This window comes from Gasterosteus aculeatus, chromosome X, assembly GCF_964276395.1.
Source record: "Gasterosteus aculeatus chromosome X, fGasAcu3.hap1.1, whole genome shotgun sequence".
Classification (NCBI taxonomy): Eukaryota; Metazoa; Chordata; class Actinopteri; order Perciformes; family Gasterosteidae; genus Gasterosteus; species Gasterosteus aculeatus.
Genome location: NC_135698.1, coordinates 587625 through 731803, shown reverse-complemented (window position 1 = coordinate 731803; position 144179 = coordinate 587625). Strand labels below are relative to the sequence as shown.

General features: G+C 43.5%; 1 protein-coding gene across 1 annotated transcript; it reads left to right on the top strand.

Annotated features, from left to right (window-relative positions):
• Window positions 1–37177: 37177 nt before the first annotated feature.
• On the top strand, window positions 37178–143601 carry LOC120809241 (NT-3 growth factor receptor). Its single transcript, XM_040162910.2, has 18 exons — window positions 37178–37738; window positions 60154–60228; window positions 62250–62321; window positions 77011–77082; window positions 88122–88276; window positions 88490–88632; window positions 89452–89596; window positions 92521–92633; window positions 92911–93094; window positions 93816–93842; window positions 94648–94694; window positions 96142–96244; window positions 114917–115105; window positions 123698–123828; window positions 128169–128341; window positions 131816–132059; window positions 136919–137077; window positions 139331–143601. Exons 1-18 carry the CDS (start codon window positions 37512–37514, stop codon window positions 139514–139516), a joined length of 2445 nt encoding a protein of 814 aa, XP_040018844.1. The 5' UTR covers window positions 37178–37511; the 3' UTR covers window positions 139517–143601.
• The last annotated feature ends 578 nt before the right edge of the window (window positions 143602–144179 follow it).

The following is a 144179-nucleotide window of genomic DNA, read 5'->3' as shown; positions in this document are numbered from 1 at the left end:
CACGTGGGCGAGACCCAAAGGAGGTCAGACAGACCCAGAAACATTTGATTCACCCGACCAACGAATTTTAAGAATTGAATCCGACTGTAAACGGAGTAGAAGTAGATTGTATGTAGATGATGTAGATATTTATGTGTGGGATGTTTCTAAGCTCTCCCGGGTGGTTTTGGCCTTCGTCAAAAGCAGTTGATTTGTTCAACGGACACAACGACGCCTTTGACAGATGAACCATCGACTCACAGGCCGCTGACGTCTGATTGCTCGTATTTGTCCCCTGACGTGACATTGCCGATAGTAGCAACAATAAAAGCGCGCTCAACTATTTGAATTCCTTTTTTCTATCACGAATGGGCTTTTTTTTCCAGTTTGCAACCCGTCTGCCCCGTTTGCTGGCAGATAAATGCCAATTTGCCCCCAAAAAAACATGCTGTATCTGATTTTATTTGCTTTTCACTTTCAATTTTCTTAACAATTGAATGGAGGATCAGAACGATGTGCTTAGTACGGCGATTTTTATCGTTGCCACAACACATTAACCTCTGGCCAGTAGCTTTTGGGATCTTCCTCTGGACCAAAATGTTGGATTGGCGAACCATAATACTGAACTCCTGACCATGTAAATGTCCGATGAGTTATTTATATGATCAGAAATGTACTGTTTGGGTCTTTAAAGATGCTTTGGAGGGCGAAATCACTCCAAAGCAAATCCTATAAGAAGCAGAATATTAAGCAGTGGCTTTGGATAAAAGCGTCAGCTAAACGACGTGTGATGTGATGTATTGTAATGTAGAATATGCGACTCTACTAACCTGCTGGACCAAAACCAGTCACCCAGCCAGCTGGGGCCTAATGAATGAAGCCCGACGCCCACCTCTGCCCCCCCGGCCTCTTCCTCTCGGCGAGACAAAGACGTAGAAACGGGAGACAGAATGTCGACTATGCAAACCGGTCCGGTCGCCAACGCGTCGCTTGCTCTCGATTCCAAAGCTCCTCTCCCCCCCCCACCCCCCCGTCACGACAAAGCCTCTGCGTTTGCAATGGGACGTCTTCTACCCCACGTCGGGACGGGCGTCACTGTTACTCCCCCGCGGCGCTTCACCGAGCAGCTATTTCAGATCACCAGTCAAAAATGTACAGCCGCTATTACACCGCAAAGCAAATATCTGGCATGCCTGAGCGAGGCGAGACCTTGTGAAGACTTTATTTAGTGGCGCACGTCACGCAATCCAGTGTCCAGCTCGCGCATGTCCGCTATGCCCGGTATGTAGCGGGGCCTCCCGTTGGGATCGGCTTTGGTTCCGTGTGACAGGTGGAAGGACAGGTTTGTTCCCTCCGTCAGGTGCCGTCATTCCTCTCTGGCTGGCATCCAGTGCAACAATACAGGGTGGACCTCTCCCTCCCTCACTCACATTCTGACGCACAATGGGAGGCTCTTGTCTGATTGTCACAGCGGGATCTACATACCCGCCAGTCGGCCTCCACCAGGCGATCGAGTGATTGCGCCGTTGGTTGTTCAGAGGAACAATGACTGACCGAGAACCACATTTGACCAACAAAACCTCTCGGCATGGTGCAGACCTCCAGGAGTTCGATGGCAACTAATCCTACCGTTGAGAAAAACGTCACGTAAGCATCTGATCTGGGTTGATGAGTGACCTGGACGCGTGCCGCTAAAACAGTGCAAACAAAGTAGGCGAACTAACACGTCGCGTGATCCCCAAAGGTTTTTGAGATTAATCTTTTTTAAATACAATTTCAAAATGTATCATTCAGTTAGAAATACTGTACTTAGACTTATCAACAGCACATCTCTTGTGTATCTGCAACTGGTAGATAAAATTCTAGGTTTGTTTCAGTAAAGTTTCCACAAAGGAAATGATGACGATGATAGAACATCTGGAGTTTGGCACGACGTCCTGAGCAGTAGGTTGTTCGCATGTAGCTGCAAGACTGATTCGTTTCATGTGATCAATTCTATAGAACAGATGGACTCTACACTATTAATGCCTTGAATCCCTTTCCCTCTGAAAACATAACAGAGGAGACCACTTGGATTTGGAGATGGATCATTACTCATTTAGATTCCATACGCTCTCCTCGAAGACGCCAGACTGCAGGACCGTCAACACACGGTTACAGTGAGGACCATGAGGACATGGACATTACCTCAATCACATTCACCATTACAGGTCACTTAGCTCACGCGTTTATCCAAAGCGACTTACATTGCATTTTTAACAATGACTGACTGGAAGGTTCCACCGAGACTTGAACTCAGAGTCCAGACCGTTACGCCATGGAACCCACATTGACCCACCAGTGTCTTGCCTCCCCCCCAAACCCCTTCCTCATCCCCGTGCTCCTTATATACGGTACAGCTGCCTCCTGATGGTCCAGGTCACGGCGGTGCGTCGATACACGCACGCTTCAGTCAAAGCCAACAGAAACATTATGGAACTCATCAAAACCATCTTGATCAGTCTTTTCTAATTTACACATGAAAAGGATCGATTTCTTATTTCTGTTTACTAGCTTGGTTGTCAGCTAGAAAAGATAGAAAGGTGAACTTGTTTACTGGGAAAGGGTTCATTTGACCATAAACCCTTTCAGCACCAAGTTGAATGGGTTCATTGTTTAATTGTGTGTTCCAGCTCCATGTGAGTTATTAAAGGAGGTCAGTAACTAAAGCTCCACACAAGATTTACAAATATATTCTGTGCACTTTCTCTGTAAACTTTGATACGATACGATACGAAATGAACTTACATAATAAAACATTCACAGGAAAATACAATCAGCCAAATGTTTCACATTTCTGTGAGAGGTAAATACAATGAATTGAGTTGAATTAAAGAACATTAAAGCTACAATAGAAGTAGGTTCTCATGTTGTTGAGGTACACACGGTAAAGATGTGGTACTTGCATGTGGTGCATTGGAAACAATTACCTTAAAATGACTGTTTCAGTCCGGCTCACTGAAATGTGGACAAACAGCACCACCATGATGTCAGAATGCCCCAGTACAACAGTACAAGTCCACTTGAAAGACAAAACCAGCAGGGTAAATATGTCACTATAAGGAGTGTTTAGTCGATATATATACATGTTACATATCGTTTTAATTACTTAACATATATAGAGACACACACACACACACCAGGCCGATGCAAACCTGCATTCACTTCACTGACCAGAAGGGGGCGAATCCTCTGGGTGCAAAAAGCAGTTTGGTCGTGTAGAAGTCTACGGGAGAATGACTCCTCATTTGGTTTATTGCCCAAGTAGACATTATAGATCGTCTATTCTCTCATTCTCTACTTTCAAGACTTCCTCTTAGTACAAAATGGTCCAAACACATGTTTATCTGACTGTTGCACCGGGTGTGCCCTCAGGCTTATGAGTGTGTGTAGCTAAAAGAAATGATTGAACCTTCGGTTCTATTGAGCTCCACCCGCTCAACAAAGATGCTAACGGACAAAATGGTCCTGGTTTCAAAACAGCCGTCCGCAAACATCACAGTGATTTCATCGAGTATTTCAAGACAAGCCTGCAACGCTGTGGCAGCTTGTTGTGGAGCCTCCCAGACCCACACAGGGTCTGTGGACCCTCCCAGACCTACACAGGGTCTGTGTGTCCTCCACGACCCACACAGGGTCTGTGTGTCCTCCACGACCTACACAGGGTCTGTGTGTCCTCCACGACCTACACAGGGTCTGTGTGTCCTCCACGACCTACACAGGGTCTGTGGACCCTCCCAGACCCACACAGGGTCTGTGGACCCTCCCAGACCTACACAGGGTCTGTGGACCCTCCCCGAGGACCCTGAGCTGAGCCACTGCTCACCATCTGGCTCTGTGGAGGCTCGGCCCGTCGTCCTGTGGCGCCATCAGCTGGTCGATGCGGCCCGTCATTGCACAGATTCTCATCTACGTTACCACCATCAACCATCACCATAATAAATCATCACCATGACGCTGGTGAGCTTTCATCCACTTTGTGGCAGCAGCAGCTCACAGAAGGTCCAGAGCTGCTCTGCTGTGGAGCATCGTTGGGAGAGGAGCTGCTCCGAACACCTCGTTCTACAGCTGCTGTGAAGATTATTCTGTTTCTGTCACCTGATGTCGGGTTTTAACCCTTTTTCACAGAAATTCTGAGACGCAAATGAGGAAAAATATTCTGGAATTATTGTTATTTTTTTCAACTGCGATCTAGAACGTCTGATCCGTTCATCTGTTCATTTAAAGCCAAAATCAGAGAACTCACAGTGACTGCAGACGTGGAGGTAGTTATGCTTTGTGTGTTTTGTGTCCATGTTCGTAGTGGGGAGGAGTGACCCCGTCGACCCCCGTGGCCTATACAGCGCCAGTCAATTACAAGGTCCTAAATCACAGTTACCCCACGGGGATTAATATGGGATACTTCAAAGAAGTCATCATACAAACATTTATGAAAGGATAGAAATAATTGGCTACAAATCCTGTGAAAGCTACACTCATCTCTATAACTCTATAATAACTAAAGCTCTGCTCTTCACACATCAAATATACATACATTATTCCTATTGTCTCAGGTTTCTGGTTATGGTGTGTGTTCATATTGGTGTTAAAATAAATAGCGGATAAAGTGTGTTGCTGGTAAATATTTATGAATATAAATGGTAAGAAAAAGTTATACTCCAGTTCATACTTCCCTTTCTGAATAGTCACAGCATCATTTACTTCCTGGGAAATGACCCTTAACATGTTTTCGGTCCTGAGAGAATAAACATACTTGTTACAACCGACTCCCTCCAACTCTGCGGAGAGTAAAGGGAAAAAGAAAATCACCCAATGACCAAATCATCTTGTGATATTGATTTAGCAGCTTTTTTTACTTTGGTGAATGACTAAAAGCTCAGGAATAGAATCCAGGCTGCACAAGCTCGTTTTTTCCTCCCAAACTGTGTCGCTTACACTCAAACATCAATGATGACTCGACACTTTCCTTTTTCATTCAGACCGAAAACAGGTTATAGAAAACGATTGGGGAAATATGCTATTAGGGTATCTGTTTTCTGAACAAAAATATGGGTTTACTTGCTTTGGCACTATAATGCACGGCATTCAACACTTTGGTATGAAAACTATGCTTGCAATACAAACAGTACTGTATTTGAATCATATTATTTATTCTATTTTGCTTCATTTTTTGGGTTATCTTAGTGATTCATTGGCATTTGATGTCGGACTATAATAGAACAAAAGCGCTGTGATTAATCAAGCTATGGGTTTCTTTAGCAAAAAAATAGGATTATAATCTTATTCCAGCCTCAATATGATTATGTGCTGTAAAGGGATATCTGAGGCTCTACCAAACCACTGAAATTGAATCTGTCATTACTACATGGTCACATTGCTATTTTACCTTCTCGGGGACCAGCACCTTATTGGGATGGAGAGGTTGGTGTGTTCCTATGGACCCAAGGGCTGTGTTGTCTGGAGCCTGGTCCTCCTCGTAGGGGTACCCGTGGTAAAGTGGTCTCAGGCGAGGGGCCAGACCATGAATAGTTCAAAAAACATGAAAAAACGGAAGAGGGAGGGAGTCCATAGTCCTACTGGGAGACTTCAATGCAAACGTGGGCGACTATTGAGACTGTAGAGCCATGATTTGGAGGAACGGCCTCCCTGATCTGATGTTTTGGGCACTCGGGTTAGGAGAGGGGCATAGTTGTTAACTCATCACCATCTGGTGGGTCTGGAGTTGGGTCAGAGGATGGGGAAAGACTCAGGAAGGACGTAGGAAACCCAAACGCATTGTGCGTGTCAACTGACAACATCTCGAGAAGGTGCCGGTCCAAAGAACACCTCTGGCAAAGCTTCTCTTATAGTCCTGTGGATTTGTCGGGGGGCATTCAACTAGGAGTCTTGGAGTCTGTTGACCGCAAATTGGGAGGTTATTGGGCGACGGAAAGAGCATTATGAGGAATTCCTGGATCTACTACGACCTCTTTGCTAGAGGTGGAGCTCGAGGCTGATGAAGGATCATCGTTAATTTGTCTGGTGGAAGTAGTTACAACAACTCCGCAGTGGCCTGCTCGTGGTAGCGAAAGTGTCCTTACCCCAAGTGAAGGAGTTCTAGTACCTCGGGGTGTTGTTTGCGACTGAGGAAAAGATGTAGTGAGAGTTTGGCCAGAGAATTCATTTTCTTGTAATTTTCCATTTTACTTTCCTCGATGGCTAACAGCGGGTTTGATTGAGGAGGAGCAGGTGAAACAGTGTGGGGAGCGGATGTTCAGAGCCATGGTCTAAAGATAAATCTGCATCGCCGAAAGCCAAGACCTCCCCCACAACTCGCCCTGTGGCCACGAGCCAAACCGAAGCAGCAACGCTTATAGCTCCCCGCATCCTTTTTTCTTCTGCGGCTTCGAGAGCCGGGCCCCGCTTTGCGTTTGGCGCGCTGCTCCAGGACATCTGGAGCCTGGACGTTCTAGAGCACTCATTGTCTTACCTGGTCCAAACAGAGTAGGGGGGGGGGGGGGTTCTGGACCTGGGAGATCAAATCTTACTTAAAATCGTACTACTGAGAACAGTTGATTACCACCATGAAACTTTCCCATTTGACTGATAAAATCAAGAAATGTTCTAAAATGTTATGTCTAATTATGCAAATCAAGCACTATTTAATGGTGACCTTTGGTGAATAAAACCTCCTGACAGATAAAAGAAGAAGAAAAGAGAATGTCCTTAAAATGAAACACATTCCATAAGATCTGGTTGCTTTTTCATATTAGTTTCTTCCTGAATTTCGACGTGTAACTTTTATAAATGTAAATGCGATGTGAGGACTCTCTGCTGTCACCAAGTGGTATCGATCCCAGCTCACTGCGGTTCCCGATGTACTGCAGCGTTCTCTGGGTCGGCCCATGAAGGATTTCCTCCCTGCGTATTTCAATCAGAAGAGACTCGGTCCGAACCGACAAACATTTGTTACACCTGTATAACATTGAAATAGTGCACAATCTTTGGTGATTGGACTGTTTATCCTAAACCAGGATAATCAAAGGGCCGTGAGTTCTGCTCGGCAGAATTCCCCAGTCCAGACACTGGTGGTGGTGAAGAAGGGAGTTGATAAAAACTGAGGATGACTGAAGAATGCCTGATAGCTGCTGGAGGTGGAGGAGGGTCGCATCCGGTTTCGCGCTGAAGTGACACCTGACAGCAACAACGGCGCGAACCCCTTAAGGGGCAAAAGGCAGTTTTTCCGGATGGATGAGGCAGATCGGGTCCACTCTACGTACCCGCAGAGTAGATTCTTCTTTGTCTTCTCTTTGTGTCATCCCGGGATCTAAAATGATGAGTGCCACGGCGGCCGGAAGGGATCCGTTGTCGTCAGCATGTGTGGTACGAGTCATTAAAGCGAGTGCATTAGCGGCTCCTGTTCTCAGAGAGTATCCCTGTACTCACGATGAATTGTGACGGCCTTAAAGAAACACTGGATGGTGAAATAACTGGAATAATGCAGCAGTTTGCTTCTCCTCCTTTTAGGTGCGTTATTCTACAAAAGCCTGCAACACGTCTCAATTCACGCTCGATATAATGCATTTCCAAATACGTACCATGTGCTATTTTATTTTGACCGACACCGAATCTACTGGTATCTTTGGTAAAGACATAATCAAGTACAATGCGCTCAATTGAGAAAACATAACACAACGGCCCCGTTATACTTGATGACATGTGATTTTCACAGCCAAACCTGTTTGGTTGATTCCTTTATTCGCAGCGCAAAAGTTCAGAAAAAATCTTTTCTTTTTCTTCTCTGAAAAAAGTATGGCTGTTTTTTTCTGTTTATTAGTTACTTTCTGTAGAAATCACAGGTCCAAAACATGCAGCTACGTGGGAATTAATTGTACACAATAAAAAAATGAATATAGCTCAAAGATCCTGCGATACTTCACAGAGGACTTCAGATTATCCCTGGTTGAACCGCCCAGTGATATTCTGAGGTTAAGAATCATCCTGTTGAGAGGCAAACAAGTTGCATTCCCCCCAAAATAAAACTGTTGCACTCAGTTAATCTTTAAAAGAGGAGGATTGTTCCAAATGTCTCACCTTTCCTCTTCAGGGACCCTCTTCAAGTAGGAGTATCCATGGTCTTTGTGACATTATTTTTGGGAGGTTTTGTGGTCAATTTGCAATTCAGGCCTGGGCCTACCGACCCCCCCCACCCCAACCCCCCCGACAAGGTCTTTTTATTCTGTTCTGCTGCCTTTGTTATGAGCTGACAGAGAGAAATCCCATAAAATTGAATGAGCCCCTCAAGCGCGGGCGTCCACACACACACACACACACACACACACACACACACACACACACACACACACACACACACACACACACACACACACACACACACACAGTTTAGCGCTCCAGTTGTAGCAAAGCTCCCGGTTCCCCAGTGAGGGATACATGGGGCTCGACTGGGTTTTTCATGTGTGCGCGTATACTGCTACTGATGCGAGACCCGGGGGCAGATTTGGCACATGAAGTATGCAGAAACAAATAAGCCGAAGGGCCGAGCGCACGCCGACGTGGCTGGAAGTGGGAGTCCGGCCGGACGGCAGCGGCTGAGAGGCGCTCATGGGTTGCCGAAGGTGCTAAATATTTAATTCTGATCGTTTTACAGAGATTAAATTTGAAGCCTAAAGTTGAAAACTTAAATTTTCCAAGCTTTGATTCCAAGCTTTCATCCTGTTTGTTCAGTCATTGACTTTTGTTCCCGTCCATTTAAAAACACCAAATGCACATTTACATTCTTCTCCTATTTAACATACAGAGATTTCAACAGTAAATGTACTCAGTTATGTACACATAACTAATACAGCAAATAACAGTTATGGACGCACTTTGAACTTGACATGCCGAGTGTCACTCTGTATGAACCTGTATGCTCATTTAAGATTAGCAGAATTAGCAAAAGACTGATATTTTGTTACCTCTGTTTTAAATAACTTGAAAACAAGTGTCTCACATGGTACCGTATGCAATTCCATGACCTACGTACCTTGTAGGCGCTGGTCTTCCGATCGGAGAAGCTGGTTAACACAAAGCTCTGACGTTACAGACGAGTCCACTGGGAAATCCTTTTGTCTTTTTGTCTTCGCTTGTACACGAGTCCAACCTTGTGTCACAAAACGGGCTGAGGTTGCCAGAAGCAGGACTCAAATGCAGAGTTGAAAACAAAAAGTACTTTAATAAATCAAAATAAACCCAAACCGTGACACCTTATGACGCACCCCCGACGCAAATCATCAGCAATGGCTGGAAAACATGCGGCGCCAGAGTCCCTGACAGAACATGCATGACAATATTTAACATTAATCCTGCACTGTTTTATTGTACATTACACAATTAGATCATTTATAAAGGTGTATTAACCTTTTAACCTCTTTAAACACAAAACCAGGCTCATAGGTTGAGTTGTTGGTTTCCAACTGGACGACCCAAGGAATCAGTTGGTACCAACTGTAACATACTAGCTTGTTTGGAAAGGGGCAAAATGCACTCCAAATTCGGGCTATATTTTGGAAAGGGAAAAAGTGCCCTGGCGTCATTCACATGGGTCCATTGACCTCTCGCCACCACGTATGGGAACCGCTTTACAGACGTGCCCAATTCGTGCTAACTGAATCTTGCGGGTCCAATAAGCCCAATTCTATTCATGGGTGATGAGGTTCGTCCTCACAGCACCACGGACATCCACAGGCTAGAGGCATTCATTGATAATGTGCGGCTCTCCTCGGCACATTGACAAAAAGGAGGTTCACAGAACGGAAACACTCCACATCATCTCCAAAATCTACAAATGTCAAAGGTTTTGATGGTAAATTACAGCAGCATTATAGAGTTTTTCTACGGCATACCTCGAGTTCTCATGTGGTATTGAGACGAAAATAAACGTGGGCTTTCTCTCTTAATGGAGGAGCAAAGCACTCAGTGCAATAATGTGTATAATGTATTGGATGGAGCTTTTTAGCAGAGGGAGTCGATTCATCGGGCCTTTTATTAACGCACACGCGGAAAACAATTATTGGCTTTGTACAATACAGTTGCTGCATAAATATGCATGCGGGTCATTTACGACATAAGGTTAAAAGGTATTTCATTAGTAAAGCTACTTGTCTTAATACATGTGTGCGTGAGACAAAAAGGGAGTCATGGAGACAAAGAACGAGAGACTAAGAGGGACCGTGACCCTGATCAGTAACAAAGTTCAAAGGCGGCATCTGCTGCTGGAGCCCGAGGTCTGGGTCCCCTTCAGCTCCTGGTCGGTTAGGGTTACAGAACCCTCGTGGTCCACAACAAAGGACTCTACATCTGCATTAAACAAGGGCAGACCCCCTTTCTCTGGGCAGCATGAAAAATAAAAAATGCAATGGAAGCTTTTTCTTGAATGCTTGTTTTCTCACATATAAATGTAATTAGCATTTTCATTGAAGTGAAAGGCCGCCAGGTAGAATCTCTGGATCTGAGAGTCTCCTTTTCGGACCCTCTGACTCCAAGTGGTAGCATTTCTCTGATAATGACGATTGACAAGCTTTATTTTCGGACTTAGACACAGTGAAGACTGAGGTTATTTCATTGCATTTCCATTCTTCCTGGAGTCCTGGCTATCTCCCCGTGTCTGTTTGTGACCAAACCAGGTGCTTTGTTTTGGGACATTGTCACTGTCTATTATCTATAAAAGGTTTTAAAATGAACTCCTCAGCCTTCTAGGTGGATTTAATGCAGTGTGGAGCTTGAAAGTAGTTGAGTTGTTACGTGTTCTTTTTCAGCCGTCACTCACACACATGCATGGTCTCATTTTTAAGAAGGTTTTAGATGCTTTGTGCTTTTGGTACAATTCAAAGTGTGACCAAAATGGCCCTTCAATGTGTACTTTTCACTTGTCAACTGCACGCACACACACAAACACACAAACACACACAGAGGCTTGTAATTGAAGCACATCCCAGTGGCAGTGGGAAGACATCACGCAGTCACCGGGTCACCAGCCTCAGTATTATATGGCCTCCTCCAACATGAGTAAATGGACTCAGTGCTAACAACTGGGATTTCACGTATTGATACCGAAAAAGCCATAAAGTGCTGCTAAGAAAAGTCATTGATCCTCACTGATCCTAACTGGAACACGGCAACGATTTTGTCTCTGCGGTTTATCTCCATTTCCATGCGTGTTGTCTGTGTACTTAAAGCTCTTAAGAGTTTGAATGCAACAGAAATGCTGTGATTTCAAAGTATCTCGATTCAATACTACACTACTTTGAAATATCTTCAATATTCATATCTATTTGTTAAAATCGTGTTAAAACCGGTTCAAAAGCAGCCGCTAACCCTGCTGGATGTCCCCCAATCACACGCATGGTAATGACGCTGTGGTCACACTCCTGACTCACAGTGACTATATTATCCTATAAATAGCACATGCTCACCCATTGCACCACTTGAGGGCTATTTGCTTTCCTGTAAAGCAGATTTAATTTAATTTAAACACAAAAAAAAAAATACAAATCTGATATATGAATACATTAGTATCTGAAACAAAGGATAATATTTAGCAGTTAAAAATCTATCACTATATTTATTCAGGTTTATCAAACCAGCCGACATTTAATGAGGTCATTTTTATATCCAAACATAGCGTTTCAGATGACGTGTGGTACCTCACTGCTGTGCCTACTCACTTTGAGTAGGTAGCATGTAAGTGGAGGGGTGTTTGCTTGACCGAAACGCTCTGTTCCCGGCAGTGCATCTTATCGTGGAAACACTATAGCTGAAACCTCGCACTCCCAGACAGATGTTGAAGGTCAAGGGTTGAGGGTTCCCACGAGGAAGCAGCTCAGCGGCGCTCCTATTAGTTAGCCTGTGTTTGTGTGTGTCGGTCTCTCTGCCTGAGTTCACAGTTGCTGGGATTTGGCTTTGTGTGACCTGCAGAATCTGCGGCTTCTGGCAGAATACACATCCGAGACGCGACAGATCGCATCTTCAGCAGTGGTACACAAAGACGTCTGTGGGAGGGAGGAGAGCGCGATCTCCAGTTTGACTCCTGTGTCCTTCGGCAAACCCGTTGCCCCCAACACCACTCCAGTAGCTGTGACTACAGTGTGTGAATGTTAGCTTTGTTTGCTGTGCCTTGTATTAGTTCTTAATATGAAGTTTTGTGAATCTCACCTAAAAGCCACTGTTAAACATTTCATTCAAAAAGGGTATTGTTTCTCCAAAAGGAAATTCACTAACCTGTTCTCAATCAATGTTTTGACTAAATAACTAATCTGGAAATGTTCAGTATGGCGCTCATACAGCTCATTCTATAAATGAAGTCAACAAACTACGAAACCTTAACTTACGTTTCGATTGGGAAGCACCTTTACACGCAACGCGCAATGTACAAAATATATCAATGTCGACTTCTGGTTTCACTCAGGAAACAGCGGCACTCTGCTGGATTAAATATATGTTTTATTTGTTGACTCATCAATCCGCCGTCCATGTTTGTATAACGCTGGATTTGAAGCCGCTCCCTATGTAGAAAGGCCTCATTCTGAGCCAAGAACAGGACAGGAAATAATACACCAATAAAAACACTGTCAGTATTATATTAACGTGTATTAACAAGAACTAAGAAAAGGGATCATATCACTCCTGTATTAACTTCTCTGCACTGGCTCCCTGTTAAATCAACAGTAGATTTTAAGGAGTATCTTAAAGAGCTTGTAACACCTTATTGCCCTACAAGGCAACTGCGCTCCATAGATGCTGGTTACTAACCCTCTCCTAAAGTCTCTGTGCTTTCCCTCCCCACAGGCTTCTGTGGATGGTGTTTCTATCTGATGGTGGTTCTGTCTAATGGTGGTTCTATGTGGTGGTGGTGGTTCTATTTGATGGTGGTTCTATCTGATGGTGGTTCTGTCTAATGGTGGTTCTATGTGACGGCGGTTCTATTTGATGGTGGTTCTATCTGATGATGGTTCTATCTGATGGTGGTTCTATCTGATGATGGTTCTATGTGATGGTTGTTCTATCTGATGGTGGTTCTATCTGATGGTGGTTCTATGTGATGGTGGTTCTATGTGATGGTGGTTCTATGTGATGGTGGTTCTATCTGATGATGGTTCTATGTGATGGTGGTTCTATGTGATGATGGTTCTATCTGATGGTGGTTGTATCTGATGGTGGTTCTATGTGATGGTGGTTCTATGTGATGGTGGTTGTCCCTGCAGTGGTCCTGTCGTACACCTGCTTACTACTCAATTATTTTAATAATTTCTGTCATATGAATTGAATGTATTGTACATATCTTACATTGTTTATTCTGTCCTCATGACATCATTGCATTCTGTCCATCAGGAGACGGATCCTCCTCTGACGCTCTCACTGAGGTTTCTTCCCTTTTTTCCCCATCGAAGGGTTTTTTTGTTTTTTTTTGTTTTTTTTTATGTGAGGGTTTCGGCACAGAGGATATTCAGACTGTAACGCCCTCTGAGGCTAATTTGTAATTTGCAATTTTGTGCTATATGAAATAAAATGAATTGAATTATATTCAATTTCTGTTAACAGATCCCTCCTAAATCCTACATCACTTAAATCATGTGATCATCACCACAAACATTTTGTCTAAATATGATGAAAGACAAATATATGAAATATTACTATTACTTTATTTAGTGTGAATGACAGAATACAATATAACTTGTACATGTGTGTGAAGGCACAAACCATTTAAATTATTTATAAAATGTTCATTTTATTATTTTCATCAAATTATTGATTAATTATTAAGTCTTTTTTTTTTACAAACAACAAAATGCAAAGCACACAATTTACAACAGGTTCATAAAATGACACCAAGAACATTTTTTAATATCACCAGAAATGTTCTCCTTGGGTCAACAGTATCTACGACCGTGTATATCGAATATCTATATATATATGATATATATATATATTTATATATATATATATATATATTTTATATATATATATATTATATATATTATATATAATATTTATAATATATATATATATATATATAATATGTTAGACAGCTCTTCAAAGAAGGATATTCAAATTATTGTCTCTTTTGGAAGGTTATTCTTTTGTTTCAGTTTTAGTTTATTTAATTTAATATTTCTATCTTATTATATTGTATATAATGTGTATCTTTTTATTCTATTTTCTCCCCTCTTGAGGGATCAATAAAGTATCTATCTATCTATCTATCTATCTATCTATCTATCTATCTATCTATCTATCTATCTATCTATCTATCTATCTATCTATTCTGTATATTAGTCAGTTGGACGAATGCTTGCTGAAGCTGCATGTAAACGACAGCCTGCTGGGCAGCAACAGCCATCTTGATTGCGCCTTTAACAGAGAAGGTTGTCCAGGTCAGCAGTAGCAGATGGTCCAAGCTGCCCGTTTGTCCAGATGGAGAAACTGGATCCGCTGGAAAGAAACGAGAGATACACGCAGATCTGCTACAGTTAATGGGGCCACTGCTTTGGGAATTCAACAATAACTCGCCCCATTCGAATTATGCAAGTACCATAATACAGTGTGTTCCAGAGTAAACATTTTGAAACTGGAAATAGACAGTTATTTAGTTTGCACACTTTTGAATTATGTAATATCAAACAACTTCAATAATACAGGTAAAGTTACCTGGAAACAGGCTAACGCTATTACCAAAGAATTATTTTGTGCCTTATTTCCAAAATAGTGAGACGCTTAGCTTTCGTTAGACATTCATTTAATATTCCATTCCATTCCATCACATGTCATTTATCTGACGCTTTTATCCAAAGCGACTTACAATAAGAACATTTCAACCATAAGGACACAAACTCAGAAGAACAAGAAACAAGAAAGTGCAAATTCATCAAATAAGCCAATTTACAACTTGCTGTAGATAAGAACCATATAAGTAGGGGTGTAACGATTCTTTTTAACAACGATTCGATTCAAATCACGATTCATGGTTGCCGATTCGATTCATGGACGATTTGGGTTAATTTAGAACAATTCGATTCGATTCAGTGACTTGAAATCGATTCAGTAACTTTACTGGACAGTGCAGGCAAAGTTTCTGAGATCCCTGTTGTTTCTTGTAAGGAAATCAGGTTTAAATTAATTATGGATATTATAAACACGCAAACAACAATTAATGGAAAATATTAACCTTTTATTTGAATCAAGTGCCATTTTCCATGTAAACATTACACAATAATTACACAATGTTTGGATCAATTCACAGACACCTCATCGTAGGGCCGCACGTCTTTACAGATAAACTTGTTACTGTGATGAGTTTGGTGCTGGCGACGCCTGAGGCGTCTGCAGAGCTGAGTTACCTGCTGCTGCTGCAGCGGTGACGCTGCTAGAGGTCCTGACTGTCGGCGTTGTTTCATCCCACGGGGCCTTAGTAGACGGCCGGAAAGATTCCTCGTGTTAGCTATTTTCTTGGTAAAGTAGTTGAAAAAGTCACCCAGAAGAAGGGTGGAGGGGGAGGAGGCCAGAGAGGAGGGAGGGAGCGAACAGGTACAGAGTCAGTTGATGGGGTTGTTAGTTATAGAGAGTAAGAGATGAAGAAGTGGTCAGACACATGAAGTTACAGAGAGGTTGGTGGTGGAGCAGTTTCTAGTGAAGATGTAGTCAAGGTGATTGCCGGCTTTGTGAGGAGGAGGAGAGGGACTGAGTGACAGAGCGAAGGAAGAAAGTAGGTGTAAGAGGTCATCTGACAAAAAGATATTAGGAGACTAAAAGGCAGGAGATCATGTCAATGTTCCCTCTGCCCTGTGCTCCCTAAGGTCCTTACCTCCACCAGTGCCCATTATTCCAAAACCCCAAAAATGATAAACATGTGGACAGAAAGCCCATTTGTCTCCCACATGAAAACGTTTCTACCGGCACATGCCATGCCACTACGCCTGCAGAAGGATCAGGCATTTAGGAGTGGGGACAATGACTTGTACACAGAGGCAAAATACAAGTTTAGCAAGGCGGTGAGAGACGCTAAACGACTGTACTATGAGAAACTCCAACAACAGTTCTCAGCAGGTGACTCTGCATCGGTCTGGAGACAAACACCTCACCAACTACAAGCCAAAAACCCCCACTCCATGAATGACCTCCGCCTGGCAGACGAGCTGAATGAGTTCTACTGCAGATTTGAAAGATAATGTCCTGATCCCATCCCCCACAGCTCCACCAACCTGCTGCAGTCCCCCTCCCCTCCCTCCCCCAGCCCATCAGGTGCTCACGCCTCTTCATCTATATCACCTTCCTCTCCCCCACCAGCAACGACCCTCTCTATTCTGGAGAGAGACGTTAACCGGCTCTTTAGAAGACTAAATCCCCGTAAGGCAGCCGGTCCGGACTCCGTCTCCCCTCACTCCCTGAAGCATTGTGCTGACCAGCTGTCTCCGGTGTTCACTGACATCTTCAACACCTCCCTGGAGACATGCCACGTACCAGCCTGCTTCAAGGCCTCCACCATCATCCCTGTCCCCAAGAAGCCCAGGATCACAGGACTCAATGACTACAGGCCCGTCGCCCTGACCTCTGTAGTCATGAAGTCTTTTGAACGGCTAGTCCTGTCCCACCTGAAGTCCCTCACCGACCCCCTCCTGGACCCCCTGCAGTTCGCCTACAGAGCCAACAGGTCTGTGGACGACGCTGTCAACATGGCCCTCCACTACATCCTCCAGCATCTGGACTCCCCAGGAACCTACGTCAGGATTCTGTTTGTGGACTTCAGCTCTGCCTTCAACACCATCATCCCGTCTCTGCTGCAGGACAAACTCTCCCAGCTGCACCGCCCGACTCCACCTGCAAGTGGATCACAGACTTCCTGTCTGACAGGAAGCAGCACGTGAAGCTGGGGAAACATGTCTCAGCCTCTCAGACCATCAGCACCGGTTCCCCCCAAGGCTGCGTTCTTTCCCCTCTGCTCTTCTCCCTGTACACCAACAGCTGCACCTCCAGCCACCAGTCCGTCAAGCTCCTGAAGTTTGCGGATGACACCACCCTCATTGGACTGATCTCTGGTGGGGACGAGTCCGCCTACAGGTGGGAGTCTGACCATCTGGTGTCGTGGTGCAGCCAGAACAACCTGGAGCTCAACGCTCTAAAGACAGTGGAGATGGTTGTGGATTTCCGGAGGAACAGCGCCCCACCCTCCCCCATCACCCTGTGCGACTCCCCCGTCACTATTGTTTCCTGGGCTCCATCATCACCCAGGACCTCAAGTGGGAGCTGAACATCAGCTCCATCACCAAGAAGGCTCAGCAGAGGTTGTTCTTCCTGAGGCAGCTGAAGAAACTCAACCTGCCAAAGACGATGATGGTCCACTTCTACACGGCCATCATGGAGTCCATCCTCTGCTCCTCCATCACCGTCTGGTACGCTGCAGCCACAGCCAAGGACAAGGGCAGGCTGCAGCGTGTCCTCCGCTCTGCAGAGAGGCTGATCGGCTGCAATCTGCCGTCCCTGCAGGACTTGTTCGCTTCCAGGTCTCTGAAGCAGCTAAAAAGATCGCGGCCGACCCCTCTCACCCCGGACAAAAACTGTTTGTGCCCCTTCCATCTGGCAGGAGGCTGAGGTCCATCAGGACTACGACCTCCCGCCACACCAACAGTTTCTTCCCGTCGGCATAACATCCCACCGGTCACTCCCCCTCATACTGCACACGTCACTTTAACTGCAATTCATCACTTTGTCACTTGTCACTGTCTCTTGTCTGTTACTTGTTCGTTAGTGCACTTTATGCTTAATATTTCTCTTAACTTTTTAATATTTAATTTTTTTTAACTTTATTCCCCTGTTTTATACTAACCCATAGCCTTAGCCTTATTCTACTAACACATTGCATTAGCATTTCATTCCACTTTGTTTTATTACTTGTGCACTGTTGTCTTGTATGTCTACTGTCGCGCACTAACCGCCAAGACAAATTCCTTGTATGTTTGACATATTTTGGCTAATAAATGTTTCCTGATCCTGATCCTGATCCTGATGCATGTAAATGAATGTCTAACAAAATGCTCACACTTTGCTGCTGATTAAACTAGGCTTCAGGGTTGACTTGACACTGGCGCTTATCTCTTTGAGTTTAGCATTACTACACCAACATTACTACACCTGACATATCCAAAACGGATGCTAGGGGGTTAATAGTTTGAAGGCCACCGACCGAGCATTGACGAGTTGGGAGCGAGAATGTCTTGGTTTGATTTTTAGTTTCGGGATGAGTTGTGTTTATCCAAGAACCCTCTTATCTTTCTTATCATTTTCTTTCCTGCACCATTTGCTGTGATTTGCCTTACTTCAGTGGAGTCAACAACAGGCCTGTGCGTGTGTTCCAAATAATATCTGCTTAGATTTCAGTGGCGAGCTGGGTCGGAGATGTCCTTGTAATGACTTTAATAAGGTACAAAGCCCTGTGGCCTATCCATTAAACAAACACATGCACAAATACCCGCTGCAGATGTGATGTATGTGGAAGAGAGGGTGGCCTTAAGTGCTATAATTTATCTTAAATCTTTCTTCTCCTCTTATTTTGTCTCTCTATCTTGAAAATGTATTCTGTCCTTTGACTATCATGCCTGGTTCTCTGTGCTCTGTTTAAAATGTTGTGCTTTACGACATATTTTGACCTAAAGATTGTGTTTTCTGCTGACATAATGTTGACAATTTGGCAAGAATGTTGTCAAATGTATATTCATTGCACCTTGTGTATATTGGGTAGTTTGGGTTTGTGATGGAAAGGCGATCCCATCATTGATAGCACATATATGACTGTGGATTGATGACAGATTTGCGTTTTGATGTCTCATGCTGATTCAATCTAATGATGACATATTGTGTATAAACGCTTTCAGCAGCATATGGTGGAATTCCAATTAAAATGAGCATAATGTGGTCGGGAAAGACCATTTCAATGTGCTCTACTCCCAAATCCTTTTTGGATATCTGAGGACCTCATCCACTGAAGGAAGGTAATTTCCTTTGATTTATCCTCAATCTCATTACTTTTGGTCCCAACCAAAAGTTTATTGATGAGCGGCAGGACGTAGAGGGCTTAGTTGACTCACTCCCACATCGGTCTGTTCATATACTCCATGTAGATATATTCCAGGATTGAATAACTTCCACATTAGTCTCCATTCCCCAACACTACAAAGTAAAGCTTCCTTGTGGGTCTGGAAGGTTCCTGACCAGCAGCCACATAATCCAATGTCCATCTTGAATGCCGGATGTCAGGAAATATCAAAGATGTCCAGGGATGTATCAGAAATGCAAAAAGGTTCCGTCCAACGCTTGTGGCTCCGAGGTGCCCTTTAGAATTTCTTTCTAGTGGAGAAAATGGGATGAAGTAGAAAATGTGATTAACTGCCCTCTAAAGTACTTTCTGCATGCTAGTGCTCCATCGCGTGCAAGAGGTGCCCTAAATATATTTCACGCCCTTACCTCTCAGATAGTTTCTAGTCCGCCACAGAAAGTTTGCATAATGAATGTGTACGGTTTGTAATGCATTACTGGAATTACTGAGGATTCCTTTGGTGCAGTGCTCTGCAGAGAACAGTTCTGCAAAGTCCTACTGAATCCCACTCTGATTCCCATCTGACATCTGGCGTATACTGATAGTTAGCACAATAAGTAGATGGAGAAGTCACCTTTCTGTTGAGCCTTAGTTTATGCAAAGAGTTGAGTTACGTGTAATTTGTTACATCTGCTGGTTCTGTGTTGGGGTGTCCCATGATGCCCCTCCAGCTCAGGATGGTTTAGCTCCTTCTCAATCAGCAAGACTGAGCACATCTCACATATACGGTAGCTTCAAATTCTTAGAGCTCACTGAACCATTGAAGAGGCAACGTCAACACTGCTCATCTTCTTCAGGAGAGATCCAAACTGATTGAAGGCGCAGGGAGCCACAAGAAGATTATCGTTGTGTTTTCCTTTGGATAATATAGCAGAGTTCAAAGACGGACAATCGTTCTCTTCATTACGACTACTTTGCTGCCACAGCGCTGAGTAGAAGGGTTACATACATTCTTCTTCACCGGTGTGAAGCTCCTCCTTTATTCCCTTTTTGTGCTTCTGTTTCTTGCAACAGTGGCAGTCATTGGGGGCTATGCCCATGTTTCAGCCAGAGCACACACTGGTATATTAGACGGTGCAACAATCTTGCAAACAACTGTTACAAATAATGAATGTTAAAGCAATGCTTTTTAAATGTACACAAGCTAAAAATGACTGTAAATCCTCTAGAAAGATGTTTCCTGTTTGCAGCAGCACAGAGCTGCAGGTGATTGGCCTTTAAAAGAAGAAATACTGTTATTAGCTTTGCTGCTGCGGAGGAAGCGCGTCATTGTTTTACTAGCCAGCAAAACTAACCAAGCGTAGCTGGATGAGGAACAGACGTCATGGATTCGTTGGTCTCTTGACTTTATCCCTTTTGGGTCACTTCACACGTGTTTTACAAAACACTTTTGAAAGCAGGAACGATTTCTAATGAATATTTAAATATACGAAGCACCACATATGGTAAAGAAGCCGAAGGAGGACATTTATTAAGACTTCTCCATTAGTAGACTTGTCAGCGCACACACACACACACACACCATTTTATCCCTTGCAGTGCATCTTGTGAGGTTGCACTGGAGTCTAATCCAGTTCTAACAAACCCTTTGCTCCACTCACATGTGGACCGACTGCACTGAAAAGGTTTTTTTTAAACGACGATACAAAATTTGGGCATTTATTGCATTGTAGCGCAAAATGATGAATGCAGTGTTAGTGCTTCAACACTACATGACATCATTCACCCATTCACACACTGATGACATCATTCACCCATTCATACACTGATGACATCATTCACCCATTCATACACTGATGACATCATTCACCCATTCACACACTGATGACATCATTCACCCATTCATACACTGATGACAGGAGCTACACAGTGACACCTGCCCATCAGTCACTAACATCCACACACTGCAGTCGCAGCTACAGGAGCCGTGTTGGGTTACGGTTCTTGCCCAAGGACACATGGACATGCGGGTTAGCAGAGCCTGGGATCAAACCGACAACCCTCTGATTGGAGGTCGACCTCCACACTCGCCCACTGTCAGGGCGACATGTGAAACCATCATTTATGAGAGAGAGACGGAGCTGTCGGAGAGTCAACACTCCTTCTCTCCCGCTGCAGTCCGAGCGCCTCAAATGGACTCCTCGCTTTTTTATTCATATCTGCGCCAAAATTGGTTCTTTACGTAATTTACAGTTAAAAGAAACAAAAGTAAAATGAAATCATTTCAAATTCCCCTCCCTCTGACAGTGATTTGTAACTTTACATTTCTAATTTTAATTAGTATAACCACCATGTATGATTAATTGTAAATGAAGTGTGATGCACTCTCACCATCCCTATTGCTGCTTAAAAGTGACGTGACTGGAATTATTGACGTTGTTGCAGTGTTTTCGGGGCATTTTCCCACCTGTAGTTTGTTTGTTCCGACTCGGGATGGATATGATACATGTTGCAGTTGCACGTTTCTTCAGTTTTTTTGGACACTACAAGATTGAACAGCCATCCAAATATTCCATAACAACACGACGAATGAGCGAACTGTCCGATATTATTGCAGCTATAAATTGGCTTTGTCTCCTTTCTTTCTTTCTTTTTTGAATTGGGGGGTTGTGGGGTCCATGAACGAGGTCAAGATGAGAAGCTCAATGAAGTCAAGACTTTTTCCTCTGTTTGAAGCTTCAAATCCTTTTTCTATGCTGAAGTACAGCGAGTCCGTAGTGCCGCAAAGTTCTGTGTTTTCTGCCTTTTTCTTCGTGAAACTCCGTTCATTCCAAATGAGCATTTTGGACGGTTTTGGGGGAAATGGGGGGGAAATGATAGAAAAGTTATAACACACAATTCCCGACACTTTAAAGAAGTTTGAGACATCAACGCTGCGGGAGGAGTAGCGTGCTAAACGTTTCGTACGGAAGGAGAACGATAGAAAACTATTTCGGATAGTCGGCTCTGCTTTGGAGGCCACACTCCAAAAAATGGTAATCAGGTAAAACATCAGGATGAACTTCATATGTTTCTCTCTTCAATCAGCAATTAGAAGGTTCCTGTTCCCTGCGAGGGAATACAGCAGAAATCACGTGACATGGCAGCCACATTAACTCAGAGGAGGAGCAGCGAATGAGACATTCTAAATAACAAATTCAGGGAATTACAGCGGGAGAGGGAGAGTATTCCTGTGCATTAGCGGTGGTTTGCGATGTGAAACGTGTGGTGAGACTCAGAGTCTTACAGGGTGACTGTGGAATGCTACTGCGGTGCCATGAAGTCAGAATAACCTGCCAGAAAGAGGCTCTAATGCCACTTAATGGGCCATAGTGGCCTCTATAAGTGTGTGTGTGTCTGTTTGTAGAGTTGCTGACTCATGGGCTTTTGTGGCTGGGGAGCATTAGTAAATTGGGGGGAAGCATTAGTGAACAGTTAGAACTTAACAGCGGGATTTAAAACAGTCGTGGATCTGCGGTCTGCTTCCATTAACGGGCTGAATGGGTGAGATAAGTTAGAATGTTGGTTTGGGATTGTGTGTGTGTGTGTGTGTGTGCGCACTACAGAATATAACATCCATGCGTGTGTGTTTTGGTCAGGAATGCAGACATCAACGTAACAACATAACATGCCGTCTCGTTCTGACCAATAAAGGCAGGGATAAAATGCCGTATTGATGGCTTGAAAGATAAAATGACCACAGATAATCAAGTTGTCTGGGATTGGTTTACGCCACCCTCTGCACTTTGGTCAAATTAGGCCAAAAGATCCATTTAAATTAGGAAAAAGCCGCTAGCTAACATGTCTGAAAATCAGCAAGAAACTGAATACATTAATGGTTATAGGAACAATTAGGAAAAAGGTCCATTAAGATTGAGTTGTTTTATCATAAAATTAGCTGAGCACATCAAGTTTGAGTAAATGTTGTTTCCAAACTCAAATACAGACAATCAGCTTGCAATGGATGTGATGCTACGATGGTTTTATCTTTGTTATTACCCTCCAGTTCTTCTACAGGTCTATAAGGTAGGTGTGTAGGTGTGTAACCCTCACAGCATGTTCCTGGAGACAATTCACCATCACCAGTACCTGCCACAATGAATGACCCTCAGCGGACCTCTTATATATGAAATATGATGAAGAAGATTGAAATAAATAGTGTGCAAATGATCTCCAGTTATCTGTTGAAAGTGATCAACTGATTGTTGTCGCCTGGTTTGTGCACAGCTGGGATGAGGTTTCTCTCAGGGCCATTCCCTCCCCGTGGGGTCGGGTTATTGGTCCGCCTCGCTTTACTGTCGTCTCAGAGCCCAAAGGCCCAGTGCGTCAATACTGAGATGGGCCCCCTGGGAGCATTCAGACTGCAATCTATGGAACATGGCAAAGACGACACACGTGTGTTGCCGTACTCGTGAGGACTACCTCCCTCCCTGATCCCGAGCTGCCTGCAGCGTGAAATAGTACCTGGGACACCTTGATTGAGAAATCAAACGGATGGAATGATGACGGTTGAGTTACTGGACGGTCATTTCTGTGACCGCATGCCCCATTTTGGACAATTTTGAAAACTAGATGATATAATTGATTGTAAACCACAACCGGTCAGCTGCCCGGAGACCCAACAGGACGCAGGTCTTCCTTCTCTGCATTGTCACACAGCAAAGTAGTTCCTGTTCCAGATGCTTGGGATCTGTCATGAGGTTGCTCAAAAAAAACAAAAGCAAACAATAAAGGCTGGTTATTAATGCTTAATGCTTCATAACCAAAATAAAATAATGACAGAACGTCAGTTTAGATCAGCGTTCTGGTCCTGTTTGTAGCTGTCTTGCGTGTGTGAAACCTAATGAAATAGATGCTGAGCCAGGCTCCGGGAAAAGCTCCCACAGGGAGGAAATTGATCTTAATGGGTGAAGAAGGATGTTTATTGGGAACACATTTTCTATGATTATAAGTTCAACATAGTCGCTTAGTCATCAGAACTCTGTGGACAGGTCAGAGCTCAGTTCACCAGGTTTTGTTTGGATGGTAAGGACATTTCAATCAGGAGACACTGCATTAGAATTCAACAGCAATCCATTCAACATGCAGGAATAAGTCTTTGCAGATTGGACTCCATCCTGCCACGATGAAGGGTGGAGATACTGAGGTCAGACACGGCATATTCCCAGGTTGGGTACAATGACGGTTGTGTTGTGCAAAGTCAATGAATAATAATAATAATAATAATAGTAATACTTGCACCCATGGGCATGTTGGCCTACAGTCACATGTCCTTTTATTCCTTTATTTTTAAACTAACCCATAGCATTATATTTTATTCCTCTCTCACTGTTGTCTTGTCGTCCATTGTCGTCCTGTCTGCTGTTACGCACCAACCGCCAAGTCAAATTCCTTTTATGCCTGACAAATTATGGAAATAAAAGGTTCCTGATTACACAATCTATTAAATTCGCAAGATGTTTTAAGCCTACAAAATATTCTGCTTCAATCATTTTTTTTTGTCTCCTTTATTTGAAACAGCCCTGAGCCAGATTCCGGCTCCTCTGGCTTTTACAGAGAACAACAGATACCAATTTGATTGTTTTAGTTCATGTTACGTACCAAACCCACCGATCATTAATTAAGAGACAAAGTACAACTTGTTTTGAGAAATGTTCCATGATTCTTGTTTGTGTTGCTGATTTCCACTTCACAGAATTTGCCACCACCTTCATCTGGTTTCACATGTTGTAATTTGATCCAAAACACAGTGGGTGTATTTTTGTAATTCTCAAACCCCATCAGCAGTTTGTGGCTCTGCTATGAAGCATGTTGTCTTTGTCCTCAGCACTGTGCAGCAGTACAGATGGTCCTCTCATGAATTATTGCACGGTTGAAATGTCTGCTTTGGGGGGTTTTGCCCGGAAACTGCCCGGGGGAGGAGTGCAAAGAGGGAAGGAGCAATGAGGGGAGCTGGCCCGAGGACGGAGGGGGATGAAGAGGGAGAAAAGAAACGAGAACGCAGGTGCAGATTAAAAACATTACAAGAAAGGATGTGGTCTGTGAGGAGAGATCTAAACGACAAAGACCGTCATAATGATAATCAGGGAGGAAGAACAACGGAGAAGTGTGTGATCTCTGGTCAGTGGTCTGGTCCATAAAAACCCTGTTAATGGCTAAAAGGTCGATGGCTTTTACCGCCAGGGGCACGGCAGTCAGTAATGGTGTTCTTATATATGAATGTGTCTGTGTGTGCGTGTGCTCGTTTTGATCGGGCAAATCGCAACATGCATAAGGCCATTACATCCTAAATGGACTCAGCTGTCCCTCTGGCTCTTTGGGGTATCAGATAGAGAGTGCAATAATCCAATAGGCCAGTTATAAATATGTTTGTTGGGGCTAAAAGAATGAAGAAAGCTAACCAGATAACGGAGAGAGTCTCAAGCTCCATCTCACGCCCAGTCGTCCAAACCCAGTCGTCCAAACCCAGCCGTCCAAACCCAGTCGTCCAAATACAGCCGTCAAAATCCAGCCGTCCAAACCCAGTCGTCCAAACCCAGTCGTCCAAACCCAGCCGTCCAAACCCAGCCGTCCAAACCCAGCCGTCCAAACCCAGCCGTCCAAACCAAGTCGTCCAAATCCCCGCGAAGGAGCACTGTGACAAGCAGAGTCAATAAGCCAAGTCTTTACAAGTATCCCTATATTTTGTGTTCCTACCCATTAAAAACCTACGTAATGTGGATAAGATTACTGCCAGGGACTGTTCAGCTGACAAACCCACAGCATGTCTATCTATGTGTGTGTGCGCTCCACTGCCTCCGTCAGCTGGTGTGCGAGTCTGTACATTGTTACTGGAACGTTAGCCAAGCTGTGCATCTGCTGGCCGGTGTGTGGTTGTGTGTTAATTAGGCGAAGATAAGTAGGGTTTTATATTTAGCTCTTCACCAATGGTTTGACGTGTGGTTGAAAGAACTAGATCGGAGAAGCAACTGTTGTTAGAAATGATTCACTTAACCTTATGCAATAATTACATCCTGGCTCAAATACATCTTTGAAGAAAAGATGGTCTCTAGGTGGGTCAAATTTAAGAAAGTTGTATCATGTGATGCTAAGCCATTTTAAAGGTCTTTAGTGGTAAAGCAAGACGAAACATTGTGTTCAGAAGCGACTATTAACAGGTAGAGAATATTGCTTACTGGATAATAACTGAGGGACTTACGCTGGTTCGGGTCTCTTTGCCAAGATACCCGATCGGCTCCGGGAAGTAAAACACACGTCTGAGGAAAAAGCTGTCGGATCCGTTCGCGCTCCCTTCCCAAGACAACCCCTTAAAGCTCTGTCACCGATGTCAAATGGATTTCACAAGAGCAGCAACGGAGCCGCTTCCAAAAAGCAATGCCGACTCCAAACGAACCTCAGGAATCAAGCCGCTGGATCCTTTAAGGTCAATCCAAGTTCATGCCGACTAGACTGATTTAAGTGATGTTTAAATCGTCACGATAATTAAGTGCGTCTGCTATTCTAAAGCAGCAGTCTACTTGAGACCATGCGGAACACTGGGATTGGATTCGAGAAACCCAATTAAATAACCAAAACTAGACATCCTATAAAAATAATGCCCATTGGAAAGGTCGGAGCTAAAATAAAATATAATGACTTCTAACTCTAATTGACAATCTAGCTCTTGGGAATCAACATTCAAACTGTTTGTGTGAACATTGGGGAAAATATTTTATAGAAGCATTTATAATATTTGTTGTATAATTAAAGATAAAAAAAAAGATGGAGGCAGTTGAATTGAATTTGAGTTTGCAATTGAGTTCTTTGGCCAGTAACCACACTGCCCAGTTTCACCATTAGCACCAACATGATACTGGTTCCACTAAGAGTCGGATAGTTTCACCGCGTCATCTGCCTCAACTGCTCTAACCGGTGGAGTGTGCGTGGAGACGGGATTCAGCACTTTAGTCTCAACCTGCTGCGCTCACAGTGGGAGTGTTTGCATGTGGGCTGCATGTGTGTTGGGCAGGTTTATATTTGGACGAGAGGAGCTGCACTGCGGCCTGATAAGTAGCTTCAGTAGTTGATGTAGAGAGAAAGAGGACAGGTGGAGAGTGCAGATGCTCAGCTACCCGCCGCTTGGCCGCCTCCATGAAGCCGACTGAAACATGCAGCTGAGGAGAAGTTCTGTGATTAGCTGAGAGCTTCCAAAAAAACCTTGATTAAACAGCTCATTTTCAGGCTATTCAGGGTTTACATGCATCAATGTTCAGAGGATACTTTATTTTTCTCATACACAGTATTACAGTGTTGTACTTGTATTTAGACTCAGAGTGACTTTGGTTAAATATCTATTAATGAATCTTTGAAAATGTTTTTTTCTGTGATTAGCTCCTGTGTTTGTCTATTGACCTTTTTGTGCCACATGTCAGGTGTCCCAGTAAGAAAAGCCAGTGAGTCATGATGTGCTATTCCAGTTGTTTGGCAGCGGGAACAGAAGATGTCTTTTTCATTCTAACACATACGGAGACATCGGAATAAAGATGTACTTCATGTGATGCAGCTGCGTTTTACCTGCCAATGTTGTGACATCTGAGTGGAAGTGAAAAAAACATAAAAATTCTATTTAAAACACTTACTGAAGCTGCTGTAAACTGCTAATACCACTTAAAAAGCAGAACCGATGTGATTATTTTATTTTTTTAACGAAAAGGCAAAAGTAATTTAACACCCTATTATGCGGGTCACCCATTTTTAGTCTATTACCTGCAAGCCGGGTATTTATTGGCTTATCTTCCATTACAGAGACTCGGGAGGCTTTGGGAGCATTTAATAGACTTCTTTCATTCAGCTAAATGGGAAGCCCAACAGCGCCCATTTCTGAACCGTGAAATCAGGGGGAAAAGTCTGCCACTAAAGTGGTGTTTGTATTTGCTCCAAACCCTGAGAGGTACTTTTTGATGGAAATGCCAAAAAAGGACATCCGTGTCATTATTGGACTGGTTCTGGTTCTGCAGATTCAAAAGACGATCCAAACACTGAATAGAACATGTGCCGGTCACATCCCCTCATCAATCGCAGCACCCTCTTCCACAGAACTGGACTCTCCTTTGACCCGCTAATATTATTTAGTTAGTAGTGAATAAAAACAACTTAAGCATCGGAAACTGTAGAATACTGTTTAAAACAGCTCATCATATGTCCAATTTGTGGCGTCTAATCAATGACTTGGATGGGTTTACGTCGCTAATGTGCTAATGTGTCTCAAAGACGCTAAAGACGGCATGGACACGAGTGAGACCAGCCTGGTCTGTGGACCAAATCCCTGACTAGGACATTGTCACAAACATACGGGGCTGCACTCATGACGCTTTAGAGGTGATCTCAGCTGGAACCTTTCAGAGGGAAATAGACTGACGCAGTTTGTGCTTTGTGGTGGCTTCCTTGGGATTGGCAGATTGCCACCGATCACTGCGCCTCAGTCCAAATATGGTTGAGATGGCACTTTAAGATGGTTTCAGAAAGTACTGGTCGATGGGTAAACCACTATAGCTAAACCACTGTAATTGCCTTCTTGTACAATTGAAAAACCTGCAGTTACAAACTGTTCCATCTTGTTTAGCAAACAGGCCTGGAAATAAAAAAAACGGTATATCAGTTCAAGAAACAAACAAATCAAATGGGGACACACTAAATTCCTAGGTTGAGTCAGGCAAACAGGGAGAACAAAATCAGTAAATGCTGCTGCGCTTTGCAGGAACACCAGTGTTCATTTTGGAAGCTATTTTTGATTCTGAAAACTAATTAAATTTTAGTCTAGTTCACCAACCTTTCAGAGGGAAATAGACCGACGCAGAGTTTGCTTTGTGGTGGCTTCCTTGGGATTGGCAGATTGCCACCGATCACTGCGCCTCAGTCCAAATATGGTTGAGATGGCACTTTAAGATGGTTTCAGAAAGTACCGGTCGATGGGTAAAAAAGTCTGGATTACTGTCTCTAGCCGAGGTTTGACCTTTTTCAACTGCAGTGATACACAACTCGAAGATAAGACGTACAAGAGTCATCCAGAAACTTCAACAAAATCTGCCCAACTAGAAGGAGCTGTTGTAGTTAATACACACAGGTGTGAGGATAACGTCAGTCCAGTTTCATTACTAGATTATCCCTTAAGAACAACGAGACTAAGACAGTTGGGCGACCCAATGGAGAGCAGGCTGTGCTTCAATCACATGGTCGTCGGTTTGATCCTCAGCTCAACTCGTGCCAATGAGTCCTTAGGCAAGACTCAACTCCTAACTGCTGTGTGTGAATGGGACGGTGGCTCCTGTGTGAATAGGTGAAGGATGACATGGTGTTTTGCAAAAGTACTTTTACCATTCAGCGGAATAAACAAGAAGACGACCTGCTAAGGAAGGAAGACCTGCGTCCTGGTGGGTCTCCGGGCAGCTGACCAGCCTTGGTTTACAATCAATTATATCATCTGGTTTTCAAAATTGTTTAAAAAAAACACCCAGCAAACTGGTGATAATATAAAGAGCCACGTATTTTATAAGCTTGCCACTTTACACCACAACCGGCTGTACATTAAACTAGTTCCACATTAACGGCACTGATGCTTCGGGCGGCTGCTGCTGGTTTTAGATGCATGTGGTTTGAGTCCACGCCCTTTGAAGCAGGCCACAATCCATCAGAGCAGAGCCACAGAGGGCCCCAAGGACAGATGGAAGGCCCGGGACAGACAGGAAACTCATGTTTTACTGCTCCGATAAAAGGAAATGGACTTTTATTAAAGAAGCACTGTGGTGCTTTGCTTTTTGTGTGTTTTCTTGCCCTGTGTGTGTGTGTGTTTGGATAGAGATCTGGTGTCTTATACTCTGAAAGAACATGGTGATAATGCAAATACATTTACAATGTATTTGCATTTATATTTGTTTGTATATATTGTATACAATATTAATGATTTAATTCGCCGTGACTTATAAGTAAGAAGATGAAGTAAGAATCATCATTAGAGTAGAAAATGCTCTGCTCATCCTGTAATGATTCGAATTCACATAATATGAAATGTATGATGCGCCACCCAGGCGGCAACCCGTGTCTGAAAAATAAGGCAGAAGCGCCTTAAGCTCGCATTCTTCCTACTGGACATCAGGAGGCTCGATATCATCTGGTTGTATGAATAAGTGAGATTACATTAACTAACTAACCCACTAACTAAATATTTTTATTTGTAATTTATTAAGCAAACTATCTTCCATTTAGCATCAAATACACCATAAAGGAGTCGTTTGTCTCTTACAACTTCAACGCTTTCATTGTGGCTTTTTATTATATAGAAGTAACTGGTTACAAATTTGTCTCGAGTAAAAAAACCTGCTTAATATTAGCTTTTTATTTGACTCACGTCCACACTCTGTCACATGGTGGCTTCCAAAGACAAAGAGGGTACGGACATAAATCGCTCAAAGCTTAAAAGCTTTGGTCCACAAACCAACGGGTACGGTGAAAATCCACTTCCTATATACGGCCTGCGGGGTGAGCACACATCAGGACGGTGCAAACCGGGAGACCAGATTCTCTTTGCAGATTGTGGTGAATGAAGGTTTTTTATTCTCAGGTCTCTCGGTAAAAGAAATCATTGTGTCCAAGTGCGGCTCCTCCCTAAACATTCAAACCGTGCAGCTGCCCATCAGCGTAGAAAAAGACTACGAGGGGATTCACATCCCTCTTGGGATGAGTGGTTCTCAAAATGTGGGGCGCGACCCTCTGGGGGGGCGTGGAGGTATTACGGGTGGAGCATGAGGGGCTGGGGGAAATGTAGATTTAATTATTTATTTTTTTTACTTAAAAAATTATTATTTTATCTATAATCCTGTATTAATCCCATATGTGGAAATGATTCTCTGCATTTTACCCTCCTTCGTCATTAAGGAGCAGTGTGCTGCTGTGAAGGACACGCAAACTATGGAGAGAACACGGATCGAACCGCCCTGTAAAACATCACAGCCCTGTTTAGTTGTGTCCACTTACTTCTTCTCTTTAACAAAATGTTGATATTTCAATAAAAATTCAGCATGGACCATTTAGTTACATTTTTGTTGGAGCATTGGGGCCTAAAGTGGGGCCTGACAGAAAAAGTTTGAGAACCACTAATCTAGATTAAAAAAAATGGAAAATAATTTATGGGTCACAGGGTTCTATGTTTGAACCAAATGCTTGCTGTTAATCATTTTATCAGCCTCAATTTAAAGATAATTGAGGAAATTCATGGATGAAATGATCAAATCTACACAGCTGTTCTTCTGCTACTGTCGAAGAGAACTTGACGTAAACTCAATAGCAAATTTCCATCAATGGCTTATATTTCAAGCATGAGATTGAATTAAAACTAGTTGTTATTTTAAGCTGACTTTGATTATTGGCCCTTCTGCTTCCAACGTGATAATTGATCATCTGCTGATCCTTTGATATTCAGACTGTGGGTGAAGAGGTCAGAGTTTGGAAGGCTTTGGACGGCTGTCACTTCAAATATACAATCCTTCAAATATACTTATGCCAAGCAGGCAGATGACAGTCAGCCATGAAGTTCTAAATCACTCAAACATTAAGGAACCATAAGAGTAGAATGTTCCTATACTAAGAACACGCAAAAATAAAACTAGCAAATATCAATATTTTGTCACGCCCTTGGTGTCTCATAGGAGTAGATGATGTATTTTTGGTTTGAGCTCAGAGCTTCAGAAACCACTATAATTGCCTTCTTGTACAATTCAAAAACCTGCAGTTACACACTGTTCCATCTTGTTTAGCAAACAGGCCTGGAAATAAAAGAAACGGTATATCAGTTCAAGAGACAAACAAATCAAATGGGGACACACTAAATTCCAAGGTTGAGTCGGGCAAACAGGGAGAACAAAATCAGTCAATGCTGCTGCGCTTTGCAGGAACACCAGTGTTCATTTTGGGAGCTATTTTTGATTCTGAAAACTAATTACATTTTAGTCTAGTTCACATTTAATGGCCATATTGTAGCAGTTCTATCAAAATGGAGCGTACGGTGGCAGAGACGGTTTAATACCGGCTCGTAATACAAGCCGTCATTGGCGGACTATGAGGACGCCGGATGGCCTCTGATTCATGGAGGGAGATCTCCACAAACGAGGGGACAAAGTCGTGGAGGAAAATACGGGACAAATGTGTCCTTGATGAAAAGCAGCAGTGTGGATGCACGGGGCAATAAAGTCTATGATCAATAAATAAAGCAACCAGCGACTTCCACACACAAAGACGTGACTCTCCAGGTCGTCTTCAACAGAACACGTGACTCCACCTGTTGTTCTGGAGGTGAATCGCTCTGCAACACACGCAGGACTTTACAACCAGGAAGTGAAACCAGGGCGTCGACACGTAAAGACGCAGAAACACGCGGCGGCCTTTTGTCACAGGATGATGTGGCAGTGGGGGAACCTTTATAGTGAGGGACTAATGAAGGAATGGGCTGCAGGTGAGAAGAGCATGAGGAGCAGGTGAAGGAACCTTTATAGTGAGGGACTAATGAAGGAATGGGCTGCAGGTGAGAAGAGCATAAGGAGCAGGTGAAGGAACCTTCATAGTGAGGGACTAATGAAGGAATGGGCTGCAGGTGAGAAGAGCATGAGGAGCAGGTGAAGGAACCTTTATAGTGAGGGACTAATGAAGGAATGGGCTGCAGGTGAGAAGAGCATGAGGAGCAGGTGAAGGGACCTTTATAGTGAGGGACTAATGAAGGAATGGGCTGCAGGTGAGAAGAGCATGAGGAGCAGGTGAAGGAACCTTTATAGTGAGGGACTAATGAAGGAATGGGCTGCAGGTGAGAAGAGCATGAGGAGCAGGTGAAGGAACCTTTATAGTGAGGGACTAATGAAGGAATGGGCTGCAGGTGAGAAGAGCATGAGGAGCAGGTGAAGGGAATGAGAGATGCTCTTGTGTTGATGACAGGAGAGTTAAACAAGCAGGCAGGATGAAGACAGAGAGTTTGTGACAGCAATACCTTTGTAGCACAAACAAGCTAAACATGTCCATCCATCCATGGAAGTGTTTCCTGCCAAAGAGGCAAACTGCTGGTGAGTCGGGTTCAAACAGCCTTCTACTGCAAATCAACTCAACCAAATTTGACTTCATCAGGCCGTTTTCTTCTGCAATCACAAGGAAAGTAATAAACAGAAAATGCTTTGCCAATAGAGAACCCACTGAGCGGGTGTCTCAGGTGACACCCCATGAACAGCAGTGCTGCTCTGGTCACAAGGGCAATAGTGGGATTCAACAGCAACGTCCTCATTTTATTTATTCCCGGCTGTGATCGATACCAAATTGTCTCACAAGAGCCACTTCACAGAAATGCCGCCATCGAGCGCCGCCATTACGCGACTCTGTTTCAGGCCACGACATTGATTCATACCTACAGAACATATCATGAGTATGAAGCGGCCTCCACCGGTTTGTTAGCACTGTAGCTGAAATCAGGCGAGGGACTCAAACACAGGAGGAAAGCTAATGGATCATAAACCGTACGACACAAATCCATGCTAGTTGGTCCAAAAGTAAATCCTTTGACCAAAACCTGAAAAAGAGACAGACTAAGTGTTCTGTTGTCATGACAACTGGCAGTAAGCAAACAAACTGCAGTGACAGTGACGACGTTCACACACACACAGCTGACTTTCCTGGTTTTACGCCTCGTGTTGTAAGATGCAGTTGCATACAGATGTGTTATTGTCACTGTACAGTCTGTTGGGGGTTCGGATTTTATACTTTTATTGGTTTATCAGTGTGTGATGATTCAATTAAATAGACATTGTCAGGGTGGGTGGAAAGGAAGGCAGGACTCAAGCGCAGACTTCTTAAACAAAAGAGACTTTAATCGTCCAAAAGGCAAAAGGCCAACAGGCAAAAACGCACAGGAACCAGGGGAAAAACGGCAGGCAGGAACTACCAACATCCACGGCGATAGACAATGACGCGACAAGGGACAGGAGACACACACGGCTTAAATACACTGGGGAGGTGCAGGTGATTGGACACAGGTGGAAACAATCAGACAATCACAGGGTATGACAGGACAAGGCAGGAAGTGAAGTTACCCAGGGAGACAAGAAGCAGAAAACTACAAAATAAGACAGGAAATAAAACCACACCGTGACAGATATTTCTTTCAGAATATACAAAATAGGCATAATCATAATCCGAACTAAACTATTGGAGGTAAAAGGTCACCATGAGGCATTTATTTCAGTGAGTAGGCGATTTAGGTCGTGATATCCAACTTGGTTGTCATTGGATTTAAGCAGCCCCTAAATGTCTAATTAGCCCAGTTCATGACCTTATCAGCAAATACAAAACGCATTAACTTTGCTTCATTTAACATCTCTGACTGAAATAAAAAATACTTTTTGTCATGATTTCTCAAACGGTCTCCAGATCCTGACGGTATTTCATGAGGCAGAACATCATCTGAGAACAAACAGGTTCCTCTACCTCCATGTAGCTTTTAATGCACCACGCAGAGGACAAACGGCCAATCAGAGGCATGATAGTGAACTAAACCAAGCAGCATTGATATGAATAAAGATTCTCTCCATGTTTTTATTCCATTGTTTAACTATTATTATTACTCATGATTTGTCCACCTCGCTGGATCATCTTTGTGGTTTCATTTGATCAGGCGTGTGGTTGATTTCTGTTTGACGATAGAAAAGATAATAATTATTTAATAATCTATTTGTTGCCTCGAGTTCCCTTTGCCGTGTGCACACAGCGTTTTTTAAGGTAAACTGGTAACACGTCTCTATTTAGTTTTCATATTTACCTGATTTACCAAAAGTACTACAAACATTTTAGGTAAACTTTGTACTAAAGTTACATGAAAAAGCTTCAGTAAAATAAGTGACGTTTCAACACTGGTCTGTGGAAGACAGACAAGGAAACCGCTGTTTGACAAAATACGCATCTTTGAGTTATGTATGAAAACAGGTTGTGAAATATTGGTTGATTTGGTCATATGTAAGAGTGTGTGTGTGTGTGTGTGTGTGTGTGTGTGTGTGTGTGTGTGAGGGGAAAACACACACACACACACAAAGAGAGTTTGGTTTCTGTCCATCAATCACGAAAACCACAAGCAGTACATTAACTAGCCATTAGGAATCAATGGTTCACCCATAATGCATTCTGGTCATAGGTACATTAAGAAGTCATGACATTAACATCTGATTGATGTCATCGACCTCGGGGGGACCAGACCCTTTTAGCCCAAAAGCACAGGAGGATAAAGATGGGCGCATCACAAACACAGCACCAGGAACAGACGTAGCTTAGCATCAGACACACATGACAGCAAGTCAGGAGAAGTTGGCAAACAATGAAGGATAAAGACAGAGATTATGACCATGTGTTATTTTGTATGAAAGTCAATTACTGAGAATTATTTTCTTTGTTAAACTGAATCCGATGCTGAAGAATTCACAGCAGGGGCCTTTGTCTCCAAATGCTTATTGATCGCTATCAGGGAATCATTCTGGGTTTAAAATAACACAGGCGCCGTGGTATCGCACCCCTAAATCAACCCTGTTCAATTGTCTCTGAAACAAATTCATTAAATGAACATCGAAGACTAGAAAGCCGAGGCCGTAATCTCAGGTTTGCACTGTTTACTGAGGAGAGAAAGTGAAAAGTAGAGTCATTTTCTAACAGGTTACAATCAGACGTCTTCATGCAAACAGAGGGGACGTGGTTCAAAGGTCAGGACCCGTCTGCATCGGCCCAACTCTTCAGAAATGGATCTTGTTGTTTGCAGAGTTTTCATTCGTTGTCATCGCACATGAAATGAATCCAGCGGCTGCAGCTGATTAGAAAACATTATTCGTGTAGTTATGGATTCATTTTGTGAGCCGACGTTGCAAGATTTAGATAAAACTGTCATAATCTTAGAAAATGTTGTGTGATAGCAAAAAAAAAATGCAAATCGAGAAATGAACCTGCATGTTCATTTGTGATACTGACACAATAAAAGAGCTTTTATTGTAGATAAACACAGAATTGGTCTTTGATTTGAGATTCTGGAGCCCAGCGGAGGGTGTTTGTGTGTGTGAACATCAAACTGTTTGCTGAGCCTACAGGTGTTCTTCATCCTGCACGGGTTCCCCCAGGGAAGGTTTATGGCTTTATTCTCATTTTAAGCGGAACTGTTTAAAAAGCTGCAGCATCCAGAGTAGAAAATACCTGAAGGCGGACCAGGTGGGGGGGGGTAGTGCACCCTGTGACAGCACAGCAGGCCTCTGCACGCTTTGTCTGGGGTTTCACCTCTTTGGATTGTCTCCATTGTCCTTTCCCCACAGCCTTTCCTCTCCCAGGAATCAGGAAACATTTATACGTCACACGTCCACGGACTTGGACACGGCGGTTGGTGCCTGACTGCAGACAGTAAGACAACATGCAAGAATGATGCAATATAAGACTGTGGGCCATAGAATGAACACGTGCACCAGCAAACAGAACCACAGACTGGTTCAGTCGTGTAGAGTATGTGACAGTGGTGTGTGTGTGTGTGTGTGTGTGTGTGTGTGTGTGTGTGTGTGTGTGTGTGTGTGTGTGTGTGTGCATGTGGACTGTGGAGGGAATACAGATGTTGTAGCAATGATTTCTCTAGTTCATCACTCGTCCTGATGCTTCACTGTTTATTCCACGTGTTGGATAGAAGCCCACCTGAAGCGGACCACCTTCATGGTCTATTTGACTCTGAGGCGACCGTCATTCACCAAATGAACACAACGCTGAACTGATGAAGACCTCAAACTACTAATGGAGACCATGAACCTCACAGTCTTTACTGACGAGTCATTTTTGATGGACGTGAGAGGAAATACACTTTTCAGAACGAGAGGTTGCTAAAGGTTAATCCCATTCTACCTGGAACAAGGTGACGTGAACACTTATTCCGGAAGGGAACTGAGCTGCTCGCTTCCTCAGTCTGAGGGAGGCTGCGGTTCCCCGTCGGTCCAGCAGGTGGGACCTGAGGCCGGAGGACGGAGTCCGCGCTCTCTCTCCACCAGCAGCAGGGACCGTGAGAGATGGAGAGGATGACATGAAGTGATGCAGAGGCAGAGGAGGGAGACCACCGGAGACCACCGGAGACCCTCCTTGTCACGGATCGGGAATATTTCCGTGATTTCTGGCTGCTTTTCTTCCTCCAGCGTCGTTGGGATCCGTGACATGCAAACGCGCGCGCACACTTACGCACATGTGGACACGCGTGGACGCGCGGGGAGGGACGTGCTTTTTTCCCCTTGATTCACTCCACTGAGACGAGAGACGAGCGGCGGACTATGACGCCGACGCGTTGACGCGTCTGTCCTCTGTCAGAGACCCGGACCCGCGGAGCATGGAGACGCCCGGGGGCTGCTGGACGCTCGTCCTTCTGCTCGGCGTCCTCTCCGGCGGCTACCTGAGCTCCGTGCCGGACTGCCCGCCCACCTGCGCCTGCTCGCCCACCGACATCTACTGCAACCAGTCGGACAGCAGCAGGTTCTTCCCGCTGCTGTCCTTCCAGGGCCCCTCGGGCCCCGCGAACAGCAGCATCGAGGACCTCTTCCAGAACATCTCCTCCATGTAAGAGCCGACCGGCGGGGGGGCTTCGTGGGGGTCTTTGCGGCGCGCGATGCGCTTTCTCTCGTGTCAGGTCTTGTTTTCATAACGCAGTGAAAACCGCCCAGTTTGGTTTGGTGTTGGGGTTGGGGTTGGGGTTGGTCTTGGTGCTGGTTTGGTGTTGGTGTTGGTGCTGGTGTTGGTGCTGGTGTTGGTGCTGGTGCTGGTGCTGGTGCTGGTGTTGGTGTTGGGGTTGGTGTTTCGGTGTTGGTGCTGGTGTTGGTGCTGGTGCTGGTGCTGGTGCTGGTGCTGGTGTTGGTACTGGTGTTGGTGCTGGTGCTGGTGTTGGTGCTGGTGCTGGTGTTGGTGCTGGTGTTGGTGTTTCGGTGTTGGGGTTGGTGTTGGTGCTGGTGTTGGTGCTGGTGTTGGGGTTGGTGCTGGTGGTTGTTCGTAGTGTGATTTTCTGTGCTGCAGTTGGTCTTGTTAGATTATCACAACATTCAACTTCATTAAATCAGCAATAAAACATCTCAGCCAGAATAATATTATATTGATATTGACATGAGATTAAATTGGGACAACTTCAGCCTGAAAGCATTCACCAATAGTCAACGTTGTAAAAGTGTCTTTATAAACTTTTTGTAATCCATACAAAGAAACATACATGTCGTTTCCAACCTGTTACTCTTATTAGAAAGAGTCTTTAAGTAAAACAGAAACCGGAAGAAATTGTAAAATCTCAGCCAATGTGGACGCCACGGAGGAGCCTAAATTGAATGTATTAAAAACACGCTCAACCCGTTTCAAATGTTTTTTAAAGGCTGTAGTTTCTTCTCTCCGGGTCTAAACGTACACATCAACCCTGGATACGATAGTGTGAACTGGTGAAGCGCTGCTGCTCTCACCCTGATTATTAATATCCCAATAAGAGCAAACAGAAGCAGCATGCGGCGGTTTGCTCTGTCGCTTTTCAACCTTTCATCTATTTACGGACGACGCAATGAAGCAATTCTGTGACCTTGTCGAAGAGGAACTTTCAATGAGAGTATCCTTTCCCATAAACCTTAAGCCGATTAGGCCTTTAGTGCCGGTCATGTATTGGTCAGTAAGACCTGCCACTCGCCATCAATTTGTGCCAAACTAATTTCAAAGCACCTACAACAAATCCATGTCCCATTAGAGGTGATGAATTCTTCTGAAAACAGCAGCCGAAGGGGTTTTTACATCCCCGCTGGATGTCCTTCCGTGACCAAAAATCACCCAACTGTGATTCCCAACTAGTTGATATTTGAAAAGCCTAAAGCAAGTTCTTTGTATTTTCTTTTCATTGGAGGAGCTGGCAGGAGATTGAATAGAACAAAAAGCATTTGCTGATTCGATACGCGTTCCCTTCACTCGCTGCAGTGTCTACCTAAATATATTCTGTGTTATATCCTTTGATGCCAGAGAACAGCGTGGCCCCAGAGATCAGAAGCCCATCGTATATCTTTTACATTGGATGATAATGCAGTCAGGACTCAAACTCTTCAGCCTAAACATCAATTTTCCATCAAATCCTGATACGTTCCACTACCAGTAGTATTCATTCACCAATAAATGCATTTTCATAAGCCTCCAAATCAAGGAGCTGCACAAATTTAACATAGATATATGAACTTAAGTCTCGAGCCCCGTCCCCGATTCTCATCTGCAGGACTAGAAAAATAACTATGGTCACATTTTCAGAACTTTGGCATGGACTTGGTACCAAAGCATGAATGGCCCGAGACAAATGATGGGATTCTTTGGTTCATCTTTCACGTGTAGGTCGCTGGAGTCCATCTCACAGGACACTTTGTGTGTGTCCTTCTGCGGATGATCCTCATCATCACGCGCCACCCGCCTGGAAACACATTCACAAACGTTGTGTTGCAGCTGAATTTATTAAGCCGCACTGAATAATTCATTTGCAGTACGTCCATTGTTTGCATTCGTATCGGACGTTTCCGACAGTCGGCTCAGTTATAAAAACCGTTAACCACAAAGTAGAAAAACAACAGGATCCCTCAAATAGTGCAAAACAATCCGATTCTAGTCCATGTTTGGGCTCAATACATTCCCGAACAATAAAACCTGACTAGTTACACCTCCTTCATAATAGTAATTATGTTTTTCCCTCCTCAGTGTTTCCCATACCATCTATTTTATATATATAAATAGATTAAAAAAAATATATATATATATATATTTTTTTTTTAATCTATTTTTATATATATATATATATATATAAATATATATATATATTTTTTTTTAAAATCTATTTATATATATATATGTATATATATATATATATATATAAATAGATTAAAAAATATATATATATATATATAATTATTTTTTTTTAATTAAAGCCGACGCTCATCTTCCTTTGGTCCACAGACAAAAGTAATACACAGAAAACCTTTAGAACAGGACATGAAACAAACTGTTGAAAATAGTACAAACAGAATAAAAGAGCAACCTAGTGCAGTCGAGGAAAAAGATGTATATTGTTAAAGAAGAATCCGATGTACAAAAGCAAACGTCAGGTAGTTATTGGCCATAGTTGACTGCTGTACTTGTACTATTAACATATCTGTGATGGTTTGTCCAAAAGCTTGACAGCGAACCGACGTGTCCAGAGCCTGGACGCTGTGATCTGAGTAACGAAGCTGCTACGTTTGTTGTGACGTGGATCATTGCAGATGTTTTGTTACACCTCAGCACTCGAGGTCTCTCAGCGTCTTTCACAACGTTGGCGTCGCTGCAAAAGACTTATTATATTGACGTGTTACTTGTGTCATACGTGCATGCGAATGGCATTTTACTGTCAGAACCAATCCTTCAATCAGAACCACGGCACTGCAAACAGATCAGCAGATGGATGCGTTCAGCAGGAGGCAGTGCGCGATGATAAATCCTCCTGGAGTTCTTGGCAAACACCACCCGATGTAGCCGGTTGAGGCAGAGACGATCGAGGTCAGGCATCGACCTCAAGAATGTAGCTCGTGATGGTCCATTCTCCGGGCATCTGATCCTAGCGCCTGAACGCAGCACAGGGAGGGTCTCTAAAGTAAATGGTGGCGTGCAGGTTGTATCCCGGGCTTATTAGTTAGCTCACCAGAACGTACGCCGACAACTGAGGTGGAGATCCACGGGGTGAAGATCTCCGGCTCAGGAAAACAACGTCAACGGGCCGTGAAGGTGTCACAATGAAGCTCTGTGCACGGATGTACTTGTGTGTATCTTCTGCTCACTCAGTGACTCACAGGTGAGGAGACACGGGGGGAATCATCACAGCAGAGAAGATCCTGCACTGCTTCTAATGAGGAGCCTTTTATTCACACATTTAAGCCAATTTAATACAAAACATTGACATAACTGCTTAAGCATCAACCAAAAGAGACATTAGCAGTTATTGATTTGTAATCATCTCACTACAGCGTCGAAGGAGCCCTGAAACTCGCTTCCTTCTCATCAGACACGTGCTTGTAGTGTTTAACATTATATTATTTCACTCTGCAGGTAGCTGGTAGTACACAAACTAAAGATCTGATGAATTGAGGATATCGATGACGATTCTGCTGTTTTAAACAGCAGCAAGTATATGGACACAACATGTTGATGAATGAACTGAAAACAGGACAAATTGTCTGTTATCTTCATATTGCAATACGACCCCAAAAAATATTGTTCCGTTGTTGATGGACAGTGAGAAGCAGGAAGGATTTGAGCCTTTTTCACTGCTCGCTTCCCAAACGCGTCACCGTGCATCAGGGCCTCAAAGCAAACAGAGAAGTAAAACCACGATGATCAGCCATTGTTATATTTCCAACAGAAAAATGGAGTTAAAGAGATCAGTGAGGTGATAGACGCTGATTATTTTGGGAGAACAAAACCTCGTTGTATTATTAATCGGTTTTGGTGCAGCAGCAGAGATTCCTTCGTCCACCCACCGCTGCGTGTAGGAGAGAACACGGGGGCCGCTTCTTTCACGCCGAGTGCCGCTTCTTTCACGCCAGTCACGGGGGAAATTTGGCCGGACAATCGGAGAAGCAGAGAAAAGGAGAGGCGACTGGCGGCGATAAGGCTGCTTTTGTTTCTCAGCTAATGTCCGCGGGAAAAGAGACGCTCGACATGAAAAGTAAAAGACTGAAGGAGAGAGGAAGAGCTTGAGGTGGGTGACGGAGAGAGAGGATGTTGCCACATCTGAGAGGAGAGGACATGAAGTGGAAGTTTCGCTCCCCGTTCTTCTAGAAAAGACGGTTTCTTTCGCGCCTCCAAATTGGACGTTTGCACGTTGCAAATCTCAGTTACGTTAAATACTCGTCGCTAACTGGACGTCTGCAGAGACGCTTCCCGCTCGACCTTCTCGTGGTGTCACCCAGGATTTCTTGACTTTGTCTCTGGGGTATTATTTGGCGGACGGGATCTCAAATCAATGCAGAGTACGTTTGACCTCGTTGTTCACTGCAACCACCAAAGGTCAACAATGAAAACTACTCACACAGCTGTTGCGTTTCACAAATATACATTTATTTTATGATACCTGAACAGAATTCAGTTCAGCTTTCCTTTGTCTTAGCACAGTGGCCTCAATGTCAATGCCGCTTTGGTGCATTTTACATCGCTGTATGTGGGAATAAAAGGGAGTTCATGGGGACACTTTGTGTTGCCGTATTATTTTTGTTATGAGAAAAAGAACATTAGAAGAGGATTAAATGCAAAAGAAGTGCTGCCTTTCATCCTTCAGTGGATGTCACGGTAACTGATAATGTAATGAACTTCTCATGTGTTGTTCCGTGTGTTTGTAACTCTAAATGATTATCAGCGGAAGTCTATGGAATCAAACAATGTGCTCGATGTGGTGACCCAGCCAGTGACCTTGGGACTGTCTCACCCACTGCTGCCCCCCCGACCCACTCCTGAAAAGAATAAATGACCTGCTGTGCTTGTCTGATGTTGGAATATCCAATAACATTAGCAGCCATTATGCACCGCGTCAATGTGACAGCCCGCATCATGTCAGCGGCAGTGCTGCCATTGTGTGTGTGTGTGTGTGTGTGTGTGTGTGTGTGTGTGTGTGTGTGTGTGTGTGTGTGTGTGTGTGTGTGTGTGTGTGTGTTTGAGGATGTGTAAAGGATTAGACAGGCGGCGTTGAGACGCTGTTAAAGCCATAATGTGTCACTGAGTTTTAGCATTTTTCCTCCTCTGTGCTCATCAGCACAGTGGGAAGCAGACTGAAATAATAAAAAAAAGACATTTCAGAATGACGTGAAGGCAGCTTGTCATTGTTTAATTAAGTGGGTTTAAATGGACAACATTGAAGTGTAGATTCCTCTGGAAGGGACGAACACGCTGCATTCAGGGATTCATGATCAGGGGCCAAAGGTCACAGATCCTCGATTCTTAATCAACATATCAGCAATACTGGAAGGATCATTAAAGGACACAGTCATGTTATTTAATACACCACAAGCCTCTTGGTTGATGTATTTACACACGGTTTGAAAGTCTAGAAAAATAGACTTAACTCTGAATAAAACGTTTAACATCATTACAACAATAAAAAAAAATACGTCCAGTACCATTCAAAGGGTTTTACATACTGTCCAACATACTGGTACTGTACATATTGTACATGGGTGAGCAAATGTGGAGGGTTTAGTGGGACCAGAATGGGGGGTCAATCTATTACACTGACACACAAACCTGTAATGTATGAAACTGCCTGTTAGATTCATTAACCGGTTACATTACATCAATAACAACACATCAACCAAGTGCATTAAGTCAAATAGGACAGACTTTTTTCGAATGAGAGCTGCCTCAGCTGATGCATCCTGACGAAGGGCCCCTCCTGGCCCCCAACTCAACAATAAGAGATGGCCGGACGGAGCTCATAGAAGTCACAGATACTGTGGGTCACTCAGCTCCATGCAGCGAGCGGAGCGGGACGGACCGAGGAGACGGACCGAGGAGACGGACCGAGGAGACGGACCGAGGAGACGGACCGAGGAGACGGACCGAGGAGACGGACCGAGGAGACGGACCGAGGAGACGGACCACCAGCGTCTGAACAAAACGCACGTTAATTAGGGTTGTTTACATGGATAATTAAATGGACAAACAGACAAACTGTCATTTCAGCACCAGGAGCTGTCCACATGGTGACACGTCCTAGCAAGAGGCCAGTCACACGGCACGTTAGCGGTTTGGCTAAAGATGCTACAGCTTTTTTGTCCCTACATTCATTTTGTGATACATGTAAACAATCAGATTTCACTGAGGGGACAAAAACCTAAAGTACCACCACGTGCTGTCAGACTGTGTGAGGCTACTCGTTAGCTTAAATAGCATTATTCTTTTCCAGGGAACAAAGCGTCCGTCCGTAAACAGCAGCCGTCGACCAAACGTCCCGACTCGCTGCCACGCGAACCATTGAGACGTGTCCTCTTCTGTCCCCGTCAATCTAACTGAGCTGTTTGCGAAAAGCCTCTTGACAGAACGTCAATGGGCGAGGATCAATATTAAAGTGCTATCAATTATGAAAATGCATAAAAGAAATCATCAATATTTTCTTCAGTAATGCACTAATGTTGTCTGACAATGTCAATAATTTGTGGGATTATGGATCCCAAGCGGCTCACAGGAGGCTCTGATGCGTCTCTGCGCCCGGCGCCACAGGTGGCTTTTACTGCAATGATCCATTTGATCAGATGAGCAGATTCTAGTAACACACACGATATTTACACAAACAGATATATAAATCATCATCATCGCAGTTTTCAGGTCTGTGCTCTGAGTTTTTACCCACCTAGAAGCGATAATCGTCACTGGTTGTAAATGTTATCCTTTCATTAGTGTCGATATTGATTATTTCTACTCAAACACTACAGTAAATATAGATTTCAATCCTTTAGTCTCTAGTCGTCTGGACCTCGGTGATGTCAGCCGGACCCCCGAAAGCCGCCATTGCAAAGCATTGAGAATGCTGCTGGCATGGTTTTATCGAGGTGACCTCCTGCTCCGCGTGGCCAACGCAGCTCCGCCCCCTTTAGCATCATCCACATCTGGTCCTTCGGCTACACCAACACCTCCTGCTGTGTGAGGCCCCGGGGCCTCGCTGCTTTTCATTTGACTCAAATAGCAACTCAAAAGATATTGTTTTAATATTTGCCATAAATATCAGTATATGTTTCTTAAATGTTCTCCCTCATTGTTTTTAACTATTCAAAGATTAGTGATCTCTCTTTTCTTGTCATGACCTCATATCATCACTGAACATATTCTCCGCATTAACCACTATGAGGTATTTTAAAGTTGTGAGAAATTGTTGTTCAACAAAATATTATTCCCAAAACTTAAATGTCTATAAAGAATAACCTAAAGTTAAGAAAAAAGGCAATTTAATGATTAATTATGCAGGTCTGGCTTGAAAATTCAACTTGGTTTATTTAATGAAATCCCAGTTTTCCGGTTAGAAGAGAAAGTAATAATATTATATTACTGGAAAACCTTCAACCAAGTCCATGTATCACTTATTAGAAAATGACTCCCATTGAGCTTTGTAGCAGCTACGTGTCTTCACAGACGGATGAGGAGCTGAGGACGTAAAAGGCTCACAGCAAATGAACTTCACTTCACACTTTCAGCTCAGTTTCCAGAGGCTGACAGGGACAGATTTGAACACCGTTTGCATACTTCCCTTCAAACGTCTGCTCTTCAACGTTTACTGATTTTGGTTTTTTTGCTAAATGTGTTTTAATGTGATGAACAACACTAGCTGATGTATATTTGCTGGACGATCATTTAGTGAGACATTAGAACTGATTTGTGGCGGGCCGTGTCTTTACTACGTGGGCCTTCTGTGACTACAGTTAAATGACCTAATACCTCATCATGACGCTGCAGGTCAACACTAACATTTATGCAAAATAAAACCTCTGCTCAACACCTGAAGCTCAACACCTACAAATAGAGTAAGTGCCGATACATGACGGGATGCTGCGTAATAGTACATTTACCATTTACATTTAGCAGCCAATCAGCAGGCTGGAATACACGTGAAGCAAAAAAACAGGAAGTAGGGAGAGACGAAGAGACGTGAAGAAGAAGAAGCGCAGCTGCCTGACTCTGTGAACAATAATCACAGAGTCAGGCAATTAATACTCAATGTCGCTTAAAGTCAGCGACACCAGGTGACCTCTGTTTGCCTTTGGAGCCGTTGGGAGTCTTTAGGAGCCGTTACGAGGCGTTAAAGGGCCGTTACAAGCCTTTAAGGGGCTGTTACGAGCCGTTAGGAACCGCTACGAGGCGTTACGAGCCGCTATGAGCCGTTGGGAGCCGTTAGGAGCCGTTACCATGCGTTAGGAGCCGTTAAGGGGCCGTTACCATGCGTTAGGAGCCGTTAGGAGCCGTTACCATGCGTTAGGAGCCGTTAGGTGTCGTTACCATGCATTAGGAGCCGTTAAGGGGCCGTTACCATGCGTTAGGAGCCGTTAGGAACCGCTACGAGGCGTTACGAGCCGCTATGAGCCGTTGGGAGCCGTTAGGAGCTGTTACCATGCGTTAGGAGCCGTTAGGAGCCGTTACCATGCGTTAGGAGCCGTTAAGGGGCCGTTACCATGCGTTAGGAGCCGTTAGGAGCCGTTACCATGCGTTAGGAGCCGTTAGGTGTCGTTACCATGCATTAGGAGCCGTTAAGGGGCCGTTACCATGCGTTAGGAGCCGTTAGGAACCGCTACGAGGCGTTACGAGCCGCTATGAGCCGTTGGGAGCCGTTAGGAGCTGTTACCATGCGTTAGGAGCCGTTAGGAGCCGTTACCATGCGTTAGGAGCCGTTAGGTGTCGTTACCATGCATTAGGAGCCGTTAAGGGGCCGTTACCATGCGTTAGAAGCCGTTAGGAACCGCTACGAGGCGTTACGAGCCGCTATGAGCCGTTGGGAGCCGTTAGGAGCCGTTAGGGGCCGTTACCATGCGTTAGGAGCCGTTAGGAGCCGTTACCATGCGTTAGGAGCTGATCAATTTGTCTCAAACATAATCCCAAGTGCACATCCTTTTTTGGGAAACGACACACATGCCCAGTGTCCTTGAAGGACCCTTCTTGACGGAGGGTATGTGAAAATGTCGCTGAAAATTGTTTCCTTCTTGCCAACACATCCTCCTAAATTGTGACTGTGTGTGCGTTGGTTGTTGTCCAATCACAGTGGACAAAGGAGGTAATTTGTTCAGCTAGAGCCCCTGTTGTGTTGATAAGCCCGTCACACAAAGCGCTGTCCCCCGGCTCTCCCTTCTGCTCTGTGGCTCCCGGCCCGCCTCCACTTGCAGCGGGTTCCGATCCAGGTTTGACCCGGCCCCAAAAACTGCTGGGCCTGCTTTGGTTCCCGACTAAACCGAAGCAGGCCTCAAGCACAGTAACGCAGAAGCGAGTCGGCTCAGCATTCATATGAAACAAATTAAAAATGTACTATATATTATTTTATTTTTAAGGACCAGTCTTTGTCAAAACAACATGGCCTTGTGATAAAATTACATTACATGTCATTTAGCTGACGCTTTTATCCAAAGCGACTTACAATAAGTAGCCGATGTACAACTTGCTGTAGATAAGAACCATTATAAGTCCAATGTAAGTGCTACAGGTAGTTAGTGTGTTAGTGGAGGTAGAGTCTGAAGAGGTGTGTCTTTAGTCTGAAGATGTGAAGGCTCTCTGTGGTCCTGATGTCTTCAGAGACCTCCTCCCACCATTTAGGAGCAGGACAGCAAAGAGTGGAGATCTAGTCGAGTGTTTTGCTCTCAGTGAGGAGGAACAAGCAGTTTATCACATGCAGAGCGGAGAGTGCGGGTCGGGGTGTCGGGTTGGACCAGGTCCTGGATGGAAGCTGGAAAACGTTCGACAGGAACGGCAGACGTCCTCTGCTGCAGCTCGGACTCGACTCTTTGGGTGTCAGCATTAAGTGATGTGTTGTAAAATGTGTTTTTTCTAATCTGGTCTCATTAGGCCTCCTTTGTGCTCAGAGCGCCACCGTGGTCCAATTAAACTTCTGTTTTGGCTTGAAGCAGTCGTGTTGTCCACGATTCATCCTGTAGTTTCCAATCTGGGCCACACAGGCAATGATTTATTTCGAAGCAAATTCCTCAACACAGAAAAAAAAGAGAACAGGCTGCTGGATTCAGGACATTGGCCGACTCTTTAAGTGAAAATATTTTTTGACACAGATGGCTCTAAAGTGTTGGACCAAAGGACAAAAAAACAGATGCACTATTCCTCAAACATTTTTACAAAAAACGCTTAGTGTAACACATGTATGACAATGCACAGCACATCTGTGTAGCTTACAAACTAGCGTGAGATTGTTTTACACAGGTTATAAATGCAGCTCGGCATCTGGAGTGGATTAATGTGTCGGGACAAGACGGAGAGCGAGTAGAGAGAGAATTCACACAGGCCGCATTACGAATACAAGAGCATGTCCTCCGTCATTAAACGGACACCACGTCTGGTGTCTTTTATTGAGTCCTCTGAACATCCGTCAGCCAGCGAGAGCGACTGATGCCGAGCTGACGCTTTCCCACACATACGCTGGTACTTTGTCTGGCTCTGTTCTCAGGCAGACCGTCCTGTAAGGTCAGTTCAGTCCCTTCAGGTTCAACCGACAGGTGACTCTAAAGAGACCAGTGAAGATGTTCATTTGCTGTGAGGGATCATGTCTTGAGGTAGTGGAACACAAAAGGGAAATCCCCGAACTCAGCACCAGTTTAGACTATTTTTTTCTCCGTTCTACTGAAATTGGTGCCTACAACTACTTTGAGCTGAAAGGCAGCTATTTACTTACTGTTTTGAATTTTGCTGGTAACCGTGTTATAAAAGCAATAAGGTACTTGATAAAGTATAATGTAACAGATGGAGGGCTGCCGCCTACCGATGCCCCGGAACTGTTACATTATTGGACGATAAAGTACAGCCTCTCGTACCTCAATGCTTTAGTAACGTGTGCAGAGAAGAGGTCAAGTGGCATTGGACGTGTCAAAGAAACATTGGACTTTAACACAACGCCACTGTTCACTTCTAATATGACCTTCATCCTTCCGCATTTGTATTCTTGTAACCACGATGGTGCACTCTAAAAAAAAAAAAAAACTTAAAATAGTTAAGCAACCAGCTGCAAGGCTTTATTGAGTACACTTAACTAATGGATAACGTGTTGCGTCATCTACAACATAAGAAGTTTGCTACTCGAAGTTTGTCAGACTTAACATTATTATTCAGACCTACTAATATACTCTACAATATAAGTTGACAGGACTTAAAATATTACATTTGATGTTCTCATCTACTGAGGTTCTTAAGTTGAGAAAACTTATAATATTGGAGGAAATTGTGTTTTCTTTTAGATTGAAAATATCCATCAACGGCACTGAACCTTTTATGTTGAGTATATTCTAAAAAGCTTTGCAGCTGGTTAACTATTTTAAGTGTTCTCAAATGTCAGTATACTCAGAATTCCTTTGCTACGCTGCCTCCATTTTTAAATTTCAAAGTGTACACCGCTTTCGCTGGAAAACTCAAAGAACAGCAATTAATTCAAAGTGTTTAATACCAAGCAAACAGGACGGGGTTCAGCCTGGACGGGTCGCCAGCCAATCGCAGGGCAAAATAACAATTGGACATAAAATAGAAATGTGTGCTGACCACAGTAGAAAAGGGGTAGAACACCAATTGGTAAATGGTAAATGGACTTGATGTATATGATAATTGGATAAAGGTGGGCCAAGTTTAACTAGTTTAATACCACTTCATATTACATTTTTTTTTTGTTTATATTTCTTCTATTTATAATTTCTAAATTAACCAATATTTTAAAACCTCTTCAACCCGAGGTCCCGTTTTTGCCTTTTGGTTTCTGTTCAACCACATAACGGCAAATAAAAGGCTCATCACTAACTAATATAGTGATGTCGCACACCAGGAGAAACATCAGCTGCAAAGCGCACGAAGCTCCCAAACTCACCTCGAACAAAGATTAAAAGATTAAAAGAGTCACCAAAACAGCATATTGATATTTTTCAGGACCTATTGAGCGAAGCTAGATGCTTTCAGAGAAACCAAGACGGCAAAAAGTAAGACGATTTTCCACAGATTACACACTTATCTGTAAAATATCTCTCAGTAAGAGTTATGAGCAAACAAATCGCATTAACTGCCGCTCTTCTCCACGTGTGTCTGGCTCTATTATATTGGCTCTGACATCATCGATGACCATCGAGCAGGATTTGGCTCAGAACTGGTAAAAAAGGCAAATGCCAATTTTGAAAACCTTTCCCGTAAGGCCTCCACTGAAACCTCTCCATCTTTATTCCGCCACATCATTTTAAGTAAAGTAAAACTTTCCATAAAGTCCGTCGACACACTTTGCTATGATTTTTTTAGTCTGATATCTCGTTGTTTCACCCGTAAGTGCTTTAATTTTTATGGAATATCTGAAAATGTTCATTTTTGCTGTGTGCCACATTTCAAGTTAACCAGTCACATATTTACACATCTGAACACACTCACCAGAGTCCCTTTTATCGTGACACCAAACATTTTCCAGACAGACCTTGTAGTTGCAGAGATACAGATTTTTTGGTGTGGTTTAAAATGAATGCAGATTTTAATGCAGTGAAGAATATAGCGGACTAGAGATATTAAGTCACATGAAGTACGAATATTTCACCATAAATGTAGTATATTTACGTGGTGCTGGAGCACAACAGTCTTTACTAATCCAGTCTTTTAAATTTACAGTGGACCAGATCTATACATTTACCTCCATATCGTACAGACGTCAGTGGGACCATGCCCAAGACCTCCTGGGAGGGTCCGAGGTCCACAGTCTCACACAGTGCTGTCCCTGAATCCCTGACATGTATCCATATGTGCCTCAGAGGCTGTGAAGAGTCAGTAGATCTGGGACTCTAGTAAGGAGGCAATGAGCTGCTTAGTACAGTATGAAGATATCATTGATGTTCAGAAATTCTTGTATCACTGGTTTGTGTAGAAATAGAGTTGAGGAGAAGTAAGTAATTCATTTCTAAGGCTGAGATGTTTATTCACGCTTTCAACAGATAAGTCCTCTAGCCAACGCATTACTTTCTAGGCTTTAACTTAGCTTTTTTTTCTTGAGTTGTTATTTTGGAGCTCAATTCCTTAAGGGACTGCATGTTATTTCAGTTTTTTCCCCTACTTCCCTCCACCAGATAAATTAGTCATGGACCTAAAAGTATTTTCCTTATGATTAAAGCTGTGGAAACCAAGTCAATTCTGTCACTCGTTCACGAGACAACAACACTGTAACTAGTTAATTTATAATTAAACTAAGCCCAGCCCTCACACTGCATAGTAACTTTAAACCACTGAATTGGAATATTTCCTAAAAGCCCCAAATGGGGTTGAAATATGCCGCCATCACGCTGAAGTCTGTGGTAATTATGCTTTTCAGAGCCATGCTGATAATAACGCAATCACAGCCTCGAGCGACGCCACAGTAGGCAGACGCAGCGGGCCAAAGAATCAGAGTGTGGTGATGAAACCCGCCAGCTCCCCCCCACCACGCCCCCCCATCGCTGCTTCAATGGAGAAGTGTCATGCAGTATCAGGCATGGCACTTGCTCAATGACGATATCTCGATTGGACTTTATTTGATATAAATGGAAGCACAGGAAAGCGATTGTACACCTGCGCCTGTCAGGGACTTTGTGCAACTAGGAGACAAAATACAGCACATGGCTTTGGAATCCCAGATGATTTGTATTTTGGCAGAATATACCTATTCAGATTTAACTTGAACCTCTTGGAGCACACATGTTGCATTTTAAGCATCACTGAAATGGCTAAATTCTCAGCACGGTGTTTTTACGCTCGCGTGCAGAGATGTGTTAGGAATTTATTTAGCTTTCTCACTATCACTAAATCTCCAGATGGCCAATAAGCTTAATTAAAATCGCAAGAGCGTTGCAAACTCTTGTCAGCCAATAGATAGAATAGACGTAAGTGTTAATGTGGTGATTGCGGTAGAATGTATTTTTCTCAGCCAGTTCCTCAGCCTGTGTGTGTGTGTGTGTGTGTGTGTGTGTGTGTGTGTGTGGTTTCTCCACACACTCAATCACGTCGCTTTTGTCGATCGATAGTCTTTTGTTTCTCAAACAGGTATGACACGTTCTCCAGTCCTTTGTAGCTTTGTTTCTTTTTAAAACACAAGGACAGACTAACCCGTTGTGGTTGTGGTCCAACATCATCTCTGGAGAGGCGTTCATCACATCACTGACAGGTTGTCGTTCCAATGACTTTAGCTCAATTTGGCCCAATCTTCTCAGTTTTGAGCAGACAGCGGTCTGACTTTCTGCTTTTCCCTTATAAAACAAAAAGAAGCGGAGCTGGTGGAGGTTAAAGAAGTTGAACTGGTACATTTCTCTATGAAGTACTGTAGCTGTCAGTTAGCCAGGAATTCATAAAAATCTGAACAAGTTGTTTCATTCAGGCATTGAATCATTGGTCCATCTTGTCTGCCTGTATCTTCTGGATCAGTCTGGACATAGTGAAAGTATTTTGGTCACATCCTAGTGCCCTTAAGTTGCCCTACACCAGCCGTCCCTTCACATACAGTCTACACCCATATTTCCTGTGGCTATGCAAAGGATCTACTGCCCTTTTATTCATATGATGCCATGCAGGAGATCCCTGATTTCCTCTGCAGCAGAAATCGTTGAAGGCTTGTTAATGCAGAGCCGCATCGGTTCAGCACTGGACAGCTCCCCTGAGAGGGTCCGCTGCCGCCGCTGCATACTAAGTACCCGTGGAGGACAGCTGATGAAATGCTTACGTGGGAGCGTAGTGGTTGCTATGGTTTCCTTGGCTTTGGCCCTTTGCATTTGTCCAGCTCTGCTTTGCTCCTAGCAGACCCCCAGTTCTACCTGCCTCTCCAGTTGGAATAGGGAATTGCTGGGGTATCTTGTATTTTTAGTCGGGCCCTTTAAATTGGCTTTGAAATCCAGGAAACATTCTGCTCCACAAAACAACGTTCCCACAGAGCCACTGTTTGGCCTGAGATGGACTCTACACCTTTTAGAAACCTTTGCATTGTCTGAGATATTTTAATGTTCAGGAGCTTTCTTGTGTTTGACGCCATCCAGGTTTAAAAATATTAAGAGGAATGTCCTGATGCCGAGTTCACACTACACGACGGTTCTTCTTTATCTGGCAAGGTGAAGGCTTTTCGGGGCTTCCAGACAAAAGCCGCGATCGGCAGGGAATTGGTGTCCTCGCACACTGGGCTCCCAACTGTTGTCGACAGGTCGACCTTTAGGCCTGTTGGGCTGCTGGAAAACCTGTCGAGTCTGCCTGACGGCCACAACCATTGAGAGAAACGTTGAAGACATATTAAGTGGTAAACGTCACTGTTTTCAGGAGGCGAGCGTAGTCTTGTGATCAGACCTCAGATCAGGGGTGTTTAGGTTTGGGCCAGATACGGCCCACTTTGGTATAGGGTGGGGGGGGGGCGCGCTGACGGCCTGTCCGACCGGGAGGTAGGGGTGTGTGGTGCGCGGACGGTCCGGTCCACAGGGGGACACTGCTGCCTGAAGTGACGCCGTGGTCGAACAGGTCTAACGCCGGCGTCCCCACACTTTTTCTGCTCGCCAGCTACTTTTCACTCAATGGGAATCCACCCGGCGGGGAGCGGCGCTGCGTTGGTGAACGACCTGATCCGCACGCGCTCACTCACAGAGGGGCTTAAGTGTCTAAGACATGGTGTCATAATATTATATCTGTGATAACACACTGCATGTTTAATTTGTGTCATTCGTGTATTGATACATTCCACACTGGTGTTGTTTCATAGGAATAGAGCCGTCTGCATTGGGTCCCGTGGTCAACTGGCCTGGTCTTAAACCAGCGCTGTAATAGCAATACAACTTTGTTATGATGACCTCAAACAAAAAAAAAGTCAGACTAATACTTTGTGTAATTGTGATTGTATAAATGTAAATGGCGGTGGTATTAAATTACTGCTTAAGCCATCATTGATACAGTCTCGTAAGAATATTGTGTTGATTTAACAAAAATAACACATGTGTGAAACATTCCTATGCAGCCAAATGTATAATTCTACTAGAATACAAACAAATATCATTACATTTCATATTAGTAGCCTTATCTTTACCTGACATTGTGCAGCAACAACAACAAAACAACTAAATTAATCGACGTGTTAAAATAAGAAAGGAATGAATCGTCACAGCTATTATTCAGAACTTACACTCACATTTTCTTTGAGTTTTTTATGTCCTAAATACGTCCTAAATAGCCGAGAGGCGTTAAGTAACATTAGGCGCTCCTATGTGTGCACTTTGTAGTCTTTGTAGCTTTTGATGATCTTCAAATTTGTTCATTCCTGACATTGACGTTCAGTTGCGTTGAGCTGTCGTGTCTGTGCCGTAGGAAATGATTGATGTCTCTTTCACCCTCATCAGAGCGCTCAGTTCGCCCGGGGACGTGCACGCAGAACGCCGCTCACTCCGTGAAATGATCCGCAACAGTAAATATTGTGTTTCTAGTCGCATTCGGCGCACCGGCAGGTTCAAATGGTGAGCCGGCAGGAAGGAAAGCTGTTTATCTCCACTTAGAGAGAGAGACAGACAGAGTTGGTGTCGCTTCGGAGGAGGAAAAGATGCAATCACACAGCTGCACTGCAGAGGTTTTCTGCCCTCATTCGTTGTCTCGCTCAGTTTGCCTTATTCACACATTTCCTCCAGTTTTCTCCTGCGTGGTGAAGCTCAGCCGGATCTCACACACTGGAATACATCGTGTGTGTGTGTGTGTGTGTGTGGTTTCCTTCATCGTTCACCAGAAACGCATGCAGTTGTTTCACAGCAACATGAAATAGATGAAGAGTGAATCTCACCAGTTCAACTTCCTAAAACTGTATTGTTTTCCATTAGTTTTTAACTGTGAAATTAAATTGGATAGTTGCAAACATTGGCTGGTGCTGGTAATGTGACATCTCTGCAAAGACAGAAGTACGAGGGTGTGTGTGTGTGTGTGTGTGTGTGTGTGTGTGTGTGTGTGACTGGTGCATGGGAGGAATTCAATTGTTCTTTGAGAGAATATAAAAGAGGAAAGATTTGCCTTCAAACCATTACCCTCCTCCCACCCACTTTACTTTGTAATTCAAAAGTTTTTTTTTTTGTTAAAACAGATGATCGCTTTAAGCAGTGAAAAACCATTTCCTGTTTCTCTCTTCCAAAAATTGGAAACAGTGCTTATAAAAGCCGAAAAGCAGAAATGGTCTCAGCCTCATTTCTCCACACAGGTCGGTGAGTCAGTGAAGTGCAGAAGCTCGGCGGGATGAGAAGGCGCCAAAAAGCTTCTCCTTCATGTGTGCTTTGGTACCTTCAGGTAGTTTAGACCAGAGACCTTTGTCCTTTGTATTTTCGTTTGTGCCATTTTGAGGAAAAATGTAATCATTTAAATTTGTTGAAATGTGTATTTTCTCTTCAAATGCTCAAGAGAATAATGCTATGAAGTTGTCTAATAGTACTTTCGTTTTCTCCATCCCATTTAACTATGACAACAAATCACCACAGTCAACTTTTAGGTTGCTGAAAGATTGACATATCTGTCAATAACTGAAGTTACCATTGACCAGTTTTCCCAGCAATACTCGTTAAGAAAGGTATTCATCTGAGATTGAACTGTTCTTAGCAGTATAAGCGCAGTGAACGCTGAGTGAAGAAACTACACCACATTTGCATGAGCAGGTAGACGTGCAGAGCATCTCCAAAACGCACAGCTCAACTGCTGACAAACATAATATCATAGAACAAACCTTTCAAGTCGGTCTTCTGTTAACCGCTGACCTTATTCCAGGCACCTAAACTTTGAGGCCAGGGAACCCAAAACAGCTCTCCAAATGGTGACCCCATCAGCGTACACTTCCAAGAAGGTGCTCATCACGGCGGCATGATGGGAGAAGCTGTTGTTTCTTTCCACTCTTCGTACTGGTGTCTCACACGTGCACGTCAAAGGCTGTTCAATACTTAAACACGCTGTCAGCATGTCCTCCGTAATGTTACATGCAAAGCGGTCCCACACGTCAGCCGCCGCTCTTCCTCCCACACATAAACATTCGCTGGTCTCTTTAGTAAATTGAGCTTCATGAATGTTTAATGTATCTGGAACCGAACACAGCAATCAATTCAACACTAACACCTTACACACACACACACACACACACACACACACACACACACACACACACACACACACACACATTAGGGCACAGGTGCAATCCCAACCATCTGACCCCCCCTGGTTTCTCCTTCAATCCTCTCTCTCTCTTTCAATAAATAGCATGTGATAGCTGAAGATGTTAGAAGCAGCTAGTTGGCCCCTGGGGGGCCTTTTCCTTCATATAATGACAGGCTGGCTTTCAGAAGGCGTAAATACATCGGTGGTGAGAGAGCAGGAGGGGGAGAGAGAGAGAGAGAGAGAGAGACAAAAGCAGGAAAGGATTTCTGAAGGACAGCTGCAGAACATCCACACTAAGGAATCAGTAGGTGCAGATGATGCCTCCTTGTTCATTTACAGCTTCTACTCGCGTGAGGTTCTTTTCTCACCTTGCAGGTGTGTCTGCGTGGAGGTGGGAGGGCGGCGTGGTGCCGTCTCAGCAGGCTGAGAATCAGCACGCGTGGTTTGTGTCACGCACAACGTGCACGCCACTGCTGGAAAAGGACACGCATTTGAAAAGATACCTGGCAGTTGATTTGTTGGGTGCAGTGTTGCCGGAGGTCAGTCGGGACGAGGGACCTTTTCCTTCGGTGTCGTTCTTCTTTCAATGAAGAAATGTTCTTCGGTTCTGATACAAACCCAAAGCAATAACCGTGCCGTGACCTCCTATTTGTGGCATCGCGACAATAGTTATGTGAAGTAGTCTGTAGAAGTGGTACCTTCATTATTCAGCATCACGATGTAACAGTTATTCATGTGTTAAAACTGGGACGGATTCTCAGCGTACGTCTCAGTAACTCCTTAGTTTCCCGAAGTCCATTTTCTAAATCTGCGCCTCGTAATCATGAGCGTGTTCTGTGTGTGTGTGTGTGTGTGTGTGTGTCCATGGCTCATCTTGCGTTCTGCTGCAGCCAACTGCGTAATATTTAGGCCCGTGATGGTTTAATGCCCATTACGTAGCACCTTTTGTACTGCCATTGACCACCTGCTGACTTGCTAATCCCCTGCTAGTGATACCAAATCCCTCCGGCCCACTGCTCTGCCCACAGCGGATGGAAAACAGTTACTTTGAGCTTTTTGTGTTGGATGAGGACCAAACAAAATTAACAGTAAACAAACTTCCCAGTAAACTCATCTGCTGCTCATCTGCTCCAAAGTCACTTTCATTTTGTTTTCGGCAAGATTGTAAGATTTGTCTTATACGACTACCTGCATCTTCCTGCCTAACTTTGAGTGTGTTTTAAAGAGAAGGGGGGGGTTACCTATTGTGTCTTCCTTGTGACTGCCTTCCAGACCTTTTTTGAGTTAGTCATACTGTATATCCATCCATCCATTTGCCAGAGTTGTTGTGGTTGCTGCTCCAAGATATTTATGGATTATATAATCCCTACATTGCCTTGTGAGTCTTCCTCAGTGGTCTTCTCCCAGTTGGACATGTGTGGAACACTTCCCCTAGTTGGACATGTGTGGAACACTTCCCCCAGTTGGACATGTGTGGAACTCTTCCCCCAGTTGGACATGTGTGGAACACTTCCCCCAGTTGGACATGTGTGGAACTCTTCCCCCAGTTGGACATGTGTGGAACTCTTCCCCCAGTTGGCTTTGAGGAGGCACTGATGAGATCGCATAAAAAATAAACATCATTTGGATGAACAGTTTGCTGAGATCCTCCTCTCCAGCTCTCGCGCTTCGGATGCAGAGTCCGTAGGAGGCTGTGGTTCTGCAGTTACTTCTCTTGTCCTGGCAGGCAAACATTGATGGTTTGTGTGTGGGTGAGGGGGGTGGACTCCTTACACACTGAGATCAGGCAGGAAAAGGTAATGCTTTAGAATTGATACATTTTATTTCACACGCACACAGTAAGAAGGGTGCAAAGTTATTTAAGCGATCGGACTCCATCCTGAATTAGGATTGCTGAAGAGTAGGGATGCTGAGGCCAGATCGGGCCCAACCCTCCCTGGTCAGGACACTGCTGGTGCTGACGAATGAGGTCACCACTGCAGGTGACCGGGTCGAGGAAGGTCGCGTCTGATTTGGGCTGAAATGACCTTAGGCAGCAGCAGAGATGGGAACATTTGAAAAGTTTGACAGCAACGTTGTGGAATCTGGTTGGTTGATTTAAAGGGAACACCCATCAGTTGATAGTATTCCCTCAGAGGTCGAGGCTCAGACGCTCTGAATGAACAGGACTCTCCACTCTTAAAAAAAGAAACGTATACTCAACTAATGGATAATGTGTTGTATTTATACTGATAGCGTTTATTAACTAGTAAACATCAGGAACAACCTGATCGTTGGTGACAGACCAATTTGTGTTCTGGTACTTCTTAAAAAAGTGGAACGATGCAACCACATCATATTTGTCGGCAAAGATCCAAACCTACCCACGATACTGCACAATTAATAGTGTCACTATATCAGCACAAGAGACATCCTTTCATTCTGTGCATTTTAGAATTGATGTCTTGTTTCAGTCTTAATAGTCGTGCAAATGTCTCTTGTTGGTCGACCTGCAGTACCTCCGCGGCCCACACTTTGGGAATCACTGATCTAGAGGAAGAGTAAGTATTCAAATGAAGTAATGTGCTTTTCCACCTGACTGGCTGGTAAGGCCTCTCTCTTTGGGGACTAAATGTCTCTTTAGCGGCTAAATGTCCCGCTGTGTCCTCAGTGTGTCAGCAGCTGAGCAGGTGGCAACTGTGACCTGCTGCGTCCAAGACGCTTATTAAGGTGGAGTTTTCTGCAAAGAGGCTGACAGTCGTTCTCCCTTTGGGTTTCTCCTAATGGTTTGACTAATGCTATTGTAAGCATACTGTTCAGAGAAGCATTAAAATTATACAAGAAATGGTAAGAGCACATGTGGAGTTTTTGTAATTTCTTAACTTACAGGGAGCCTGTTAAATTAATCTCATCTAGGCAGAAAATACAGTTTCATCCTACTGGCCATCAGACCTTGTACGGGTCATGACGGGTACTTGCAGGTGGACATGGTCACCCAGTGGTTTGTGGACTGCTGTTTTGAAGCCTTGAGGTCGGAGATTTTGTCGTAGAATACAAAGCTCGCCATGTTGGAATGAATCAACATATTTTGAAGCGGTAGCGACCTGCTAATGAAGACATTGTATTCTAAATAGACAAATAGACATTCTCCAAAAATAGATACATACTGTATTGATGAAGACTTGCTACTACAGATTATGACCATAAACTGAGGCAAAGTAGTGTCATGTTATCACAGCCTTTTATCAGATTTATCGTTAAGAGTAAATTTGTAAAGGTATTTTGGTGATGAATCAATTCCAGGAAGACAGACGGACAAACAGCACCTTTAACTGCTCTTCCCATGAATACCTTTGTAACACAGTCAGGGCCATGAGGACGTCTCTCGGGTAAACAGATGTTCAGTGGGATGTGATTTGGGCCACACTCTCCTGTCTGTGCTGCGGGGGCTCCCACAAGGCCACGCTCAGACATTCCCACATAAACACTGCAAAATAACCTCATTGGCTTTCTGTTCAAACGGTTCATGAACACTTGCGCTGAGAGGGGGTGTTTTTATGTATGAAGTTAGCCGTGTAGGGATAGCTGTGGCTACACAAGCGTTCAGAGTGTTCAGAGGAGGACGTCCCCCCGTTGTGTGACAGTCTAGTATTAATAGTATCAGGAGTGTTTTATCTGGTACTTTGATATGAGCACATGTGACGTAAAACATTCTGCTTTAATGGGCGACGGTGGCGCGTGGAGTAGAGAGGGCGCGCCAGGAACCCCGGCTGGAACCCCGGCTGCCCCATGTCCCACGTCTCTGAGCAGGACATCGGGTCCTGTTCCATAACCAACGGAGGGCAGTTAACCCTTTGCTGAGTCCTGCCCCTCAAACACTGGCAGACGTTGCATGACCCTTCTCTGCGAACAGTGACTCAAGACCTGTTGGGTTTTCCTCAATTCCTTTGTCTTCCTTCTTCCCCTGTGGTGGTTTAGTTTTACCCTTCTGTAACTTTAGCCTATCTTTATTTTTTTTACCGGTTTTTCAAACACATTTTGAAGGTGCTTTTGTCTTTGTGAGTTTTCCTGTGTAATGTGTTGAATTGAAGTATTGGAAGATGAATACATACTCTACCCTCTATTAATGTTGTTCTTGTGCCGTGTTTCAGACACATTGAGAACTGGACCGGTCTGCAGACCTTGAGGGAGGTGGACATGGAGCTCTACACCGGCTTACAGAGGCTGTAAGTAGCAATCCGCCCTTTTCTAATGTCGGTTCACGCGGTGGTGAACTGTTCCAATGGAAATCCCAGTCACTGAATTCCCTGGTACAGATTTGATGCTTAGTACATATAGAGAAATAGCAGGAATAATGCCAAGAGCACCGACTTCAAAATGAAGCATGAAAATGTAGAAATACGGGTGACAGCAGCCCTGTAACGTATTGTGCCAAGCTGTGATATTATAACAGGCAAAATAGGAATATTACGCCATTTTCTCTTTAATTGCACAGGATATAATTGCTACACTGGAATGAACTATTGTGGAATTGTTAAGCTAGCTACTTAAGTTGTGCAGCCAGAGTGTACTAGGTAAGCCAGCTAGTTAACTAGTTGAGTCAGACTGTACTAGTTAGGTAGCTAGTTTGCTAATCCCACCATTCTGCACACGGTTGCAGAAAACAGTGGTCCGGTTGCCAGGAGCAGTTACCTGGTTACAGGCAACTCTTTGCAGTGCTGACGTGTGACGTGGAACCCTGACGGACCTGTTTACACCAAGTGAATGCAGAGAAACGGTTGAATTGAGTTGTTCTTTTCCCTTTGATTTGTATCACAGATATTAAAGAGTAGGACCACCACTCAGCAGGTAACAGAGAGCTGCTGTCTCCAGTTAAACTGTGTGTTGGAAACCGTTTCCAGGTCACTATTAATCGTAGAAGCTGAGAGGCGTTAAACGTTAAACGTGAGTGTACATGTTAGGAGATTGTTAACATTGTCTGCCCCCCCTTCTGAACTTGTTGGATTCAACTGTTATGTTGTTAATGTTCTAAGCATTTCAAAATGCTGAAGCAAGACAGCAAAGATGCTAAAATAGCTCACTGCTCTATATTAGCATGTTAGCATTGTCACCTCAGCAGTAGCATTTAGCTTGTTAGTGTAAAACCAATGACTTCTTTCCCTTTATTGCCTCTGTATTTAATGAAAACAAAGTCCTGTTCCCAACTTCCCAAAGGCAAACGTGTCCAACTCGATGGATAATGAGGATCCAGTGAGACTAATCAATAATCATTATTTTTCATGATTTATTATGTGCTGCTTAAAGCGATTGTTAAACAGATCATAATTCCCTCTGTAATATCTCTAATTTACACTTATGAGTAGAGCAATGTGTACTTCTAAAGGATTATATAAAAAGATAGTTATAATTTACCTGGACAGTCCACTCAGTCCCAGACTTTACTCTCACACACCTTTGAGAGTCACCAATTGACCTATTGACCCGACTGCCAGAGCCTGTGAGCACTGTGGGAGGAGACACGAGGAGGACACGTAGAAAGTAGATGAGAAGGAGCATGTCCGGCCTCCAATGCTCCAGCTGGGTGTCAGTCATTGCCTCCACTCTTATTTACCACTAAATGATTAAAACTGAGCTGCTCAGTTTTCCATTTCGTATCCAAAGAAGCTCTGATGGGCGACACTGAGAGCGCTAATTGGCAACGGTTGGCAGGCGGTCAGACTCAACATGCTTAGAATGGAGCCCAGGGAACTAGTTTTGGTTGTTCAGCAATCAAAAAAACATCAGGGACACTTAGTACACACACACACACACACACACACACACACACACACGTTGGCCATCATTCACTGAACGAACATCCTGCTGTATTGAAGAAGAGATGGAGACTAAACTACACTCATGTTTACTGAGGAGAGATATTTTCTGCAACCGAATGATCCGAGTTGTTGAGCCAATGGGGCGGGACTAACGCTTTTCAATATTGCTTGTTTTTTTTTACAGTTAATTAATAATTTGCTTACCTCGGCTCTATTTCAAGCGATGTGTAAAACCGTCGGGGTTACTTATTTTTAACCGCTGCTGACGAAGAAGTTTTACCTGTGCTCTCTGAGATCTGCTCATATTTCAAATGTTTGCATCTCCTCTTTTTTGGGTGATTATTCATCTCAGATTCTCCTCCTTTGTAACTGACAATACTACTTGGGAGTGATCGAGCTGACGTGTTTCTCCTCTTTGTGTCTGTCTGCAGAACCATTGTAAGGAGCAACCTGCATACAATCCAGGCCCGTGTTTTCTCCAAGAACCCCCACCTGCGCTACATGTGAGTACACACGGACGCACACGCCAATGTCAACATGACCAACAGGCAGATACAAATGAATAGAAAACTGCACACAGTCAACCAAGCTTGGAAAAAAGAGATGTTAGCACAGTTTCACCCAACAGCAGTTACTGATATGTTTGTGGGAGTGGTTTTCGCGGTGAGGGGGGGCGTGTTCAGGTGAGTTGTGTGACAGAAGCATCACAGTGACACAAATCTGTTCGCCAGAATTATCATCAGGAAGTCACTTATGTTCAAACAGCATTAAAGTTGTGACATCACACATTTTTCATTACATTCCACAGTCTCCAATACCTTTTATTCATAGGTTTGATTTATTCCAATCCTTACTTTCATGAGTGCAACACCTGAACCCTCTGACCCCTCTAGGGTCATATTTATCTCATAGGGTCACATAATCAGAAGTAAAGAAGCTTCCAAAACGTCTTGTCTGTGCAAAATGAAACACACATTGTTCAAGTGCCCACAGGTCTTACAAATAATGGAAGAAAATGGAGGATCCATGTGCTGCAAAGTACATAACGTAATCAGTGCAAGGTGTGTGGAAGTTTCCACTCAACCAAATGCACGCTGTCTAAACTTTGGTAAAACAAGAAACACTGTAGGCATCAACCAATAACCTCTATAGGGACCCCCAGACTCACCTGGTCCTCAACCTCCCACCACAAAGCTTCACAACAACAATCCATTCAGAAAGCTCTGCATCCCCCCGGTCGACTCGGCCTTCCTCCTTTTATCCTTAAGCCGGTGGAACCCAATCACCGGGTAGCACCTCGAGAGATACCAACCAAGAGAAAAATCCACACCCTGGCACGTAACAATACCTTTGAAAAGGTCAACGCAGGAGGACTGGTTTCAGCCAGTAGACCAATGTTCTTCTCAGTGTGGAACTTGTGTTTGTTGTTGCCTGAACCGGAATCAGTGCCCCGTTTAGACGGAAGGTAACGAGTAGAAATTGACACCGATTGCAGGATTTATGAAAACGCACTAAAATGTTTCATAGAATTGTATCATGTTGTCATATGAGGATGTTGAGAAAACTACTTTTGTCGTATACACGAGATTCATCCGACGTCAATCTATTTAAAGTTAGGACTGTAACAACCGGACAGCGGCCCTGAACCCAAATGCACAATTCCTGAGACCATGTTCATGATGTTCAAGATCTGGAAAATAAAACACCAGGCTGAAAAATGAAATCAACAGAAAGCGAGCGTGAACAAGGTACAAACACGTGGCCAGGCTTGACAGTGGACGTACGCGCTGGTTCTGTTTAACATGGGACAGGACATTACATCACATGTCATTTAGCTGGTCTGAAGATGTCTGGAGGCTCTCTGTGGTCCTGATGTCTTCAGAGACCTCCTTCCACCATTTAGGAGCAGGACAGCAAAGAGTGGAGATCTAGTCGAGTGTTTTGCTCTCAGTGAGGAGGAACAAGCAGTTTATCACATGCAGAGCGGAGAGTGCGGGTCGGGATGTCGGGTTGGACCAGGTCCTGGATGTAAGCTGGACCCCATCCATTCACAGCATGGTACGTGAGCACCATGTTTAGAACTGGATGACCCACCGGTACCAGTGAAGAGAGCGGAGGAGTGGAGGAGTGAGGGAGAACTTAGGAAGGTTAAAGACCAGTGGAGCTGCTGCATTCTGGATGAGCTGCAGAGGTGGAATGGTGGTAGCAGGAGACCTGCAGGAGAGAGTTACAGTAGTCCAGGAGGGAGAAGACAAGAGCCTGAATCAGTACCTTCTGAGTGAGAAGAGCACGTGTTCTCCTGATGTTGTAGAGCGAGTATCTACAGGATGGTGTTGTCAGTGATGTTGGAGTCAGGGAGAGTCGGCTGTCGAGGGCTGTTCATGTGGGAACCACAGGACGAACTGGCACAGGACAAAGGGAGGCGCAGACAAGGGTACAGGGTAAGGACACAGGTGGAAAGCATCAGGGGCAGGGCGGACAATCGGACCGGCACACATGGGGAAGGAGGAGGAGGACATAGACACGAGACTACATCGGTGTATCAAGTCGCTAGGCTGCATCCTTAAGGACGCATTCGTCCACCGCATTTGTCACTTGCGCTGCAACTCGACTGTCCCAATGCGTCGGCTCCTCCGAACGCGGTCGAGGGACGCTGTCCTCCGGGAGCCGATTTGGAGGACACGTCTGATCTATCCTTTGCGGCCCAGCATATCCCAACATGCAGTGCGGGCCGACGAGAATTTCATTCATTCAGGACGGAGGCGGGTGATCAACAGTGAGGAAGAGTTCACGTTTAAATAGAATTCACTCCAATAGCTACCGATGGAAATGTTGTAATACAAAATATAACATCTCAGTTTATGAAAACTTCTTTAGGCAAGGCAATTTTATTTGTATAGCGCTTTTCATACACAAGGCAGACTCAAAGTGCTTCACATTGTAACATTTCATACAATAAAGTGAAATAAAATACAGGAATTAAAAGACAATTAAAAACAGCAAAGACAATTATAAATTAAATTGTTTAATTAAAGGCAGAGGTTAAAAGTGCAATGTAGGTAAAATTTAGCAGAAGGCGAAGCTGAACATAAAAGTTTTCAGTCTTCTTTTAAACGTGGTCAGAGTTTAAGTCTTAAATCTTCAGGAAGTTAATTCCAGCTGTTTGTTGCGTAGTAACTAAATGATGCTTTCCCATGATTTGTATTTACTCTGGGAATCACTAACAGATGGTGTCAGAAGATGTAGTGGAAGCATATCAGTGATATACTTTGGCACTAAACCATGTAGTGATTTATATGTGAGCAGTAGGATTTTGAAATGAATTCTCTGACATACTGGGAGCCAATGTAAGGATTTAAGAATTGGTGTAATGTGCTCACATTTTTTGGTCTTTGTTAGAACTCAAGCAGCAGCTTCTGAACAAGCTCAAGCACATTTAGCTCTACTTTATTTGTTTTTTCGACTTTTAAGGCTTTTTTTGTTAAGCTCAGCAGGAGGTAATGCTGATGACGCAAGCAGGAAGTCCCCCTGTAGGACAGACCGTCCCATTTCAGAAAGCGCTCGGTTCGGCCTGTGCGGTTGTTGGAGGACCAGCCCAGTTAGACCAGAAGGCTACAGGGTGCAAGGACGCAGCCTAGCGACTTTGTGAGCTAACCTGATTAACACAGCTTCTTGGACATGACAGTGACAATGAAATACATTTGATTTTATACCTATTTCTACATCTCCAAAGGTCCCAGTTAAAGATGTGTGCTTTTTAAATGTGTCATCAAATTGTTCTAGTCTATTTTGGGTGTAACCATGAATCAAATGTGGTTCCCACATGAACAGCCCTGTCAGCAGTCACCTACTTTGCTTCCTTCTCCTCCATTTTTCTTCATCCTCCCATTGTACCCTTCTTCTGGTCTTTGCCAGCAGCATCGCATCAATCCTGTATTGTATTGGAAACATCAAGCAATGTAAAAACGTTCAAGTGAAACACAGTAAAGGGGATCAGAGAGACCAGGGGGGACAACGGGTTTATATTTTTATCTCAGCTTTTCCATTGAAGGGATGGAATCCTGCTACAGGAGGTCAGCAGACTCAGCATTGGTCCTATAGAGTTGTTAAAGGTGGAGCGCTGGCGTTTCACTCGCATACAGCAGTTACCACCTCTTTAAAATATTATGTTAGCCGTTGGTTCTCCGTACTCCAAAACAACACGTTGCCTCTTTGCTCTGCTTATGTGTGTATTTCAATAAATGTCTGCCAATCACGGCGGCCCTAAATTAGCATTGTAAATATAAATGATGGACCCTCCATCCATGGCAGCATATGAGCTTCCCAGCTCCGTATCCTCCAAATATGGATTTATTTATTCACACTCAATGCCTGAAGAGTCTGCAAAGCGACGAGTGATACCTCGTGCACTTCTGAGCACGTGCTCATAATGTACAGTTTACCATGTGGTTGTTGTTTCCCTAAAAGTACAAAAGCAGCAACATTGTGCTCTTTCACTGCTGCAATTCACCTCCAGCCAAAACACTATGGTGGATTACCTGTGCAAAGCTCTGTGTGTGTGTGTGTGCACATTAGAACACATTCACTGCCACTGGGGAAACGGTGTGCACGCTGTTACTGTATATGCTCGGATTTCCTTTGTGTTTCTTGTGCTGCACAGATTAACTTTCCCCTCCACAATCCTACACTGCAGAACAGAGGTAACATTCGTCAGGGCTGCCAAGTACGTAAGCCCTGTCCAAGGTGAGGTGGCCCATACACCAGGACCTAATGGGTTTCAGTGTGAGGGCTGTAATGGAGCAATGCAGCGAGCGGGGAACCAAACCAGACTAATGACTTCTAACAATCGTGTGGGACGGTGTTGTTGGCTGGACGAAAAGGTCCACTGTGCTGTCCTTATGGAATCATGATGCAATGATTAGCTGCTTTTACAAGCTGTAAATAAAAGCTTTCATAGAGATTATCAAACTCTTATGCCTCTCTGACATCATAGTCGACCCGTGATTAAACCAAACCCAGCGGATGATTCCGTGCTCCCCACCCACACTGGGAAAAGCATTTCTCCTGATTCGATCCATCCACAGGTTCCCCAGTTAAGTTACTGCAAATCTCCCAGTGCACACAAGTAAAGCCCAACTTTGGCAGGTCACATAATAATCAATGATATTGAAACAGTCACATAGTCAAAGACAAAGACAACGTGTTTTACTTACGCTAACTGAATAGGCTAGTTCGAAGTATGACCACCATATTTTTCAGGTGTCAGATGATGACACACAGTGGGGAGAACAGGTATTTGATACATGCTTTTTAGTTTTTAGCCTGAGTTTTATCATAGTTACTCTTCAACTGGGGGGGACAAAATCTAAAACAAATCCAGTAAATCATATTGTAGGGTTTAAAAAGAAATATTTTGCATGTTATAAGTATTTGATACATGAGAAAAGGCAAACTTACAATTTGGTACAGAAACCTTTGTTTGCAATCATAGACATGGTACGTTTCCTGTAGTTCTTGACCGGGTTTGACACACTGCAGCAGGGATTGTGGCCCAGTCCTTCATACAGACCTTCAGGTTTCGCGGCTGTCACTGGGCCATAGACTTTTCTATTGGGTTCAGGTCTGGAGACTTGGCTAGGCCTCTACAGGACCGTGAGATGCTGCTCACAGAGCCACGTGTCCGCGTGTGCTGCAGGACTTTAATCCATGACGGCATTTGAGCTTGATGTCATCTTGAACTTCTTCTCACCAAGCTGCTAGCCTGTTGTCCTGTAGCCCATCCCGGCCTTGTGCAGGTATACAACTTTATCCCAGTAATGATTGAACAAGGTGCTTTTCATTCATCATAACTGAGAAAAGCTCGTTATTCTTTGAATGTTGCTGTGGATCATTTTAGCGGCGCCTTAAGCGACGCGCCGTCACTGTTGCCTAATTGGCAACATTCTTACAGAACTGAGTATAAAAGTCGAGATGCGGTTTTTGGTTGGATCATTTAAAAACATGTGGCAGCAAGCTACTGGCTAGCTTGCTGCTGCCGCACTGCCCGGCGCTTTGGCAACATTTCTCAGTGGCGCTGTTGGTCCACTGGCGTACGGCGTAGGTCACGGTAACGGGGGAGTGAATCCACCTCGCTCTCATTCGCCTTCTGGTCAAAACCGTAAACTGGCAGCACTGATTGGCGCTGTTAGCTGACTGCTAGCCTCCGTTAGCTGCTGTAATCCTTACTGCCATTATTGTCCACCTTTTACAAACAACCTTTGTTACAGTTTAATACGGAACTGCAATGTTGCAAAAAGATCCGTAGAGTCACGGTCTCTACATTTCTGCCACAGTATCTGTAACATCTCCCGTCCTAACGGGATAAACACTGATGTTCATCATGGCCCCTAATCTCAGGTTGGCCCAGAATAAACAGATACTTTGTCATTTCAGTGTGAATTTCCATTCAAGATCACAAGCAAACTCTATAATAAGACGATAGTCTGCCAATGCAAACTGTGAACTCATTACTATTTGAATAGTGCAGTGTGAAGAAATCTCAAAGCACAAGCAAGACGAGTGACGATTTGTCACTATTCATTAGTGATGCTTGCTGTAACTGCAGCTTAGACAAACAGGCCATTACTCATTTAACACCCAGTAACATCACATAACCCTGATGCAATATGCATTCCATGTCTGCGTCTTCCGTGACGGGATAATTCTAGTATAGCTTTGTATCGCTCTGGTTGAAGGGGCATTAATGCCTTTGGAACGCTTAAACCCACTGTGGGACCAATCCTCTGAATTATTCTTATTAAAAGCATAACGTAGTCTCCCATCTTTCCAATCAGGGCCCTAGTCGGCTACTCGTGGGGGCGGCAGTTGTTGTGCTGGTGAAACTTCCCAGCAGGAAGTGGGCAGATGGTGTTTGCTTCTCTCTGTCCACGGGTATGTTGTTTTGTTTGTCCATCCATGTGTTGCTAGGAAACCGGTGCCTTCTCGTACCCCTTCGCTCCTCTTGAAACAGGCCTTTGCTTATTGAGTTCTATTCAAATGTTAAGTAGATTATTGATGTGTTTTGTAAAGGAACACTGGTTATGAGTTAATGTTTCACTCGATATTGTCAGACTGCTGAACCGTTGAATCATATCGTGCTGTATGATCATTTGTCTTCTCCACGGTCCAAACCGTCCTTTACTTCGACAGGAACATCAGCTGCTGCTCTGGTTGTTGTTCTAACCCTAACCCTAACCCTAACCCTCAAATCTGAGTTGGCTAACCTGGCAGGTTTGATCGACGCTTCCTCTGGTCACATCATGATCGCGATCATTAGCTTACGGAGGAAAGGTATTGTGCACTGTCCTAGCAATACATGTACAATGTGGCGGAGAACTTTGAGCCTTCAAATACTCGACCAGTGGAACAATTGATGACTCCTCCGATTCTTCCACTGGCGTCGTGACAAGTGAACAACACAAAATGCCCAAACACTCTCCTGCAGTTATGATATTTCTAGAGCTCTTCCTGCGACAGCTGAGAATGAAAAGAGTTCCTTCGATCTGCCGCTACATATTCTTGTAAACTCTGTAGAGTTTCTCAAAGTCACACTTGTTTACAGTCAGAACTTAGTAAAAGAAATCTAAACAAAATGAGTTTGATGGTGTGGACAGTAAATGACAAGCGTTCATTTGATTGACAGGTAGAACAACTATAGACTGCACTGCACCACACCCACACAGACACAATGACTGACAGTTTTAATTGCCATGGCAACACCTGTCATTTCACAGCCCTGTCAGTTGCTCTGAAAATAGCTCTTGCTAATCAAGTGTGTGTGTGTGTGTGTGTGTGTGTGTGTGTGTGTGTGTGTGTGTGTGTGTCTGTGTGTGTGTGTGTGTGTGTGTGTGTGTCATTACAGATAATAAGCGTAGTCATTTCATTTGCTCAGGGACGGGATTAAATGGACAAACACAGAATAAAACGGAGCAGCCATTATGATAATATATACTGATCATAATGTTTCCAACCAAGACGGAAGGAGAAGGATTTAAAGAAATGGATCTTTGAGGAAAACAAAATCACTCCTACGAAGAATGGCGCCGTGTTTGCTGCGTAGTTCCGTGCGGTTCCAGAAAGGGACAACATGTAACGTACGAGGCCCATGTAGGCAGTTCAGCTCAGAGGGTAACCGCAGGACCAAGACAACAACAGCACAGGGGTAGAAATGGAAATGCTCCTGTGCTGAGAGGAATACTGATGAGGGCCATGATCTCAGCAGCTATGAATAATAAACATTGTTACATCACCGGCTGAAAGGAGACGCAGATGGTGTGTGTGACCGTACCTCTGCTGCTTCTAGATTCATGCATGCACCAAAGGTTCTTCGTCCCCATACCTGTAGCGCCCTTCGTTTATTCCCAGTTCAGCACTTTCTCTGTTTTGTAGACGTCAGGGTTTCGACTGGAGGCCACGTCTTTTTTTCTCAGGTCTTTTTTTCAATGGTAAACTTTATCACGAATTGGGGGCTTGTCGGTCTTTTCCCCTCTTTGTGCGGTGGATGGTTGGTTTCCTCTCCCAGGTTTATCAGGAGAGTTGCTAGCTTGCTAGTGGCTCTAAACCAGCAGTCTTCAGTGCTTATTACGGACCACAAGGAAGAGCTCAGCTAGTTTGTGTAGCAGGCAGACGATCATTCCTCATTTACGCTGGATTAAACTTTGTGTCGGCTGAGCCTGGATTTGTTCAGCTGGTGGTTTTGGGGAAAATAGTTCCTGTTCCTGAAATGAGGCGTTCTTGTCCCTGGAGGTACTTACGCCTTGTAAGTTGGTCTGATGCTAATCAGTATTCAGGAGATAAACCATTAACTAAAATCAACATTGACTGAAATGGGAATGATGAAGAGTGTCAAATTCAACAATTCTAATAGAGAAATGATGGGAAATAAAATGATGGGAAACAATCCTGGTTTTCCTGATGTTACGCCTGCAGGTTCTGTAACAGCCAGCGACGTTCCTCAGCACCAGAAACTGGGTCGTTTGACGGCTGCTGGCTGCAGTGTTCTAAAGACTAATCATGTACAGTCCGGGTTAAAAAATACAGGAGCTGTTTACTGAAGGCGAAAGAGGCTGAAAACGGTGGAAAGTTGCGTTTTTATTGAAGGGTTTTGATGTTTTTGTAAGTAAATGATACTTGAAGATCTTTGAAATCTCGAGGTTTGATAAGGTTTGATAAGGATAAAACAAGCACTCTCTGTTCATCTTTTGTATTATGGTATTTAATACATATCATTTATGCACCTGATAAAACATCCACGTCTTGACTCACTGACTCAATGCAGTAAAAACAGGCAAAGCGTAGCGGCAAAAAAGAGATTAACGGAGAAATGAGGAGAAAAGAGAAGATGAAGGAAACAAGGAGGAGACGCTGCTGTGGGTCTCCAGAGGTTCTGGGGGGATTTGGTGGGATTTACACCAAGAACATACACATTTCCTAAAGCTTCTCTCGTGAACCTTTCCTGCTCCTCTCTCCTCGCTTCCTATGGTCTCTCCCTTCTTCCCCTTCTTACTCTCACCAATAACACGACAGCTTTGCGATAGCGCCGTGATTCCTCCACTATAATAAAGAGACAGTTTGTAAATGAATTTTCCTGATTGGAAACAACTCTGTTCTTTAATCCGACCGCAGGTACTTTGTTTGTGACTTAAAGCTATCAGATGCCACAATGTGTGTTCCATCAGGATGAAAAGCCATCGCTTTATGACGTTAACACAACTGAACTTGTCCTTTGTACGTTCCCTCAATAAACAGCTTGAAGAATGTTCAGTAAGAAGGTAAGAAACTTATCGTTGGATCCATTATGCTGTTGTACATTGGACAGCTGGTAGGAGACGTCTTCATAGCGCCCTGAGCACTCATTGACCTTTGGTCCATGACCTTTGACCCTAAAGAAACGCACTGTCCGTACCGTACCGACTCTGTTGGCTTCATGTCCATACAGCGCTCAATAAGCCGATGGTGTCCCTATCGCGTGTGAGCAGTCGGGGACTTTAAAGCAATGGAGGTTTCCGTCCCTCTAGTGTCGGATAAAATGTCTGCGTCACCTCCAAACATCGAAGCCAATGACTGACAAGTGATCACCTTCATGTCCGTCCGTGTCTCCAGGCTGCTTCTCTTCTTTCTATTGATCTGACGCTGTTGTTTGACCGTTACAGGGGACAGATCCTGTAATGCTCATATAGACACAGATTTACCTGCTCAGTTTTATAACCCGCTCACAGATGGTGGGCTTGTTTGGGTTGCTGGTTAGGGGGGCGTGATCTTGCTGACCTCCATGGTGACCTTTCTAGTCTTTGACCATCGGTCAAAGACTAGAAAGGATAAAAAAGATGGTGTTGGAGAGCAACATAATGCTAAAATCAGGGTGTGATCTGAGAAGTATCATTATTTACCAAACAGGTAAATCCATCGATGTGCATCCACATCATCACCGAGTGTGTTCCCTCAGTGTGTGTCACAGCCGCGTGATTGTGTGTTGTTTTGAAAGCTAATTCAGTCTCAACAGATTATTAAATCCCGGTGTGAGACGTCACTGGCATGTGTTGGGGGAACCGGACAGGATCCTTTGAAAGCAAAGCAGTCTAGAGTTTGAATAAACTATTCTTTATAGTCTTTTTTATGAGGTGTGGATGGTGTGTGCGTGTTGTGTTGAGCAGCAGCGGCAGGGATCCCCCCCGTGGAGAGAATCAAACACACAGACTCTTTCAAAATATCTTTTTAGGAAATCTCTATCTTCTACAAGAGGTTTCAACTTTAGGTGTATTTGTCTGTGTAAATGATTGCGGTCTCTGTGCTGTATGCTGGTGTTCTCCAGAGGCCCCTAAAAGCCCGACAGTATCCCGGTCACATCACACGATGCCATCAATTCAGATTATTCCCTTTCTACAAATGATGAAGCTTTTCTGCATCTGTATGAAATAATACAAGAACACACACACACAGATATGCAAAATGACATTAGCATGCTGAGGGTCATGCCATCATCATGCATATCCTTCAGGGCTCCGTGATGATGTCTTATTAAGGCCACAACCAGCTGATGGGCTGCGGAACAAAGCAGAGAGCAGAGACACGACAGATCAAAGCTCCTAATCAGAGTACAACAAGAATAATACAACTATTTAACTAACGAAGAAGAACAGCAGTACACAACTACACTTGTACCTACAGCTGTAATACGCGTAAAGGCCGGTGTGTGGAAATGTCCATTAACACAATTTACCTCTCAGAAGATAACGGGAATAAAGAAGGATTTTGGAATGTGTTCAACCTCGAACAATATATGTGAAACAGATTGTGTAGAAGTCTGTGATGAATAGAAATTGTATTAAATGTATTAAATTTGTAAATGATGGTCCCTTTAGTCAAATAGACCATAACGCTGGGTATGTTTGAGATGGGCCTCAGTGATTGACAGGTGGCTCATAAGATGTCTCTGTGTCTCTCTGAATTACAAATATGGTAACTTCCATTGACTGATTGCAAATAATCACAAAGGCAACGTCTACTTCCTGTATTCAGTCTACTTCTTCCACTCATTCAACCTTGATAATTTGGCATCTGCCGCAAATTTTACACCTTTTAATGCAAATGAGCCTCCTTGCAGTCCGATTGAAGACCAGCGGCGTTAGCTGCGCGCTCATATCCCAGCTTCTCGGTGGTAACTGAAGCACCGTGAGGCGGGAAAGACGGCGCCTTCAAGCAGCCGCCGCATTGGACTCTTTGTGGACTGAAGACAGCGTTAGAAAGAGAGGCAGGGTGAGTTCTGGCATCCAGTGATGCCACTTCCACCTTCACGTGCCGTGAAAGTACACATGAGCGTAGAGTGCATGCATGTACATGTCACCTAAACACACACACACACACACACAGCCCCTGACCTTCCCATAGCCGTGACTCAATGCGCGTTCTAAATTGTGTTAACGCACCCGTGTGTGTGTGTTCACACGTGTGTGGGGTGTTTTAAATATGAGGCAGCATTATTGTATTCAGGTTGACCTTTTTCAAAGGACACCTTGTGCATGTTGAAAAGGTGTGTGTGTGTGTGTGTGTGTGTCTCCTACAGGCCTTTGTGGTGTTATGAGCGTGTACACCAACAGCAGAGAGGAGCGTCACGTTAAAGAGTCTAAAACTGTCCACAGAGGAACCTTTTGGTTGGTCTTTTTGGGGGAATTGCTGCAAACTACAGTTAATCCTTTGCCTTTGAAAGAAAGAGTTGGGCAGAATGCGTCTTTTTCTTTGGATTTTTTTTGTTGAAAACTGACTTTGGAGCTTTCCAGCTGCTTAACATCTGGCTGCACATTTCTTTTTATTAAATGTTTTAGCTTTTGGGAACCTACTGTTAACACGTCTGTGTTCTCTAACAACCGCACCTATCCGGTTCACCGTTTGCCTGATGCCATGTGAATGCAGCACAAACAAACGCGTGTGTGTGTGTGTGTGTGTGCGTGTGTGTGTGTGTGTGAGTGTGTGAGTGTTTATTCCCAGCGTAGGCGTCCTGTGTAATGTGCATGTGATCTTGATTTATGAGCATGGCGGTCCAAACCTCTGGGACCAAACAACTCCAAACACGAGCTGAGGATTCCTTCCACACAGCTGATATCCACACGTTTGCTCTCAGCCCTCCGGGAGAGGGACTCGTGTGTGTGTCTGTGTGTGTGTGTGTGTGTGTGTGTGTGTGTGTGCGCTTGTGTGTGTTTGCTCATGATTTGGAGTGTAATCCAGTTGAAAAATATGCATGCAGGCGCTCAGCGTTTGCATGGTAACTCACTCTGCATATGTCATCTCAGCTCGATCGGCAACAAACTCCAACAAATAAATACTGACTCACGTTACTGATGATGCGGCGTCTCAAACCCTTTCCGGGGCTCAATAAGTCATGTGCAGGGACTCGGCCGAGGAGCCCGGGGGGCCTCCAGGCCATCACAACGTGAGTCATTGTTTCATTGGTTTTGTAATTAGCGCCATGGGCTCCCTCAGCTGGGCAGCTGGTGAGGAGTGTGATCTGTGTTCCAATGCGTCCGTCTCAGGGTGGAGACGCGCCGAGCGAAGACATCGTGAAGCGCTGCGTCACTTTGTGTAAATAAGCCACCGGCAACTTCCCCCGACATACGGAGCAGCTCTCCCCGCTCCTCTCATCTGGAATCCTTCAGTGGTCCCAAGTAGGACGACGATCGCGTCCCAGAGGAGGTTCCTGGGGGAATGGAGGCTAATCTCGCGGCCCGATTGACAAATTAGGTTCATAAGAAATGAAATTACCCAACGAGACACCGACCATCGGTCGGGTTTTAAAGCCGTGCAGCGGTTTGGCCGGCGCCACTTTGGTGTTTTGGAAGCAGAAGTAACAGAATTCCGACCCTAGTTCTGGTTCTCTCAGGAGGGTTAAGGAGGAGATAGTAAAGCATTTCTGCTGACGTTTCCCTGCCTGCCCCAGTTTTCCGGTTGCAGTTGGTAGTTAGCGGCGAGTCACCTCTGAGAAAAGGTTGTGGCTTCGTAACCTCACCTGTACACGGGGGGGACGAGTACCTCTGAACCCAAACTATGATCACGTGAGTGCAATATGGGACTGGGACAGCAGGGTGTTGTTTCAGTCAGATGAATCAAAGGTTTCATTTAGAGGACATTGGTCTTCTTGTCCCTGCGATGGACTATTGCTGTGAGACAATGTGTGTGTGTTTGTGTTTATTATCGGCTCATCTCGCGTTGACCACATTTGGAGGTGACTCTGGAAAGAAACCGCACCGTTTCTCCCGTTCTCCCGCGAGTCTCTTTCTCATTCTCACCCTCCGTGTCGCCTCCGTCTCCTCGTTTGTCTTCCTCCCTCGGTTTTTTTTCCATTCGTCTCTTGGTATTTTTCTATTTCTGTCCCTCTCCACTGTCCAACCTCTCAGCTGGAAAGGACAGCAATCAGCATCACCCTTAAACAAAGGACAATAAAACCTTCATATTGACTTTTCCTGTCAATACTTACTGGTCAAGTGTCAGTCGTTTGACACCTGTCTCCGCCCCATGCTGAGTCAGCGTAATTCTCACTAGTCACATGACTAGTTAGTCACTTGTTAATGAAATGGGTCATTATAGCTCATGAGTTGTTAGACACTCACCTTGTTTTTAGGGACACGGACTCATTATACACGTGATTGTCACGCAGGTCATGTGATTAGTTATTAATGGAGGCGGAGTTTGGGGCTCAATTTGAAAGAAGAAACAAATTGCATGTTACATTGACACACCGTGTATACGGTACATATTGATTTATCTTCTTGGACACATGCACATCTGACTGTAAAGGGGAACCTGAAGGTGACATTTCACAGGTTTGGGGATAAAGAAAATGTTTTTCAAACAGGACATTTTCAGTGCAGATGAACCAAGTGAGGTCTGAGGCCTGTGGCACAAAGCAAGAAGACTATCTGACAATGATGCACACTATGATTCATACATTCAAAATGGGTCGTTGTCCGCAATAAACCAGTTGACTCAATTTAAAGGTATAAGAACACTTTCAGTACGAATCTACTTTGGTCCAGAAGAGTTGAGTTCTTCTGAAAAAGTGCCGGTGGATGAACAACATCACTTGTGACAGGAGGAGGAGCTCTGCGTGGCACCACAGCGGACCATGTGGTGGTCGTCGTATATTCCGCTTCATACCGGAACAAACTGGAGTCTGTGTAACGTCATTTGAATCTCAAGTCAATAGTGGGATATAATCATCATCATCAGCGTTCCTCCCACCACGTCTGAGGTTTAACACACACACACATCCAGAAAGCTTTAAAACTTTCATTGGCATTAATAACGAGGTGATCTGGATTACAGTGGGTGTCTCGTCCTTTCACCGGCCTGAGCACCTCCATGGCTTTGTCCACGTTTCCATGGAGACACACCTGTTTTTCTACTATGCATCATCGCAACCCGAAACATAAGAGTTGTGGCTGTTCAACCATTGCTGTGTGTGTTCAGGGATTTGTATCATTGATATAATGTCCCTGGAAATGGTTTCATTACTTGGCTAGTAGGCAAAATCAATGGAATGGAAACTTTCAAACTCCTAATCCGAAATCCAAATGAGAAGACCCACAGGTTGAAGCATTGCTGTTATCTTCACTGTGTCATTTAGAACTGTTTCTTACCTCTGTGTCTCATTCTCTCCCCCAGAAACCTGTCCAGGAACCCCATGTTGACCACTTTGTCCTGGCAGATCTTTGAAAATCTGCAGCTTTTCGAAATGTAAGTCGGCCATTGTTTCTTTTGTTACAAATGGCATATGTTGCCCCACGAGCACATTATACTAAGAGGGGCTCCTTAATGCGCCGTGATCCCCTCCCATCGGGCCTTGATCTGTCTATGAAGAAATAAACCTGCATGCTACTACTAGAGTAGCGCTGTCGGAAATCCCACCAGGCATGTTTACAACATATATACCGACCTGTATTTAAGGGATTGAGTCCAGTTTTTCAGCCTCAAATCATTGGGTGCAACAAGTACACTTGTAATTAGCCTTCTATTGGCCAAAGCAGAGAATGGAGGGAGGGTCAATGGAGAGATTGTTGCATAAGAGACCGGTTTGGGTGGCAGAAGGGCTCAATCTCTTTTCTTGTCACTCAAAAACATTTTATTAAAAATGAAACAAAACAAGTTGAGCACAAGCATAGGAAACACTTCTGTGCAGCCTGGTGAGGGTCACAGGTGGAAAAAGACAGGGGATTACAGCAGAAAACATATAACATACATAACATATAACGCAGACAAGGAGGCAAGGGACACACATGGTGTAAATACACTGGGGAGGTGCAGGGCGTTGGACACAGGAGGAAACAGTCATAGTCACAGGGGGAAAACACACCAGGGCAGGACGTGAAGTTAAGCCAGGGACACAAGACGCAGATAAAATACAAAATAAAACCACACTGTGACTACAAGGCCTCATGTACATCAGCGCTTCTATAAATGAATATTTGAAGAACAGTTCAGAATGTTCCGCTCTCTCCAGGGCAGGATTGGAGTTACCGATTGTCTCGATTGTACGAGATCACACAAATTCCATCTATTCTGTTTTTAAGTGAAAAGTTTGGGATAAACCAATCGGGTTCCCGTAAGGAGCTGTGGACGAGGTTTAATGTGTGCGACTAAAGGCAACCGTTTGTTACATCACGTGTTATTTAGCAAACGCTTTTATCCAAAGCGACTTACAATAAGAACATTTCAACCATAAGGACACAAAGTCAGAAAAGCATTAATCAAACAAGCCGCTCTACAACTTGCTGTAGATAAGAACCATTATAAGTCCAATGTAAGTGCTCCAGTTAGTTAGTGTGTTAGTGGAGGTAGACTCTGAAGAGGTGTGTCTTCAGTCTGAAGATGTGAAGGCTCTCTGTGGTCCTGATGTCTTCAGAGACCTCCTCCCACCATTTAGGAGCAGGACAGCAAAGAGTGGAGATCTAGTCGAGTGTTTTGCTCTCAGTGAGGAGGAACAAGCAGTTTATCACATGCAGAGCGGAGAGTGCGGGTCGGGGTGTCGGGTTGGACCAGGTCCCGGATGTAAGCTGGACCCCATCCATTCACAGCCTGGTACGTGAGCACCATGTTTAGAACTGGATGAGCCACCGGTACCAGTGAAGAGAGCGGAGGAGTGGAGGAGTGAGGGAGAACTTAGGAAGGTTAAAGACCAGTGGAGCTGCTGCATTCTGGATGAGCTGCAGAGGTGGAATGGTGGTAGCAGGAGACCTGCAGGAGAGAGTTACAGTAGTCCAGGAGGGAGAAGACAAGAGCCTGAATCAGTACCTCCTGAGTGAGAAGAGCACGTGTTCTCCTGATGTTGTAGAGCGAGTATCTACAGGATGGTGTTGTCAGTGATGTTGGAGTCAGGGAGAGTCGGCTGTCGACGTCACGCCGAGGTTCCTGCAGTCGAAAGACAGTAAGGTGGACGGTGGAAGAGGGTAAAGAGAAAAGCTCCATTTGGGTGAAATGAGTACACCTGTGCCATCACCCCTACCAGTGGGTCGGGTGGGATAGGTGAGAGAGGAGAGGTCACGATAGAGAGAGAGGTCACCCCCCTGTCGGCCGTAGCGTCTGGTTTACAATACAATGGTCGATCCTCTGCACCCCCATTTATCTCCTTCCAGTTGTCAAAGAAGAGACGATGTAATCTACACAGGTGTAATGACCACGTCCAACCTTTTAATCCTCCTGTTTGAAACGGGGTCACTGTAACCACTCAAACGTCTTAATCAGGATAATTAAACGTGTCTAAACACGGAGAAGTCTTACAGTACATTACAGTTAGGAAGATACGTCATACGATAAAGTGACTTACACTGTGAATTTGCCATCACAGGGCTTCCTTTGATGATAGTTTAGTTATCTTATAGACGAAGATTCACCCCCTGCTGGTCATTTAACAGAACGGATAACACTACGACAAGTCAGTGTATACAAAATACAGATGTATTTGTCATCTTTACCAAACACTCAAGACCTACAACTTCAATTTGTGGAAGTTGCCTCCCATTTTAAGAGAAGACTAAATAAAGATAAATGGAGAACTTGTAAGTGAGAAGTGTTTGCAGATGTTACTTTTAAATCACACCAGGGAGTGTTTTAACACGTATCAACTGATTTCTATTAAAATCGGCAATAATTTATTCAATAACCAACTCTGCTGAATAACAATTAGATTTACAGCCATTAGTTTTCTCTCACGTGAAGGATTTAATTATAGAAGAAGGTCTCCTTACTGTCTAGTGGCTGTAGACATCTTCTGTTCGGCAACGCGCCACACTTCATTTCCATTTCAAAGCTTCCAGCCAAACGCTCTTTTACCTCATTCCTCCTGTGATTATCATGTCCTTGTTTCAAGTATTTGGCAACGCTCCTGCTGCTCTTCTAAACTTCTGCTTCTGTCTTCACCGTACCTTTTATCCCTCGTGATCTGGAGAAGGACGCCGCGATCTACCAGGCAGATCAGATCACGTCACACAGCAAATGCACGACATTTCCACGGACTCTCAATGTGGGATGCTGGGAATCTGATAAAAGCTTGGACGAAGTGCCAGCATCCAACCGCTTTTATAATCTTGTGTGGAATGATTACGTTTATTAAGGGTGTTACACTTAAGTCGGAATTTCGCTATATTCTATTTGCGTTTGAAAGAGGTGCTTTCCGAGCTCCCGCCTCCGGACCCAAACCCTTTGCCATCAGTAAGGCGGCGCGGTGAGCACTGCTTCTAGTCACACCTCGTCCCATCGGCACAACGGCAAAAAGTACTGGGTCAAACACACTGCGATCACTGAAGGTACGAATAATGTTTTCATATATGAGGATGAAAGGATTTCCTGTTTTAGTAGATTTAATGGAGCGGTCACATGACCTGCCTCCCTCTCCTCCTCTGCCTCACTTTCTCAGTCCACGTTTTAAATCAGCTTCTGTCAAACCTTTTTAAATGTCCGGTTAAATAAAACCTTCCTCCACAAACGGTTGAAGCACATAAGTGAATGAGACTTCCAGCCTGAAGGTGGAAGTTGGTCTTCTCAGTAGAGAGAAGTTCCTGAGCCACCTTCTGTCTGCCAGGAGAGCAGTTATTTATGAAACGCTGAAGCTGGATAAAGAGAACAGCGCTGAACAGCTTTGACTCTTTTTAAATGAATGGAATATAAACGCCTCATCATCTCACCACTTGTTTCATTCGTATTAAATGAAACGAATGCGAGTCAACAAGTAAGCACAAGGCTGTCAAAATGAACGTCGTAATCTATGAGATTATTGTCTCATAGAGACAATGTCCCGCTAAATGTGGGACATTGTTGGCTGGGAGCAAAGTGCACGAGGACAACAGGAGGAGTTTAACATTTCTGCATGTACAGCCTGGATGATTTAAGGACACTTTATGCTGAACAGAAATGGTTAATATGATTAATATGATCATTCAAAAATAAATCATAATACCGTACGACAGTAAACAGTCCGACCATCAGGTTAATGGCCAAACGTTGATTATACTTAATTGTAATTAAACCTTTACTAAACAAATGATATTCTGATGACGTATCATTTATACACTGACTTTCGTGGCTGAGTCAAACATAATGAGACTGAGTTAGAGGATTTATTTTAGTCTTTTGAAAGCAGGGCAGCTCCTCAGAGAAGAATGCGCTGTCCTTTATGGAGCACATAAACACTAACAAAGAGTACTCAGTGTACGCACACACACACACACACACACACACACACAGCACAAGCATGCGTTTACACATGCGTTACATCTGGGGACTGAGGACGTATTTGCAAAATGAAGATCCTTTTGCCAGGTCATCATTTTTGGCTGGATCTTCGGTGCTGCCTGGGAGTTTAGGTGTTGGGTGTTGGGTTCGGGTTGGAATCAGGTTCTGGGAGCGCAGGTGTCCGAGATTGATGGCGGGGACCGAGAGAAGACACGTGTCCTCGTGTCATGTTAATGTTTGTTCCATGGACATGTCTGGGATTGTCTGCAGTTACATACAGCTTGTGTCCCTTGACTTAGTGGTGCACATGTGGCTGGGCACACGAAAGAATCTCCCGCAAATGTGCGTCACATCTCAGAATAAATGTTGGGCCATTACGGGCCAACTGGAGGAAATAAGCCACGAGACCTTATAAACCTGTTTGTGATACTAAAACTGACCCTAAGCTTTTTGTAGGTGGGTTAGGCATGAATCAAAAAAAAAAAAAAATAGTTCCTTTACTGAGTAAAGGAAACACCATTTTAATTGGTGGATAAAGGGGCATGAGACACAAAATATTTTATATCCCTAATACAAGGCAGCACAGCATTTATTAACTAATAAAGAAGTGGACTTTAAGGTACTTTATTTCACTATTAAAACAAAATGAAAAATAGTTATGAATGGATCCATAAAGAGATTCTTATGAACCATAAATGAGTCGTGAAGCATCTCGGACTCCAACATTTTACTTTGCAGATCTGCAAAACATGATGAGTGAGAAAGAACTTGTTGCTCCCAAGACGTGCAAGCTGTCGAATGGAGAAGAAACCTCGAACAGGATAAAGAAGGAAAGAGTGTGAGCAAACGTCAAAAAGACAGAAACAACACAACGCGTTGTTATTACGAGCACTAAAATGCTCTACAACAAGCCCAGTTGATACATTTGAATCCCCCCACCTTCTCCGTCAGATAGCAGGTGCCGCTGAATTCTACCACTTCACCGGCAGCCGGCTTTCATTAACAGCAAAAAAACGGCATCTCGGGAATAAAAAACCTAAAACCAGGATCTACGTCATACAAATGTCATAATCAAAGTACAGGCTAAATATATTGTTGTTTTGATCCAACTTCCCTTTTCATTTCATCATCAAGTGATTGCACTTAAAGCAAAGGTTGATTCAAGTTTTCATAAAAAGGATTATTGCGCTTGTCACCATGACCCTCTATGATAAATAGTGAGAGGGACAAAGTTAACAAAAGATATATGTTGAAGTAAAAATGAAAGCGCCTGAGGTGTGTTAAGGCCTTGTTCGATACAACATGCTGGCATTCATCACATCTGCATTCATCACATCTACATTCATCACATCTACATTCACCCCATCTGCATTCATCACATCTGCATTCATCACATCTACATTCATCACATCTGCATTCATCACATCTACATTCATCACATCTACATTCACCCCATCTGCATTCATCACATCTGCATTCATCACATCTACATTCATCACATCAACATTCATCACATCTGCATTCATCACATTCATCACATCTGCATTCATCACATCTACATTCATCACATCTACATTCATTACATCTGCATTCATCACATCTGCATTCATCACATCAACATTCATCACATCTACATTCATCACATCTGCATTCATCACATCTGCATTCATCACATCAACATTCATCACATCTGCATTCATCACATCTACATTCATCACATCTGCATTCATCACATCTGTATTAATCACATCTGCATTCATCACATCGGCATTCATCACATCTGCATTCATCACATCGGCATTCATCACATCTGCATTCATCACATCGGCATTCATCACATCTGCATTCATCACATCTACATTCAACAGTATCCCAAACATGGCAGAAAACCGGAATCCATGGCCCCATAGGTGACCCCTCCCCCTCTCCCATGTGGCACCAGTGTCCTGTGGAAGTGGGCGGTTCCTCTCAGAAGAAGGCGGTTATCTCGGCTGAAAGGGGCACAACTCATTCACGTCACACTCAGGTAGATGAAGCAGTTAATTAAGTCATCAGATAAAGTGGGATCAGCCTGAGGTAGTGGGGGGGGGGTGTCGACATGACTTTAGGCCTCAAACAATGTGCTAATGAAAGAAGTTTAATCCAGTCATGCTCAGACCACATGGGGCCACATAAAGACAAGTGTGGTGGCGGATGAATCGCGGATGCAGCGCGTTACTTGTTAATACGTTTTGTGGGGATCTCCGTGTGTTTAATTACCCAGCGACGGTTTTCTCTGCTCCGTACAGCGACTCATTTTCTGCATCGCTTCAAATCACTCAATCTCACTTTACATGAGAAATTAAAAAGCATAATCTTATTATTATTAATCCACTGTTTAATAGTACTATAACATCTTTACAATGAGGAATACCTTTGCTATTGTAACTGGTGCTGTAGATTATTACTTTTCACATGTCAACAATTCATTATGAACATCTGCTGATGGGACCGTGCATCACAGTGTCAATCTCGCCTTCATAATGATTCATAGCAACAATCTCAACACAACATTTTTATGAATATCTAAAACGAATTGCTGGTCAGTCACTAACATATTTTTGTGTATTATAATTATAGTAATACCTGTTCATCTTTGTACAATGCATGACAATATGTCATGTAATATATTTTGTGTTAGCGTTGGTGCTGCTGAAGGTGATGGAGCTTGTTTGATCAAACGTTGGATCATTTATGGTTATGATGTTCATGCGGTCTCATCGCTACGCTGTTTCCTATTTCCTGACCCCAGCATTGTGACACCGACTGACCCACTCACGGATAATGAAGCCTCGCTCAGATGAGATCAATAGATTAACTGTTCATAATTTGTAGAGGGGTGCGGAACTGATTTTGTTATCAAAGTAAGGATATCAGATCAGCTTATCTCCCTCCTAGAGATAACGCCTCTATAATGGATCCAGTGGTGCCACGCAGCGCCTCAGACACACTAATGAAGGCCAACCGTTTCAGTCTAATGTCTGAATCTCTACTTTAAAACCTTCTTCAATACATCCTGATCTTAATTTACGAAATCAAAGTCCAATTTAGAGCCAAATGCCGCGTAAAGCAGGCTGCTTCAGCGCCGGGCTCCTTTCTCAGTCTCATTGCACTAAAAGTTCATTTTTACATGAGCACCTAAATATCTTGGTTAGCGTTCTGTTCCACTCAGCTCGACCCTCTCGTGTCCCTTCTTGGTCCAAAACCACGACGGTACCAGACATTAAGTTGCCGATGACCAACAACTAAAGTCAAGGCTTGATGATGTCATTCCACAAACCAACGGGGACTTCAAGGTGACTTCGTCCTTTTCTCCGACACAGTCCGTGGATTTTCCTACTGCAGCTGAGTGCAGGGCCTTCTAATGTATTCATATTTATTCTTCTTTTAAATATTTACTTTCATTTGAGTTTTTAAGGGCCGTTATGAGAGAAAAGAAGTAGAATAAAACACGTAGGTGAGCTCTTAGCGTACTTGCCCGTTTGTTTTCGGCCTCGTCATTTTCACAAGTGGACCCACTTGGTGGGAAACAAGAAGCGATGCTGAGGACGAGTAACAAGCAAGCAGGGCTCTCTGATGTCTTTGAGCAGCAGCCCTCAAGCCTTCCTCCCTTCCCTTTCTCTTAGAATACCGCTTCTTATCACTCTGATGAACACAAGCCAGCAGACAGGAACACTGAGACCCTGAGAAGAATTACTCGCCGTACTTTGTTCCGTCAGAGATTCCACTTTTCATCAGCGGCAACACCTCGAGAAGAGCCCAAGTAAAGGTGTGAGGCGCGAGTGCCTGGATGCTGCTGTCGGCCATGACGGCGAAGCTGGAAATGTTTCCCAATCAAAGACTTTAATCTGGACCTCGTGCGTGCTGCGAGGTGTGTGCACACGTGTGCTCTACTACTCCGGGTTTAACTTCATAAAGAAACTGAGCAAATTAAGTCAAATGTCCACACGTGTGAAACCTGCGAGGCCATTTGATCCACGTGAAATTTAGAGAGCTGTTGCGTTTGATTAAAAGTGTCACGAGTGACGCGTGTCAGACACGGCGGATCGGCTCACGGCTCGATGGCGTTGCCATGACATGCCATGACGAACTTTTTTATCAATTTTGCCGTAAGACTTTTTTCCTGTCGGTTTTAGATGATGCAAAGTGGCACATTTATTTTTACTTTATTATATCATGATGAAGTAAATGTGGATTGTGGAGAAAAATCCTCCCTTGTCTTTTAGATTGGTTCCCTTTTAGCGTTGCTTATAGTCTTAAAGCAAACTCTTTATTCTCTAGCACATTGACTATAACGGCGCTTTGCTCTGTCCTATCACAATAAAAGTCCCTGACATACACACTGCTTCACTGGTAGAGGCGACTGACAGCGGTTCCTCTACACATTCAGCGTTAACATTAACCATGAATATCTTTATTCTTCCAACACAGCGTATCTGTGCTAATGCACATCCGCGCTGCGAAACTGGAAACATTTCCAGCTTTTTAGCTTCCCGGCTCATTGGGAAAGTTTTTCAGGATGTTCTCGTATTTGTTCTTTGGCTCCGTCACAGTTTGTTTCTTTGTACTCTTTCTGAATCAGCCTGCATTCCAGTCCGGAGGCTTTTTTCCCCTCTGGAGACAAATCCAGTTTGTTCAATTCATCAGAGCGGTGGCTGAGGCTGTAATAATGCACCTATTGATCTGAAGATTGGGTCTAAGCAGAGGACTTTGTGTGTGTGTACACAATCAGCACGGGGCTCAGATCAACGAATGTTCATTACTCTCGGTCCTTCCCCCCGGCAGACCCACCGACAGCAGGTAGACGTCCCTCACGTCTCGCCTCTGCTCTGTGTGCGTGTGTTTGTGTAGTTGTGTAGTACTCACTGAAGTCTGACAAAACTCAACTAACGTCACAACATCAAAGTATTTAGCTGACAGGATGCTGACACATTTATTTAGCAAAGATAAAACATTTCAATGAAAATAAAATACTACAAATCAATGAATTTTCACTTGCTCGTTATAATATTGAACACGGAGATTAAGGTGTTTGGTTTTGCTGCCACGTACCAGTTTGGATCCCTGCTGTGAAAAACATTCTTTGCTTTCATGTTTGACGAGTGTATGATGAATTACATTACATACACCTTCATTTGTTTCACTGATCAGAAATCACATGATTTTCTACTCGCCGTCCGCCACGAGTCCATGAATCTTAGATACAAGGTGTCACAAATCTCCCATGAAGTAATCCTTCCAACCTGAAACGCAACATTAAACCCGGATTCAAATGAGTTACATTCTCAAATATTCTTGGGAGAGAAAGACTCTGCTGGCTTGTTCTCATGTGGAAAGTGTCTTTCGGCTCGCCGCGGTCAAAGGCGCAGCATTAAGTAAAAATGGAGGACGACTGTCAGTGGACCTTCATCCTGGACGCCGCTGTTCTCGTCGACAATATGAAGATAAAATAACTGCTTTTACAGTATAAAATCTATACCTGGAATTACTGGAATGCGGATAAATTGTAGATTTGGGCTTCCAGAGGCTTTCAGTTATATACAACGGTAGAAACTGCACAGTATGCTGCTTTCATCGCTAAGCTAACACATGAATAGTTTAGATAATGAGTAATGCAATGGTTCCCAAACTGGGGCACATTGGAGCAGACTTTAAAATTTTTGTATTCTCATTCATTACTCAAGTAGAAGTGGAGACAGTCGGGTTTAAAAAGACTTCTGTAGAAGTATCAACTCAAGCTTTTTACTTGAGTACAAGTATACAAGTACTGGTTTCGAAACGACTTAGTAAGTATAAAATCTAGGAGGCGGTTTTGATACTGTTCTATATGTTCTAAAAAGTGGCGTGATGATATAGTTTATAAAATCACCCCAGAATTTCCATCAGAATGCTGATATTACGTCGCAAATGGGTGTCTTACTTCCGCAAGAAAGTTGATTTTTGTTGGCTGTCACATCGCTATTGAAGACAACGACGTTTTGTGCGATTGGCCCACACTCATGAGGTGTGCAGAGCAACAACACGGTGGCTCTGTGGTCTGTTCTTATTTCTCCCTGAATATTTACACTGCGTAAGCCGAGGGAAACCTAAATTCATAGCTGGGTGCAAGGACTCGAGGCCCACCACCTAGCTGCTAATGCTACGTGAGGGTCACAGGTTCCAGGGTGAAATCGATCCGGGTCTTTTGTTTCCATATGAGTATTGGATGACGCATGGCCCGTATCTGTCAAGCCCTCTCATTATTACCTCTAGAATTAGGCACTAAAGGGAAACATAAAACAAAAAGTCTTTTCAAGTTGCGCTGACTCAGTGAGGTGAACGATTAAGACGGGAGACGCTGAGGTGGTTTTTCAGCAGGAAACATCATCATGTGGTGTGTGTTTCTGACAAGCGCTGTGTGGAGTCTTTATTATTTACTAGAGACACTTCATGTACAGCCACAGCTTACTTTGAACCACACCAAACCAAACTTGCTGCTGCTACACACAAATTTCCCCCTGGGGGTGAACAAGTATACTTACCATACTATCTATTTGTCCATCTGAAATGCGTGCTGATGACGGACGAGAAAGTTGTATTTTAGAATAGTCGCTCGGTTGACTCAAAGTACACTTCTTCAAAGACCCCCCCCCCCCCCACGCACACACTCTGGGGTGGTTACATAACCACCAATCTGTGAGCTTCCATTCATTTCAGGCCTGTTCTGTGTGGGGGATGAAGTGCTGGGATGTACTTTATCTTTGCGCGCACATCCCCTTTCTGTCAGTCCCTCGGCCGGCCTGAAGCAGCAGCGTGTACTTTGTGCCTGAACAGTTCAGGCGCACTGGGAGATACCACACTTTCACACTCAATTGTCTCATTGTGGGGGAGGGGGGGGGTAGATTGGCCCCCTGGAGGTATCAGGTAGACTGTAGTTCAGCCAGGACTTTCTTCAGGAGTTGAGACGTGACGTAAGATTCATAGCATCGCTAATACGGCTAATGCTCTTTCTTCTGTTTCTCCTCTTGCAGTCACTTGGAGGAGGTGGTGTTCAACTGCGGCTGTGGGATCCGTTGGCTGCAGCTATGGCAACAGAGAGGAGAGGCGGGACTGAGCAGCCAACAGTTGCACTGTGCCGACGACGACACCAAGATACTGCTGCAGGATATGAACATCAGCAGTTGTGGTGAGTTGAGAGCGCACAGACGCACACCTGGGAGTTCGGACTGCGGATGATTGAATAATGGTTATGGATATTCTATATTTTCACACTCAAAATGAAAGCAAAACCAATAATTTGCCAAACCTAGTCTGGCTGTGTCTCTCGGTGCCGAGCCCATCGGTTCCCACTGGAGCCTTAAATCTGGGAAGAATTCTATTTCCCCTCCTTGTGTTACAGACCTGCCAGAGATCAGCGTCAGCCACAGCAACCTCACTGTTGTCGAGGGAGACCAAGTGACGGCAATCTGCAACGGTTCTGGATCCCCTTTGCCCGAGGTGGACTGGCCCGTGAACGGCCTGCACTCCATCAATGCGCAAGAAGTAGGCAGGACACACACACACACACACACATTTACTGGCACACACCCAGCAAGTTTGTTGTGTTGCATTTATTGCTTGATTTATTTGATCAATGGTAAATTTTCCACTCTAAAAGCAGTTGACAGCGTTGCTCTGCTTTCAGCACCATGGACAGCTCCCTGTATGATCAAGCATGTACACCACAAACAGCGCTGTCCATTGTTCTGAAACGACTGCTACGGGATAAGTCCATGTAATTACGCTTTTTTCAAATCTTTTGAGAGACCGATAAAAATATAAAACATTTCTGAGAAAACTAAGACATCCATCATTCCTGACAGAGACCATATCCTGAAAGTTAAGACCTCTTTCGTCTACAGCCCATGAAATCAATCGTTAACGTTTATACACAGTTGGTTTGTACCACATTTGCCATTTTGACACATGTAGCCAATGTAGGCAATTTCTATGCCATGAGCACAAGGGAACGTGGCTGTAGTCAGACTGACGTGATGATTCGGGGTCGACGGTGGCGCACGGAGTAGAGAGGGTGTGCTGGGAACTGCAAGGTTGGTGGTTTGAGCCCTGGCTGCTCCATGTCCCATGTCAAAGTGTCCCTGAGCAAGACACCTAACCCCTAATTGCTTCCCAGGCAAAAAATAAAGTTTAAAAAAAGCCATGGGTTAAAAATATAATGTAAGTCGCTTTGGATAAAAGCGTCAGCTAAACAGCGTGTAATGTAATGATTACATTTTCTTCCCATATGGTCAATACATGCGGGCGAGACAGTGAGCTACGACGTCCCGGCAGGTTTTCAGGCCGTTCTGTTCTCTCATCCAGGCAAGAGTCTACGACAACAACACCATCCACTCCATCAACATCACGCTGGTCAATGTGAGCCGAGAAGACAACAACTTCCTGCTGACCTGCACCGCCACCAACGTAGTGGGCATGACCAACGCTTCCGTCCAGCTAACTGTTCACTGTGAGTGCACACACACACACACACACACATACATACGAGCACACACGTATGTGCGTCGTGTCAGGCATCAGCGTGTTTACGTTCACGTGACCTACAAAAGGAGCTTGTTTGTGTGAGCGGGTGTCATTAATTATCCAAATGAAAGGCCACAACAAACCATGCGCCTACAGTACATCATAAAGGAGAGCGCATGTGCCACCCAGCACAGTTAAGGCTCATTATGGCCAATGAAAACCTGATTATTCATTTAACCTTTTGAATTGCGTCTCTCATTATAGTGTTTTTATATCACATGGCACATTCTAACATTCTAAGACATTGTATTTATTATTTATGGGTCACCACTCATCAGCTTAACTTCGGTAGCTTGTAATTGCTGTTCCATTTGGCTAAACGTGAGCAATGTCTGCCAACTTAAAAGAAAAAATCCCTTAGAGAAAATAGATATTTTAAAATGTGTTCTTTCAATAACCTCTGACTGCTCTAATCTGTTAGTCGATCCCACTACCGATTCAATTAATTTTGTATAAAAAAGAAAAATGCTCAGAATTTTATCAAACAGTGACATATTGTTAATTTGTTGGGAACTATTTTCAGTGGTGGATTAATCCACATTCATTCCTAGTTTCTAGAAGCAGAATGACGTAGTCAGAATCCGGTCTGAGTGTCCCAATGAAGACATAAGCTGGAAAAAAGGCATTAATGAACAAATTACACAGATGTGTTGAACTGTTGTTCTCATACTCAAACGTGAAGCGCCTGACGTTGAAAGTTCAAGGGCCAATGTTCAGCATTAAAAATGATCTGTTGATACCTACGAACACGGTACATATATGTTGGTAACCGTAGTTCTCATAAAGCTCGGTTTTACTTGGTCGCAATCTGCCGCCTGAACATCAGATGGCGCCAAATCCTACACACTGGCCCTTTGAGGACGATCGTTCTGCCTATTCTGCAGTTAATCAATTCTTCATTGCTATATTCAGTGTCCTGTCATGATGCTGATTGAATGATGCACTGGCTTCCAGCTCCAGGCCTATCGGTTACTATGGCAACAGCTTTGTCATCCATATCATCAAAACATTCATGCATCCCATTTTGAATGAATTCTGTTTGAAACAATTGTGCGTAACATTCACAATTCAAACTGACGAGCTTCCTAAGGAGAGAAACTGCAGATTAATGACACTAGAATACGATACCTAAAAGCAGCCATGGAATTATCGGGTTATCAAAAAAGGTCTTACGATTACTGCCCAATACTGCCAGGGATCCGACAAGTCTGTGAATGAGAATCTAAAACAAACTTTTGGATGCACAAATCTATTCTCAGGTCGAGCTCCACCCACACATAGTGACTTTTAAAACCTCTCGGCCTCTGAGGAAACAGTTCTGAGTTGCTCTGGACTGTACGCTTGTTCTGTAAGCAATGAGAGCCTACTGCCTTCATGAGCTCAGCGCATTTGCTTGTTAACTTTCCCATCACAGAGCACTGGTAACTATATGAAGCTCCGGTTGCTACATTGGCAGGACAGATGAGTCAGACTTATTCATCACATGCAGCCATGCATCTCTCTGTGCATCTGGGTTGTTTATTGATGAATGTACTTGTAATAAACGAGCAGGAACGCGGTTAGTAGGGATGAGAGGTCGGCCATGAGGCAGAAATACAATACGTATGCTGGCAGGCAGGTAAACATGAAACGCCAAGAAGAGGAAGAAGCAGGATTCCACCTTTAACTTGATTCCTTTCTTTCAGCTTAAAAGCCCAAATGTTGGCACAGGTTCAGTATTCTTGGTCTTGTCACATTAACATTGGTTCCATTGGTCCCTTTAATGTTTGTTGTACTGTATATTACCCAAAATGGTCTATAACAAACGAGCTGCGTCAATGGTTTAAAATGGTTCACTTCCTGTTTCCTAACACTTGCATTGGATGGGTAAAAGCACGTGAGGTTTTTTGGTATGATATGATTTGCCAACATAAAAGCCATAAATATTCCCCATTGGAGATAAAAGACTCAGGACTCAAGTTGCTAGTTTAACCCATGTGAGGCAACTACAGGGAACTGAGCGTCAGAAGCATCTTTCTAAATACTGATTCAACACCAGCTGGATTTGGAGCACAGGTTCCTGATGTCGACACTAAATAATCAGCTGGTTAATATTTAATGAAAATAGTCGTCACACAACCCTCCACAGCCTGAGGAACCAAACGTAGTGTAGACACGTAGAGATTTAAGAAGGCTTTGCCACACTCTTTGTATTTCACTCCCTCTTGTGTTCCTGCGTTTGTTTCCGTTTCTCCTCTAGTGCATAAATCATTCCCTGGATTTCCTTCTTCCACCAAAGACAATAGCAAGATCTTGTGTAGTCAGCACCTTTACTAATTACTGTGACTGAATGATTATTCACCACCAAGGGGGCTTTTACTCCCTGATGCCCATACTGTACGTCAGACTACAGTCTGATATCCGACATGTGCTTATTAAACTCACCCTGGCATCTCTGCTGATGTATCGTATGAGTAAGTGTGTGCGTGCATTCTCTGGGGAGGATCCATTCCATTTGTGGTGGGACGCCCAATAACAGCGCTGGTGTTTCTCTGGTGTGGATCCGTCACGGTGGTCCGGAGAACGAAGCTGACACTGTTGATGTTTGCATCCACAAAGCGTTCCGTCTGTCAGCAGCGAGCGTCTCTACAGTGGGAACGCTCCAAATGGATTGAAGCAGATTGTGATGAGACGGCCGTGTTACGATGATAATCAAGGTCTCTCCCATTTCCTCCCCTTTCCTCTCATGTGCTGCCACATCACATCCAGTGTAATGGCCAACAGAATAAGTGCAGACGCAGTGAAAGGCTTTCATGTCGTCCTGTGTTTCCATTACAAACTGCGTTGCTCGTCCTCTGGTCTCTTCTTCAGTTCCTCCCTCCATCGTGAAGCTGAAGGAGCCCGAACGCCGCCATGACACCTGCATAGAGTTCACCGTCCGAGGGTCGCCCCACCCCACGCTGCAGTGGTTCCACAGAGACATGGTGCGTCGGTGTCATCTGCACATCCAATCAATCTGTTTTTAAATGTATTTCATTAAAACATAAAATCCTATATTTCAAGGCTGCTCTTTCCAAGCATCTTGACTTAGTGAGAGCGGCGCCGACCGGCCGGGTTTTCACGTATTCTGCAATGCTTGAATCTACAACTAGTGACATCTCAGTATTCGGCGTTTCTAGTGGCTTTCAAAGTACTAAGAGTAAAAAGTTTACACCTACTGACTAAGATGATGTTTCACAAATTGGTGTCTCTGCGTTTTAGGAAATATCCCACACCAAGTATGTGCGTCCAGACATGGACATTTATCAGGACTACATAGAGGGCTGCCTGATCTTCCAGAACCCGACGCACCACAACAACGGCAACTACACCCTGACGGCCAGCAACTACCTGGGAGTGGCCACCAGTAGCGTGTACGGGCACTTCATCGACAAGCCCTTCGACGGTGAGTCGGATCCCTGCGGCCGCGTCGAGTCCGTCGCGCATCATGTGAGGCCGTGCTCGCTGGGTGACGCCCCAGTTGCCGGGCGGGTAGAAGGCCCGCGCCGCTGATACCGTCAGTGGTGATCAGTCAAGCAGAAGCGTCGTCACATCCACACAAAGACACGATAAGGGACACAGCGGCTGGTTTTAATGCGCATGCAGAGGACGAGCAAACGGAGCAGGAGGGGAAACACGAAGCATCTAAACATTCACATTAACACAGACAAAGACGGGATGAAGCAATATGAACTTAGTAACTCATCTTCTCGGGCCCCTGTGAGCACCGCGTGTTTCCTTCCAGCAGATCCATTAACCTCCACCCTGATTCGATTTGGTTGGTCAGATGTCCAGGTCACCATGGCCTCATGTCCCTCTCTGCTGACTGGCTTTGCCCGAAGGCTGAGAAGTGGTGCCGGAAGGTTCCTCGCTCGGTGTCGGCTGCCGTGTGCGTTGCGTGATGTGCTGCCATTGAGCTTATATTTAGTCTACGTGTAAATGAGGTGTGGAGAACTAAGTTTAACTCAGGATAGAGGCGCGTTGACGGTGTTATTTCGGGTATTTTGCTCTTCTCACACCGCACAGCCGACGCTCTGTCTCCAGGTTAAATGCTCGTCACAGGAACACTCAGATTCCACACTCAGGCTGTGCAGCAGGTCTCACCGGGTCTCTTTTATCATCCACAGGCATGAACTCAGAAGATTATGACTATGGTAAGTGCTGTTTTTTATTCTCTTTCAGGCTTCTCAGAACTCCAGCACAGTATCAGATGGCTAAGAAGTCAACATGAAATCCTCCACATATGTAAATTAGACATTTTATACACATAGATAGGATATTATTCTGTTGCACAACTCCTCATCCAAAAAATCCCACAGACTGATAAATCTTGAATGCGTAAATAAATAGCAGGCTCTATTTTAAATGAAGGTTCTCCCATTAAATGGAATGCATCTAATAGCTGAGCCGAAGAGGCCACACCGCTTAATAAAGCTTAGCCGACTAATAAAGTCATACATTGTTGTATTTGTGTACCAAACGAATGGGGGTCTGTGGTCAAAACGCTAAACAAGCAATATCTCACATGACGTTTCACAAGTTTACAATTATTCTGATGCTTTGCGTCTGATCGTTTTTCATTTTTGGAGTCTGGCTCGTTTCATTGTTCATCCGTCATTGTGCAGATTCAAACCTCTCGAGAATGTCGCCTAAGTTACTCAGTTTGTAAATATGTCATCGCTTTTATCATCTCCTTTATTCAATTTCAAATCTGACTGCCAATAGGAAGACATTTGGGATTGGGTCCAGTCTATTAACTGGCCATTAACCACAGCACTGTGTGACTTTCATCTCCGGGTCGTGTGTCACTCGCCTCTTTTTCTCTGCAGCCCTGTGATTGTTATTGATCACAGTCGTCTTTATTTTCTGTGTGAGATGAATTCTCTGCAGGAGCAGCGGCTCTGCAAACTGTTGTGATTTTCCAAACCCAGTGTGTATATTCTGGTGTTCACTCCACAGTGACCCCCACTGCAGAGACGCACAAGCCTGAGGAGGATCATTTTGGGGTGAGTGACTGAAATGTTGAAATGGGATTTCTGGCTTGTCCTTCTTTGATCGACCTCAGAGCATCAAAAGCTCCAATTGGAAAATGTCTTAAACGAGACATTATCACATGTCTTTTTTTGAATTGACTGTGAATAGATAACTTTTGAAGACGAGGCTTTGAAGGCGTGAAGTGGGCTAGTGTTTGTGTGTAGGGGACTTTGTTCATCACGTGTATGACTGCGGGAGGTGTGACTTTGATGGAAAGTCCTGCTAGCAAACCTCTGCAGCACAGGTGTCAAACCCACGGCGTTACTAAGTGTCACCCCCCCCCCTCATCCCCCATCGGCCGGACCATCCGGATTAAAAGACTAACAAATTGTAGCACTTAAATTGTACTTCTAACGCCACTCATCTGTAGCAAGTTGTACATCGGCTTATTTTAGGAAATCACACTTTCTTGTTTCTTGTTCTTCTGAGTTTGTGTCCTTATGGTTGAATGTTCTTATTGTACGTCGCTTTGGATAAAAGCGTCAGATAAATGACATGTAATGCAATCCGTGCGGCCGTGCCCCACCCCCTATGATTTTTAATGGTCTGGCCCCCTTGAGATCGAAGTGGGACGTATCTGGCCCAAACCTAAAACGAGTGACACCCCCTGCTCCTCAGTCTTCATTCTGGCTTCTAATATGAAAGTAGCTCACCAGTAATTGGGATACAAAATGTAGAATTGGTCCTAATGGTTCTTGTTACGGGTAATTAAATGTAGAAGCATCCATCCCGTTGTGAAGAAGAATACGTATTTAATTAAATCCCCCTCAGGGTTTAATTCTCTTGTTAAACACGGATGTAGGCCCAACATTCATACGTCGGACCCGTTGACATGCATTTCTGTTCAGATGACAGAGAGATGGGGGGCCGAAGTCAGGCAGCCTGAGCAGTTTGCGCTCCGCTGCATTGCTCAAGGTCAACTGCACGATGGTTTAACCCATCAGGTCGGCACTGGGCTTGAACCGACAACCCCAGGACCAAAGCCGAGTCCCTGCAGGCCGAGCTGCTCATGCCCAAAGGGTTTTTAGAGTAAGAATTTTGTGGAAAACAACAATATGACGACCACCTAAATGCCTAAGTAGGATTTTGAAGCGAAGGCTGAACAATCATTTTTAGGTGACCAGAATGTCACAGACAATATGAGTGGAAAACACTGTACACGGTTTATATTTGTAAACAAAACAGCGGTAGCAGCCTGTCAATCACAAGATGGCCATGCCCTAAATCCCACCCTGCTTCATGGTCTATTCCATTCCAGAGGAACATCATGTAGTATCAAAGACAATCTGATACTAGACAATGTTTACAAGGTTTGCTGGTGTAAGAAATGTGATGAGCCGATCATGAGAAATATTTCCTCCTCCTTTGCTCCTTTTAAAGCTGTTTGAAATGTTCCGTTTGCCTCCGTCTCACCTGAAGGTCTCCATAGCAGTCGGCCTGGCAGGGTTTGCCTGTGTGATGCTGGTGGTTCTCTTCCTTCTCATCAACAAATACGGACGACGCTCCAAGTTTGGCATGAAAGGTAAGAAGAGCCTCTCAATAAATTTGTACTTTAATCATCTCACGATGTGGAACTTGAATGCCACTGGAATACGGAAAGGGAAAAAGAGGCCAGTCTTCATCACCAGTACGACCAGTAAGGACGGAGGAGTTCTTTGTTACAGCGAGGGAATGTTGTCAAATAATGCCGAGCTGTTAAAACGGATAAAAAGAAGAGTGCAGGGAGGCAAACGGGCTTCCTTCCCTCCTCGCCTGCTGTCTCCCCCGTTTCCGTCTCTATTGACATGTTTTCTGCTCGTCAGTGTGGACTCAAGATGTGCGTCCTCGCATCCGTCTAAGCTTTCGATACGAAGCAGTGGATGAAACTGTCACGCCCCCAACATGTTTATTTCATAAAACAGAAAGGATTCTCTCTGATAACACAAAATAGGATCTACGCTCAGCTGAAGGCAGCGTTACTGGGATCAAAGCTCAATGCTGCATCTGCTGGATAACAACACAGCCCAGCTCTTGTGACCTGTATTTTACAGTAGAGGGTTACGCATGACGTTTTGTTCTAAAATCATCTCTTTCCTTGCTTAGTTAGTTACATTTGGAGTCATGATGTTCGTCGTCATGTTAAGCAGCGCACAGTAGGGTCCCTGCTGCGTTCATCAGGACGACAGCTCAGACCCGTCACGATCATCTCGCATTTAACAAACAGGTCATAAAGGAGACATTTGCTGCTCGTGTTCATGTACTTGCACTTTGGGATTTTTACTGGAAAGTGTTTTGATGCTTTAATGTAAAAACTAACAATTCTTCTGCACCTCTACTGCCTCTACTGTATAGTTGTAACATCACAACCTTACGGAAGTTATGATGTTTTAAGGGTCCCGTCGTTATACTTTAACACTATTTATATAGCAATTAAATCCGGAATCAGGAAACATTTATTGCCATAATATGTCAGACATTAGCAACATTGTACAGACTGCTCCGAGGACCAGTGATGTGGAGAAGGACTGAGGTTGAACAAGTTGCTTTTGTCAAGCGTAAAGTGCTGACTAGTGACCAGGTGTTAGGTCACCATGACCGCAGCCTCCCACTGACTTTAGCTTCCTGTGGCATCGGCGCAGTTACGTCTGCCTGCCTGCACTGGTCGCAGCACGCATTCAGCGGTGGGCAACTATTCTGCAAGCGTATGACTACCACATTGTCTACTGCTAATCAGAAAAGCACAGTGATGCTGATGGACTGATGTCCCTTACCGGAGACCAGCGTCACAGGAACAGCCGTGACTTCAGCTCCAGTAAATCAAACAAGGAAAAGTCTGTCTTGCCAAACTGGTCTTCGAGCTGGACGCATCGGTCTCAATGAGCGGCCGGAGGGGAGCCGGTAATGATGGTAGATTTTGGTTGTAGCTGGTTGTCATCTACGCTCCACTACGGTTACAGAGAGGTGTCGTTTGTGTTTTGACAACGTTTTCTCTCATAATTTAAATGGGCTTCTATAGTTGTGTGAATGCATCGCTCCAGCCAATCCAAAAACGGGGTTTGTAATCAATTAGATGTAGAGATACCATGGTGACTGGCTCCGCCCCCTTACTGTCTTTTTGTTTATTAATGAAAAGTTAAAAAATATAGATTTGGGGTTCAATGCTATTCCATTGATTTTGTTCTCTCTCTCTTTGACACCACCCTCAAATACCCAGCCGCCCTTATGTCTTAAGGGCACACACACACATATGAACACCATATCAACCATCTGTTGATTACTTCCATCTGTTCATTTAGAGCCGCCTTACAGCCAGCCCACATTGTTGCCTTTGGGGTGCACTTCCATACACGCACACACACAAAAACAGATGAAGTGTGCTGATACGGAGTCTCGGATGCCGAAAATGGATGTTTTTTTAAAGAAGACAAAGACAATGATTCTATTACGTCTTTATAAGTGCTCGTTCTCCACCACTCCACCGCTCTGTCCTAGGAGGAGATTACATCTTTGTTTTCCCCTCAGAAGGATTATTGCCATCTTTATCACGCAGCAATCCATTTCTGGATCCAATAGTCTAAGAAATGTCCATCATGTCTGCCTGCCAGCGTCTGTCTCTCTTTTTTTACTCTTTACTTTCCTCTCTGTCCCTTTTTGAAACTTATATTGAATATATGAAAATATCTTTATTTTAGAGTGGAAGTGCATTGCCCATGAGGCTCTATTGATTTAGCTACACAGACTCACACATTTTGCAAAAATCTTCTTAGCTAGCATGTCAGGGAGGATGGTTGGGTTTACATTATACATTATTTTCATTACATTGACCTTTACAATGGAGACCACTATTCAGGTCCTGTGTAAACAAGTTTATGTTGTTGTTGTGTTGAAATAATGAAGAAACTTGGTTGAAGAGTTAAATCAAAAGTATTAAAAGAAATAAAAGTTATGGTGTTGTGGTAAAAAGCTGAGAAGCCGCTGGTCTCTGTAACCAACAGGCCACGGGGCCCGTTGACCACACAGTGCCTGTCTGTTGCCTCCACCAGCGAACTTGAGAACAATGGTTGCCTACAGGTATTCATACAGAGCAGGTGTGGAAGGTGTGAAAGTCTTCTGACTAACTCAGATTTCAATGTCTCTCAGTTAATACCAGTTGTTGTCTGAGTATTACGCGCATGCATTCCAGTTGATTACATTACATTAAATAGAATCATAACTGTACATAGGTATTATTCTATTGATTACAGTTTCAAAATTACAGTGGTTTTACAATATTCTTCATTACTTTATTAATTACATAGCTCCAGAATCATGGCTGTATTCTGGTGTACACTATTCATCCATCCATCCATCCATCCATCTTCAACCACTCCACCAGGGGACCCCAAACTTCCCTTTTCCGGGCCCCATCTACCAGCTCTGACTGGGGTATCCCAAGGCGTTCCCAGGCCAGTGCAGAGATATAATTTCTCCACCTAGTCCTGGGTCTTCCCCAGCTGGCCGTGCCTGGAACACCTCCCTAGGGAGGCGCCCAAGGGGCGTCCTCACCAGATACCCAAACCACCTCAACTGGCTCCTTTCGACGCAAAGGAGCAGAGGCTCTACTCCGAGCTCCTCGCGAATGGCTGAGCTTCTCACCCTATCCCTAAGGGAGACGCCAGACACTCTCCTGAGGAAACCCATTTGGCCGCTTGTACCCGTGACCTAGTTCTTTTGGTCATGACCCATCTTTCATGACCATAGCAGAGGGTTGGAACGAAGATTGACCGGTAGATTGAGAACTTTGCCTTCCGGCTCAGCTCTCTTTTCGTCACAAAGGTGCGGTAAAGCGAGTGCAACACCGCCCCCGCTGCTCCGATTCTCCGACCAAATTCACACTCCATCTTCTACTCACTCGTGAACAAGACCCCGAGGTACTTGAACTCCTTCACTTGGGGTAGGGACACATTCCCTACCTGGAGTAGGAAACCCATCGGTTTCCTGACGAGAACCATGGCCTCAGATTCAGAGGTGCTAATCCTCATCCCGACCGCTTCACACTCGACTGCGAAACGCTCCAGTTATAGTTGGAGGTCACAGACAAAAGATGTCATTAGGACCACATCATCTGCAAAAAACAGCGATGAGATCCGCAAATCCCTCGAACTGTAGACCCTCCTCTTCCCGACTACGCCTCAATATTCAGTCCATGAAGACCTTGTTGGTGACAAGGCGCAGCCCTGGCGAAGGCCGACCCCCACCGGAAACGCCTTTGACTTACTGCCGAGCACCCGAACACAGCTCTCGCTTTGGGCGTACAGGGATTGGATGGCCCGAAGTAAGGACCCCCCCCACCCCGTACTCCCGCAGCACCTCCCACATTTTCTCTCGGGGGACCCGGTCATACGCCTTCTACAAGTCCACAAAACACATGTAGACTGGATGAGCATACTCCTAGGCCCTCTCCATGATCCTGGAAAGTGTAAAGAGCTGGTCTGTTGTTCCACAACCAGGACGAAAACCGCATTGTTCCTCTTTAATCCTTGGTTCTACTATCGGCCGAACCCTCCTTTCCAGCCCCTTGGAGTAGACTTTACCAGGGAGGCTGAGTAGTGTGATAGCCCTGTAATTGGCACACACTCTGTGGTCCCCCTTTTTGAAGAGGGGTACCACCACCACCCCAGTGTGCCACTCTTTTGGCACTGGCAAATTGACGATGATCCCTCCTCCGCCTCCAGCTCCGTCTCTACCAAAGAGGGCGTAGTAGTTGGATTCAGGAGTTCCTCCAAGTTTTCCTTCCACCGCCCGATAACCTCGCGGTCAACAGGGTCCCATCCTTACTGTACACAGCTTGGATGGTTCCCCGTTTCCCCCTCCTGAGGTGCCGGATGGTCTTTCAGAAGCACTCTGGTGCCGACCGAAAGTCCTTCTCCATAGTTACCCCGAACTCCTCCCATACTCGCTGCTTTGCCTCCATCACGGCAGAGGCTGCTTCCCTTCGAGCCTGTCGGTACACTGCAACTGCCTCCGGAGTTAACTCCTTCCCTCTTCCATTTTTTCATAGGGTCTTTTGAACCATTCTGTCTGGCCCCTCGCCTGAGATCACTTCGCCAAGGGTAACATTACATTACATTACATGTCATTTAGCTGACGCTTTTATCCAAAGCGACTTACAATAAGTGCATTCAACCATAGGGTACAAACTCAGAAGAACAAGAAACAAGAAAGTGCAATTTCCTCAAATAAGCCAATTCACAATTTGCTATAGATGAGTGACGTTATAAGTACAATTTAAGTGCTACAATTTGTTAGTCTTTAGTCGAGGTAGAGTCTGAAGAGGTTTGTCTTTAGTTTGCGGGGGAAGATGTGAAGGCTCTCTGCGGTCCTGGTGTCTTCAGAGAGCTCGTTCCACCATTTCGGAGCAAGGACAGCGAAGAGTCGAGATCTAGTCGAGTGTTTTGCTCTCAGTGAGGGAGGGACGAGTAGTTTATCAGATGCAGAGCGGAGAGTGCGGGTTGGGATGTAGGGTTTCACTATGTCCTGGATGTAAGCTGGACCCGATCCATTCACAGCATGGTAGGTGAGCACCAGTGTTTTGAACTGGATGCGGGCGGCCACCGGTAGCCAGTGAAGAGAGCGGAGGAGTGGAGTATTGTGGGAGAACTTCGGAAGGTTGAAGACCAGTCGAGCTGCTGCATTCTGGATGAGCTGCAGAGGTTGGTAGGCAGTAGCAGGGAGACCTGCCAGGAGTGAGTTGCAGTAGTCCAGGCGTGAGATGACAGAAGGCTGCCCAGGTACTGATTCAGGCTCTTGATTAACCCTCGGTTAATCGGCTGTATTGTCGGGAGCACGAGGCTCCCGACAATACAGCCCTCAGGGTCATAGGGACACACAAACCTCTCCACCACGATAAGGTGATGGTTCCGCCGAGAGGTGGTGTACACTAAAGGCATTTTATTAATTTATGAACCAGGTACGTATGGCGGCAAATAAAACCAGTTTATTTCTAATATCCTACAGTGTCGTAGTTGTAGTTTCAAGTCTTCAATAAATCTGGATATTGATTTAGTAAACGATCATTCATTTAGAGACAAATAGACCAAAAAGCAGGGTTTTTGTCAAGGATGCAGGGAGAAGGCAGGACACAAACGCAGAGTTCAAAAACATAAGGACTTTGATAGTCAAAACAGGCAAAAGTAAAGGCCAACGGGCAAAAACACACAGGAACTAAGGGCAAAAGGCAGGCAGGACGACTGACAGGGACATGCGTGGCAAAAGACAATGACGCAACCAGTGACAACAGACACACGTGGCTTAAATACACTGGGGAGGTGCAGGTGATTGGACACAGGTGGAAACAATCATGACATGACAGCCAATCACAGAGGAGCACAGGACAAGGCAGGAAGTGACATGACCCAGGGAGAACAGAGGCAAGAAACTACAAAATAAAACCAGACATGAACCCAAACCGTGACAGTTTTCTTTAGGGCGCGGCTGCTGTGATTGCCAGGGTGCTACCAGACTAGTATAAAGGTGCCTCAACAACGGAGTCACTCAATCGCAGTTCAAATATGTTGCCATTTCACTGGTTGCAAAAAGCCATGACTGCAATAACCATAATCCAAGATGGGATCCCAAACCAAAGTGTTGATTCACAAGAAGTATCAACATTAACCTACAGTATGTAATATAACCTTTGCCATAGCAGTTACTGCGGGACTGCTGCTGTCACGCCATTCATCCCAAGAGTGGTGGACACACTTTATACTACTTAAAGAACATTGTGCCACTAAAAATGGGTTATTTATTAATGCTCCCCAATTTGGAACCTTATGTTAATTATGCTACGTTGTTATGTGATGTTTATTATTAAAACGCAGACTACAATGTTTTTTCTAACCTTGACAATGGGTTTTTTCTTGGTTTAAATCTTAAATCAAAGTGGCGCTGTACATTATTGCAAGGTTAAGACAAGGCCGATATGAAAGTCATACATTTAATCATCAAATGGTTTGCAGAAATGTAGCATATTAACAATGTTTCTCTGTCAACTCGTGAGGTTTCAGCAGTCTTCATACCCAAAAGTAGGACACAGAGACAGAGACAGGGAATGTGGGTTTAGTCAGAAAGGACAGGGGATGAGTGCAAGTCAGTGGACCTAAATAGTGAGGAACTAATGAGGGGCTGGGCTGCAGGGGAGGGGGGCCTGAGGGTCAGGTGAAGGGTGGGAGTGCTGATCGGAGGGTGAGAGGCTGGATCTGGAATGACAAAGGGGTTTGTTAACAGGTGAGGAGGGTGAAAACAAACAATGATGATGTGACAATCATGACCTAACAGGGTTTTGTCAAGATGTCAGGTCCTTTTCAAAAACGTTTTGCTTTGATCCCTCTTCACTGGTGAGACCTGCACCTGCCCGTCAATCCAGTCCGTTCTCATGAATATCCCATCGATGCCTGGAGTGAATTTAATTCAATCAAACATTAACTGATTTGATTTTAGTGACCAATGGTCAATATGACCTCACTTCTATCTCATTTTTAAAATATATCAGGGATAGCAAACCTTTTTTGTAAAATTTAGCAACAATGACCACCTGGGCCAAACGTTGAGCTCTTTAGAATTTGGTTATCAAAGGTGACTTTTTGTGCGTCCCACACACACACACACACACACACACACACACACACGCGCATGCGATATCTCAGAAACTTCCTTGAGGATTTTATTTTCAAACTGGCCAAAGATTCTTTGCCAATACACAAGTGAAATGCCAATTCAATTCAATTCAATAAATTTTTTTTTATTGCCCAAAATCGCAAATTACAAGTTTGACATCGACAGACATCCTCTGTCCCGAAACCCTCCCATCGGCACAGGAAAAACTCCCCAAAAATTGAAAAACCCTTCGATGGGGAAAAAAAGAGAAGAAACCTCAGTGAGAGCGTCAGAGGAGGATCCGTCTCCTGATGGACAGACTGCAATGATGTCATGAGGACAGAATGAACAATGTAGAAGATGAACAATACGTTCAATTCATATGACGCAGATGATTCAAATAAATGTAGTAAGCTAAAATGTACAGCAGGACCACTGCAGGGACAACCACATTCAGATAGAACCACTATCACATAGAACCACCATCAGATAGAACCACTATCACATAGAACCACCATCACATAGAACCACCATCAGATAGAACCACCATCACATAGAACCACCATCAGATAGAACCACCATCACATAGAACCACCATCACATAGCACCACCATCAGATAGAACCACCATCACATAGAACCACCATCACATAGAACCACCATCAGATAGAACCACCATCCACAGAAGCCTGTGGGGAGGGAGAGCACAGAGACTTTAGGAGAGGGTAATGTTGGTTTACGAGTACAGTAATATGATTAATAGCTAAAATAATAATAATGATGATGATGATGATGATGATGGCAGCAGCAGGCGTCAGCAGGGCCACGGCAGGTGTCAGGACCAGGGTCCAGAAGTAACTACGATCTAGGGAGACCTGCTAGGGGAGAAAGCACATAAAAACTCCCGGAAAGAAGCTGAATTAGTCATGTGGATAAAATGTGGATTATTGTAGAACGAGAGCGTGAGAGAGGAGCTCGGTGTGCTTCATGAGAGTGATTTGAGAGACGAAGTGGCGATACAGAAAGAGAACCTAGAGGAGAAAGCATTCTTCACTTTGATATTTGTGACTGTCTCTCTGTGTCCCAGATCATACTGCCATCTGCTCTGGTGTTTTATTAAAATCCAAACCGGATCCTCAGGGCCGTCTTTACTTATTCACACACAAATACTGACTAACACGGGCTCAGAATGTTTCTGTGGTTCTGCTCTCTGGCTTCTGTGTCACACGGCTCATAGGTTAGCAGAGACTTAGGATTTGTTTACATGAGTCACTTTCTTGACGTTACTGTAACTTTATTTTCATATCTCCACAGTTCAGTACATCGATCCACATGAGAAAACAAAGAAAAGTCAACGACACTGCAGGTCGTTGCAGACACACATGATGGCGACCTGCACTTTCCTAGTTATCAACATTGTTTGTCAATTAAAAGCAATGTGATGGTAATGTGTAAACAGGCTTTGGTGTCTGACTACAAGAAGATGAGCATGAAAGGCACCCATGGATGACGACATACACTCAGCTCTTCATCACTCACTGAATGGCTCATACGTGTGGATTCATTAGTCAACTGGCCATTTCAACATGAATTCTCTACTTACTGTGATTGGACAATAAAGCATGCAGCCAACTATCTCTGCACGCATGTGACGGGCTCATACATCACAACACTTAAACACGAGTTAATGATCTGTGACGTGATTTCCAAAGCAGCACAATGAACCTATTTTAAATGATTATTTAAATGATAAGTGTGGCTGTAAAAGAAAGTAACATCTTCACAGAGTTGTCATTACATTTGAACCGTAATAGAGTTTGTTAATTGTTTATTTGTGCGCAAAGCACTTGTTTTGTGTTATATACATTTGAAAGAGCTTAGATTACTTAGAACTAAGATGATCCCGTATCTTTACATTCATGCTGCTGCGGCTTCTGAAATTCTAATTAAGGGAGTGAAATTAATATTTCACAGGCGAGAATGAAAAACAACGGAGATGAAAAACGAACAAGAAAACGCTCCCCTTGCAAGAGGCAAAGCAGATGAGTGAAGGTGTTTACCCCGCACGCTTACTCTTCATTACCATTTGAATGGCTCGATCAAACGTATACATAATTATACCTTTACTTTACCTTTAGTGTAGATTTAAATATGACTTTGCTACACAACGGCAGTGGGAGACACACATGTGGCTTCTCCCTAGACAGGCCTCTCATTGGTCAACAGTCCCAGTGGTGGAAAGCCTACACGGGGGAAGGGAACTGGCTCATTACAATTAGAATAAAGAATTGTCATTGTTCACAAAGAATCATCTTGTGCCACAACCTAGAAATTCCTCTGGTATTCAGTGCAGGGTTCTGATGGCGACCCCTACTATATAAATTGAATAAAATTGTGTTCATACTGGGCCTGGTGCCATGAATAATCATAGCTACGCTGGCATTGTGCACACAGGTTCATATATTCATTAATATTTAAAAGGTACAGGGTGGCCTTGCCACTGCCATTATAAACATGCATCTTGCATACAACACTGAGCTAACAATGAATAACAACTGATTAAAATAATAATAAATATTATAGAAATATTGAAAAATGTTCCTATCAACCAACATTTTCAGGAGGTTTACTTCGGTCTGCAGTGAAAGGGGGATGAATGATAACAAACCCAGCTGCCTTTTCTTGTCCTCCCCCAGCTTTGTCTCTTCCACTCGTATCTCAGTAAACCAAATAGAAAAAGGAATGAGGGGAATGACCAGTGCTGGACAATGTACCAATATACCAATACAGTTATACAGTATAGGACAAGAAATTCTTTTAGATTATGCATATTGTAGAATTAAGGTGGCATAGGAGTTGTCTTTCCCTCTTTTTCAACACTATCCTATTATTTGCCTTAATCCAATGTAGCTTTATGGATTTTTTTTTATTCTTTACATTTTTTGTAAAAGCAGCAATGGGCAACCCTGCAGTATCGTGACACTCTCAATATAGAAGTTTGGGATGGATATTAGATGTCAGGGTCATGGTTGTAGATCACCTTTAGGTCCAAACTTCAGTAATAGTCGTTTTTTGTCTTTTCCACGAACACATGAACTTGAGTGGCAATTTGACACGAGGAGCCGCAGGGTCACATTTGTCTTCACATCGGACAACTTCATTTACATCAAATCTTTGCACGAGCCAATTAATGGGAACGCTGATGTGTCTGAAGTAGTACTTATGTAACGATTCCAGTGCCCTAAATTAATGCATGCAACTTTTAAACTTGTTTAAAAATGAATTCATTTGGGTCATCTGTCACTGAAATGAGGTTGTCAGACAGTCGTAATGCCAATTTGGGTAACTTTTCGCTCCATTGGCCGCCTCGCCTTCCCGCGTTTCGGACATTACGCTCAGCATTCTCATCTGTATTCAGACGGCATTTACAGAAACTCCCCGCTCTTTAAATGTAATCCATAATCTGACACCAGCATCTGCTCAGATTGCCTTCCAAATGTGGCATAATATTGTTGTCTCCACCCCAAATACCAGATGCTCAAGACGCTCAAGTTAAATCAATTAAAGCATTTACAGAGTCAAATGATGCATGAGAGAGTCAGCTGAGACACTACATCAAGGACAAGAATGAGGAAAGATTTCTTTCAACGAGTTTACGTTTCTCTAAAACTGCTGTCATCATCTGTAGAATGAAACGACAAAATACATGTTTGATTGCTCAGTCAGAATCACCGGTTCGCCATCGTCTCTAATAGAAACCAGCCGTTGTTTGTAGAGGCGACTGTTGGTGGGAGGCAACTGTCACGCATTGCTGGTCCTTCTACCTTCTACCTTGGAAGAGGCTATAGGGGTTGGAAGGTTGTGACCAATAGAGTTCTAATTCATGTGGTGCTTCCCAGTGTCTCTTGCCAAACATTTTAAACCCATTATTGACCATAAATATACAAATGACAAATATACAAACTGCTGAACAAGTGACATAAAACAGGAAAAGCAAAGCTGGCTAAATTAGCTAAAATAAATTGGTTGTAGGTCGAGCATCCAGTTGCAATGGCGTCTGGGTCCGGATCCGTGCTGCATCCGCCCGTTAGTGACCGCAGGGCTGTACAAATAATATTTTATTGAATCACTCCTTCTTTAGCTTCTCTGCCTGGCTGACAATGAGGTTGAGGATTTATTTGAAGACTTTTAATGACACAAAAGGCACTTTTGGGGCCGAGCTCGTCTCAGATCCAAGCCACAACAAATATCCACCTCCTTCTTCCAACCGACCTTTGATACTGCTCTTTTAGGCTTTATAATATTTGATAAATGTATATACTGTATTTTGTTGTTCCTGGCACGATCTGTGGATTAACTGTATGGGTTGTTTCGTTCTTTGTATTTTGATGAATCTTAGTTTTTCTATTACATTACATTATCCAAAGCGACCATACATTTACATTCACACTCCATGGTGTGTGCAGCCATAAGCCTCCCCAGGGAGCATCTAGGGGTGGGGTGTCTTGCTCAAGGACACCGCCAACCATGCAGTCCTCGGCACACCCTCTTTACTCCATGCACCACCGTCGCTAGTGAAGCACCGTGCTGACGGACCTACTTTCTATTTGAACAGACATGTTTTGCTTTAATTGTGACGGTACGTCATTATGCAGTATTTACTGGTCAAAGATGCTTCACTGCACAGTTAACCACGGCCTGTTGCTTTAAACCTGAAAAACATTTCAAGTTCATTGTATGAGTAGATCCTATTCCCTGTGGTGTACAAATGCACTGCAGCTAGTGTTCTTCGGAGATAAGGAAACGGTCTATTATGCACTACGAGGTAATGAAAGCAGCAGAATGGATGCACTGTTTCTCTACCCCAAAACTTCAGATCAATATTTGAAATTGTCAATTTGTGATTACAGTACACTATTACCCGTGCTATGCTGAAAAATGAAAACTCTCACTCATCAGGCATTCACTGCACTTGCTCTCATTATTGGCCTGCCCAAGGGGGGGGGACGGGGTGGGGGCTGGTGGTGGAGAGAAACAAAGAAGAGAGTGCTTTTAATGAGAAGCTGTCAGGGTAGATTTTAGGAAAAGAGAGTTTTCCTGTCGAAGTGTCCTTGAGCAACACAGTAATGCGCGTTACTGGTTCACTCCCGGATAGTCTGTCCTCTCAGGACTCAGTCTGAATCCAGACGTGGAGGGTGAAGATGTTGATGGGAATGGAGGGATAATAACTACATGCAGAAAAGGTTCCATTGCCGTGTCTTTGCTGTGTCAGGGAGGTTAGTGTTAGCTTGGACGTAGCCATGTTGAGAACTGTTCAAGAGGCAATAGAATCACTGTTCATTGTTCAGGATTTTGCAAATGGCCCTTTTATAATGGTTGGTTTTGCAAGGTACACAAACAATGGTCTCCTTCGCGACCACCGCTCGTAATTCTCAGTGTGGTTGTCTCCTTTTTATACCAAGAATATACCATGTGACTATATGATGACAGTCTTATGAACCTGCTAATTGGTGTACACCATTGTAACCCACGTCAGTAGGGACCAGTTGGCTACTCAGTATTTCTCAGGTAGAACTTGACAAACAGTGATTCCTCAGTGTATGTATTTACTCTTTGGCTCTAAAAGGTGTTAAAAGATATTGTTTCACCACTTTGAGATCTCGGAGGAAGACTCCTTGTCTCTCTAGGACTGTTGGTGGTGTGATCATTCTGATTTCACGCAAATGGTAATTTCTGCTTCTGATGTTCAATCTGAAATCGATAATCATAGGTATTTATTTATTTCACTTTGTTAATACATGTTTTTTGTTATTTTGATCGTATGCCCACTTAAACTACAGAGGGCTAGAAAGCTGCTCTGTTTTTCCTTCCTAACACTTCTTTTACAATGGCAGGGGCTCTATCGGCACTGCAACCTCCTGAAACCTCCGTGAAACCCCGTACCTGATCCTAATTATCAAAGAGTGCCACAACGACGTGGTCACGTCGCCATGAAACCGAGTTAAAGCTTCCATCCATCATTTACTTTACTTCCTAGACCTCCATCATTCAGGAGGCAAAGATGGAGATGAAAGGTGGGCGTGATGGTTCCAGTTTGTACTCCTATTTACTAGTAAATACATTGTTGCTATCTGAAGCTACATGCTAACACTAACACGGCTGTTGCGTTTTGTAATCTTGTGCTGTCTCCAGTTACAGTGGATCAGCGAGGGGGGGCCGTCTACCAGCCAGCGCCCAGTCAGTGTGATTGTTTCTGGTTTCTTGTTCTTCCCCTGTCTGTCTACATGGCACCACTTTGCTGTCAGCCTCCTCCTGCCTCCCCACCCCCAAAGCGCAGAGCAGCAAACCAATTACAAAACACAGAGAGGGGGGGGGGGGCAGTCGGAGCATCGGTGCTAGCCGGCTGCTAAAGGTTTCTGGATGACGACGTTATGTCTGCCTCTATCGTTTAGCATCAAGAGGATAGAGCGGCGCATGGAGACGGGCAGCATATGGGAGCAAGACGAGGAATAGCCTGTGCGGACAGGCAGAGATTCAGTGGGGGGGTTAGAGACAAAGGGGGAGGCGGACCGGGTAAGGGAGAAGTCTGCTGGGAGCTTCGGCCTCTCACCTCTCACCTAAAATCTCTGTGCTCTCCCTCCCCACAGGATTCTGTGGATGGTGGTTCTATCTGATGGTGGTTGCCCCTGCAGTGGTCCTGCTGTGCGCCTGGCTTACTACTCACAATTACTTGAATCATTTCTGTCATAGGAATTGCATGTATTATACATTGTTCATTCTGTACACATGGCATCCATTGTAGTCTGTCCATCCCGGGAGTGGGATCCCTCCTCTGACGTTCTCCCTAAGGTTTCTTCCCTTTTTTTCCCTCTTGTAAGGGTTTTTTCATTTTTTGGGGAGTTTTTCCTGTGCCGATGGTGGGTTTCGGGGCAGAGGATGTCGTATGTGTACAGACTGTAAAGCCCTCTGAGGCAAATTTGTAATTTGCGATTCTGGGCTATACAAAATAAAATGACTTGACTTGACTTGACCTCCAGGGACACTGGGAGGTGTTAAAGGTGAAGTAATTATCAGCCATAATTTAGCAACACACTTATTAAATGATTTGCTGTGGATTTACACACTTGCCCGTCCCCTGGCGTTTGAACCCACGTGTATTCTTGGACTGCGACGTTGGACGGAACCAATTTAAGTTTCTGGAACCTTAGAGAAGTATTTCCAGCTCGTCCCAGACAAAGATTTTTTAACAGATGGATACACCTCTGTTCATTCCTATAACTCATATATTTGAACCCGAATAAAGGATTACTAATCAAAAGTTTGAAACATTCCCAATTTTTTCTTAAACCTTTAAAATGAACTAAAACGCGTCACAATGCACGTGAGGAGCTGTAACTCTAGAAGTAGAGTGCTATAGTTTCAGGCATAGTAGGCAACTGACCAACTGTCCTTTTCTGAGTCTTGCACGTTGTGATTCAGACAGAAAGACAGAACTGTCAGTTTAAAATGTGTTTTTTTTTATTTTAGATGTAGAACATTTCACTATAAGCAACGCTGTTGTCAACAATTAGTGAAGTATACGTGTCATCAGAAATTCTGTATTTAGAGTAATGCGAAGCTTCAGTTGTCTTGAGAAACAATTTGTCCTTTTTTATAATATATATATTTTTTTCATTCTTCACTTGTATTTAGTTTTTGATATTCAATGTATTATATTTTTCGGTTGCAGATTTTATATTTTCAGATGCAAAACTTTTTCACTTTTCACTCAAATATTTTCACTTTCGGATCTTTTCTTTGAGTTGGGATCTTTTTTTTTCACATTCAGACTTTTGACCCTGATGTTGTGTAGGGGGCGGGACATCAACTGGGAGGGGCGTGTCATCATGAGTGACAGCTTCCTCAACCGCATTGCCTTGAGGAGAGAGAGGCACGTGAGACTTACGATTCAACCCTTTTTTTGCACTATATTTAAGATTGGATGTAAAACCATTGACGCCAGAGACAAAGTTCTGTTTAGCGAACTGTTTTGGATCCTACTTGGCATGAATCACAGAATAAAACCAGTTAACTGTCTCAGAATGAACCATTCATCAACCACACGTGAGTTTCCCACTTCCACAAATAACTGAATTCGGCGCAGCATCTGTGCGATGGAGTTTGGTAGAGTTGTAAAGATATTCACAGATTCGGACTTCCTGGTTTAATAGCTGGTCAGCGAAACATTATTGAAACACAACAACACCTCAGTGATGTCACTTTGCCGACAGCCCCGGCTGCACATTAAGATCAATGTGGTTCGTCCAGCTCGCAGACCCGTCCATCCATCCATCATCAAACCGCTTATCCTGCACACAGGATCACAGGGGGGCTGGAGTCCATCCCAGCCAACAGACAGGGTACACCCTGTACTGGTCACCAGCCAGCAGGGCCAACCACAGACAAACACACACCTACGGGCAATTTAGAGTCCCCAATCACCCTGATCCCCAGAGCATGTCTGTGGACTCTGGGAGGAAGCCGGAGAACCCGGAGAGAACCACACAGGCACGGGGAGTACATTCAGACTCCACACAGAAAGGCCTCTGGGCCGAGTGGAACCCAGGACCTTCTTGCTGTGAGGCAACAGTGCTAACCACCAGGCCACCGTGCCGCCCTCCTCACACAAACCCCTCTGTCAGATTTTGGAACCCATTGTGGCCCGCGAGTCCCCTGGTGTAGGCACTGAATGTGAACTACAAGTAGTGACATGAACAGTTTTGACAGTATATTAGAATGACAGCTACCAGTTCAAAGTCCTGGTTCCTCAGTGAGTCCTCCCATCGGTCCTCTAACATCATTCATGCTCTGACCTTTGTGCTCCATGTAAACTGTCTACCACCTGTTCCTACCATTCTCTATGCGCCGTGTGTTTTTCCTCCACTCCCTCCGTGTCCTCTCTTATCCATTATCCATCACGTCAGACGGATGTGTCACATGTCAGCCTGTCTGACACGTGGCCCTAAATATTAACATAGGTTGTGCAGTAACTGTCAAAGGTCAGAGTGTCTTCCTCCGCAGCAGCCAACACATCCATCAATACTCACAAGGTCTCTTTAGAAGTGTCCTTCAACATGAGTCCAAACGCCGAGCTCCCTGGGAGACGCTGTGGATTTAAGAGCTGCTACAAATCTGAGCCCGAATTAATGTACAAATCATATTTGCAAGAATATCAGCATACTGTATGTGATTTCTGACATACATTCATTGGTAATGATACACACTGGTACAGCTAAAACATTTAGCCAAAATGGAGTTCCTTTTAATTGTACTCTGGTAGTTTGAGCAGTTGTGATCACAGGAAATGGAACAGAAATACCTGAGATTAGCTCATCCATAACTTTTTAACATTTGAATGTGCCTCCAGTAACAAAAGGTAATGAGGTACCTTATACAGATGTGAATATGTGATAATGGGCTCTCTTGGGTGCCATTCCAGTGGAACAACTAAAATAAACTATTTTTCTCCTGGTTATCCATTGCAAGCAGCGAGTAACCTTCTCAGATTTTTTTCATAAAAGTAGTCGTACTTGAAGTTAAAAATTTAAATTCAAAAGGGGGAATCTGTTTGCGTATTATTGTTGTTCTAAAGTCAGTAATTTCATCAGTGCCCATTAACCGGAGAGGCGCTCTGGGAAAAAATGAGTTAGGTCTCTACAACAGAACTACTTTGATAGGTTTAGGAGGAGGTCAAGGGTTTTTGGTTGGTATCACCACTAAAGTGACGTTTATGGACAAAAGTCATTCGATAAATGTGTCACCATTTTGGTTAAAATAACTCTGGAAATGGTGTAACCTCTAAGTTTGAAAGTTACATTAAAAAAAACCACTGACTTATTTCTGAGACTTTGACGATAAGGTTGTAAACAAAAACAACCCACAAGATTTATGAAAAGTGATTTTTGAACACGGAAACTTGACAATGGTGTTATTGAAATCAATATGTGTATCAAGATGAGTTTGGAATGTGTCTAAATAGCAGATCGTGCCATTGAATGGCTGTGAAATGCTACTTCATTCTTTTTCTCTCATCTTCACCATCAAGCATCTCAAACCGCTAATGTTCCGCCGACCCCCCCACTTCTAAGCTTCCATCACTCTATTTAAAGGAAAGTTCCGATATTCACTGTTTTTTGCCGTCCTTCCTGTCGATACGAAAAGACTTAACACGCATGGCTTCATTGCTAATGATTATTGGGACGATGGCCAAAGCTACAAATGTAATATTTCCTTTCCTTTTTACTCCCTAAGCCTCCTCTACCTCTAACCTCTGTTGTCTGAACCATTTACTCTATGGAGGAACTTTACACGAGGTTTCCCGTTGGTTTGCGGACTACAGAGAAGAGAAGATTTCAGAACCAAACATTGCCGCCTGGTATAAGACCTTTTTCTGCCTTACTGCGTAAAACTTTCTGTAATCCCTCTCTGCCAAACCAACATAACTGAACAAAGATTTGGCCCCTGTGATCAGTAGTGTAAAGTTCAGCCCTGTTAAAAAGTATAAGCAGTACACAGCTCTCACTGGAGCCCACTCACGTCAAAATGTGATACAATGACTCATCCAGATTTTTATTTTGGTGTCAAAATATGGTGTTTTTAAGAATATCCATTATACAAAAACTACTTTTCTTCATCTTTACATCATTGAGTTGATCTGCTTTTTGGGTTTAATATATTTATAGTCTCAGTGTTTTAAAACCTCTCAGGCCCCAGAGACCCCAGATTGGTGCTCTGCTCTCTCTGGGTCATTTCTGGAACCATCAATCGAAATCGGATTCCACTCGGCCATAACGATACCATTTCTCTCAGACAAACCTTATGGAAAAAACACCAGACACACAAATCCCATCATTGCTTTTCAATCCTAAATCCTCCGTACCGTGTCGTTTTCAACAGAAAAATGCATTTATTGTGCGCGTTTTGGAGCGTTAAATGTTCATCACCCAACCTCTGAAACATTCCTTGTAAGTTCTTTTTTTTCAGGCAAATTTCCAGCAGGGGCCTAAAAGGGCCTTGTTTTTTAGTGTGAATGACTAGATAGTAATGATTGCAGAGAGTAGAACTTTTCTTAAGAAATCACTGCAATCTTAGAGAAAGACACATTAAGGAAACATAATAATATAATGTATGTAGAGGCAATACAACCAAGTGGTTGGGTGTAAGAAGATTACGGTTTGGGTTGAAATTGTGTGTACTACGTCATTTTGGATGAGTAAAATGTTAAATAATGTTGACTTTATGTTTTACACCAGACATAAACATCGGTCTCCTGTTTGTGACCAATTCCTCTGCTTACACCACAACCTGCATATTGTCACTTTGATGAATTTGTATGTGCAACGCAACCAAGCTTGACATTTCATTGGCATTGTTTCTGTGCCACGACTGTGAAATACGCTTTTGAGAGGTTGCAGATTTCAATAGTTTTTTTAGTTTTTTGTTAAGGCTCCAAAAATTCTTCAAGAATTAGAAATATTGAGCTAGATTTCATTTAGCCTTTTGTTGCACATGCAGGTGTTGAGTTTGTGGCTCTATTTTTTCAGGACCGGTAGCAGTAATAAGCGGTGAGGAAGACTCCGCCAGCCCCCTTCATCATGTGAACCATGGAATTATCAGCCCCTGTACGCTGGATCCCGGGTCGGACGCTGTGGTGATTGGAATGACCAGGATCCCCGTCATCGAGAACCCACAGTACTTCAGACATGGACACAACTGTAACAAACCAGCCACCTGTAAGTAAACGCACCCACACACTGTGCATGTGTTGGAATGTGGTGGGGGATTATTTTCAGTTTTCAATTATTTCATGGCTCTTTATCGCCAATAGCTGTGGCTCTGTATTTCTAGTCCATTCTCATGGATGTGATATCTCGAGAACAAATGTTCCCTTGGACTGGTTTGAATTTGACTGTGACCTCACAAAGCACTTCTTTTTAAACATCAATCAAGTATTGACATGTTAGAAATATGGTTGGACAGACTTGCATGTAAACTGCAGCATAAATGTTTCAGAGAGTCACAGCCAAACTGCAGTCTGCCTGTCTGCCAGTTTCTTTTTCCTTCCAATCAAGCTAAAAACTCAACAAAGTCAACAATTGCATTTTCACAACTCCTTGGATCGGATCAAATATTAGTGTTGGTTTCTTGCATTTCAATCAGAAGAGACCTCTGAACTTCTAACAATAACGTATTAAAACAAGCATGAGTATTAAAAGTGCAAAGTTTGTTGGGGATTGGACTCCATCCAGCCGTAGGACAGATCAGAGGCCGGGATGCCGAGATCAGATGAGGCACATCCCCCCTTTGGGAGTCCAGACATTAGTGATGGTGGTAGAACAGCTTTTAACGTTGACAGCCCTGACGCGATAGGTTTACCAAAACGGTACCTCCGCCCCCAATCAGCTTATGGCATAACATAGACAGCAGAGGCCCCTGGGGCAGGCACTCATTTCTTCAGTCTTCCTGACTGAATTCACGCCTAAGCTTCATTGAAAGTGATGGTGACCTAGTTCACCAGTTGGCCCTTTGCTTGGAGTACAGTTGCTGGACTGTTCTGATGCAGTGAGGATTTTCTGTATTCGTATTGAGTGCCTATTATTTACACATATACATATATGCTATATATTAGGGCTGTCAATAGATTTAACAAAAGAGTCTAATTAATCGCACATTTTGAAATTCATTTATCTTGATTAATGGCGATTAATGAATGTTGTTAATTTGTTTTTCCTCCAAAGACTAAATCTTAAAAGTAATGAGTAATCACATGTGTTCATGTGTTTTTAGACACTGTTGTTTAATTGTTAGTGTTATTTTAAACACAAAACTACACACAGTTGATCATCTTGGAGGCAGAGTTCCAAGAGTGACGCCATGGGTGAAAAGTGGTCGGAAGCGGGTTCCTTTTTAAAAACGGCAGGTTATGGTGGTCAGTGGCAGGTTCCTTTTTCAGAACGGCAGTTCCCGGTGGTCAGTGGCAGGTTCCTTTTTCAGAACGGCAGGTTATGGTGGTCAGTGGCAGGTTCCTTTTTCAGAACGGCAGGTTCCGGTGGTCGGTGGCAGGTTCCTCCGGTGGTTGGTGGTAGTTCAGTGTTTCCCCACCATTATAACAGCGGTGCGCCCCCACTCCCCAGAAAAATTCTGGACCAGCACCAGCGGACTGACTACTACCCCACCGCCCTCCCTGACCGGCCAAACCATTTGCCATATATACACAGAAACAGCTCGTTCAACAAGTTATGTGATTATATAGTTAAAAAAGCACATGTTTATCGTTATATTACATTTCTACCAATTTCCCCCCTAAATGGTGCACAATGTAGGAAGTGAGGTTTTGGCTTTGATTAAAAGGAGCCGAAGATTTAAGTCATGGATGGCGAGGGGGACGGCGGGAGCGGACGCACCTCGCAGCATCGATCGGACCCTGAAAGCACCGTCTCCACCTCCCCACACCCCCCATCCACCCGCCCCGACGCCAAACGTTTGACTGCAGTATCTTATGCGCTTTATCATCCGAAGCGCCCGATATATGAAACATTTTCCAAAGGTGCGCCTTATTGTGCGGAAAACACGGCACATGAGCTCCGGAGAAAACGGTATACAAAACACACATTGTCGGTTAATACATTTTAATCGGTTAAATTCTTAAGGTCATTTAATCATCCCTAGTTTGGGTGGGCAGATTTCAAAGTGGGCCGCGGCATTCTTGAGTTTGGGAACCGCTGCCCTAGAGACGAAACACACACACAAAACATGACTGATGCCGATGGCGATCTGATCCATCATTAGAGTCACGCTGTGGGATTATTACCAGCTGGATTTTGCCACTGGAGATGGTGTGTGTGTGTGTGTCTCAACGCTTAACGCTGTGTATCATCATCTTAAAAAGCTCCTTTTTTTTTGCACTAAAGTGCCCATTAGATGTTTTGGAGGAAGCCATCTTTACTCAGAATGACTGAAAAGCTGAAGCAGCGTGTGTGGACGCCGTCCCTTCAGTAGCACATGCAGACGAGACGCTCTGTTACTGTTAATGTCGCCTCTCGCTCCTCTGTAGCAGCTGTACGTACGCGAGTCCCTGAGCTCGTTACAGTCTCGCTAATTGCAACCCAGTGGCGGATCGGTCAAGTCATTCAGCAAACCTTCAACGCATGCATGTGGATGTTTGCAGTGAGTGTTGGGTGAAAGACGTGTGTTCTCTTGTGTGTGTTTGCTGCTTGCACATGTTTTTTAGTGTAACCTGTGTGTGGCAAAATGGCAATTAATAATATGAACCTATTCATTTGTTAATAGCTCAGCACAAACAAACCAACAAAACAGACATGAAGAATTTAAAGTTATAATAATACTTTTTAGTTTATTATAGTGCTTTTCAAGAGACGCTCAAGAAACAAACAAATTAGAAAAGATTTGTCTCGTTAATTTGTTGCAAAAATATGCAGAATAATCCTATGATTATACCCATATCAGTGGTGTATTTGCACCCCAAAGTTTAATCAAATGGTGTCAAGCATTTTTCTGAGATTAAAAACTACATTTAAAGAGGGACGCAGTGCTGAAGGGTTAACAGAGGCTCCATCCCTCCATAATAAAGGTGAGCAGGAGGCCGGTGAGCCAGTGACAAGCAAAAGACCAGCATGATGCTTGGTCATTCCTCACACTCTCTGACCAAAGCAACTTGCAGTTTGAGCCCCACTGCTGATGGTCCAGTAAACTACATCCTGGTGTTTCAGGGTGTAGTTTACTGGAGCTTGACGTCATGAGCCTGATTATGTCCACAGGTTCGATGCTGAATTCTGCTTGAACGCCCCGAGAAGCCCCTGAACTGTTAAACCGAGCCAACCGGCTGTCCTGCCTGGGCCTTCTTACTAACTTACTACAACTGATCACCTCATTGTGACGCCACGGTTACAGACCAGTATTTGTTCACATAACTCTGTGACCTTTAAAATGGAGCGGAAGCTGACCATGAAAAGCAGGCTGGAGCTCCCCAATATCAACTCAGTTTGCTCTTTATATTGCTTCTAATTGGGATGAAGTAAACATCTGTTGGGTAATTTAACAAAAAGATTGGTTGTTTGTCGAATTAAAAAGCTCAAAACACAGCGAGTCCAACCGACCCACAACATCATCTGTGTAACAAACAAATGAACACCGTACAAGTGTAAGAGTTTTCATCGCTTTAAGATAGACAACGAAAAAGCTTCTGAATTGTTTGCTTCCTTCTTTAGACTCTTTCCCTCGGAAAGAAATCAACGTTTTATGGAATATTCGCCTCCGTTAACGCTTGTTCCATTGTACACTGCTCAAAAGAATAAAGGGAACACTCAAAGAACACAATGTCCCAACTCCATGTCCATCACACTTCTGTGAAATCAAACCGCCCGCAGGAAGCAGCAATCGATTCCACATGCTGTCGTCCAAATGGAATAGACAACCGATGGAAATTACAGGGAGTTAGCAAGACAGACACCCCCAATAAAGGAGTGGTTCTGCAGGTGGTGACCACAGACCACTTCTCACTTCATATGCTCTCCGGCTGAAGTTTTGGTCACTTTTGAATGCTGGTGATGCTTTCACTCTGGTAGCATGAGGCGGAGTCTACAACCCACACAGGTGGCTCAGGTAGTGCAGCTCATCCAGGAGGGCACAGCACTGCGAGCTGTGGACAGAAGGTTTGCGGTGTCTGTCAGCATAGTGTCCAGAGCATGGAGGCGCTACCAGGAGACAGGCCAGTACATCAGGAGACGTAGAGGAGGCCGTAGGAAGGCAACAACCCAGCTTCAGAACTGCTACCTTCACCTTTAGGGAAGGAATAAGAGCAGGAGCACTGCCAGAGTCTGCAAAATAACCTCCAGCAGGCCACAATTGTGAATGCGTCGGCACAAACGGTCAGAAACAGACTCCATGAGGGTGGTATGAGGGCCCGACGTCCACAGGTGGGGGTTGTGCTTACAGCCCAACACCGGGCAGGACGTTTGGCATTTGCCACAGAACACCAAGATTGGCAAATTCACCACTGGCGCCCTGTGCCACAATGTTCACAATGAGCACATGTGACAGACGTGACAGAGTCTGGAGGACGTTCTGCTGCCTGCAACATCCTCCAGCATGACCGGTTTGGCAGTGGCTCAGTAATGGTGTGGGGTGGCACAGCCCTCCATGTGCTCGCCAGAGGTAGCCTTGTTTTAAGGACATTGCATCAAAGTTGGATCAGCCTGTAATGTGTTATTCCACTTCAATTTTGAGTGTGACTCTAAATCCAGAGGGTTAATACATTTCATTGATCATTTTAGTGTGATTTTGTTGTCAGCACATTCAAGTATGTAAAGAACAAAGTATTTAGTAAGACAATTTTATTCATTCAATGAATGTTCAAGTTCATTGGACAACACGCGCCTCTCTGGGGATTATCAACTAACGGCCAACTCTCTGAACAGCAACACTCTCCATCCTCCAGTGAAAATTTGAGCCGTAAGACATGAACCAAAGGAACACAAAGGATAAATATGACCACCCTGTAGCATGACGGTCACACTTTTTCATTAGCAATTATTCTCATGGAGCTTTGAGGGCTGTGAAGCCTGAATGCCAGAGGCGACAGCACCTCCCAGGGCAATTATTCCATTACACAAGCCAAGTTGTTAAGTTCAGTAATTAACCCTCTCCCATGTCCTTTCCCCCGTCCTCCATCCATCCTACGGACTCATTATCTCAGCAGAATATTATGTATTCCGTTGCGTGTGTGTCTCTGTGTCTTGCTCCTGGACCGAGCCGGCTCATATGTTCCATATATGACTTGAGGACGTCTTGTAGTCAGTTCACACTTTATGAAGCCATATTCTATTGACTTTTTTTTTGCTTTATTGACTGCTGACTCCTCACTTGCCTTAACTGCTTGGGGGGGGGGGGGGGGGGGGGGCAAGTTGTTGGACAGCTGCTTGAGTTTGGACTCTCCTTGACAGTTTCACGGATCAAACATTGTTCATATATAACTGAGGGCGGCTGATACCAGTGGAGCGCTGACAACAATCAAGCTCTTTAAATCGCTGACAACCACCAACCGGCTCCACATCCCACCAGTGTGTCCAACAGAAGTAACTGAGCTGCTGTCTGAACTTTACACACAACCGGACTGACACTTTCTGTTCATCAAACATCAACGCCAAGCGCCACGCAGTCAAGCACAGGTCAGGCTGCCAGAGCTGGTGCGCTCATAGATGTGCTATACCTTGGCTCGTATAAATGATTTATATATAAGGACAACAAAGCTGCCTTACAATTCAAGGGTAATGTATTTTGTCATGATTTGTTGCTTCACAAAGTCATTTTGTGGGAAAGAAAGCTGATCCATCAGATCTATAACATCACAAAAATCTGAGATGCTAACATTGTAGATGGGGGGCAGATGGGGGTACTGTTCGTCTATTCAAACATTACAGCATGTGTCATTGCAGACAGACCTTGCGGATATCCGCACTCTGCTGAGGGCACTTTTTTAGTTAGGATGTCTAAATGTCTGAGGGTCTTACTCCAAATGCAATAAAGACGTTCGTGCCTTAATAAAAAAAGAAATATGCCCCAATTGAACTTTCCCTCAAGGCCTCAGACTCAAAAAATAGTCTCTTGCTGTTGTCCTGCAGGGACCTGAGCTGAATACTGCTTGTTGTTCATCTTGAGACCTGTACTAATTAGTGCATCATTTCTTATGCTATCAAGTCGAGGCGTAGTAGAAATATGTGTCACCCAAAGCACAGTCTTAACCTCATTAAGACATATTAACACTGTTTTGGCTTTGGGGCTCTGGGACTTGTTTTCTGACTTCATGCGGGCAGCAAAAACATAAAGAGCAGGATTTCGAAGAATTCTGATTTCGAAAACTGGACTCAAATTATTGTTTCTCAATAGAACTTTCTCAATTGTGACACACCATGATGCGTCCTTGTCTCCTGTGGAGAGACCACCAGTTTGCACCCGGAGACACCCAGAGAATGTGTGTGTGATTGGGGAGTCGGTCGTGAGGGGCAGGTGCCATCGTGCATGTCAGCCTCTGGCTGTGCATCAATGGGTGTGAGTGGAGTCCATTTAGCATTATTCTGACTTCAAAAAACTAGTTTTTGTTAAAAAAAGTATGACTATGTCTCTTGTGTGTAGCATCTCATCAACATCATAATCAACACTACAGAGTCAAGTATATTTTTATTCATATAACCCAATAAGTGTATCACAGATGTCTGTTTGGTCAAAAAGCCAAAAGGAGTCAGAAAATATTGTGAACAGACATAATTAAGTCATCGATTTGTAACTTAAGCATTACAAATTAGTTATCCAGACTTTTTTCACTGAACCTACCTTAGTTGTTTTAATTGATTCTAACTGACATCAGATTATCACTGTGAAGAATTATTTAAATTATTTTACACAAAGAGACCTTTTATTTTATTCATTTGTATTTGATAGACATCCTTATTAATTTATGTTAAGTCACTTTTGTTCGCACTTCTTAGTAAGACAAATCCCTAAATTTGCTTTAAGGGGATTGGTTACATGCTGAGGTGCACTGTTGAATCAGGTAGATGATCAGTTGTGGGTGTTGGGGAGTAGATGTTAAGTGTGCTTCCCTCTTTTGATTTGAATGTTCATAATACACATTAAAGTACTTCACAAAACCCACATCAGGCCCCAAAAAATGGCAACAAAGACTTTTTACCGGAAGCTTCCGATCAGATTTACTGCGGAGATCTCCACCCTGACACCTGGCACCTTCAGGTGACAGCGAGGCAGTGCGCCAGAGAGTAGAAGTCTTTTTTTGGCAACAAGGCCACATTTACCCAGAGAGCATCAGCCAATGCTGCAGAGCAGGTTTTAAGTCTTCTTAAGGCACACCGACTTAATACGTGGTCACCCGTGACCCTGAACACAGGGGACAGTAGAGAAGGTCATGACAGGAATGCCCTCAAACCAGCAGGCCGTTGGCTTAATGCGGTGACGAGGATGTAGGAACCTTCCTGTGGCAAATCCATGGAACCTCACTTCTCTGGTGAAAAGACCAATTTTGAATATGAATACTTCATTCAGAGTATTGTTATTGGATTTAATCCAATAAACAAACTCATGAAATGTACCGAGGTCATTCAGCCACCATTAGGGGCACAAATGCATTGGTATTCTTGACAGACTCAAGATGTGTGTTGGTCATCGACTTAGTCAAAAATGGTGGATTATTTTTTCGGAAACTGCCTGATAGAGAGAAGTAACCGTGTGCACTTTGAGAAAAGTCCATTTGAGTGCACTCGTACCTCGAGGGGTTGTGATCTGGTTCATTGCGAGTTGCCGTCTGTTATACAGGCTAATTAATGCAGTTACAATTACAGATCAACACAGTGACAAGGGCAAGACACCTGGCAGCACTAAGACACACTCTCTCACACACACACACACACACACACACACACACACACCATGAGTATAAACTTCATAGCAGATTTATTCGGTTTTGCTTAACAGCTCATTTTCATCCAGTGATGTACAGACACTTTTGATGACGACTCCTTCACATTAAGCCAAACATCTGTCAGGGTTCTTCATACATCTATATTTCTATCCATAAATGTTATGGATAACAGTGAGGACATTTCTGCTTATTGCCAGAGGGAAACATTTGATTCTTAAAAGAAAAGTCAAAGGGCCTCGGTTGCAAAAAGAAGTCTGAATATGAATGTGTGTCTATGAGTGAATTCTCACTTATTTATTACCTCAGTAATTATGTTGGATGGAAAGGCCTCTTCCAGGGCCGCTGCCTGGGAGCTGTCAGTGGTTTTGTCTTACTACTTTAACCCTTTCGCAGTGTTTTTTCAGTTCATGAAAGTCAGTTGTAACATTTCGGACGCCTATAAATCTCTTACTCGGCTTTCGGTCGAGTCCAAGGTGACTGTGTCCACTTATTGATTACGGCCTATGATTGATTTGTATTGAAAAGATAAAGGTGGACTGTATCCGGCAGTTTATCCTGTCGCCTTCCCTCATTTACTGCTTCCTCTTGATATTTTTGAAATGAATGCAATGGTGCTCAGAACATTGAGAAAATGCACTTTTGAAATTAAACTGCAACTTCTTTTCTATCCAGAAACAATGTCCTGACTAATGCAGATAATTCCCAGACACTTTTCACTTTCTTTGGTTGAAAGTAGTTGAAATTGAAAAGTAAGTATTATAATGTTGTAGGATTCATTGGAATAAGGTCCACCAAACGATACGGTAACATTGTGAAGTAAGAATACTGATTGGAATGAATTTGAACCCAATCCCTTTTTCTCTTTCCCTCACAGATGTTCAGCATATTAAACGGAGGGACATTATTTTGAAGAGGGAGCTCGGAGAAGGAGCTTTTGGCAAGGTCTTCCTAGCTGAATGTTACAATCTGAGCCCCACGAAGGACAAGATGCTGGTAGCTGTGAAGGTAAGACGTGGGAAGCAGTGTGTGTGTGTGTGTGTGTGTGTTCAAACACCTGTAGTGTGTGTAAATGCATCGAGCTGATGGAACAAGTGCGTTCCATCAAGCAGTAACTGACACACACGTGATTGCACAGCAGCTGTGTGTTCACTGGGAAGTTTACAGACTGACGCCTCACCTTCTTTTGTAATTGCTAGTTTACAGCTTCCGTGGAGTGAATCAGTTCTGTGATGTTTTAAGTGTTGCCTTGACGGTGCGGTTTGGCTTGTATTAAAGCAAAGGCAATTTATTTAAGGGACACTCTCTTCAACCCATAGCACCAATGAGCCAGTTCTATTCACAAGTCAATCGTAGGTTTACAGTGCAAAGCTGCTCTTGGAGCTGAACATGATGTTGAGTTAGGATGAGTTAGACCTCCCTTCTTACAAATTCCAGTCATTTCACAAGACTAAACTCTTATACTACAGTTCTAATGGTATATCTCCACTATAGTTCCACCCGACTGGGTGATGGGGTCACTTCAATTGTAAAAACTATAGATGTCAATGCAAAGCATGAGGCTCTTTACCCGGATACTGGGGGACATAAACACTGGTCACCACCAATCAGTTCGGCGTCATGGAGCAGTTATGAAGAGGTTCAATTGTCTGATACCTTTAATTAAAAAGAATAAACTAATTTATTTCACAGTTTTTTGCTCATTACATGCATATAATATCTTATCTAAAAGTACTAAGTTTGCAGATCATAGCATTTGTTACAAACATCTCCAGCTTAAGAACTTTATGCTACATTTTTGTAGCCATTTGTAGTGCTACAACACACATGTCGGTTTGAAAGCTGCCACATGAACTGAGTTATTGACATGACATATGTCGAAGACTGAGGATCTGTTTTTAGCATCGCAGCAGTTATTAATGGCGACATGATGGCCGCCACGCTGACTGCTTTTGCCACCCGTACAACCAGTCAGCCCAATCTGAGATAGACACACACACCCACATACGCACACATTCCCTCCAGGGGAACCTGCTCAACGTGATCTCCAAAACCTGTTCGTAAAAATGTATACGAAAATCTTGAACATACAAATTCGAAACAATACATAGGAACTGGCGGTGGTCAACCACGCCCCTTGAGTGAACAACATGGCTGATTCTTGAGTGAACGTCTCTCCGCCATGTTGGATTTTTTGAGGGGGTTAGAGTTAGTATTCTATTCTTACAAGTTAACATTGATTTCTCGTTAAAAATGCAATCATAACACGTTTATTTTACATGGTTAGACTTCACAAAGTGTGTTTACGGGGTGCAGGTCCCCGTTCACTTTGAACAGGGTGACGTCATCAGTTGCAGTCCGTATTTATTTAGTATGTATCACTACGAATTTGTATGTTCAAGATTTTCGTATACATTTTCACGAACAGGTTTTGGAGATCAGGCTGCACAGTTTGAAGCACAGGGCCACTGACCAAGCCTGTACCAAGTGAATTACCACCACTATGATGGCCTCCTGTTTACTTCTGCTTTTAACCTCAGTTTGTCTAAAAATACTTTTTCTTATTGTAAGATCCAATCTGAAATGTTTCTCCTTCTACCTCTTTGACAAGAAGGTTCAGGAAGCCACCTTTTCATCGATTCCGTTCTTAGAGCTCGTGGATATGAACATGTGTACGCATTGAAAAGTATGCAATAATGTGCTGAGTATGTTAATGCATGAGAGGTTAATAAATATTTCTGATAATGGTGTCACAGGTCATTGCCTTTTTAAGGACTAATGAAGGGAATGCCAATCCGCTCTAGTTCAATCAGTAATTACCACCAAGCTCGGCGTGTCCTCCTCTGCAGTTATCATGATGGGAAGACTGACAAATTTAATGTATTGCACCTTAGGAATGATCATAATTGACTCCCTGTCTGACTAGAAGCAGATTAAGTCTTTCCAGGTAGCTTTTGCCGAGGTTTAGGTTATTGTTTCTCGTCATTTTACAGTAGATCTTGCCTCACAATCTTTATTTTCGGACATAGTTTTCTGTATCGGAGCAATGCAGTTATACAGTATATGATAATGATTATGATGTATGTCTGTATCCATGGTTACAGTTTATCGCTCCCAAAACAAAACAAAATGTGTTCTTCTAATGTAAAATCCATTCACTGTTATTTGTAGTGATTTCAAATTTTGAGACGTTTGCTTCTTTCTCTTTGTCCAAAGATACCTTGAATATAAAGGCTCTTTTATAATCATCTATTTTCATCAGCCTACTTAAATTTGTCCATTACATTTGAGGCAGAGATTTGTTCTATACATTAGTACTTTGTCCGCATTAGCAAAATATAAGTACATTATTGCGCTCAGTGAATGAATATGATATGAACAGAAGCGCTGCAAGGAGAAAAAGAAGATAGGTGAAGGAGATGAATAACAAATGTTACCATGGCAGCCGTACTGCTACTAAAACTACTAATCTGAACAAATCAGACAAACGGATGGAAGGTGATCATGAATATGTTTGTTTGGAGTGAACACATGTGTACTGTACTGCTCCGTTAATAGGAATATGCTTTTATTTGGAGCAAACTGGGCGGCTATTTGATCAATTCAAAAGTGAAATACCATTCATGTATGATGATGTGATGTCATGGCGTCTTTCATCCGGTCCAGAAAGCAGCTAAAACAGGATTTTTCAACTGCCGTTTTGGAACCGTTTCTACAAATTGTGAACCAAATCTTGCCCTTTGTTTGTCATTGGTGGCAAACATTATTTTTATCATACAAAAGTTTTATATTTCTATCATGTTTGTCCAAAATCCAAACTTTAAAAAGGGAGAAAATGAAGGAACAAGCAACCAGTGACTGTATTTATTTCTGATCTCTGCAGAACATCAACCAGAACCGGCAACTGCTAAACAACTGCTACATTGAATACTAACACTTAAAATCCAAATTCTGTTCTGATTCTGATAAAACATATACCCCAAAGAATTTAGATCTGTTACTGTAATCTTCAACCAAAATTGTATTACTAACATGCCGTATAAATGCAGAGTAATCACAGGAGAATAAAAATTACACAACACAGTTGGGGTAACACAAGCAGTTAACTACTCACATGTTTGTTCATCAAGAATACAAGAAGATAGTAATCGTGATGCACCTAAAGGGGAAGGTCAGGCGACGTACTGTAGGAGTGAGTGACATCAACCATCCCTGGACTTTCAGCTGCAAAACTGACGTTTATTTCCTCGGTGAAACCAAAAGTCGACCTATTATACGTACTTTTGATGCATAGCATACGTACTCAGCTAGTGTCAAAGTTGTTTAACTCAATTGACCCCAAACCCTGATCCTTTGCTAAGCCTAATTGATTAGTTCAATTAACTTTAGGTTGTTTTGTCTGCAGCTTAGCCGATCTAAATAACCAGAATGCCAGTGATAGTCGATTGCAAATTTAAAGGGGCTGTAAAAGCAACTACTCATATTAGGACACTGCAGGACCAGACAATGGACATTGTGTCTAGTTGTAGTCACTGTTTATTGATGTATTTTACTGGTTTGATTGTCTGAAAGGCTGCTATACTTACACCATTCTAGCATCTGGATATTTTAATCCAACCTGAATGCAATTTGAAGACTTTTACAGCTTTTTAAAATAGCTGGTTGTTCTTTGAGTAAGTGGGGTCATTGACTGTACCTATAACCGACCTTCAAACCAGACACACTAGTTCGGAGTACGGATCTATCTGTGGTATGAACACGGAGTCTTGTCTTCGTCAACTTTTCTCTGAAAACTCAAAAAGTCTCGCTGCTTTTTTTCCAATTGTGTTTGCATGTGAGTGACTGAAGCGTTGTCACGGTAACTGCATTGTTGTTGTAATGGACCAGAGTGATCGACACACGGACCTTTGGCGTCGGGCAATCAGCCACATTGGGCAGTGGGCTGCGTCCCCTGTGTGCACCAATGAGGAACAAGATCCCTTCTTCATCTTACAGTCTGTTTCAAGGGCCACATTTGTCTGTCTGGTATGCAAGTTAGGTCCAAGTCTGAAGGAAGGTATCATCGATCGCAGCTCAAAGGATAAACAACAGAGATATTTTAAAGGTCCGCTCAAATTGAAGATATTGATCAATGAATGAATTAAAAGAGATGATTTTTGCGTCATTCATTGGGAATTCCTGCCATTACTCTTGACAAGATGAACCAGCGTCCCTCTTTAATATGGATTTAGTTTGATGCAGCAAACTGCAAGTAAGAAAAGGGGAATGTGGCTTCCACAGGGCAACCCGTTATGTGGTCATGATTTGGTCGCATATACCACTATAATGTCCTCTCTCTCTCTCTATAGACGCTGAAGGACCCCACGCTTGCAGCCAGGAAGGATTTCCAGCGTGAGGCTGAGTTGCTGACCAACCTGCAGCACGAGCACATAGTGAAGTTCTACGGTGTGTGTGTGGACGGCGACCCTCTCATCATGGTCTTTGAGTACATGAAGCACGGGGACCTCAATAAGTTCCTCAGGTGAGCTCAGCAGACCCCTGGTGGTGCGAGTGACGACAGCGGCAGCTTGTCATCGCCAAAGGTTTATTTGCAGGACCGATCCCATGATAGATAGTTTTACAAACCTAACGCTTCTAAAAAATAATCCGAAATTGCATTCAGCATGAAGGTTTTTGTTCTCAGACCTTTTACAGCCAACTAAATTACAATTGTCCAACATATTGTAGATCACTTAATTATACATCTGTGTAATTAACATCATTCTACGGGGCCACATGAGCTACTTTATCACGACGAGACCCACCGCTGATTTTGATTAAACATGCCCAAAATAATGAATAGGTTCAGACACACAGAGATTCTTGCCTCTATCTGTTCTTTTCTTTTTCTCTCCTGCTCCTCACTGCTGCTGCTTCTACCAAATGTTGCAGCTGTTCACCATGTTCACCTGTTTAAAGAGAACTTTGGCGCTCTTTAAACAGTCTGCTGGTACATCTAAGAATCCACATCGAGCATTTACAAAAACAAGTAATCTGCTCTTAAAATGTGTTATTGAGCTTTGAATTATTTTATTGTTCATTTTTTCAGTGACACAAATTGTCGTGAACATTTCAAGCAGTTACCAGACAAATGTCCAGAATAATCTCGCTTGTTTCATATCATTTTGTAAGTCATTTTTTCACCATTCTGCTGGTCAAAGAAGTCAAATCCTTCAAAGATTTATTTTTTGTACATTATGCTCAACAGAGCAGCTGAAAAAAGATCAAATCGCTGAATCAGAAGGTTCAACAAAAAGGTTTTGTTCCATCGCCCAATGAAGAATTGACTATTTTCAGCCCAATAGTCTTTGGAAGATGATGACTTGCATTTTCGATCGTGTGGACCTAGTACTGGAGAGGAAATGCTGACACTATTTATTAGTTATTAGAGCACAAAGTTGCGTCTTTTACGATGGAAGTCTTGGTTATATTTTTATTTTTTTTAATAGTTAGCTAAACCAAAAACGTTTCAGTTCTCTTAAATAAGTATTTGTAAGCCATACGATGCAGAACCGAGTCTCTGCTGCCAAATTCCTGTTCACACACAATAGACCACACACATCCTTCCGTGATCGGTGTGAGGTATTGAAATTCTTGAATGTGATATGAATTGAATTTCCCCATGTAATTAATTGCCCAAAGAGTGAATCCACTCGATTGAAATAATACTTTAGGAGCCACTACCAAATATTAAGAGTGAATGAATGGACCAACATGAGTTTTTTGTTTTTTTCTGGGGTCCTTACCTCACCTTATCTCCTGATGTGAAGCCTCAGTCCAATTCGGCAGCTCCTGCCTACCTGCAGCTCTGGATAAAGAGCAAAACAGAGCTAAATCCCCAAATTTTAAATTGCGGTTGGTAAGCTAATGGGCTGCATTATGTCTGCTGTAATTAGATGTTATTTGCTCCCAGGGCGCTTTGCCTCACAGAATAGAACATTGCTACTTAATCCGCCGCCAGGAAGCAAAGTCTACCAGTGTTCATGTGTGACTTTCACTGTGTGTGTGTGTGTGTGTGTGTGTGTGCATACTTGTATGGGACAGCGTTTCAGCGAGTGTCTTTGTGCCCCGAATGCTAATTTTGACTCAGTAAATGTGTTTCCATGAAGGTGCTGGCATCAATTATTCCAGGACATACTGCTAATTTAGCCGGCACCCATTGTAATCCAAACCACCGTCCTACTCAAACACACACACACACACACACAGGCACGCAACAAGCTGCCACTGCATTGGCATCGCTTCCTCCATAAGAGACCTAAAACTATGTAAGGCTATAAAGACACACACAGACAGATTGACAACTTACAGAGCACTTTGTATTTAACTACACGTGGCTCCTCCGTCAGTCTCCTAAACGCCACATAGTGTCTGTTACTGGTGACGTATAATAACAATAACAACCCACTTTCTTTTTTCCTGAATCATTATATAGTAGTAAAAACAGGAAAAGGTTCACGCCTTCACGCTGTAGATTTGTGGGATCTGATGAAGGCAGATGAAATGTTGACATTGGAAATTATTGAATTTGGATGAAATAAAACCAAAACGTTAGTTTTTTTGTGTTGGGGCCCTGAAGCGAGTCCTGTTACAGGTTAATATTGGACTGAAAAGCTTTTTTTCTAAATCAGCATCCCTAGTACGGAACCAGGAGGGTAGAAGTATGTACCAGCAGTTCAATTTCAAATTCAACGTAACTGGTTGATGTGCCATTCTAACCAACAAGTTTCCACTTTATTGGCATCCCCTGTTTAAACGGCCCAACTGGAGATTCTGCATGTTTTTAGCTATTGGACTGAATTTCATTTACAAAAATATACGTATGTTGATTATTGAGTCTTTTGAGTGTGACATTTTTGGGGTTGAAAAACTATAACCGGCAATAGCTAATGTGCAAGGACAATACAACATAATTCTTGTGATATGAATTCACATGACTACACAAATACTATGTATATATACTATAGTATCTACTTAAGCCAATGTGGGTGATCTTAGACAGAAGCTGGAGGTCACGCTCTGATGAGCGTAAAAATTCAAAATTTGCCAAATGAATTCAGTAGGCTGCACTTTTCCCTCCTAGCACATTAATTGTATAGATTACGTTAATGAGACATTTGGAATGTTAACACAGCAAAATATCAACACGAAGAACAATATCTCATTATTACAATAGTCTTCCAACATAAGACGTTTGCAGGTGTCGGGATCTCCGATCCCCCCGAGTTGGTTGATAAGAAGGATCGCGACGCGTTGATCAATTAGAGTTAAAACTTAACATTTATTCAGAAGAGAAAAAGATTACATGAGAAATTCTCCGCAGATATATGTGGCTCTAACTATTGCTTGCAAGCAGGAGGTTGAATACACGAGCACGTATTACAGTGCTCGGTGTAAATGGCGTCTCTGAGCAGTAAAAACGCTGAGTTTTTATACACATGTGAAGGTCATCCTCAGTGGCAGGTGCAAATTATAATTAATAGACAAAAAGTAGAAACGCGGATTTGAGAAACTTTCATACCAAATAAGAAATGAACCAAGGCCATAAACAGAAGTCCTTTGTATTGAAGCGTCTATCAGATGGAGTCGACCGGCCTCCCTTCTCAGGACACAGCTGCAAACTAACATTATGTATCATGCTGCTCTTTGCACGTCAGGGTCAAATACAGACACTTGGGACACGGGTTTAACACAAGACAATGTTACAACATATTTTTACCATTACATGCATCTCACACAGGGTATATGAAGGAAAGAAGAAAATCAAATTGTATCTAGGCCAGCAGTCATTCATGCAATTTGGAGTTAATGGGCTACAACATGCAAACACAGCAAAATGGTCCCTCGCAACAAAAAATGTTAAGCTACATTACACCGACGGATGTCAGGGTTGTCTCGCATATATCAGGTATGATTGTGAGATATTTGCTTACTCACTCTGCAACTTCCTCCTCAGAGCCCACGGGCCAGACGCCCTGATCCTGGTGGATGGGCAGCCTCTGCAGACCAACGGGGAACTCGGTCTGTCCCAGATGCTCCACATAGCCAGTCAGATCGCAGCTGGGATGATCTACTTGGCGTCGCAACACTTTGTGCACCGCGATCTGGCAACGAGGAACTGCTTGGTGGGGAACGGACTTCTGGTGAAAATAGGAGACTTTGGCATGTCAAGAGACATTTACAGCACAGATTACTACAGGGTAAGACCTTTTCTTTCATGCAAACGTTTGTTCTAGTGTGCATTTCCCCAATTGGTTTAAATTAGATGGTTTACATATGTATGAAGTATGTTTCATTTACACAAGCCTGTCCCACAACGGTGAAATTAGACACACGCATACACATCTGATTAACTGAACATGCGAATACAACACACTACACATTTTGGCTCCTACAATCCCTTTTCTTAGTCCTTGTTAATACAGATGCTGCAGCATTCTGAATCAACTGAAGATAAATATGAGAGCAGTAATACGGAAAATTACGGGTGGCACGGTGGCGTGGTGGTTAGCACTGTTGCCTCACAGCAAGAAGGTCCTGGGTTCGATTCCGCCCAGTGGCCTTTCTGTGTGGAGTCTGCATGTTCTCCCCGTGTCTGCGTGGGTTCTCTCCGGGTTCTCCGGCTTCCTCCCACAGTCCAAAGACATGCTCTGCGGATCAGGTTAATTGAGGACTTTAAATTGCCTGTAGATGTGTGAATGTTAGTGTGAATGGTTGTGTGCAAGGATAAGCGGTTTGACAATGGATGGATGGATAATACGGAATTGCGTTAATCTATTCTAGAAGTGTGTGCATTGCTTTGTCACGGAATGTAACTGATTTTTTAAATGCTTCCTAAGTGAATGAAAGCATTCCTTTGTTTTATGAGTTAAAGGGTACCTTCTGGTCAAAGGTCATTCCGCTTCAAATGTGAAACTTTAGTCTGCAGCTGTATTTCTAATGATTTCTAATGTTCCAATGAGCCGTGAGCGAGACGCTGAAAATGATCATGTGGGTCCCAGATTGACAAACTGACGGGTCTTGCCTGTGGAGAAGAGGTTTGTCTTAATACTCGCTTGCAACAGCAGCTCATAGGGATTTTCAGGGTCCTCTCTCAGCACTGTAATTGCCATGGTGGGAAATAATTTGTATTTGGCAGCAAATGTCAACGTCTCCATCGAGTCCCATCGTCCTAAAGTAGCTTCTGCGGACTGCTTTCTTTTTAATGGCTGCTCAAACGTCTCAGCGGGGCTCACTAGCAAAAATAATTAATTTCAACCCTTATCAGCATCGAACTGGTTCCGTTTTACGCCAATATTTTTTACTCATTGTTACTCATCTATACTCCTCGAACAGATAGGCGCAAATATATACACATTTTTCAACTGCTTTGTTAAAGGTGCCATGTGTTTTTCAACTGGAAGGATAATGCTTTTTATGAACCGATGATATGTCATGATTACATTACATTACATGTATGTTTGACATGTCTTCATCAAGTTGATGGATCTGATGAAGATTGGGTGAAGATGGAGTGGTGAAGGTGTGTGTAACATTGTAGCATGTAGCGAGATCATCAAATTTAATAGAAAGGGCAGCAAGATGATTTTAACCATTTAATTGGCTCCTTGTGCTGTCAGATAAATGAAACCAGATGTTTGAAACAGCTGATATCATGATTGACACTGATGATAGTAAATGATCAAGTTTCTTTTGAGTTGTGTTGAATTGACTACTTTGTTAACGTCGGAGGACCTTTTGTTGTCTTGGTTACGGTCACAGTTAACACAGAGAAACCAACATCGACTGTCAGTTTGACTTTGTCAATCTTTGAGAAATGTTGCTATGACAACTTTTAAATTGCTTTTATTGGTATTCATTTCATTTAGGTAATCTCTCGGCAACTGAGACACAGTGCCACATGTCATCCCAGCTGCACTCCATCTCAAAGGACAGAATGATTAACATGCATCAGCTGTCTACAATTCAGACTCAGACCAACAAAGTGACAGAGGAGATCACTTTCCTACAGTAATCCTCCTCCTTGCGCAGATTGTTTGCCTGCAGTCAAACAGAACTTCTGGGAAGTCTGCGTGGCGCTCAGATGGAGCAGATTGCACGAAGCCTTCGGGACCTCAGAGTCACACAAAGTGCACAAACCTCTGCTGTGTGCTCACGTCTGTACCAAGCTTCCCAGACTTTACAATGCAACAAAACCAAAGCTGCAGTGCATTTTCACCATCTACCTCCACCCTTCTGGCAGCACATCCATCCATCCATTGTCAAACCGCTTATCCTGCACACAGGGTCGCGGGGGGGCTGGAGTCCATCCCAGCCAACTTCGGGCGATAGACAGGGTACATCCTGGATTGGTCGCCAGCCAATCGCAGGGCAACACAGAGACACACAACCATATTCACACAACTACGGGCAATTTAAAGTCCCCAATTAACCTGATCCCCAGAGCATGTCTTTGGACTGTGGGAGGAAGCCGGAGAACCCGGAGAGAACCCACGCAGACACGGGGAGAACATGCAGACTCCCCACAGAAAGGCCACTGGGCGGAATCGAACCCAGGACCTTCTTCTGGCAGCACAGTTTTTATTAAAATGTTGTGCTGAATATTGATGCATTACTACGACTCGCCCGGTGCGGAAATTGAAAAGAACGACCATTTCAATGAGACCACGGTGATTTTGTGTTTCTTGTTTTCGACGACTCACTGTCCAGAAAACACAGAGCTATTGAGTTTACATCACATAACCACCAAACCATTTTTAATTAATGCACTGCACTGTGGAAGGTGTTAGATGAGCTACAGGCCGGTCCGAGGCACACGGTAACCCTGAGCAAGTCTGAGAACATGAAAGCTGAGAGGGAATGTGATGGATGCAGAGCTTTTAGAATCTATAGAAGAGTGCTGTCCCAGGACGACCCTTTAGAACGATGGGTACCATTGCCACCATGGCCACCTCCTCTCCCAGAACCCTCAGCGGTAGCGGAGCCGTCGTCTTCCTCCCGATGTCGACCACCATCTCTCTGGTCTTGGCCACGTTCAGGAGCAGGTCATTTCTGCCCGCCCACAACACAAAGTCCTCCACTACTGCCCTGTACTCCTCCTTCCGTCCATCCCTTATACACACTACCACTGCAGAGTCATCAGAGAATTTAGTAAGGAGGGAGGAGAGGATGGGTGCAGGAAGGTTGATTAGTCAACGGCAAACTGGAGGTCATCGATTATGGGAACCATGATTAGGAGATGCTTTATGATTTCACAGCAGTTGGAGAGCAGGCGGGAGCAGATGAATAATGATCCAGTCTGTCTGTTGTACACGCTGTCAGATAATGGAGAAGACATTCTGGGCCGCGCGTCTTTTCATATCCTCACCATTACTCATGTTTGATTGAAGGGGAATATTCAGCCAGAGCCAAGACCGAATCAGCCTGGTGTATGTTTCAACTGTTTTTATCTTATTGGATCTTCATCATCATCATTTTGGATTCAATTTGGTATTTACAGCCCGCCCAACGTCCTTGGACCTCCTTCGTCACCCATTGTACAGCATTTCTGAAGCTTAAGATTCACTACTTTATATTGTCATCGTGTATTTTGGCCATCGTCATCTTTTTTACAAGTAAATGGAAGTGATCATGTTTACACAGAAATGGAGGGTCACTGTGGTCGAGGGCAATTGTCACTCAGAGGTTTGGCGCTTGGTTCCCTTTTACTGCTCCTCCACATCGATGCGTCACACAGACACTTAACTCCAAGTTCATGCGGGAAATGAGTGAATGGACCCCATCAGTGTAGAAGAGGGTGTGAATGTGTGAATTAAGGGATTTATATGGTCGGAGGAAATTGCACTGCAACCTGGAGGAGGGTTCTACTTTTAGTTTTCTTTCTTTTTTGTCTCCCTGTTAAGGTTTTTCTTTGGGGCAAAGTGTTCCCTGTGCAGATGGGGGGGTTCCGGGACAGAGGGTGTTGCATGTGTACCTATGGGTGGCGCTCTCCTGCCCTGCCACTCCCAAATAAGCAACAGTGCTGCTTACAAATAGGCGTCAGGGTCAGCGTTGCCCAAAACAACAAACAACAAACAATCTTTACCAAAATCTTACCTCCCTAACCGTCCCCTCCCCCAACAAAAGAAAAGTACAAGAATCTTACCTAACTCCCTAACTGTAAAACAGGAGAGAAGTAGGTGAACAAGAAGGGCTTCTCCCCCCTACTGTTACATGGTCGACAACATAGACATTTCCATAGAAAAAGCACGGCCTGGTTGGGAGCTGGCGAGACCAAGATAGCGACCGGCCTTTAGATTTACCATCTAAAGACATGTATGGCACTGGTAGCAACATGTCAATTCTAAATGTACCCAACGCACCCCCCCGTATGGTCTATTTGACTCTAAGTAGTTCAGTTTAATTACTGAAAATCATGCTGTATTCAAGTGACCTTGAACTAGCGCCTTAGACCTATGCTTCACCCACGTTCACAATATTTATTGAGATAATAAACCAATGGAGAAGTAGAGTCATTTCTCATAAACTGCCTGAAACCAGAAGAGTTTCAGGCTTGTTCTTTACCAAATTTGGAAAAGAATGTCCATAATTTGTAGAAGAAGCGAGGAAAAGAAGAAACTGATTTGAACACTATGTAAAATGGTGTATGTATTTATAACAGATTTTTCAGAAGAAAGGGTCTCCCTAAGAACCCGTTTTGGGACAATTTAACAATACACACCGTTTTTCTAGCTGAGATTTCAGCCCAAAAGGTCAAGTCACTTACTGTTTTGTAAATATAATGAAATGTAATTTTTTTATATAAATCCCAATATCGATTCCAAATTGTAAACCAGGGATTGTCAATATATAATATTTGCCTGTTACTTGCAAAATATTGGCATTGTATGAGCCAACATATAAGTTTGACTAATTTGTGTGTGTCCCTTATTAACTGTGGCGTTTCAATGATGGCGATATCATCCCCCAAAGGCATCATGGGTAAGATATTCATCACACACTTTAACATACATATTTCATGCTCATCTCTAAAGCCTCTTTCTTCTATGTGTGTGTTAAGGTGGGAGGTCACACCATGCTGCCTATCCGCTGGATGCCTCCTGAGAGCATCATGTACAGGAAGTTCACCACGGAGAGTGACGTTTGGAGCTTCGGAGTCATCCTCTGGGAGATCTTCACTTACGGCAAACAGCCGTGGTTCCAGCTCGCCAATAATGAGGTACGCTGTGTGGTAGAAGTCTGTTTTAAGAAGTTGGTATGGAAGTTATATGACTTCCATTAACCAAAAATAACAACGGGATCTTATTTGTGGGGTTGGCCATATTTTATGTTAACTACAATAAAAATGTACCTGGGACCTTCTTGCCCCGTCAGTGGGTCACTGGGGACACTGAGATCATGTTCTGTCTAATATTTCTCTTGGACAATTTAGTGGCGTGAATGGGAGTTTACGTTGTACACTTTTTTAACCTCTTACCATCCCTGTAACATTTGGCTAAGACACCTATTCAGTAAGTAATTTGGAAGTTGTTCTTCAACCATTTTGAGTAAATGTATTTTTTTTGTTCTCTTTTGAAAAGCTGCACCTCTGAAATGTTTCCTCCAACAGTCAGAATCACTTTAAGAACTACTGGCATTGAGTGAAAGATGCAAACTGAAACTGAAGGTTTTCATTCCCGCCTGAATATTGTTTTACAAACAGATAACTGGAGCCGACTACATCTGGGACTAATTAGCTAAAAAGCAAGTGGAACACAGCATAAAACGTTCCCTGATTGAAATTAAACGTATTAAACAGATGACTTCCTCCTTCTAGCCTTAAATATACCCACGGAAGCAGTGAGATTCCGTTTAAGGGTTACCAATAACATTTTTTTAAGAAAAACATCGGAAATAATAAACCCTGAAATGAATAGTTAGAACTTGTCACATTCACTGTGGCAGAGCTACCATTCAGTTCTCTGTAAGTGAGAAAAGGAGATATGTAGAAGTTTAGGCAGTTGTGCAGAAAGATCTCTTCCTGGTACTAGTTCCTTTATCCTCTAGAGCACAATCAGATTCATTGATTTCTATCAGCATTGATAAGGGACAAGTCTTTTTTCCGCTGGGAAGGGGAAATATGCTCCAAAACTGGTAGTTAAATTGCCCTCTATTACATGGGATTACTATAAGTGGGCACATTTTTTTCAGAAAAAAAAAGCTAGACCAAATCTGCAACAAGCTGAAGAACTAGTGGTAGAAATTAAGTCAGTACGCGTTCATCAACACGCCTAAATCGAAGCAGACTTTTGTTGCGTTTTCTGGGGAAATCTCACTGATATCAGCACAACAAACAGGAAAGTTACACAGTATGAAACACACAGATCTGAATCACAGAAGTACAATCACAACTTTATCAGGTTTCTACCCTTTGCAAACATCATTGGTCCTGTTTTGATATTCCTGCACACACCGGCTGCTTCTGCCAGGCGCAAGCAGGGAGATCATGTGTCGTGTGTGCATCCATACATATGTGTCCATATGTCGGTCTGTCTACAGCCCATCTCAAATACTAATAGTCCTGCAAAATCTATTTTATTGACTTTATTATAAGGTCATTGAATGACTTTTTCCCGTGGCTCATAAAACTGACATCCATTTTTAAAAGTCATGTCATTTTGAACTGTAGGATCTGCGGAACAACTTATGACGCAAAACCTGACTAGATTAAGCCATTCCTGTTAAAAATGTAAATGGAATCTTAGTGGATCAAGTGATGTGAAGCCTGCACATTAAATCCGAACAGTGCACTCAGGAAGAAAGTATTTCAGATGTATTCTTATTGCGGCCCCAACAACCCCTTTTCCCTCCGTCTGCTAAGGCTCTAAATCCCTTTTTTTGTCAGTTGTATTGATTTCTCATGGGAAATCAGAAAGATGGATTCACCCCAGTGATCTCAGCAAATCTCTATGTCTTGTGTATTCGGTTTAACTGGAAAGGTGTGATATTGTGGCAGTTGTCATACCCTATGAAAAGGACAAATTGCTTTTATAAGATACAACATGTATGAGCTGTTTAAAAGAGAATAGAGAGCAATTCCTCTTTATTAATTGCATGACCAGAACCATACAAAATGGATTATTTAAATTGAATCCAGGGCGGTGGGCAAAATGTTCAACAAAATTGGTCATTGATGAGGGGCGTAAGATAAGATGAGATGAGATAAGAAAATCCTTTATTATTTTTGCACTTGGAAAGTTCACAGGATTACAGCGTTAAAGTTAAAGTGCAAACATGCTTAGTAGAAGATTATAAATAACTGGTTATTTAACACCTTCATAACTTAACTTCATTTAAATATGTACTGTATACAGAAAGATATTATATATATATATATACACACAGAACTTATATAACTGTTATTGCAGTGTACATGACAGTATAATAGTTAGTAAAAGTAAAAGTCTAACAGTGCGTCTTTCTGTCCTCCCAGGTGATAGAGTGCATCACCCAGGGCCGGGTACTGGAGCGTCCCAGGCTCTGTCCCAAGGAAGTCTATGACATGATGCTGGGCTGTTGGCAGAGGGAGCCACAGCAGCGCCTCAACGTCAAAGACATTCAGAAGATACTGTTCACTCTGATGAAAGCCACACCGGTCTATCTTGACATACTGGGATAGGAATCAACACAAGGGGAAGGAATTGTATGCATTTTGGGTTGGACTAGATCTTCACTAGAATAGAACAGAGTAAACTTAGTCAGAAGGAAATGGATTGCCTTGAAGTAGAAGTCTGGCTCGTAGTCTGAGATAGAACCATGTGGATCGAGGACCTTACCTAAATGGTCTCGCTCCTTTGTGAATGAACTCATGACTAAAACACTATGAAGATTTGACTAAACTGAATAACCCTGATTGTACACGTCTGGTGTGGTTAGTTTTCTTCTCCTAATTGTTTAGACACCATCATGTCATCGTTTCACTCACCCAATCACACCAGCTTTGGTTATCTTGAATCAGAAAGCCATCAAAGCCTGCTGTAGCCTGGTAGGACCTGGCTTGACTTGGCTATGTTGTATCGATCTCCCCCTAACAACCATGTGTCCATTGGTACGTCAGGCAATGGTGCAACCTAGCTAGATTCAACAAACCCTAAATTGGAGCCATCTTAATTTCTGGGCCTCATTTGGATTATACTATTGCTTGGTCCTCTCACCAAAAACCATACTTGAGTGCCACTGTGGAATGGAGAAGGTTAACAAATATTAACAAATGTAATTACAGTCTATTTACTTTAAATAGTCATGTCTTTTCTACAGATGATCTACATCAAAATTATTTCTGTTGATTATTATTTTTGTCCAGGCTCGTCTATTTGTCTAAAACTTTACATCAATGCTTGGTCGGGTTGAACTCAATTTGAGTGTTAATGGCAAATGTTCTTCAGATCGTCATGACGTAAACCTGTGAGGGTGAAAATTGGGGTATGAGACAATTGTCTCCTGGTAATCTTTGATGGATTATTCCTATTATAACTCCAGATAGAGGAATTTAAGTGCTGCATTATGTCATATTTGCAACCTCTGTTAGCATGCCCACTCCTGAAACCGGCTGCATCCTTCAGGCTGAAACCGGAATGGTCCAGATACGAAATCCAAAGAAAATAGCTATAATGCTGACCAATCAAAATTCTCAAGCATTCTCATCATAAATAAGTGATAGAAGGACTATTTACTCGACCATGTGTACGACAAATTTCATTTTTTCAACACTGGTCAAGAAATTGATGACATCGGTCAAACATGTCCTGTGCAGCAGCCGTTGTGTGTTTAGTACAATTCCAATGCTTCTGTGTTTTCATTTGTCAAGCCTTCACTGATAAACCTTCTGGACCTGAAGTCACTGAGCTGTGATTTCTGCAGGAGCCCGACCAGACCTTCCAATCCTGAGCCTGGAAGTGTGGCTTCAGTGACTGTCTGTTGCCATAGAGATGGACCTAAGTGCCTCCTTCTTCTTTCTAAAGAGACTGAAAAAAAAGTATTTCGAAATAAGAGCACTTTTACATTTTGTTTACTTGCTTAAAGAAATGTACACTAGCTGTAAACTTTCCTTGTTTTTCTTACAAACTTTCACCACAGCAAATGTAATGCAAGAAAAAAAAAATCAAAAGAATAAAATGTTGAAAATGAAAGAAAAATAATTTACCGCTGGGAGGAAAAGCAACAAAGAAGGCTTTTTTATAGCCTTTGCAGTTTGACAAGAATGTTGGAACTACCCAAGGTGAAGGTATTCTATATATTTTTCATTTATTTTTATTTCAAATCGATGAGTGGACCTCTGCCATGCTCCAAAGCCATTGGAATAGTCTGCCACTTGGTAGGACAGAACTGATCACTACTAAAACAAGCGATTGGCTGGGAGGAAGCCTTCAAGGATTACTCAGAAGAAGCCTTTTTGTGTAGTGTTACACACTTGGATCCACTCTGACGTCAACGAGCCACAATTTCTGCATGGCAACAGAACATCTGAACAAGCAGAAAGATGGACCTGTCCATCAAAGAAAACAATCTTTCTAAAAATGTATATACTGTAAATCTCTACGTCTTGAGATATGTTAACTTATTTCCTTTTCTTGAGTTTTATTATTTTTAGCTTATTGATATGTTGTCAGTGGAAGCCAATAGATATTTTGGTAATCTTTCTTTCCAAATGTAATTACTGTATATTAATTTATATAGTTAACTTTTCTGCCGATAATCCACATCACAATCGTTTCTGTTCATTGTTATTTTAGTTGCTAATTTGCTGGTAATGTGTCAGGACACAGAAGAAATATGTGAAGTTATTGGACTTGATTTGTTAGTCTGCTTCTAGTTCAAGTGCTTTTCTAGAATCAGGGACAGTGTTTGATTTTAAACATTTTACTTTTTTTGCCACTGACCACTCAGTCTGGAAAAGCTATTGCATTCAATTTGCTGTATTTAACCTATTTAGGATAAAGCGGGGGACCTGGGGAAAATGGTAGCCTAACCCCCACTAAGTGGTTCTTCACCAAGTAAGCAAAAATTGTATCTTTTATTTGGGCGTTTTAGGGTCTTTAAAACGTTTTGTTTTATTACATTCTTGTTAAATATCTATTTTCATTCTAACAGTTTTCCCCTCTGGTTTGTAAATTATCACGATTCGAAAGAAAGCACTATTACTTTATTATTATGTTTGTAACAGCAAAATGAAAAGCCATTGCTCCACTTTCGTCCCAAATTATAGCCATAACTGTGTTAATGTGTCATCTGTGTGATGGAAAAGAATGGGTCAGAAAAGAGACTAAGGGTAAGCAGGGTCTGAAAAATGTCATAATATTCAGTGCTGTTTGATTGTTGTGTACCTTTATGTCTCAAAAACTTTTAAGTTCATGCAAGAAAAGTTGGATTTTGAAAAAATCACTAACGATCCAACTAAATCACAGGACCCTTTGGGACACCAACACCACTTTCTGGTTGAAACTCCCGTGTTTGCTTGTTCCGCTTAACCCAGGTGGGCTTTTTCAGTCTTATTCTCAGATTGTCAACTAATCACGCAGTTGTGTTCCCAGAACCTGGTCCCTCTCATACAGACACTGAAGGGGAGCTTATGCGCAGATATCAGACATTGTAGGTAAATCAGATTCCAATGCTTTTGTGCGCTGCATTGAATCATATAGCTTCCTCGGGCCTCTTTGTCTTATCCCCTTTAAGAAGTACTGTATGATACCTTAACTAGTTTAATCATGATTGGCTGTTTCCTGGTTTAACTGTAACCATATTTAATAAGCTGTATTTCATGAATGAGGAGTACTAATGCAAATGGAGTGTAGAAACACACATGCGATGGAACAGTATGGTATATTGCATATACATTCATCACTGTGAAAGTTGTGGTTTCATTGTATTCCAGGTATGCACATTTTAGTCTGTGGCAAGCTGCACTTGCAATATTTGCAAGCTAATGGGGTCCATGCGGACACGGGGACTTGGAAAGTAGAACATGCCCTAAAGGCTACATTGCAAATTGCAAATGAGGCAGCAACAGAGAGGAGTTTCTAATCATCAATAAGTTAGAAAAAATGGAGCATAGTACTTCTTTGCTTTGTCAAATTAAATTGTACTGTCCATACTGCTGGTGCAAGAATGCCTTCTGTTCTGTGAACTTCCACTTTTAGGACTCAAGGCTGGTGCATGCTTCTGCGTCTGCGTCGTTGCGTCGATGCACTCGTTGAAGACGACCTAGAGAGTCACGTCTATGTGTGTGGAAGTCGTTGGTTTGTTTATTTATTTATCATAGACTTTATTGCCCCGTGCATCCACACTGCTGATTGAGAGTCTTTTTTTATGCTTCACCTGGTTGGCTCATGACATCACATTCATTTTTCTTTTTTTCTTTAGCTTTACTGTTTTTTTCCCATGGTATTTAATCAAAATGACTTGCTCAAGACCCTCGGATTTTTCTTGTCATGCATCACGTTTCTCATACAAAGTATTTAAGCTGACATTAATAAAGCTGTCATTACTCTGAAGACACTGAATTACATAATAATTCATTCATAATAAGTCTTTCTCCTGCTCCCGCTCTCTCTCCCCGGGTAAAGTGTTGTATATCTGTCTCCATATTATCATTTATAACTATGTATTAAAATAATTTGACGACTTGTATAATGTATTTTTCAAAAGATGAGATGCGGTGAACTTTTAAGGTGATTCTGACTCATTAAAAGTTACTTCATCTTTGAATAGTTGTTTCCTCTTGTAATGTCTTTTGTGGTCTTTCTATTGAACCATTTGACGCCAGCATCAAACATGCTCTCCTATCTGATTTGTCCATAGATTAATAATTATCACTCGCGCTATTTTCTGGTAGTTTTAAGCCACAAACTAAACTAATGGTCAGTTCTGTAAATTCCAATTTCAATGATTAAAATTGCTTCCACAAAGTCTGCCCTTTCTGTCATTACTACCAATAGGTGTTTTTAGCGATTTAAGTAGAAGTGCACACCTAGTGATATAAATTGTAGTTTGTGTGTTCTTAGATATTAGTTATTACATTAACAAGTTTAGATAAAGTGAATGCAAGATGAATCAAACACAATGTAAAGTCATGTAAATCATATAATTCAATTCAATTAATTTTATTTTGTATAGCCCAAAATCGCAAATTACAAATTTGCCTCAGAGGGCTTTACAGTCTTTACACATACAAAATCCTCTGTCCCGCAACCCACCATCGGCACAGGAAAAACTCCCAAAAAAATGAAAAAACCCTTTCAAGAGGGAAAAAAAGGGAAGAAACCTTAGGGAAAACATCAGAGGAG

What these genes read in the sequence shown, in the direction of transcription:
- LOC120809241 (XM_040162910.2), top strand. Translation starts at nt 37,512, where the DNA reads ATGGAGACGCCCGGGGGCTGCTGGACGCTCGTCCTTCTGCTCGGCGTC. An exon ending in AGATGCTGGTAGCTGTGAAG is followed by an intron (nt 123,829 to 128,168) that starts GTAAGACGTGGG and finishes CTCTCTCTATAG; the next exon opens with ACGCTGAAGGACCCCACGCT. An exon ending in GACCTCAATAAGTTCCTCAG is followed by an intron (nt 128,342 to 131,815) that starts GTGAGCTCAGCA and finishes CTTCCTCCTCAG; the next exon opens with AGCCCACGGGCCAGACGCCC.